The 120,057-nt window shown below is 40.5% G+C and overlaps 1 protein-coding gene across 1 annotated transcript; it reads right to left on the minus strand.

The window, feature by feature from the left end:
• Window positions 1-12,390: 12,390 nt before the first annotated feature.
• FYB2 (FYN binding protein 2) lies at window positions 12,391-95,973 on the minus strand. Its single transcript, XM_033114495.1, has 20 exons — window positions 95,881-95,973; window positions 75,682-76,426; window positions 72,196-72,354; window positions 70,270-70,303; window positions 50,900-51,000; window positions 47,987-48,021; window positions 44,948-44,979; window positions 41,396-41,492; window positions 38,521-38,680; window positions 33,859-33,973; window positions 33,706-33,746; window positions 32,164-32,227; window positions 30,984-31,082; window positions 28,694-28,722; window positions 26,999-27,059; window positions 20,803-20,886; window positions 18,194-18,284; window positions 14,898-15,054; window positions 14,777-14,810; window positions 12,391-14,446 (listed from the first exon to the last, which is right to left on the minus strand). Exons 1-20 carry the CDS (start codon window positions 95,971-95,973, stop codon window positions 14,425-14,427), a joined length of 2,253 nt encoding a protein of 750 aa, XP_032970386.1. The 3' UTR covers window positions 12,391-14,424.
• Window positions 95,974-120,057: the final 24,084 nt, after the last annotated feature.

The following is a 120,057-nucleotide window of genomic DNA, read 5'->3' on the forward strand; positions in this document are numbered from 1 at the left end:
CAAAAAAAATTTTTTTAACTGTTGAAATTGAGATCACTTTTTATAATTCTTTCTAGGAAGAAAAAGAAAAAGACCAGGCTCCCAGTGCTTCTGTGTTTCCATAACCATAGATTCAAATTCCAGTTTTGTTTGTTACGAATTTTTTGTGAGTGTTCAGTAATCAAGTGAGAAGGATGTGTCTTCCTGTGAGTGTGTGGTAAAGATGTCTTCTTGAATTACACAGAATTTCATAGTTACAAGTTCACCCTAGTTAATATTTGCACTGTACAAACCCATGGGTTACAAACATGAAAGAAAAAAGCAGACAAATCTGATTGCTTGTAAGATTTTTTTCACAAAATCAAATTAAACTCTGGTTAATCTGAAAGCTGTTTTTGTTTCTGCTCAGTCATTAAGCTAATATTCTGTACATCAGTTAATAGTTGCAGAGAAAGCTTTTGTAGAAAAAGATTGCCTACGATTCCTTGGAGATTTCACACCGTCTTTTTTTCACACTTTTGCTTCTTTATTGTACATTGTAATTTTTAACGTTAACTATTGTATTAGTTTCCTATTGCTGCCATAAGAAATTATTATAAACTTATCACAATTTTTTTTGTTATTGAGCTAACTGGTTAATGACATAGTTTCAGGTGTATAAAATTATAATTCAGTATCTGTATACACTGTAGCATTCACACCACCAAAAGTCTAGTTTCCATCCTTCACCATATATTTGACATCATTTACCAGTTTCACCCTCATCCTACCCTCCTACCCCTCTGGATAAGAATTTGTTTTCATTTTGTTTGTTCGTTCATCTTTTTTATATTCCACATGTGAGTGAAATTGTATAGTTTTTGTCCTTTTCTTACTTATTTCACGTCGCATAATACCCTCAGGATCCATCATGTTGTTGCAAATGGTAATATTTCATTTTTTTATAGCTGAGTAGTATTCCATTGTGTATGTGTATACTGCCATTTCTTTATCCATTCATCCATCGATGGACACTTCCATATCTTGGCTCTTGTAAGTAATGCTGCAATGATCATAAGGATACATACATCTTTTCTCATTAGTATTTTATATTCTTGGGGTAAATACCTAGAACAGGAATTGCTGGATCACGTAGTACTAAATTTTTTGAGGCACCTCCATACTGTTTTCCATAGTGGCTGCACCAATTTACAGTCCCACCAACAGTGTACGAGGGGTCCCTTTTCTCCACATCCTTGCCAGCACTCAATTGTTGATTGATTTATGATAGCCATTCTAACAGAAGTGAGGTGATATCTCACTGTGGTTTTGATTTGCATTTCCCTAATAATTAGTGATGTTGAACATCTTTTCATGTGCCTGTTGGCCATCTGTATGTTTTCCTTGGAAAAATGTGTGTTCAGATCTTTTGTTCACTTTTTAATCAGGTTGTTGTTTAATCAGGTACTCTTGTTGTTAAGTTGTATGCGTTCTTTATATATTTTGGATATTAACCCCATATTAGAGATACCATTTGAAAATATCTTTCCCCATTCAAGTGGTTACCGTTTTGTTTTGTGGATGGTTTCTTTTGCTATGTAGAATACTTTTATTTTGATATAGTCCCACTTGTTTGTTTTTGTTTCTCTTGCCTTTGGAGTCAAATTCACAAATCACTACTAAGACTGATGTCCAGAAGCTTAGTGCCTATGTTTTCTTCTATGTATTTTATTGTTTCAGGTCTTATATTCTAGTGTTTAATCTACTTTAAGTTAATTTTTGTATGTGGTGTAAGATAGTGGTCAGCTTTTTTTTTTGCATGTATCCAGTTTTCCCAACACTATTTATTGAAAAAACTTTCGTTTATCCATTGTATATTTTTGGCTCCTTCGTCATCAATTAGTTGTCCATATATATGAGGGTTTATTTCTGGACTCTCAATTCTGTTCTATTGGTCTATGTTTCTGTTTTTGTGCAAATACCTGATTGTTTTGATCACTATAGCTTTATAGTATAGTTTAAAATTGGGGAGTGTGATACCTCCAGCTTTGTTCTTTTTCTCAGGATTATTTTGAGTACTCATGGTTTTTTGAAGTTCCTTACAAATTTTAGGGGTTTTTTTTGTTCTATTTCTATGAAAAATGCCATTGGAATTTTGAGAGGGATTGCAGTGAACCTGTAGATTGCTTCAGGTAATATGGACATTTTAACAATGTTAATTCTTCCAATCCATGAACATGGAATATCTTTCCATTTCTTTGTATCTTCAGTTTCTTTCAACAATCTTGTAGTTTTCAGTGTACAGGTCTTTCACCTCCTTTGTTAGTTTAGTCCTGGGTATTATTTTTCTTTTTGTTGCAATTGAAATGGGATTGTTTTCTTCATTTTTCTTTCTGATAGTTGATTGTTAGTATATAGAAATGCAGATTTTTATACATTCATTTTGTATTCTACAACTTTACTGTATTCATTTATTCTAATGTTTTGGTGGAGTTGTTAGGGTTTTCTATATATAAAAACATGTCATCTGCAAATAGTGACAGTTTTTTTTCCTTTCCAAGTTAGATGGCTTTTATTTCTTCCCAGTTGCTCTGACTAGGACTTCCAGTACTATGTTGAATAAAAGTGGCGAAAGTCGACATCCTTATTTTGTTGCTGCTCTTACAGGAAAAGTTTTCAGTTTTTCACTGTTGAGTATGATGTTAGCTGTAGGTTTGTTATATATGACCTTTATTATGTTGAGGTACTTTTGTACCCATTTTTTGAGAGTTTTTTTAAATCACAAGTCACAAGTCATTATTGTGTTTGTCAAATGCTTTTTCTGCATCTATTGAGATGATCAGGTGATTTTTATCCTACATTTTCTTAATATGATGTATCATGTTGATTGATTTGTGGATGTTGAACCATCCTTGCATCTCTAGAATGAATCACACTTGGTTGTGGGATAAAATAATGCCTTATAATGTATTTGATTCACTAATATTTTTTCCTTTTGTTTTATTAGTTTCAGGTATGCAAAACAACACAGTGATAAGACATTTATATACCTCACAAAGTGATAACCACAATAAGTCTATTACCCTTCTGACATAGTACCAAGTTATTACAATATTATTGACTATAGTCCCTATGCTGTACTATATATCCCCATGACTATTTTAATTATACTTGACATTCAATATATTAGTTTCAGGTGTATAGCATAGTGGTTAGACATTTATATAATTTATGAAGTGATCCCCCAATAAGTCTAGTACCCACCTGACACTATACATAGTTTTTACAATATTATTGACTATTCACCATACTGTATTTACACCCCTGTGACTATTTTGTAACTATCAATTTGTACTTTACTTTTTTGTTTTTATGTAAAAATTTTAATGTACAATTAGAAGGTTTATGATACAGATTTTCCTACTACTTTTCCATTATTTTTTCTTTATATTATACTTTTTAAAAAGGTTTTTTATTAAAATGTAGATGCGTGAACAACGTGCTGTACACCTGAAGTTGAAGTAGAAAAATATTGTATGTCAATATTGTCATATATATGTGTGTATATATATATATATATATATATATATATATATATATGGTCATGGGAGGTGGAGTATCGCATAAGGAAGATAGTCAATGGCACTGTAACAGGTATATAAGATGTCAGAGGGGTAGTAGCTTGGGGGGGGTGTTATCACTTTGTGAGGGGTGTAAATGTCTATTACGTTGCTTTGTACACCTGAAACTAATAAAAAATAAAATATAGCTAACATACAGTATTTTATTAGTTTCAGGTATACACTATATTCAGTATTTATATACCTAAGAAGTGATCATTGTGATAAGTGCAGCACCCATCTGACCCCGTACCACTCTATCACAATATTACTGACTATATTCTCTATGCTGTACATCACATCCCCATGACTTGTTTTATACCTGGAAATTTGGACCTCTTATTCCCCTTCACCTTTTCTCCCCCTTTTTAATTTTTCCATTACAGTTGACGTTCAATATTATATTCATTTCAGGTGTACAGCATAGTAGTTAGACATTTGTATAATTTAAGAAATGATCCCCCTGACTAGTCTAGTACCCCCCTGGCACTATACATAGTTATTACCATAATATTGACCATATTCCCTATGATTTATATTGCATCCCCATGACTGTTTTGTATCAGTTTGTACTTCTTAATCCCTTCACCTTTTTCTCCCTGCCCCCAACCCTTTCCTATCTATCACCCCAACAAATCTAGTACCAATATGACACCATACCTAGTTATTATACTATTGACTATATTTCTTATGCCCTACATCCTCTCCATTACTGTGTGACAACCAATTTGTACTTCTTAATCCCTTCCCTTTTTTAACTCACCCTCAGGCCCTCTCCCATGTGACAACCATCAGTATGCGCTCTGTATCTATATGTTTGTTCTGTTTGTTTATTCTTAGATTCCACGTATAAGTGAAATCACATTGCATCTGTTTCTGTCTTACACTCCACTTAGCACAGTTCCCTCCAGGTCCATCCATGCTGCTGCAGTTGGCAAGAACCCATTCCCTTCCGTGGCTGAGCAATATTCCGTTGTACATATGTACCACCTCCTCTTTATCCATTTTTCCATTGAGAGACACCCAAGCTGCCTCCACATCTTGGCCATTGTAAACAATCCTGCAATGAGTATATGGATGTGCATGTTCCCTCAAAGTAGCTTTTGGGTTTTTTTCGGATAAATACCCTGAAGTGGATTACTGGGTCCTTTGTCTCTTGTTATAGCCTCTGTTTTAAAGTCTATTTTGTCTGGTGTAAGTATTGCTACCCCAGCTTTTTTTGTTGATTTTCTTATCCATTTTTATGAAATACCTTCTTCCAACCCTTCACTTTCTGTCTGTGTATGTTTTCAATCTGAAATGATTCTCTTGTAGGCAGCATATGTGAGGGGTTTTCTTATCCATTCAGCCCTCCTGTGTCTTTTGATTAGAGCATTTAATCCATTAACATTGAAAGTAGTTGTTGATAGATATGTAGCTATTACCATTTTATTATTCATAGTTTTGATCTTTTTTTCCCACATCTTAAAGAAGTCCCTCTAACATTTCTTGTAATACTGGTATGGTGGTGATGAATTCCTTTCGCTTTTTCTTGTCTGGGAAGCTCTTTATTTGTCCTTCAATTATAAACGGTAGCTTTGCTAGGTAGAGTAATCTTGGTTGTAGGTCCTTGCTTACACATTGGATATTTTGTGCCAATCCCTTCTGGCTTGCAAAGTTTCTGTTGAGAAATCAGCTGACAATTTTATAAGTTTCTAGTTCATTTCTCTTGCTGCTTTTAGGATTCTCTCTGTCTTTAACCTTTACCATTCTAATTATAATGTGTCTTGGTGTGGGCCTATATGGGTTTATCATGTTTGGGGCTCTCTGCTCTTCCTGGACTTGTATGTCTATTTCCTTTGCCAGGTCAGGAAAGTTTTTTCAGTCATTATTTCTTCAAATGTGTTCTCAATCCCTTGCTTTTCCTCATCTCTTTCTGGTACCCCTGTGATGTGAATGTTGTTACTCTTAATGTTGTCCCAGAGATCTCTTAAACTATCCTCAGTTTTCTGGATTCTTTTTTCTTTTTGCTGTTCCAACTGGGTGTTTTTTACTACCTCATCTTCCAAATTGCTGATTCAATCCTCTGCTTCATCCAGTCTGCTGATGATTCCTTCTAGTGCATTCTTCATTTCAGTATTCATATTCTTCACTTCTGACTGGTTCTTTTTTATGATTTCTATGTCCTCTCTGTCAAAGTTCTCACTAAGTTCCCTGAGCAGCCTTATAGCAATTGTTTTGAACTCTCTCTCTGGTAGATTGCTTGCCTCAATTTTGTTCAGTTCTTTTTCTGTAGTTTTGTTCTTTCATTTGGGATGTATTTGTCATTTTGTTTCTTCATTTTGGCTGCCTCTCTATATTAGGTAGCTCTGCTATGTCTTCCATTCTTAACCGGGTGGCCTTATATAGTAGGTGCCCTGTGGGGCCCTGGCACAGTCTTTCTGGTCATGTGCTCCGTGCTCTGGATGCTCCAGGAATGTCCCTTGTGTGGGTTGTTTGTGCCTGCTTGTTACATCTGAGCCTTGATTGCTATTGGCACGTCAGTAGGTGGGATTGACCCTCAGGCTGATTGGCTGTGGGGTTTGGCCACATCCAAAGTTTACAGGCTGCTGTGCAATGGCCTTACCCCACTGAGAGGTATTCACTCCAGTGAGCTCTGGTGCCTGTTGAGACCCTTTTGGGTATGCTGTTTGTGGGGTTTATTTGGGCAGTGCTGTGCTGTAGTCTGAGCGAGTCTCCAAGTATGTTGGTTCTAGGGCCTCTTGAGAGGGTCTCTGGTGCAAGCATAGGTTACCCACTGCCTATGATCAGCCAGAGACTACTTGGTAGGAGCTAGAAAGCAATCCGCAGTTATTCGCTGCCTTTGCTAACCGTGGAAGCACATGGGAGAGGTCGTGCTATGAACCGAGGATGTCTGCCACCAGTACTGGGCCTGGTATAGCTCTGCTAAATGCCAGGACACCCTGAGGCCTGCTACCACTTTCCAGTTCCTTAAGGTTCAGCCACTGATAAAGCCTCATGCAGTACACAGTTTGGGTGAGGAAGGGTCTTTGGGAGTCACTAGAGTGGGAAGGGTGTGGTCAACATGTTACTGTAGACTCTGGTTTGGTGCCAGTGCTGAGCCTGGAGTTACTCAGCAAAAGTCTCAGAGCACACTGAGACCGTTGCCTCCCCACTGGGGCTCATGGACTCATAGTTTTCTAACAAAGAGTGCAATTTGGACGGGGCTGGCTGCTCACAGAAAAAGTACCTCTGGTGCTGTATGAGTCCCAGCTGAGTCAGCAGGGTGGAGCAGTGGAGCTCACCAGGCCTATCAGATTCACACTTGACCTGTGGGGGCGGGCTCAACACAGGAAAGATGGCGCCTGCCTGCCGGCTGCACGGGAGACAGACCCCAGGAAAAATGCCAACTGTCTTCCAGGCCTCGCTATGAAGTCACACACCTCAGTCTGCCCTCCATATGTCTCCCAACACCCTCCTACTCCCGCCATGTTACTGTCCTTCTGATGGAGCCCAAGGTGAGTACCTGCAAGTGAGAGAGTCTGTTCACGGGCCGTTTAAGAGGACTTTTGGGTTTCCTGCAGCCTTGTGTCCCACCTGGATAGTCAGAATCCCCACTGTTTTTCACAGCCAGAATGTTGGGGCTCCTCTTCCCAGGACTAGTACTCCGGGCTGGGGTGACTAGTTTGTGGCTGAGGTCCCTCACTCCTCTGGGGAGGAATCTCCCATGGCCAAGATATCCCTCCCGGTTCTCAACCACCACATGGTGGTTTGGGGCTAGCCCGTTTTGCATCTCTACCCCTCCTATTAGTCTCAACATGGCTTCTTTATATCTGTATAAAACTTCTGTTCAGCTAGACTTCAGATGGTTCTCCTGGTTGTAATTTTAATGTGTTCATGGAAGGAAGCAGGCACAGTGTTTATCTACTTTGCCATCTTGGATCTCCTTCCAATTTGTACTTCTCAATCCTTTTACTTTTCTCTCCCAGTCCCTCAACTCCCCTCCCATCTAATAACCATTAGTTTGTTCTCTGTATCTATGAGTCTGTTTCTGTTTTGTTTGTTTGTTTATTTTGTTCTTTAGATTGCCCTCTAAGTGAGATCTTATGGTATTTGTCTTTCTCAGTCTGACTTATTTCACTTAGCATAATACCTTCTAGGTTCATCCATGTTGTCACAAGTATGCGTAGTAAGATTTTATTTTTTTATTGCATAGCAATATTTCATTGTATATATATATATATATATATATATATATATATATATATATATATACCACATTTTTAATCCAATCATCTCTATTGCTGGGCATTTTGGCTGTTTCCATATCTTGGCTATTATAAATACCATTGCAGTGAATATAAGGGTGCATATATATTTTCCAATTAGTGTCTTGGATTTCTTTTGATAAATACCCAGGAGTAGAATTGCTGGGTCATAAGGTAGTTCTATTTTTAATTTTTTGAGGAACTTCCATACTGTTTTCCACAGTGGTTGCACCAATTTGCAACCCCACCAATAGTGCACAAAGTTTCTCTTTTCTCCACATCCTAACCACCACCTGTTGTTTTTTGATTTATTAATGATGGCCCATTCTGACAGGTGTGAGATGATATCTCATTGTGGTTTTTATTTGCATTTCTGTGATGATTAGTGACATTGAGCATCTTTTCATATGTGTATTGGCCATCTGTATCTCCTCTTTGGAGAAATGCCTATTCAGGTCCTCTGTCCATTTGTTAATTGGATTGCTTGTTTCTTTGGTTTTCAGTTGTATGAGTTTTGTTTATAAATTATGGATATTAATCCCTTATCAGATGTATTATTGCAGAATATCTTCTCCATTCAGTCAGATGTCATTTCATTTTGTTGCTGGTTTCCTTTGCTGTGCAAAAACTTTTTAGTTTCATGTATTCCTATTTGTTTATTTTTTTCTGTTGTTTCCCTTGCCCAAGGAAGTATATCAGTAAAAACATTACTAAGGGTAATGTCTGAGAGTTTACTACCTAAGAGTTTTATGGTTTCTGGTGTCCTATTTAAGTCTTTAATCCATTTTAAGTTTGTTCTTGTATATGGAGTAAGAAGGTGGTCCAGTTTCATTTTTTTTTTTTGCATGTATTTGTCTAGTTTTCCCAGCAACATTTATTGAATACACTGTCTCTACCCCACAGTATATTCTTGCTTCCTTTGTCATAGGTTAAATGACCATATAGGCATGGATTTACTTCTGGGCCCTCTATTCTGTTCCATTGACCTATGTATCTGTTTTTATGCCAATACCATGCTCTTTTGATTACTATGGCTTTATAGCGTAGTTTGATTATCAAGTAGTGTGATACTTCCAGCTCTATTCTTTTTTCTCAAGATTGTTGTGGCTTTTCTGGGTCTTTTGAAGTTCTATATCAATTTTAGGATTATTTGTTCTAGTCCTGTAAAAAATGCCATTGGTATTTTGATAGGGATTGCACTGAATCTATAGATTGCTTTGGGTAGTATGGACATTAACTATAGTCCTCCTATACATGAGCATGCTATGTGCTTCCATTTATTTGTGTTTTCTCTAATTTTTCTCTTCAATGTGTTATAATATTTTGAGTACAGGTCTTTTACTTCCTTGGTTATATTTATTCCTAGGATTTTTTTGGATGCGATTGTAAATGGGATTGTTCTATTAATTTCTCTTTCTGATAGTTCATTATTGGTGTATAAAAACACAACTGATTTCTGAATATTAATTTTGTATCCTGCTACTTTACTAAATTCATTTATCAGTTCTAATAGTTTTTTGGTGGATTCTTTAGGTTTTTCTATATATAGTATCATGTCTTCTGCAAATAATGACAGTTTTACTTCTTCTTTCTCATTTGGATCTTTTATTTTTCTTGTCGGATTACTGTGGCTAGAACTTCCAGTACTATGTTGAATAAAAGTGGTGAAAGCAGGTCCCTTGTTTCTGATTTTAAGGAGAATGTTTTAGCTTTTCCCCACTGAGTATGATGTTAGCTGTGGGTTTGTTATATATGGCCTTTATTATGTTGAGATATGTTCCCTCTATTCCCTATTTGATGAGAGTTTTTATCATAAATGGATGCTGGAGTTTGTCAAACACTTTTTTTGCATCTATTGATATGATCATACGATTTTTATTTTTCATTTTGTTTATGTGGTATATCAAGTTAATTGATTTGTGGATATGAACCAGACTTGCATCCCATGAATAAATCCCACTTGATCATGGTGTATGACCTTTTTAATGCAGTGCTGGATTCAATTTGCTAATATATTTTGAGGATTTTTGCGTTTTGATTTTAACAATTCAGCAGGTTGATAATTTAAGGTCTTTATTTCCCCAATCGGTGGTGCTTTTAAGTGTCAGTTTTGGTTTTCTCTTTCCTGTGTATTACTTGTGCCTTCCTCATCTCTGGTGCCCCACCACTGTTGGCAATCCTTGCAATGTGTGTGTGGGGTATTCCCATGGAATGGGAGTTGCTGCCTGGGTGACCAGGGTGGTGGGTGCTCTGTTGTGTCCAGGTTTCCTGGGTCTTGGGTCACCACTCCCATGGCAGGGGCAGATGGCAGATAGCAGATGTGGGCATTGCCAGGTTTGTGAGCCTACCATACTGCTACCTGGTTCCCTATGTCTGCCTGCACTGTTGTGCTGTGGCTTGGATGCTGAAGACCTGTCTCCTCTGCTGCTACCAGGCTCTCCGGTGGTACGAGCACCACCACAGTCCCTGGGAGGGAGCTGGATTCTTCGGTATTGGTGCTGCTGATGCCCCTCTTACCTTCTGCCAGGCTGTGGTGTGGGGGCCTTCTTACCCCAACTCCTCTACCTCTACCATCTTTGCTAAAGATGTGGGCTCACTGTGACAGCTAGAGAGCCAGGGCAGGAGGTTCTCTATCCCTGGCCTTCCCCCCATTCTGCATCCCAGTACTCCCCCTTTCAGATGTACCAATGTGTGGCTTTTTTCAGGTGCTCCAGTGTACTGAGCAGAGGAACCTTTGCTGGGTTATAAATGTCCTACTAGTCGTAGACTGAAGGGGATATACAAAAAGGTTGTCTCACTCTGCCATGATTTTGACTTCACTCCAACAACACAAATCTATTGTCTTACAGTTCTGTAATTCAGAAGTTCAGTGGGCTTAGCTGGTGTTTCTGCTTCAAGTCACAGAAGGCTGAAAATGAAAGTGTTGGTAAGGCTGGGCTCTAGGGGAGAATCTGTTTCAAGCCTCGTCAAGTTGTTGGCAGTTAGTTCCATGCTGCTGTGGGACTGAGGTTCCGGTTACTGTCTGGCTCTGGGCTAGGGGTCATTTGCAGCTTTTAGAGGCCATTACCATTCTCTGGCCCACGGAGCCCTCCATCTTCAAAGCCAGCAGCAGGAGGCTCATGCTTCACATGTCTCCTGTCTCTTCTTCCACTACATCTCTCTGACTAGCTGACTGACTCTTCTGCCCTCCTCTTTTGAGTTTAAAGGCTTATGCAGTAGGGCTCATCTGGGTAATCGCCCATTTAAGGTCAACTGGTTAGCAACCCAAATTTTATCTATAAAGTTACATACCATATTTACAGGTATAACAGCAGGGCATGATGGTCACAAAGGCCGAAATTCTGCTTACCACAGCCATAGAATAGGAAGGGAAAGACCTAGAAGACCTCAGACTAATGATAGAATTTTACACTAATGGCTACTAAGAATAGAGAACAAGTGACACGGATGAGATCCTATGTACAGCTGATAATGGTAACCTTCCATATTTATATTCCAAAAAGCAACTTTTTGAAAAACATTGTACTCTAGTCGTCATTAACAACACATCAAAGTTAAGATATAAGTAAAGATTTCAATTTGCTTTATCCAAACTTTAAAGAGAAGAAATTTGTTTTTATTAGTGAAAACGTTTTCCCTTTATTTCCTAAATAGCATGATTAATGGAGGCTTATTGTAGGAAATTTGAAAAGTATAGGAAGTTTGAAGAAGCTGAAAAAAAAATCATCCTAACTCTGTTGCCCAGAAACAACCACTTCTTAGGAAATTTGTTATTATATATTCTTTATTCTTTTTTTTTCTCTTCCTGTTCTTCCCCCAGAGTCTGTGTTTTAAAAATTCTGAAGGTGTGCAGGAGAGGGCCTGGTCAAGAGAATATTATGGCATCTTGGAAGACCCAGTGTTTCACAGAGGTACTCAAAAGGAGGAAGGAGAGGTTTTGTTAGTGCACATTCACAGGTTGCTGGTGAGTTGACCTATAAATGAATTTGCGTGGGCCACCGTTAGTGACAAGTACCTTAATATGTTTTTATCTGACAGAATGTTATCTTTACTGATATCTTTCCATGAAAAATTAAAAGTAAAATGGAGACTCAGTCTTTACATTGAAACTTTATGCTAGATTACGGTTTCTAGGAGACAGATGACATCACTGAAGTCTTAGTTATAATGTTTACATTAAAGAATCTTGCAGGTGTACAGTGTGAGAATGTGGTTTCAATGCTGTGATATAAAGAATGGAAGAAATGTGGCTGATAGTGAAATAGAAACAATCACTCTGACTATGGATAGAATTGATAGAAGCAATTTTTTTCCTAAAAATATATTCCATATCAATAAATAGTAATTAGGTACTACATTATATTAAATCAAATGGCTTGTACTTTAAAAACAGAAAAATATTCAGTTTTAAAATTCTACTAAATGTATCTATGTAAAATTAATTGTTACATCCCAGCCATTTTTTTGAAGTCTTAATATTTGAATTGCAAAACATTTTTTTCAACATCTTCCAACTTCAGAAAAGGCCAAGTACTAAAATAACGACACATATACAGTATCGTGTATTAAGGATTTTAGGACACCTTTATTTATATTATTACATTACAGCCCAACAACAACCCCGTGACGTAGACAAGATGAGGCCCTGTTTTACTGATGAGGAAATTGAGTCTCAGAGCTGAGTCATGGAATTAGAACAAGAGCCCATGTCATGAGATACAAAGTGTATGGGACAAATCTATCTCTAAGTTCAAATTTAGTCCCACTGCCACTATAGGATTAAAAATACTTCAGGTTTTGGTGAGGTCGCAAGAGTAATGTGTGGTTTCTGATTCTCTTTTGTACCGGGTTATTGCATGGAAGGTCTTTGCTCAAAAATAGCCCTACACTCTCCCTCACTTACCTCCTTGCCCCTAGGCCATATTTATCCTCATCTTCTACAGTAAGGCCCACTGTGACAGGTCTGTCTTGAGAGTGTAGGAGAGGACGGCAGTTACCTGACTGCCCTGCCTCTCACTGAGCAGCTACATTTAATTTAGGGGGATCCAAGCAGAAATATATTCCCAATTTTGGTACCATCCTTAATCTCCCCAAAAAAGAAATCTCAGAGTCATGCCCTAATTCTCTCTCACCTCTAATCAGTCACCAAGACATTGTTTCCTTATCTTTGTAGTATCTCCAGTGGGGCTCCTGTACTGTGTATTTTTATTGCTGCTGTCTTAAATTAAGGGCTAATGTTCTTTTGCCTAGAATATTGCAAAAACAAGTGGTCTCTCCTCTCTCTAACCTATCACTCATATTGCTGTGATTGTTCTTTTTTCTCTCTAACCATCTGATATTGCCTTCCTAATGAAGACCTTTGAATGGTTCCCACTCTCTAGAGGAAAATGGCCAAGTGAACTCTCACATTCTAGCCCCAGATTACCCCATTCCAGCTCTTGACATTTCCCACCAGACACGGCATGTATTCCACATCTCTGTGTCTTGGCTAGCAAATATATGTCAGTGTTCCCTTATCTGTAAAACCTGAGTCTTCTAGGCATTTCATTCATATCTACGTATTTCCCTCTCTAAACTCTATGAATATTTTTGATTCTTCTAGAATAAGCTTCGCCTTTATTGGCAAGTGCCATTTGGAACATGAAAATGAAGATAACAGAACATGGAAGGTTACAGTATAAGGGATGAGACCATGGAATAAATCCCATCATGCCCTTGAAGGCCAGACTCACCCTGCTTAACAGGCAGTGTACAGCACTTAAAACATAGAATGTTGTTAACAGTTCAGCTTTTTAAATTTTTCTTTACTTTCATAGAAGTAGAAATACATGTGAATTCTATTATCTGAATAGGTGTTCAGGCAGAGACAAAATAATAACTATTTTCCTCGTTTTGGACATTTTAAACTGATACAGTGTATACATTATTTAAATTTTGTTAAATGTACGAAGGCACTTCTTAAAATGATGTTGGGTGAATTTAGGAATACATTACTTTTCAGCATACTATTCCCAAAAGAAACCAATTATCAGCAGAATAAAATCTGCTGATTTTCAGTCTGATTTTGATTTTGTGATAAAGCAGAACACTTATACCTTGATTTTTTAAAAAACTGAGCTGTAATTATTTCATATTTTAAGATTATACTTTAAATTTGGGTATTTAAAAGACCTGGGTTACACTAATTATTTCTCAGAATTAAATTACACCCAATTTAAATGTACATCTTTTAGAAATTATACACCCTTGTATACTAATATTAGAAGCAAACTAACCATCTGTACAACTAACTGAGTGCCATAAGGCATGATGTCTAACTTTGGATATGGCTCATTAAACAAGTGTTCAAATGCTAACACAGTTTCACATTCTCTTGAGCCAGCAGTGACATAGATACTGAAATAGACATTGAAAGATAACTGTTTAAGAGTAAAACCATCTAAATGTGGAGGATTTGTTTTTGTTTTCTCTCCTAAGTTCCTAATGCAAGTTTCCACAGATTCCACTATCTCATTTTGACATGTAAACTGAAACTGACAGGAGGTAGGAGTGAGATCTTAGAACTCACTCGTGCATTCACACATTTGCTGTTGATCTTCCTAAGGCGACCAACCTTGATGCCTAAGAAAAAAGAAAAATATACTTTGAGATATAGGCCAGTGGACTAGTTGAGTAGGAGATTTCTGGGAAATTTCCTACCCAGTTTAATATTTTTATGCTTCTTTAAAATGTTTATAAATATGCTCTGTAGAGAAGTTTGATAGCATACTCAGGAGACAATAATAAAGTCGCTTCCAAAGTAAGCCTTATAGAATAGGGCAGTGCATATCTAATTTTCAAAAATTTTCCCAAATTTAAATAATTCAGTAGTCTTTCCTTGAGACTCATGTATATAGCAATATGTTAAATATTTAGAATTCATGATTTGAGGTATAAAATCAAACCACTTACTTGAAATTTAGATGATCAATTAGCACATATCCATCTATAGAAACAAAAGTCACAATTACAAATCTGAAAGTTACAGAGATAATGCTTTGAGATTTTTTAAAACAGTGAGTCAGTAACTTACATTCGCCTTTAGAATTGCGACATATCAACAGATTTTCTTCAGTGATATCAATGACGTCCAGTTCTTCTCCAGGAGTTATTGGCAAATCGAATATTCCATTTCTTGAGTTACTGGAACATGCCACTGCTGTGTTGATGACAGTAATCTCTTTGTCATACTGAAATGAGAAATGACTACTAATCAGACTATGCATAGGTTTTATATTTTCATTATAACAAAATTAATGGAGGGCATAATATAGTAACCTCAATATATACTCAAGGTGCTAATTAAATAAGATATTAATTATCAAGATATTAATTATTAATTATCAAGATGTTAAATAACATCTAAGGGAACAGAAAATAATAGCAAGATATTCAGTGAAAGGAAAGTAATTTAAGGAAACAATAGTAAAATCTTCTATCTATTTGGTACGATCATATTTTCAAAGTGTTTTCACACCCATTATCTAAGTGTCCTAGAATGAATTCTGGTGACTGGAAAGGCTATAACATGGGCATAAATTAAGTGCTGTGGACAGTATGTTAACTGTTTCAGTAATAAAATTACCACCAAACCCAGGAAAAGAGAAGTTAAAAAAAGAGGGAAAGAGGAAAACCTCTTTGTGTAGTGCTTTAGAGTTTATAATATTCTTACGTACCTAGCATTTCTAGATAATACTCTCTACCCTTTCTCTCTGGGTGGGCGTATATATTCTTATATATAGCTACAGCACACATATTTTAAAGTATGGTTTGGGGGCAATTCCCACTCTCCTTTTGTGGTCAAAGACAGGTATTTGTGGAAAACTGATGATAAACTGAATTTCTGACCTCACGGGAGTTTTTTCTTTGTGACAAACTAGCTGGCCTATATACATCTAGAGGTACATCAACTTCTAATGAATTGAAATCTGTTGACTGGAAAAAAATAGTTCCAGAACATATAGCTCATATTTACGGATGTCTGCTTCACCAAATTAGGGTGGCCAAACATTTCCTTTTGCTCAGGACAGTCTCTTCTTTATAGCTAATGTCTCTATTTACAAATATTTATTATTATGATTAGGTATGCCTCCTTCCACTCTCAGAAGTGTCCTGAATTTGGATGATAAATTATAAGATCCCCTCATATCAAGTGGGATCTGATCCACAAGACAGATTTTTCTTTTGCCTCACCAAGTAATAGCTTCCTAACTGATTTCTTATCCTTTCCAGGCCATTCACTGTTCACTGTGAATACACAGTGATTTCTTACAATGCAAATCAGATCAGGGCACCTTCTTTTTTATAAAGTTCTAAAAACTCTTCATTGCTTTCAGGATAAGATCCACATTTCTTAGCTTGACATTCAAGGTCCTTTGCACACCGTCATTCCCCATACCCCCCTTTCTGTCCTTTTATTGAAGCCACATCAAGCCATATGATAATCTTGAATATACCATGTCCCTTTCATATTTCCATGCCATTGCTCATGTTATTTTCTCGGCTTGAAATACACTTTTTTTCTCTTAACCACCTCGCACAAAGACTTTTACAACTGCCATGTATAATTTACTGTTTTAATTGTACTTCGTATATACTCCTATTATAACATTTAATAAACATTTTGTGTTATGAAATGAAAATGGAAGACAGTTTTATTCATCACCTCCGATGCCTGGCACAAATGTACCCAATATTTTGTGATTTGAGCTGGATAAAAGTTATGGCATACTTCTTCTAATGGCATATCGAGGAAACCTACCACAGATAATAAGGAAAAATGGCATCATACACATATAAGGAATGGAATGTCTATCCCATATGAGACGAGACAATCTAAATAAAGTGGGGGAGAAAAAGCACTAGATGGAATGTAGGGGTCTTTTCAACAAGTAATTGTTACACTGTTGTTTCTCAACTAGTTAAATAACATCACAGTTGGCAGCCGATAATTTCATAGTACAATTTAGTAGTAACCCTAATCAGCTTTGGTCCAAGCAGGAGTTATTAGTGATTATGAAGGATTTGTGTCTATTCCTATTTTAGTTTAGTCTAAAAAATATTTTTGGATGTTTACAGTGTTAGATAGTCCTGTTCTGCTCTGCACATGGATATAGGATGATAAGGTAACCTTTGTCCTCTGTGAGCTCAGTTTCATTGATGAAAGTGTAATTCCAACAATGTTAATGTTTTGTGATAAGCTAGAGGTTTGCCTGGGTATACAGAAGAAGAGGAATTTCTTTAACTGGCAAGTGTGGGTAAATCTTCTTGGAGAGACGATGCCTCGACTTGGTGTTGATAAATAAACAAGAGCTAGCCAGATGGAGAAAAGCAGCAAGGCATAGGTGGCATTTGGAACAGACCAAGTAAATGCCTCGAGGACGGAAATAGCAGGACATGGATAGAGGTGGAAGTTCATCCAAGGGACAAAACTAGGAGCAGTTTGTCTCCAAAGCACAAGGTGCAAGGTTTGGAATGGTAGAAATAAAATCAGAAAGACAAGCAAAGGTTATGACACGAAGAGCTATATGCCATGTTAAGAAGCCTAAACTTTATCCATTTGGCAATGGGGACCTTTTGAAAGATTTTAGGCAGAGTAGTGACTTGGACAAATTTTATGAGCAGGATGCACACGCTCTCTGTCACAATCCAGTGTCTGGCATATGGGAGGTGTGCAATATGTTTCTTAAATTAATAAATTCTTATTCTGACAGTATCTGAAGTCAGAAGGGAGGATCATTGGATTCCGACTAAATCATTCATTGTCATTGGAATTATGCAAAAAGTGCTCCATGGACTCTCAACGAGAGGATAAGAAGTCAAGGAGCTTCAGCTGCTGCTTCATTCATTCAATTATTGTTCATGTATTTGTTTCATGATTCATTCGTTCACTGAACATTATGTGACCAGTTTTATATTGGGAGCTGGGAAGCAAACTTGAGACGAAATCTCTCCTTCAAAAGGGACTCAAGTTTAGTTCCAAATGTGCATGCTGTCACACATACTGGAATACAACTGAGCCGTATTTTAACAGATACGTGTGTAATAGATTTTTTAATGGGTGCTGAGCGAGTAACTGCCTGGAGGAGTTAGTGAAGAGTGGGTAACATTTGAATAGAGCAACGGAGGAGTTTTTCCAAGCAGAGGAAATAACATATACAGAAGGCATGATAATACAGAAATGTAACAGGAATAAAAATACCAGCTTTTTAGTCAAAGTTGATGTCTTAATCCCAGAGAGACAGAGGTGAAACACACTTTGAGACTCTTTAAAAACAGAAGTTTTTAGTGTTTAACATTGTTGACCATTACCTTCAGAGCAGAACATACCTCAAATCTTTCTCTAAAAAGTTTTTCTCTTTCCATTCTCTTCTTTTCCAAGTTTTGCTTCTTGTTTCTGAAGAAATTTCTAGGAGATAAACTGGCAAGAAAAATGCAGGTAGGGTTAAATGTACTATAATAAAACTTCAAGTTTCCAAATCTATAAAGTCATTCTATGTCAGGATAAAGTCAGGTATAATTTTTTTGTGTGTGTATGATTTTATATAAATTTTGTTATGCACACACACATTTCCAATAGAGCAGATTGTCCAAACAACCTTAACAGACTAAGTAAAACCAACTGTTTTCCCCTACTATTAAAAAAATTTTTTTTGACAGCAAGATAATAACTTGGAATAACATCTAATTGCTTAAACAATTTAAGTTAAACAAATTTCTCGATCAAATTTAGAAGTATAATTAACTTAAAGAAAAAACTTAAGGAAATACATAAATTGTCCCATTTGCTCTCAGATTATTTAATGGAGCACCATAAGAGTAAGTAAATGGCTTATATTTTGTGGTTTTCCAAGTTTTCAAACCTAATTGGGGAATCAAAAATTCCTGTGTATCAATCATAGAACTGCCTGATATACTGAATGATTATGAAGGATAGAATTAAGACAGTAAAGCAAGATGCCACAAAATATATGCAAAAATTTCAGGACAGACAATTGGATAATCCTATAGCAGAGGCCGATTATGCTTTTATTTCTCCCTTTTCCTCCCTCCTGGTCTTCTGTGAGGGTTGGTGCTGCATTTTAGTAGTTTTATGCATCGAGAGAAGGAAACAGGTCAAGTAAGTCCTGTCATTTTCATTCAGGAGGGTCACCTGTATCCATTTCATTCTGTTCAAGATTACAGCTACTGCCATATTTCAGGCTATGACCATTTGCTTGAAGTACCATCTTCCTCTTGCCTTTCCTTCTGTGAATCCACCTGCATACTACCTTCAGTCATCTTTCTAAAATTTAATTGGTCATGTTACTCTCTTGCTGTAAAACCTTTTAACCTCTCTCTACTGGCTGTAAGATAGTCATACTCCTTAGCATGGTACACAGGGCATTTTATAATCTGCCCACAATCTACCTTTCCAACTGCCCTTTCCCATCTACATACAAAGTTGGCATGGAACATCTTACATTGTGGGCTGTCATATCCACGCCTTTATACCCGTCATACTCTTCCCCAATCTCTGAAAACTTACAATCTTTGATTAATAAAGGGATAATAAAAGGATTGAACTAAGATAGAAAACATCTTCTACTTATGAGAGAATTAGTTCTGGTAGAAACCAAAAGGGCACTGAGAGCACCTGGAAATTGATACATCAACCTACAGGCGTAACGACAGCCTCAATACACTGCATTTTCAAATTTACTCAGTGGAGAATAAAAGTAAATTATTATATATCAGTTTGTTGTAAGAAATAAAAAAGCACTTGAAAATTGTTTCCTAGAAAGACTTATGTGTAGTCATTAAAATACGAAACAAAATTTTTTTTTGGTGGGGGATGAGCAGTAAGAAATCTTATTATTTCCTCTCTTGGAATTCTGTGGCGCCATGCTATGCAAAAGCATGCAGTTTGAGGTGGGAAGTGCTTTTCTACTCTGTGAATACATCTTTCCAACTTGGGAAAAATAAATCACATCAAGTCTATACCCAAAGAAAATAAACTGAAGGGAAGGGTCATCATCCTGTGTCATCCTGAGTATAAACATGGTATATAAGCTGATACCTTACTTTTTGGGGGGTGTCCCTGTAGGACTTTTCTAGACAGGTTTCCCAAAGTAGACTGACCACACAGTGTTCCCAGCTCAATGACTAAACAAGGATTTCCCAAAGATCTCGTTTAAACGGTGTCCCTCAGATCCTGCCCCATCTCCTACCGTGTTTCCCAGACTATAAAACCTAACCAGAAAATAAGCCCGAACATGATTTTTCAGGATGACATCCCCTGAACATAAGCCCTAATGCATTTTTTGGAGCAAAAATTAATATAATACCCGGTCTTATTTTCGGGGAAACACGGTATTAGCTGAGGTGAAGACTGGCGCACGGACACCTAGTGACCATCAGAGACAATAAAAATTCACCGCCCCCAACAGCCCACTGGGAACTTAGATCCCATGACCGATAAAACATTCTTGATAAAACATTCGTTTGTAATTCTAACACTAAGATAGTCATAACTAGAATTATATTGTATCTTAGGGAAATCTGTCTTAATTACTATATGATCCCAGGCTCATCTCAAAGTTTCATTTAAGTTCAAACGATGTTATTTAAGGTCTGTCTTATAGGGGGAAAGTTCTTACAGCCTGAAAAAAGACTGGAAGCTTTTCATCGTTTGGTAAGACCTGGCTTGAAATCTTTCCTCGCTCCCTATCCACCAAAAGCAGGGATGATGATGATAACAATAAATGTCTGTGGCTCTTTACATTTTCATATTCTTTGTCTCTTCTCATCCTCTCAACTGTATTGTAATTTAGGTGTTACCGTTCTTATTTTGTAGATGAGGAACCTGAAAATCAAATTTACTGACTTGCCCAAGGTTACAGAGCTAGTAAGAGGCATAAATTGCAACAGTTAAACTGTAGTTACACCTATAGACTTACCTTTCTGATTCTTCACCTTTTTTCTCTTGTTTTCCCTTTGGTATTAAAAACTTGGGCTTCCAAGGTTTTACTTTATCTTCATCTCTGAGGAGAACAATATTTTTGAGCAAGTAAGTTAAGATTGAACTAAAACACTTATGGCACCATCAGTACTTTCTGGACAATTGTGTTTTACAAAAAAATTATTAAAAGTCATCTAGAAATATATTTTGATAATGTAGGGCAAGGCCAGATAGCAAATATTTTAGGCTTTGCCATACCATCTCTATGGTAACCACTCAACTCTGCTATTGTAGCTGGATTTACAAAAACAAGTGACAGCTATATTTGGCCCACAGGCCAGTTTTCTGACCCCTGATCTGGAGTGATCCAAATTTGAAATTGGAAGCAAGATCCAAATTTGAAATCGGAATCTGCTTATAACCACACTTTCTCTCCTTTCTGAGCCTCAGCTTCTGTTGCCTCTAAAACGTGAAAAATAATATTAACCTTCACCCTGAGAGAAAACTAATGCAACTAGTGTTTGGTATTAGTAGAAAATGATTCAGGAAGGGAAGAGGGTATTATAGAAAGAAATAGTGCTTTTTTTTGAGCGCCTAAGTGTCAAGTCTTATGCTGGGCATTTTAATATACTAACTCATTTGCTTTTCACAGTAAGCATTGCAGCCATCCTTCAAAGTAGTCATTCGTAAAGCTTTTACAAAGGAGGAAAGAGATGATCAGTGAACTATCATGGTCAAATACTGGCTTTGAACCCAGGTGCATTTGACTCTAAAGTCTATGGTCCTTTATCATACCTGCTTTTTCAAAACGTGCTTTTTACCTGGTATGACAAGGTTACCAATATGTCCACCACTCGTATGAGCAAAACAGGATCCTACTCTATCAACCACCTGTATGTCTCTGGTGTCTGCACGTGTGAACTTTAGTAACTCTTCAGCGAGTCAATTATAACCACAAGGATAATACGTCACAGGAATTTTTGAGATTATGTCATCATTCCTTCAGATTATATTCACAAGCATCCAGCTGCACTAGACCAGCACTGAAGATGCAGCTTAAGGAAGGTTTTTAAGAAGCCTTCCAGGACTTTTAAGGGATCTCCAATTCCTCTCTTTTGTCAACATCTAGTGCCGTGGAGTAGCTGACATACAGCTCAGCAATGACTTCTTTTCTGACTGTCCAATGGTCACTCGTTTTATCTCTCCACTTTAGGTTCCCAGAAGATGGGATCCAGACATATATTCCAATGTGGCTGATGAGCTCAGCACAGTGCTGGGCACACAGCAAGTTTTCAGAGAGAATTTGTGCACAGACATACTATTTGGAGGGAGCTACAACTGCGAGGGCAGGGGACGGGCAAAGTGAATGCCTACTTAGACATTGATTTTCTTTACTGATTCCAAAGCAATATATTCTGAGCATTTAAAAAATTGGAAGAAGTGGAAAATAGATGAAATAAACATAATCTGACCTTCCAAAGACATATGCTTTTCCTTCTAAGGATTATGCAAGCTCTTTTAAAAACTGAATTGAAATCATAGCATCCATGCAATTTTGCATTCAGCTATTTTTCAGTGGTCAGATTGCAAGCACTTCTCCATGTCACTGGAAACTATTCAGTATATATTTAGCATATATTTAAATGGTTCTGTTGAATACTATAATATACTTAGCAAATTATTGGATATTTGGATGGTTTATGAAAAGGAGACTTTTTATAAATAATCCTACACATTTCTGTGCATATATTTTTTCTTTCTGTTTCCCTTATTTTTTCCACTAGAGCTACTTGCTTTGAAGTGAAATTACTGAGTTAAGAAAAGGGTCTGGGCGTTTTAGATACATATTGACAAATTATTCTCTTGGAAAGAGCATACCAATTTATACCCACACTAGCTCCATGTGAACATTATGGTCAACTCTTTGTGTCTTTGTCAACTGATTTTAGCTTTTCTAGGGACCTAGTTACACATGGAACATTTACAAAAATTAAGCATGTTCTAGGCATAAATCATGCCTCAGAATATGTCAAGGTATTAACAACTACTTTCTCGATGTACTAATATCAACTACATTTTCATCAACTACATTGTACAACTACAATGTACTAATATCAACTGCAATGACACTGGAATAGATTAGAGAGCATGGAAACAGATCTTCCGATATATGGAAACTTGCTATGATAGAGATGGTGTTGTAAATCAATGGGGAAAATAAAGACTATTCAATTAACCACGCTAGGACATTTGTTTCTCTGGAAGAAAATGTAGGTAGATCTTTGCTTCACTTATACACAAAAATCAGTTTCAGCAAGCTCTAAGGTTTAAGTGTAAAAGGCAAAACTAACTGTTTTAGAAAAAAAATGGGAGAATATATGACCTTGGGATAAAGATTTCTTTAAAAGATAAAGCAATAAGGTAAATGGATAAATTCAAATACAGTAAAATTAAGAACTTTTATTCATCTGAAGACTGGAAAGGTAGTTGAAAAGACAAGCTACAAAATGGGAGGAGATATTTGCAATGCATATAACAAAAGAATAGCATCTAGAATGCATAAAAATACTCCCATCTATAAATGAGTAAGAAAAAGACCAATAACCCAATAGAAAAACAGGCAAAAGATATCAACAGGACTTTTGCAGAAGGGGAGACATGAATGGTGAATAAGCATATTTAAAGGGACTCAACACTGTTAGTAATGAACGTAATACAAATTAATACCACATGAGACAGTGTCTTATACCCACTAAATTGGCAAAAATTAAGAATTCTTTCTGTGCTAAGTGTTGGTGAGAATGTGGATCAACATTCCCCTTATATTGCTGGGGAGAGTATGAATTGGTACAACCACTCTGGAAAACAAGCTGGCATCTTCTTATGAATTTGAATTCCCTATATAATTTCCATTTCTTTCCCCTTCTCGGTATATATGTCTCCTAGAAAAATTCTTGCACATGTTCACAGAAGACAGGAAAGTTGTAGTAGTACTGTTTGTTAGTGCAAAAAAATGGGAACTGTTGTAATAGCCACCAACCAAGAGAATGAATAAATAAATTGTGGCATATACATACAATGAATATTATAGAACAGTAAAAATGAGTGAATTACAGTGGTAAAAAAAAAAGGATGGATTTTATTTGAGTAAAGTTGCAGAGTTCTGTATTCAGCATACTATTTTTATAATACAAATCCCAAATGAAACTATATTTTATCATGTGTTTGATAACACTATTTTTGTTTTAACAGGAAATGAAACACACCGTTTTGGAGAATGGTTCACTTGGGGGGATGGCAATGAGAGAGGCTAGGAGATGAGCAGAAGGTAGAGAAGCCAAGGCTTTGGTTATGTTCTAGTTCTGAAGTCAAGTGATGGGTCCCGGCGAATTCGTTTGGTCATGCTTTACAACTTATGTATGTTTCTTATTTTCTTTTGACTTTTACAAATATTATATAATTTACGTTGAAGAAAAAGAATTCATTCTTAACTCTAATTTGATATTCCAGAGCCCTCATGACAAATTACGTCTCCTGCTTGTGACAACCTGTTTCCTGATCATATGCCTTATGGTCCAACAAACTTGCCCAAACATACATTTTCCATTTATACAGTTGCCCTCTTCCCCTATATATTCCCGTTCTCTCTCTTCTTGATCCCCAGTCTCCAGTTGTCAAAATGTTACCTATCCTTCCTGCTTCAACTTGGCACAGATACTTTTCTGGAACCCTAAATAATGGAAATGGCTACCTATGCTGAGCTTCCAGATTACTTTGCACTTCCTTTCTTCTTTTTTTTAGCAGGCCCTTGTTAACTGACTTAACAAATTATGTTTTGGTATGAGGCCACACACTATAGATTGGAAAGTCACAGTCCCTACCTCAGGGAGTTCCCACCTAGAGGAGGAGACAGGCAAGAAGCAAGACCAGTACAACTGTGAGGAAAATGTTCTGATAAAAATGGGGTACTTAACCCAGATAGATAAGGTCAGAGAAGGCCTCCTGGGGAAAGTAAAATCTGAATTCAGTTTTCAACACTGAGGGCTAAAATAGATAACCAGGCAAAAAGCATGACAAAGTGCTACACCGAGAACCATTTTTTCCCTTAAGTTCTCACCTTTTTATCGAGGTCTTCCCCAACCATCTACTCTAAAATGACTATCGGCCCCTTCCCGATACACACACCCTATGCCCACTCTCTTTCAAAATATCCCAACAACCAAATTCCAATGTGAAATTATAACTTATTTTTTCTCATCTGTCTCCAATTAGGCAGGAATAGAAATTATATCTGTTTTCATTGTTGTATATCCAACAACACCTAACACAGTGCCTGGCACATAGTACATGCTCAGAAACATTTGTTGAATGGATCAGTGAAGCTGGAACAAATGAGAAGCTTTTGAAATGCTGGACAGCTTGTTGAGTTCAAAGAACTCCAAGTAGCATATAGTATGGATGGAACATAGGAATGGTGGGTGAGTGGGGAGTACAGGTGGGGCTGAGAATTTGCTAGGGGTTGGGTCATTAATCAATTTTACGTCTTCCTAAGCAGTTTGCATTTCATTCTGAGAGTGACGGACAACCACTAAATGTTGTTTTAAGTTGATGGATGGTCGGATTTGTGACATGATCACATTTGCACTTTAGAAAGTTTGGAGAATAATCTGAAGAGATGAGATGGCCGTTTGGGAAGTGTTAATAATCCACCTGAGAAACAATGAGGGCCTGCACTGTGGGTGTGCAGTAGGGCTGGGGAAATGGGAATGTTTTGAGAGTTATTGGAACAGAAGAGGGTGCAGGGCAGGAGAGGAGGCAGAGTTAAGGACATGCTTAGGGTTTTGGTTTGGGCAACTGTGTGTTTATTGAGACAATCGCCAATATAGAGATTAGAAGAAAGAGACCATATTTGAATGGGGAGGGTTGAGATTAGGAATTATTATGTAATTCTGAGTTTTAAATAGAATTATTCAGCAGGATTACTAAGGTGGAGGAGATCTGATCTCAAATGTAAATTTTGATATCATTACTACAATGATTATAATTAAAGCCCTAGATGTGGATGAGATCATTCCGGAACGTATTAAGGAAGAATAGAACTGAAATAGGAAATCTGAGAAACACATACTTTTTAAAGAGATGAATGGTAGAGTTAGAACTCACACACACGCACACAAAACCAAAATCAAATAGGAGCAACAGCCAAAGGTGAGGAATAAAAAATAGCAATAACATGGAAACCTGGGGAAAGTTAATATTTTTTTTTCCTTTGAAAGATGGCATGTTTTCCCCGAAAATAAGACTTAGCCGGACCATCAGCTCTAATGCATCTTTTGGAGTAAAAATTTATTATATTATAAAAGACCAGGTCTTATGTTATTATTATATTACATTACATTACATTATATTACATTATATTATATTATATTATATTATATTATATTATATTATGCCTGGTCTTTTATTATATTAAAATAGGAACCGGGTCTTATATTAATTTTTGCTCCAAAAGACGCTTTAGAGCTGATGGTCCGGCTAGGTCTTATTTTCGGGGAAACATGGTAGTCAACAGTTAAAGATATTATAGAGAAGCTAAGTAAGATAAGGTCTTAAAGGTATCCACTGGATTTAACCAAGAAGTTGTTAGTGACCTTACCAAAAATCAGTTCACTGGTATGATAGGAACAGAAGCCCAAGGACAGTGAGCTTGGAATGAACAGAAGAGACCTTTATTTTTAGCCATTTTATTGAGCGGGAAGGAGCAGAGAGATAGCTAGAGAAGGGAACCAAGTTTTGGGGATACTTTCTTTTTCGATAGAGTACAGTTATTTAGTCTTTGATAACAGAGGTTCTGTCAGTGCTTGCTATTTTCCACGTTGTCTTATACATAGGAGGTTATTAAATAAGTGTTTATTATGTTGAAATAAGTTTCAAATCTCTAGATTCAAAGATAAGAAACAGATTCTAAAGCTTCAGTGACTTTTGAATCACCTACCACTGTTAGATCATCTATGTTATTTATTGTTTTCCCTTTTTAGTCAGGGGACTATCACAAGGTGACTTTTCATCCAGTATCTAAAAATCTGAAGATGGCCCTCTGACCATATTTAAAAAAAAAAAAAAAAAAAAAAAAAAAAACCACACCAGAAAATGAGTTAAATAGCAGGGATGACCAATAAGGTAAATTGACTTACTGTGATTCTTTTTCATTTATGTTCACATCATCATGGATAATAACTTCCTGAGACCTAAATTCTAGGGGCAAGATAGGATCAAAATAGTCCAGTATTAGATATGACTTATACAATCGCTGGCTCCCCAAATTGTACACAATTATCCAGGTGCATCCCCACGCCTGTTTTATCAAAATCGGATCATAAAATACAGATAGGCTGAAAAGATCAAAGAACAAAAAGTCCTTCATTTGGAAAGAAATTCAACTGAGGGATTAAAATTTGATGTCCGAATATCTCAAACACACATACATGTATTTATTTCAATTTGATTTCATGCAGATTTCCAGAAATATGAATTGGTGAAAGAATCATTTTTTAGACTAAGTTTCTATCATCTTAGAACTGCACAAAGATATCATACTGCTAGAATACTGAGAGTGTGTGTTTTTCCTAATTCCCAGGGAAAATAAAGTTCAGTAGAATATTAATGTTGATTTTTTCCATGATTTTTATTTTTTTAAATTTTTTTTATTTTTTAATTTGTTGGAGTGACAATTGTTAGTAAAATTACATCGATTTCAGGTGTATAATTCTGTAATACATCATCTATAAATCCCATTGTGTGTTCACCAACCAGAGTCAGTTCTCCTTCCATCACCATATATTTGATCCCTCTTACCCTCATCTCCCACCGCCCCCATGATTTTTATTTTAAACGATTGGCAAACTACTTTTATTATAATCTTGCATAAAATTGACTCTGACTTAGTACATGATCATAGTCAGACATGTTCAGTTGAGGATATTCACAGTCCTTGGTGCTCTACATAGAATTCTATAATGTTCAAGTGATTCACCACCTGAATGAGTTTGACACCTGGCATAATTATTCATAACTCATATTCTGTTATTCATAAATTTGGATGGGGGCACAATGCATACCTATTCGAAGTTGGCTGTTTTTTAAAAAACACAGACCAAAGATATTTTGGGAAACCTGTAGTTTTACCAGGTTTATATAATCTTCGTTGATTATTTAGTTCAGCATTATTTAGTTCATATTTGTGGAATATACTATACATTTGAATTGCCAAGTCAGAGTGAAATCAAAGTAGCCACCATGGTTAGAGATCATAAACAAAAACCAACAAACAACAAAACACATGGCCCTTTTTTATAGACAGAGTCAACTTACTGAAGTGGCTGAGAGCATACTATGTGTCATCCATTGTGCTAATTTGTGCACTATTGTTTTTATAGCACAGCAAACAATACATTGTCCAATGACCCACCCCTGATTCAATTAGTATGTGTACTGCAGCATGATCATGTTCAAATTAGGGTGATATGGCTGTCAAATCCTTCAAGAGGCTGTGTGATCTAATGTCAAATGCACAAGCCTCATTAATCAGAGAGACTTGAGTACAAATCCCAGGTCACTAAAGCAGAGATGTGGGGCCTGGAGCCTCTCCCTAAAAAGGGATGATAACATCTATGACTCTGGGATTTAAGAGGCCTGGTATATGGTAGGCCTTGAGAAAAGTTACTCATCTTCCCAAAACTCAGTAATACTATTGTGTAAAATTTCTTCTTTGATTTTGATGTCTACTTCATTAAATGTGGAGTGCAGGAAGGACTACTACTGCTCTTTCCCTTCCCTTAATATGCCAATGCTGAGTAGTTTTGTGCCAGTAATAACTAAATGTCACTTACCTAAATCAGGCAGCGAAATGGAAAATGCACTGTTGATTGACAAAAGATGTAAAAGGTTAAGGGGAAAAAAGCCGTATTCAGAATAACGGATTGATGACTAGGTTTCTTAATACAGATGCTTCTAGGCAAAGACGTGAAGCAAACCTTTCCTTGCAGCTTTGTTCTGATCACCACCTCCCTTGTAAAAATCAGCTTATTTACCCTTTGTGACCACCTATACCTCGTTTCCTAACCAGACCACCTCAGGCTCTCCTGCAGCCCTGCCCTTCTCCATCCACGAGATTCTGTTTCTCTCTTCTAACATTCCAAGATGTCAATCAGATACAAACAACATGGGATAAGTATGATGAGAGAGAACAACTTTCTGGTGACACTGAATCCTGCTTATTTAATATGCATAAGCCAAAGGGATGACCTGAGGGGAGAATTCCAGGCCTGGTGGAAATGGAAGATGGTGAATTGCTAAATGGGAGAGGACATTTGGCCCAGGTAGATTGTTTGGTTCTCCTCCAATCTCACAGTTATAGAGGTCACCCGGAAGGAAGTATGGCGTGGTAGAAAAAAAAAAAGTCCACGTGTTTTAAGCAATGATTTCAGTTCAGTTCTACAGATCTTTTGTAGATACTCTCCATGGGCCAGGCTCATGTGCTGGGTGTGCAAAATGATCAGACTTCCTGTCCTGAAGTAGCTTGGGATTTAGTGAGGGAGACCAAAAGTGAATTAATACAATACTCTGTGATAAAAACATAATAAAGGATGTCCAAAGGAACAACGCTTTCAGGAAACCCATCTAACCTTTATGTAAGCCTCAGTTTCTTCCTTTCTAAAATGCGTCTCAGCACCTTTCTTATAGAGTCACTTTTGTACTGGCTGAGCATACCTCCGTGAATGTGCCTGGGACAGAGCTAATGCTAAGTGATCCCTGCTATTAGGGTCCATAAGACCAGATTGGATGTGGTCAGGATCGTGATATGCAGGATGGAGTCCAAGACATATATGGTCATGGAGGCAGAGGGAGCATTCTAACCTGGATCCAATTGTTTTTTTCCTTTAATTTTTTTCCCCAATTCTAGTTGACATTCGATATTATTTTATAGTACTTTTAGGTGTACAGCATAGTGGTTAGACGTTTATATAATTTACAAAGTGATCCCCTGATTAGTACCCACCTGGCACTATACATAGTTATTACAATATTACTGACTATATTCCCTATGCTGTATTTTACATCCTCATGGATCCACTTTATAAGGGACTGTAAGTATCAAGCTACTAATTTTTGTCGGAAGCATCCAACCTGCTAAGGCCAGGATCTGCCTTTCCGTCTCACTGACCACCGGAGCTGAACTAAACTCCTCCTTCCATGGTCAGGGCTGCAATTTACAAACCCCGTATCCTGTTGGATCTCTTGGTAGATCTATAATCAATAGACAATTAGACTTAAAATCACAGAACTTCGAGGCTTTATGATCGAAAGGAACTTCAAGGTGGAACAACATATAGTAATTCCACGCTGGTATATGTAATGACCTTGGGCAAATTATTTTACCATCCCCTGTCATAAAATACAGATGTATATGCATGTGTTTATTACTCTATTGATAGATTAGGGAGAGAAGCACCTCCAGAGACTACTCAGAGACTTTCATTGGAGGCAAGAAGAAACCTGGGCTGATGGGTGCAAAAGGGAAGTGATTTGCCCACATTTACACATTGAATAAACAGAAGAGCTGAAACTGGAATCCAAAATCTAGGCCTCCCATCTCTTTGTTATACCAGTGAAAGTGTAACCTTCCCAAACATTGGTAATTAGCCAGCTTGATCAGGGAGGGTCCTTCCGGGGCTAACTTTGAGATACGTGGACCATTCAGCTGAAAAGTTCGTTCTCCCCTCTCCACACATTGCCTTTCTCAAGAGAGGCAAATTAGAATACGGAAGTGTAGATAAATCAACAGTGGAACTTGTGGGGATAAAAAGCATAAAAGGACATAATAACGTAATGCTTAGTGATAATATCAGGAATATACGCCAAGGATGATGAGAAAAGTTTCCATTCTGGACTTTGCTTGATTAAGACTTTCTCTCTACCCTTCTTTGCAATCTTTCCTCATCAGTTTTTTCAAAAGGGACTTTGTCACTTTTTCATTAGTGTCCGGGGGTGTGGTTCACTCAAAAAGTGGCCAGAAGGAGGCGGGTGATAACCAGGGCGTTTGGTTTAGTTTCTGGTCTCCTCTCCACTGTTTCTGAGAATAGGGTGGAGAACAGAAAGCTGTGTAAAGGGGCTTTTTACCTTAGGTTTTCTTTCGACTTCGTTTTCTTCATCTGAAATCTGTCCTTTTCTTTCTTGAAGAATCTCTGCAGTCTTTTAAATGCTTCTTTTCCTTCTAAACTAAGGAATCAGAGGATATAAACATGGCATTTGAGAGAGGACTAGAGATGGAAGGCTGTGGTCGTAAAAAGGACTAGAGGCTTCAGTCTCATTTCTGAAACACACCCCACTCAAGCAAGAGCAGGGAAATGCCTTGTCAACCTCTGTGCTCTGCTTCTTTGTTTTGATGTCTATGTGAAGTAGCACTTACCAGGCTGCCACAAAGGAAATTAGGATATTTCAACAAAAACTTTCATCTGCTCCCAATGGTCTCTATTCTGCAGCGTTGATGGAGCAAAGTCTTCCTTTTAGAGAAGATGACTCAGGGAAGCATAGGTTACAAAGTACAGTAGAAATAGGACTTATTTCTAGTGTACTATATAGGAGTTGCTGGCTCCTGAAATTCATGTCACTGAGTTTTAATTTACGGAATGGTATAATACAACAATGGTGGTACATCGACTGCCCAGTTGATGAATACAATTTTTCCAAATATGCTCTTGGGTTTTTTGGGGGGAGGGGGAAGGAGAGGGGACACCCATCTCATCCCACCCAGCGTGAGTCCCCTTTTTCTCCCTTCAACCTTCAAGTTTTTGCTTTTCCCCTGTTTTCCTTTTTAGAATGTACCTCTAGTAACTAAACTTAACAAATAATGCCCACTTGAACAAATATTATTCTTGATAACACTGAATTTTTAGATGTTAAATTAAGCCCAAATCCCAGTGACAGTTTTATTAACTTACAAAGACACCGGTAAGTCATAACCGTTGATTTCTTCCTGGAAAAGTACGATAGAACTGAAGCAAGTTTTATTGACATTTACTTCTCACTTATTTTCTAACACAGTAGCAAAATGCTCTGCTCTGGGAGATAGACATTTTCTCAAAACAGAAAGCAACGTGATTTGAAATTTAACATATGATTGTACACAATTACAAGAATCCTATTGAGCACAATGTAGTGTTACAAAAGCTTATTTCCATTCCCTGTGCAAATCCTCCCTAAAGATGGTGGGGGCAAGAACGAGAGTCACTTCTGAAGTTGGTTTTCCTAGACTAACAGGAAATACCATTAGCTACGAAGCCAAGAAAGAGAAACTCACTCTTTTTTTGGGCAGTTGCTCTTCGTTCTGTAGACATCTTCGTACATTTCTTCACTATTTTCTTCTGAAATTAAAAAAAAGCTATTTTCATCCATTCTAATGACAGTAGTTCAGATTCATATTTAACAGAAAATTATTGGCTACCTACCAGGTGCTGATGTACTTTTATGTTTTCCTTGTTTAAGTAGATTATATTGAAACACACGCACATATTTTTATAAGTATATGGTACAAATGATTAAACGTCTATAAAATTAGTATGTACAAACAAAAATTAATATTTGCTTCCACCCCAGATTCCAAGTCTGCTCCGTTTTACTTAATAAAAGTTGGTTTCTCAACAGATCCTTCCTTCTACCCTCCCCCTTTTGCGTACTTAATATATAACAATCAGAGTCTACTAAACATCAGACATTGTGTTGAATTCTGGAGAAATAATGAAGAATCAATATATTTTGAATAATCTTCCCCTTCGTAGCATGGCTTTAGCCTAGCCTAACACATAAGCTTAATACACACAGATATACTCTAAGTCTACCCTGACAATGGAGGATTTTTAAGTTCAAAATGACTCTCACACAATGAGTGCAGGAGAGTCACTTAACTTCTCTGTGCCTCAGTTTCCATTTTAAAATGAGGTTTCTGTATTTAATGATCTCTAAGATGTTTCACCATCTGAAATTCTGACATTCTATGAAGGACAACAATCAGAGTAGCATTTGCTTATTCCCTCTCCATTATATTTTCATTCATTCATTCAACAACTATTTTAAAAATATATAACATCTACCTGGCATTATTTTAGGGGCTAAGGCAAATGGTAAGCATAAAGAAGGTAACCATCTAGGAGGGAAGACAGTCATTAATCAAAGAATCCCATAAATATGCAATTATAATTCTGACAAAAAAAGAGGGTTGAAACGCTGAGATTGAACCCCAAGGAGAATATTCACGGGGTTGGGGGGTAATGACTAAGCTGAGCACAGAAGAAAGGTTAAGAGTCACATAGGCAAAAGGACACAGGGGAGGAAGAAAATTCCAGAAAGTGGGAGTAGCATAGGCAAACACCCTGTGGTGGGAACTTGACAAGTCAGAGGAGCTGAAAGGTCAGCACGACTGGGTCTCACGGTTGAAGACTGAGCATAGAATAAGAGAACAGGCCGCAGAGGCAAGCAGGGGCAAACCACTCAAGGCCGTTAGACCATGTGAAGGTCGACTGTGAAAGTACTGGGAAGCCATGAAAGTGTTTTAAGTGAAAACATTCCTCTAATCAGACCTGCATTGTGACGAGATCAGGAAGGAAGCGATTTCACAGGGAAGTTGCTTTTTTGCCACAAGAGCCCCATTACCTTCATCTTGACCTTCACAATTCTAAATGTATTTATTAGCACATACCTCAGTCCACTTCCCTTAGCTGGCTACCACCCTGTCCAATTGCTATCGTTAAAAGTATGTATAAATAAAAGACAATTTATCACGAATCAGCCGTAGAGCACTCAGCAATTCCTACTGGCCATTTCACAAATGTCTCCCTGTACTTACCATTATCTGAGGCAAATGAGTTAGAGAAGTCTGACTTTGGTCTGTGGGGAGAAAAGAAATAAAGACTCTTAAGCTGTTGTCTTGTACCTTTAAAGTCTCACCACATTCATTTGAAGTCTCACTACACTGCTGACAGGCTGGCATTGTACTTACCCCTCTCTCCTGGGGTACTCAACATCATCATACGTCTCCTCGGAGCTATAACTTGGCTTAAAGGCCCCTGGGCCTGGCATTTCTGCAGTCATCGCCAAGGCCTCCACATACCCACCTGTAAGGAAAACAGAGAAACCCCCTGAAGAACAACTGCTATCATAAATGCAATCACACATACCACTGGCAGTGGAGGTAAGAATGGGAAAAGATAGGTCACGTGTGCCAAAGCTGGATTATACTCTTGGTGTGTGTGATCATTTGGCAAACCGTTTCCCCTCGCAGAGGCTCAGGTATGATTCTCTGAGGTAGGGATAATGATAAATAACGCCTACCCTATGTGATCATGGCAAGGATTTACTACATTTTTTTGAAGGTGCTAGTTTCCTAGTAAACTAGTAACTCCTCCCTCTTCTACGATTGCTCCTCCTCTAATGCCTGTCCTCAAATGGTAAAGTCCTCCAGGGTACAGCCCTAGGGCTTCTCCATCTACCTAGATGACCTCATCCAGTTGTGTGCATTTTTCTCTTAAAGGATAAGTTCTTAAGACAAGTTGATTGCATACATGTCAACATACAATATTCATTAAAGTTGGAATTAGCCAGAAGATGGTTTGCCAGGTTGAAAATGTATTGGGATTATTTGCCCAAGTAGCCAGCTTGTTAAATGCAGGTGCTTGTTTATTTCACAGAGACGTAATTTTGTCATAACCATAAAACTGCCACCTTTTATCAGTTGGCATTGGTTAATATTTAGAGTATGGGTGATTTAGAATTATTTCCAGACATGAACTAGTAATCAGAAATAAGTAGTAATATACCTGCAAAATAAGCAGTAAACAAATTGAATTGTGTCTATTCACTAAATGAACCAAGTAACAAGATTTTATCTTCTGACACGAAGTCAATTAGCATATAGGCCCCGAACTGTCTCAATGAATGTTAGCTCCCAGAGGCAAAATAAGGTCCTGCATTTTCTTAAGGAGTTATCAGTAAATTTCTTCAAGACAAAATAAAGATGCTGAACCCACAGTTGCTTAATTCTTAGTTCTGGACAATTTTTTTCTTTCCTAATCCTTCCTTTTGGCTGAGGCAAATGTAAAAGTTTGTGACTTCATTTTAAAAACACAGACAACTCCTAAATTTACAGCTCTAACTTAGATATCTCTAATGAATTCTAGATACTCCATCAGCCTTCATACCATTTCCATTTGGTTGTCTAAACATACTATGTTCCAAACCAAACACACCTTTTCTCTCTGCAAATTTGCTCTTCCTGAAGTCTGACCCTACTCAATAAAAAAGGGCAACTCCATCCTTTCAATTGCTCAGGTCCAAAACCTTGAAGACATCCTTTCCTCTTTTCTCTTTCTTACCCCACCTCCAATCCACATCTCTCCTTTCACATTACATCCTGAATACAAACACATCTCAATGCTCTGTCTGCCAAGCTACCATCAGCTCTCACGTCAATTATTGCAACAAGCTCCTAACAGATGTGTAATTCATCCACTGCCTTTCTATATCAATTTTGTCAATTGTTTTTTATCTTTTCCAAATCTGTTTATTCGTTTTTATTTTAAAAACATTAAATATAGTTATGTTTTGTGTCTTGTAATTCTAATATCTGTAATATTTTGCAGGTTGGTTTCTGTTGTCTGTCCTGGTTTTCACTCTCTGTGGCTTGTATCCTTCTATGTTTAGTTGTTGTTTTGCCTGTGAACTGTTAATTTTTTTTAAAAAAATCATTTTGTGGGAATTATTTGAAACCTGGGATAAAAATAGATTCCATCAGAGAGGATTTATGTTTGCTTCTATCAGTTGTCTGGGAGGGCTACCAAGATGGTACAACTTTAGATTCAGTTGGGTTTCTTTTGGAATACACACATAGGGTGAATTTGAACTGCCGGTGCACATGAGGCTCAGCTTATGATATTTTTTCCTTCACTCAGCACCAGGGTCAAAATGGGCAAATTTCCTTCTGCTCCATGGGGTTTATATCTTGCTAATTCTTTTTCTTTTTTTTTTCAAAGAAGTAATCCTTTTATTTTTTCAAAAGTGGCCTACTTGAATAGAAGTATAGAAAAATACTCACTTGAATTTTTTTCTTAAAACTTTCCTCTGTTTTCATACCCACACCCCTCGACTAAGCATTTTGTGCTACTCATCGTAGGTATCGCAAAGACTTATTAATGGATTCAGCAATTCCCTTTGTGCTTTAGCAGTATGTACGAATTACTCAGAATAATCTTCTTCAGACTGTTTCCATCATGGTATAATCCCCAAATCTATAGTGACTCTTCACGGACATTATATTATGGCATGAAAATGGCATTCAGTCCCACATTCAGGGCTTTGCTGTAACTCTTCTTCACTTCAACTTGTTTTCCTCTCTTCCCTCCTTTCCCCCCCGCCCCCAATACTCCAAATAATTCTATTTGTCATCTTAAAGCATGGTTTTTAAATTAAAGCTATCTCTGTGCTTTCTCATTCACCTCATCAGAACTATTTACCCCGCCCCCATTTTTTAAATTAAATTTTTTTGTGTGTGGTAATAACACGACATCTACCATCTTCACTAATTTATAAGACACAATACAGAATTGTTAACTATAGGCTCAGTCTTGTTTGTTCTTAAAGTGTGGACCTACTTTGCGGTTCCAACTTTATACAGGAGTCTCCTATTATAAATTCACTTTGGGCAGGCCCTGGGATATGGCCCCTGTAGTCTGCATGCCATGCAGTCAGAACAGGAACTCAAGGGATTCAGAACTCAGTAAAAACCCTCAGGGCGAAGGTAGCTTTGGCATTCACTTCCCAGGATCCCTGGTTACTGCAGGTGTATGGATGCTTTTTTTTTTTTTTTTTTTTTTTAACCATTTCTGTGATACTTCTATAAATTAAAAAAAAAAATTGATCTTCACTTGTTTCTGTCAGAATCATTCAGATTGTCTAATCCACTATATTCTCAGAAACTGAAGTTTGATTTATTCTTTCATTCCTTTACTGTTTTTTGGTAGCTCGAGTGTGCCAGACACTGTGCCAGGTTACAGAAATATGGAGAAAAATACCCAGTGGTCTCTTATCTCAAGGTGCTCACAGTATACCATGAGAGGCAAACATGTACACGATGAATTATAATGTAAAGCATGCTATAATTTTTCAGAAATGAAAAGGAATGAAGAGAGCTAGCAGTTCTTTAGCATATGAACCCGACTTTATGTGCAGTGATGAACAGCACTGGGGAATAAGTATAGGAGCCTCATTTGCACATGAAAGGAAGTAAATTTTCCCAGGTTACAGGAGACTCTAAAGCCTAATATGGAAACGTGGTCACTCCGTCGCTGCTTAAGTGTCATGAAAACTGAGAGGCGTGAAGAATTGTGATCCCTGGAGAGTGGGAAAGAGGAAGGTGGACTGAGGTAAGGGAGGTCTTAGAAGAAGTCACTTTTGAGGTAGACCTTAAAGGATTAATAGGACGTCAGCAGGTAGAGAATGAACATAAAGAGAGAAGAGATCAAGCAAAATTAGAGCGGCACTTAAGCACATGCCATAGTCAGTAGACTGAGAATAGTGCAGAGAGTGTACAGAGAAGGAGGTCTGTGGCGGGAATGAGGCCAACTAGCCTAGAAGCTGATTTTAAAGGGCCTGGAGTCCATCTTATGATCACTATGAATTTACTCTTCGTATAACTCTGATTGTAATACTTTATGAAATGTCAGTGGTTTGCTATGGCTTATTGGGCTGGAGTAGACATCTGTTTTCTTTGTCTATCCAGTGTCTACATTTTTTCCCTGATTAACAGCCCTCTTATGTGTTATGCAGTTTTGGTAGAACTGACTCTACCAAATCAATCAGAGTATCACATCCCCCATTTATAATGACTGGTTCAGGAATGGCATGTGACCCAATCAGAGCCAATAAGACTCAGGTCTGGGCCTTCTAACTGTTCAGATAACAATTTCTAGTTTTTCTTGGGGGTTCCTAAGAGGACAGAGTCTAAGCCTGTCACTGCTAGATGCCATCTTGCCTCTGCAAGGGTAGATTTTGTCTGAAAATGGAGCCAAGACAGAGGCTGAGCAAAGCCAGGAGTAGAAAAAGTAATATTGAGTCCTTGTGATATGGTTTGTGTCCCTGGATCCAGCCATGACCAGACTTTCTACTAGATGAGCCTCCTTTTCTTTTTTTGCTTAAGACAATGTGATTTGACACTGTTACTTGCAATCAAGAGTCTTGACTAACATGAAGGTAAAATGCAATCTGAATGAAGTCAACTAATGATATCATCTGTGTGTCAATTACTTGGGTCTACGTAAAAAACACAACAACAGGAACTGGTAGATATAAAAAGAAAAGAACAAAACTGTCAGATATTTTCTTCACAAAACCCCTCTATTATGATCCCTTTTTATCAATGAAGAAATTGAGCTACAGGAATATGAAATTACCACGGAACTTGTAAGTTTAGAATCTAGCTTGAACTCAGGTCTTCTGCTTCTAGATCCAGTGCTCTTTCCACCACTGCACAGGTGCCACACTAGGGCAAGTTACTTGGCACATAACAGATGTTCAATAAATATTTATAAAAGAAATTAAAATCTTGGCCATGCACAGCTTTAAAACATTTTGGTAATGGTGAAGAGAACCAGGAAGAAATGCAACTTACATTGACGTTGGAAGTGCCTGGCCAGCTTCGGGTCCTTAGGGCCGGCCTTTGTCTGGCTGGTGTCAATCACAGCGCCCGGCTCCCTGGCCAGCATGCCCCCCCTACCTCCGTGGGCTGTCATCATCTGGATTTTTCCAGGTGTCCTTTCATGGGCACCTACCTAAACACATGCAACGGGGAGAGTACTGTAGGGCTTTGACATATCTGTTTAGTTCTTTGCTTATTCATGCTGTTCTTTATTCATTCATTCCTCACAGGTAGTAATTATTTATGATTTATTTAATGGTGTTTTACTAGACTCTAAGTTTCATGAGGAGGCAAACCACGTCTTTTGTTTACATCTGAATGGCCAATGAATGCCCAGCACAGAGGCAGGCCCGCAGGAAGCAGTCAGGACATAATAGGGCAGGTTCTTTATGTATTCTGTCTCTTAAATTTCGCAACACCTGTTAGGAAAGTATCATGAGCCTTCTTGATAAATAGTTTATAAGGGTCATATAGTAACTGACCTCTGGTCTCACAGTGAGTAGTTTACCGAGGCAGGGCGTGACCTTAGAGCCCTGTACTCCTGACCACTAGGGATGCTGTGTTGCTTTTGCCTGACATTTCACCTTTCCACCTTCCATTCTTCTGCTCCTCCTCACTTCTTTCCAGTGTTCGTTAAACACTTTCTAAAGGTGAGACAACACGCTAAGCTCTGCAGTGAACGTGGTGGTTTACATGCTAGTCACGGAGACCATACCCGCCCACAAGTAATTAATGTATAACATGGCAAGTGCTTTTTCCAGCAATATTGTTCACCGAGATGAAAACAGAGAGGAGGGGGAAGTCAATTCTCTTGGCTAAGAGACAGGGTTGGAGAAGACTTCAAAAGCAGGTTTTATTAAACCATTTTACAACGTAAGTAAGAGATCGATTGAGGAGCAAAAGGAACACGTAGCAGATAAATCCGCATGAGCAAAGGCAGGGGGTACGCGGAGAAATGTGAGTGTCCTCATGAGGGGGGTGGGAGGCTGACGAGGGAGGAGATGAAGGAACCAGGGGGAGGGGCAGGGGAAGAAAGACTGGAAATGTGTCTAAACAGACAAGCCAGAACGGGGCTGAGTTATGAAGGGTCTTTCATCCAATGCAAAGAGTACGGGCTTTAGCTCAGTCACAGGGAGCCCGGCAAGGGAGACACCTGACCAGATTCTCATGTCAGAAAAATCTGGGGAGACCGACTGGAAGAGATGCTGGAGACAGAGAAGAAATAGAACATCTCTGGCCATCTGAGTGTTTTCTTAATGATCAGATGACAATGGGAGAGGGGATGACTGTCCTTTGACTACGAGTGGACATGAGGGTCAACTCTAAGGATACATTTGGAAGTACTTGGATAAAGCTGAAGTATTTAATAGATATCCGAGTAAGGCATGGAATTTCCTGAGGGCTTGGTGGGATCTGGGCAAACTGAGAAGAGGACAGGAGCAGAGGCCTTCTTTTCAGTCACACACCCAAGAGGGAGTTTTTAAATGGGGAAAAATGACAAGAAAGTAATGAGGTCAATGTTTCCCGCTCGTATAGAGGCGGCCTTCCCTCAGTGGAACCAGTGCATGCATTCTCTGTCCTTGGGAATGTTCCCTAGGTCTGTGGGAATCACAATGGACTTTGTATCTACTGACCAGTAGTTTATATGTGACCCCAAAGAGCGCTGTCCAGCTAGACCATCCACCACATTTACCATACAAGTTCCAAACAACCTCTAACAATACCCAAAACTCAAATCCAGTTCATGAAAGTAGGACCACGTCCCTTTGGTGGTAGCCTGACCCCATACCTGGCTCTTGTCCTATGGCCAGCACTGGAAAAGAACACATCCTGGTTTTGCTCTTTCACGATCAGTCTCCTTAATCGTGCTCCCCCACTTCTGATCTCTGACCTCATCACCCATTTATGGCCTTGCCCCTGCCCCCTAGCCTTGACACGGGACACTGCTCCCCCCCGCCCCACTCTGGTCCCTGTCTTTCATAATGAATGACAATTCTGTGAATTGTGTTGATTTGTGATGCTCTGTAAACAGCCATCCTCATCCAGCCTGGTCTCTGGGCCGACACATCAGATCCGCCCCACACCACCAACTAGATGTGTGATTTACCCGGGTACTGCAGATTGGAACGGGAACAACTGGCTATTATAAGCTAGCTACACAGGTAGACATTACACAGGTATCTAGAATGTTTGGAGCACTGGTAGTAGCCCTGTTGGAAACTATTGTCTAAGCCTCTGACCACACTCATTGTTTTGTAGGGGAGAGTGTCAATTGAATATTGACACACATACATATACACTATTTACTATTAATGAACAATACTGATCAATTAATTACTGAATAGACAACAATAATCCATTTCATTTTTAGGGTACCTTATGGCTTACAAATCACTTTCATGTACATTTCATTGTATCATCATGCTTGAGAATAGGAATGGGGATGTAATTGGGTGGAGGTTATTTTTTCTCATTTTAAAGATGAGATGACCGCGCTCCGGGACTAAGTCTCTCTTCTGAGCCAGACCTTCGAGCACAGAGCCTAAGGAGGCCCTCCCTCCGGGGTTGTACAAGTGCGTGGTCAGCACCTGAGTGTTTCCTTATGTTTTGCCCCCCGGGTGCCTTGCTGCACTCACAGGATTCCCTGCTACATGGGTAGTAAGTGGCAAATCTGAGGTTGGAGCTCAGTGTTGTTGTCATGCTCTTATCTTTGATGAAACCCGCTGTATCTTCTCACTCTACCTCTCTGAGAGCCGCATGTCTCAGCTTCTAAAAGATCATCCCATGAACTGATGCTATGACCTCGCTGAACTGCACCGTTTGGTCTGGAACCCTAAATCACAGATACCTTGGAAAGATGGTTTGAATGTAGATCCTTTTCTGTTTTTCGAGGTTTCCGTTCACATGGCTCTTGTTCCTTCGTTGTTTTATCTTCATATTTAGGGCTGAAATGTGAAGAGATAACAAGGAAAAAAGTGAAGTTTACAGTGTGTATATGCTAGTATACCGCTCAATCCTAAATGAAACGGGAAAAATGGATTTAAATAGATGTGAGCCCTTCTTCTTCACCTTTTTAAAATTTATTTTAAATCTTTTAAAGATGAGGGTGCTAGGATCAGGTCAGCCATAGCTCCCCTGAGTTTCTGCGTGCTCTCAATGCTAGTGAACTCCTCCTTAAAATCTCCTAATAACTCCCCACTGTCTGCAGGATAAAATCTAAGTCCCATCTTGATCTGGCTCTTCCATTACTTTCCAACCCCATTTCCCTGTGCTCCATTCTGCACTTTTGCTCTAGTTTAGATTCTCCTAATTCGCCAAACCGACCATGCTATTTTGAGCAACTCACGCCCTTTATTTCTGTTTCCTTTGCCAGACAAACCTTCCACATCTTATATTGCTGGAAAACACAATGCCCTTTTCAATTTGTCTAAATCATCTTACCTCTGAGGATCCTCCCCTGATTCTCCCAAGCGGTCATACTTCTTATCTGCACCCCCAATCTTTGTCCTTCTATCTTGTATTGTAACGGTACTGTCTGTGGATTTGTCTTCAGTTCCTCCATTTGGCCTTGTCAACTAACTAAGCATCAAGTTCTAAAAAGGCAGAACGCTCTTATTCACGTGTGTATCCCCAGCACTACTGCTGTGTAATCCATGGTAGGAAGAGCACCGCACCTGGCACAATGCTCCCTAATAAAAGAATGACTGCCACATGCCAGAATGTAGGCAGCAGCTGCCGAGGAGAGAGTCAAGGCGGAGAGTGTAATGAAAAGACTGAGGACCCAGGACAGAATGCTGGGGAACACCAACACCCGCGTGAGAACTTCTGTGTCTGGCATTATAGTGAACTAGAAAAGTTCTACAACCACATTTTTATGAAAGGCAGAGAAAGAAAAGCCCTCAAAGAGAATAAGAGGTGTCATGAAGGAAGGAGAAACACCAGGAGGGTGCTGTTCTGAAAGACAATGGAAAGAGTTTTAAGGAGTTTCATTCATTCATCTAATTACTGAGCACTCTTTTTCATCATTGAGGCCATTTATTCATTCTCCTGTGATGTACAGGGGCTGAGAAGTGAGGGCTGGGTCTAATCCCCACAGTATCTTTCTCTAAAAGTCTAAGATTAACCTTTCTACAAATCACATTTTCTCATTTATAAATGAAAGGTCACCATGCCAATCTCCACGGTTGCCATGAGAATGAAATGTGATAAAAATGTTGAACGCCTAGCATTGTTTATGGCATGTAATGGACCATTAATAATGACTGGTGTCTTTTTCTTCATCAAAACATTTGCTGAGTTAGAGTTATGCAATTATTTTGTTCCCATTGCACATTGCTGATTTGTCTTCTAAAGCATTTACCCGCCTGGTTGATGTACATGTCCTCTGTAATCCATCTTCTTACCCCCCAGGCCTTGTCCAGTAATTTCTACAGTTGAATCTCAGAGAATAAATAATTCTCACATTAAATATTGAGAATAAATAATTCTCACATTAAATATTGTGACTTCTACGAATAATACTATGGGGAGAGGAGTGCATGATCTCTGCTTTGAAACTCTTTTGTGGCTCCCCCTGACCTATACAAAAAGTTGGGATGTGTGCCATCCAATACAGTGGCCACTTTCCACATGTGGCTACTGAACGGTCGAAATGTGTCTGGTCCAAATTGAGCCATAAGTGTAAAATACATCTGGATTTTGAAGACTTGGTATGAAAAAAAGAATATAAATACCTCAGTAATAGTTTTTATAAAGATTACATCTTGAAATACAATATTTTGGATATATTGGATAAATGAAACACATTATTAAAATTAATGTCACCTGTTTCTTTTTACCTTTTAAAATATGGCTAGCAGAAAAAATTTAAATGACATGCGGTTTGTACATATTATTATTGGACAGGGCGGGTCTAAATGATAAATCGGGGCTCTCAGGCCCTCCTGGAACCAGCTCTGCATACTTCCCCAGTTTTGTTCCTGCTATACTTTATTATGCTCAAGCATTATCAAATCGTGGATTCCTCTGCCGGCCTCATTCTCTTTGCTTACACCTTTCCTTGAGCCTGGGACCTACATTCCGCCATTTTCACCTGGCCAATTCCTCCATGTCATTCAAGATTCAGTTCAGTCATCACTCTTCAAGGAAGCACGCCTGGAGCCTCACCTCTGTGTTTTTACAGCTTCCATGGCAGTCATTACATTATAGTGTTATTTCCTGTTTACGTGCTCATTTCCCCCTCCTTCAGCCACTCCAGGCTTCATGTCCATCTTGAACCAAAAGTAGGGCATATATTCTATTCATTTTCATATCTCAGAATCTAGCAGTGTCTGAACAGAGTAACAGCTCAATAAATGCTGAACCTAAATAATCATTTGACATGTGCCTGCCATGTGCCCAGCCCTGTGGTAGGTGCTAACAGGTAATTATGGGCCTCATTGAATCGGGCAGAGACATGAAAGGAGCCCACCCAGCTGAGGAACGGTTCTCCCATGACCCAGCACCTGTGTTTTTGGCCTCATCCAGGAAATTTGGATATTTGGTCTCCAGAGCTCACCAACCATGTTTATTCTAACGCATTAAACATAACTCAGGGGGAGAGTGATGGCCACCAACTCGGAAGAGGAAGGTGAGAGCACTGCTATGTGTTAAGGCCCTGCTCTGGATCAGGCAGTACGAGATGTGCCAGAAATGCCAAGAACAGGAAAACACAGACCTGCCTACAAGGAGCTCACAGACAAGAGGGTGGGGAGGAGAGTATAGGTGAACTTGCCTGTGAGCAAACATGACATACAGTGACATTAGTGCCCACAAATGTATACCTTACAGTGGTACCCCAGGGAAGGGACTTGTTGGCTACTTCTCACTGAAGGAAGAGAATCTAGGAAGGCTTCTTATCGGAGGGCATGTTAGATGGTCAGTACGAGTTCTCCAGATTATTAAATTGGGGTGAGTTAATGAGTTAAATAAGCAAAGGCACAGAGACTTGTAACAGCATGGTATGACTTGGAAATTGTAAGTCCTTGGGTAGTCATGTGATTGTTATACACCTGCTGGATTGTGTGACTCTCCCTGTCATCCGAGAGCCTCTGAGGGTAGTGGCTGGACCTCCATCATTGCAACAGCCCCAGTGTCTAGCAAATGCCTGGCACATGCTGGGGACTCAGTGTTTGCTGAGTGAGAGCAGTGTGGGCTGGAACAAGGTGAGAGGGTTAGCATTCCTGAGCACCTTCTGTACCAGGCAGCTTGCAAGGCACTAGTCTGGGGGTGGGGGGGCGTGGGGTGAGGGATGAACCAGGTCAGGCACTGGAATCATAGCTGACCCATTGAGGAAAAGTAGCTCAGTTGTCAGAGGGGCAGTAGCTGGATTAATGCTTTTCCTTTGGAAGATAAAACTCACCTAAGTTCTTGATGGAGAAAACTCTTCCAAGGCTAAAAGTAAAGAAGAAAATGGTCATTTTCCAAAATCTACCCTAATTAACTGGGTCTCTGTTTGGTTACAGATCATTAGACACTAGACCAAAAGGTGAGGTGGGTGAGGGCTCAGTACATAGCAAAAGTAGACTCTGACCACAGAAAATTCTATGAACTGTTGCTAGTGGGGCTGAAGGTTGTCAATCTGAAAAGAAAACAAGCTTTTCTGAAGTTACGGTGCCTGCCAAGGGGAATGTATGATTTAACTTAAAAAATTCAGTTGTTCTCTGCATAACTTTCCTAGAATGCATCTGTAGGATAAAGGACTTTTAAATCATACGAGGAAACATGAATTTGTGGTATTCGAGTAAAGTTTCAGTGGGCACATTGGTGTGCAAGTCATGCTGGGAACTCTCCCTTCCTGACTGTCTATCTTCTGATCAAAAATCCTCTCTCACATGGCCTCGATTTGACTCCTTTAAAATTATGTCCCAGTGCCAACAACATAGCCTCTCACTTGTGTAGTGCTCATGTATTTGATGCCATCCATTCTGTGGAGTCTGTCTGAGAACCCTGAGACAACAGAGACTATCTCAGCATCCAAAATGCTGCCATAAAGTCTACCAGGTCTACCAGCTCATATACTCTCCTTTGAGGAGAGCTCCGCAGGCCTTCCTTCAAGGACTACTGGTTTTTATTTCCTATGTAATTCTAGTAAATTGGATGACAAGTCAGACAGACCTTGTTTTATCTCTCTGTTAATTTACAGGTTACTTAATCTCTCTGAGCCCTGAATTCTCGCCTGTAAAATGGAAGCAGTGCTCCCAGTTCCCCAGGTCACACTGTGGAATAAGTGCTACCAGGCATACACAGGTGCCTGGCACACAGCAGGGACACGCCTGATCACATGAGACACTCACTGCTAGACACAAAGATATTGACAGGAGAAAGAAATGATAATTGTCAGGAAACAGAAAACAATGACAGCAAACAGATTTGTGGGGGTTTGGTGCGAAGGCAGCTAGCTCTGAACACCTACATGGGCCCAAGAGCATCTCCTAAAAAAAGTATGGATGATCCCCAAGCATCCCTTATGTTCCAGGCTACTCCACGTCATCAAGAAAGGGTGACATCAGAGGCCACCCACCAAGACTAAAACTACTGAGATGAACATAAAATATGCCTGTATATTAAAAGATTGAAAAATTAAAAATACTTTCATGATTTTTTTATTGAATGGGAAAAAGTTCAGTCATTTGGAAAGTTCACTGGTGCAGAAAAGTTTATTTGCTGATGTTGCCAGGTAAGTCGGGCATTTTAATAAAATGTTTCTACTCTCATTAATAGGTGTAATAATCATTTATAGTTTTCTAGCCATAAAAATGTATTCACCAATGAACAATCCTTTCCAATAAGCATGAGAAAACAAAAGCAGATATATCAGTAAAAATGTTACTAAGGGTAATGTCTGAGAGTTTACTGCCTATGTTTTCTTCTAGGAGTTTTATGGTGTGGGGTCTTAACGTTTGTCTTTAACCCATTTTGAGTTTATTCTTGTATATGCAGTAAGAAGGTGGTCCAGTTTCATTTTTTTGCAATTATCTGTCTAGTTTTCCCAGCACCAGTTATTGAATAGACTGTCTTTACCCTATTGTATATTCTTTCCTTGTTTGTCATATATTAAATGACCATATAGGCATAGATTTATTTCTGGGTTCTTTATTCTGACGAGAAAGGTGAAGGGATTGAGAAGTACAAATTGATAGTTGCAAATAGTCATGGGGATGTAAAGCACAGTATGAAGAATATAGTCAAAAATATTGTAAAATCTATGTATAGTGTCAGATGGGTACTAGACTTATCGGGGGATCACTTTATAAAATATATAAATGTCTAATCACTATTCTGTACACATGAAACTAATATAAAATATTGAATGTCAACTATGATTAAAAAATAGTCACAGGGATATAAAGTACAGCATAGGGAATATAATCAATAATATTATAATAACTATGTACAGTGTCAGATGGGTACTAGACTTATTGGGGTGATCACTTTGTGAGGTATACAAATGTCTAATTACTATGTTGTTCTGTACACCCAAAACTAATTAAAAAGAAATAGAAAACTGAAGTAGAAAGATGAAGGATATAGACTAAATGTGCCCAGTAAGAAAAGAGTAGAACCTTAACTGACTCAGCTACTTCAGGTAAGTGCCTACTGTGTGCTAGGTACTGCAGTAGGTGCTTACCTCCCTTGTCTGACTTAGTTTTCTCAACATTTCAGTGAAACAAGTATCGATCCCCTTTTGTACTGAGCATCTACTACTGCAGATATAGTAACCACAAGGTTACTTCTTGCCCTCATGGGGAATACACCATTTTACAGAAGACGCAACTGAAGCTCAGAGAGGTAAAATGCATGGAACAGATGCCAGGCACTTACTATTAAGCTATTTACCTGAATTTACCTTATATTCATTCTCACAATGACTCCAGATGTGAGTACTTCTGTTATCTCTATTTTGCAGGTTAGGAAATGGAGGTTCAAGGTCACAGAGCCAGGAGCTGGGATGGAGACCAATGATTCTTGCTAGGGCCCTTAATCAAGTTACTACATTGCCTCCAAGGTGGTACCTAGCACCATGTCAGCCAGGAGCCCAGAAAATGTGCCTTCGAGGGCCTGGTCACTCTCGTGAAAGCATGGGATATACAAATTTGTCTTGTGCCAAAGAACTCCTCTGTCTGAAGGGACAGTTATTGAAGTCCAGTTGGTGCTGGCCACCATAGATAAGGGGTTGGGAATGGATTAGAACCATCTGCAACCATCCCGTCACACATTTTCTGTCTCTGACATTACAGGGCTCAGGCTTCAGAATTTTAGCAGCTGGAGTCTGGACTAGCCTCAGAAATCAGGGGCAAACCAAAAACAAAGACCTTTCTTCCCTTGTAAAAGAAACTACTTTCGAATCAACTCTGTACACGTTTCATTTATAATTTCTTAAGAAGAGAGGAAACAATACCTTTTGGAGTTCTTCAATTCCAACTTCATAAGTTGCTAAAAAAAAAAAAAACCATGAAAAAGTTATTTAAGGCAGTTTCTTACAGGACCCATTTCTTATAGTACCTAGGATTAAAGCAATTATGAACATTTGCAGAATTCAGTTTTCTCAGCTTTCATAACATTGATGTATGTGAGGCTTTGTCTAGGTGGCTTGGGAAATTCTCGGGTCCCTGATCATGGTTTTAATTTCTGTGGGGATTTCCAGATGGAATGTACAGTCAATGAAAACATTCGAAACAAATTTCAGTTTCCTGTTTTGGTAAATGTATTCATACTCCGGGTTAAGGAAAGCACTGAAATTTAGTGGTAGTGAAACTGGAGGCCAAACAAGTTCGGGGCTCAGCTCATAGAATAAGCGTTTGTTATCAGAGCACCAGTGGTCTGAGAAGGCAACGGGTTAACGCCTCCAAAACTGCCTTCACATTCCCAGTCTGGCTGGGGGTATTTAAGGCAAAAATCTGGGCATTCCTCCAGAGGCTGTGTGATGGTTGGGGTGGGGGAGGGGTATCTCTGCATGGAAACTTCCCTTGGGCCATGTGATTTTCTGGTAGAGTTAGTGACCCAGAAACTATGATGGGAGTAGCCTGGTAGACCATTGAGATTGTGATCGATAAGCCTAAGGGTTGTAATCACAAGTTTCAGGGTAATTTTGTAAAAATGGGAACTGGGTGGGACGGGACTTTTGAGCTCAAGCCACAGGAGGAGGATCTACTATTGTTTAAGGAAAGGTGAGGCCAGGGACTATGGGGATGCCAACCGGACCCTGTTTCAGTAGCAATCAGAAGGCAAATTTGAAAGGGAAGGGGAAGGACAAAAGGCCAAAGAAATCTATTAATAAATTGCCCTTCAACAAGATGGACTCCATTGCATGCCTAAAAGTGTTTTGCTCCACGTGTGTTTGGTTTTCCTTAGTACAGCTTGAAAAGTCACCAACTACCAACTACGGTTTGAATCCCTTTTGATATTTTCAGTAGTTTTGTGGATTTCATTTAATGACATGATGACAATCTTAATTATTAACATGAGTAGTAGCAAGAACTTGGGTTCAAAGTCCAATCCTGCCACTTCCTACCTGTGGGACTACAGACAAATTACTTTTTTTCTTTGAACTTCAGCTGCTCATCTGTAAAATGGGGTCAATTGGTACCTGCCTTGGAGTTAAATGGGGAGATTAAAGATGATATAAGAAATATAACATACTAGCAAGTTACCATTGTATAGAAAGTGATACGTTTTTCGATGAAATTGCTAATTTGATTTTTCTTTGCTTACAAGTTATCTATAAAGGTTCCCCCCCCTGCTGTTTAGTGAATATGTGTGCATAGTAAGTAGGACTTCCCCGTCTGTTTCTTTTCTCTTCTTTGCTGCTACAGTCCTGAAGCTTTGGTTCAGAAAACTGACCAAAGAACATGTTGCATTTCCAAGCCATTATTATTCTAAACTTACAATCCATTAATGAAGTAAATTAAATCCTAGGTTTTCTTTAGGGATTATCTGCATGTGATTGCTGACACACAGACCTAAATTCTGTGTGGATGAGTAACAATATGTGCTTTAACTTGGGTAATTATCCACTTTTATTTCCACCATTTTTAAAATCAAAACATTTTATTCAGCTGTTATTTGCTTTAAAAACTTTGTGTAGCTATTAATGCATTTTAAAATACTGCTTACGATGCAGACTGCCTCATCCATTCCAGGCATGGATTTCTTTTTCAATTTAAAAAAAATTAATCTCCTTCTCCCTCCTCCAATTTATTTACCATATATATATTTTAGAGAATTAACCAATCATGGCCTCTTTGCTTCTCCTTGCCACCTGGGTGGGGGTTATTGTTATTCTGTCTCAGAAACAGGGAAACAAAGGCTCAGAGAAACCTTACTTGCCAAGGCTAGTTGGAAGTGTTCCCAAGGTTGGATCAGATCGGTCTCTCTAACTCTCCTTCCAGGGAAGCAAACATCCTTTAATGAGAAGCAGCATAAAGTTATGGAAAGAGCACGGATCTGAGAGGCAGCCTGAGCCCGGTGCACGTTATAGCTCTACTAAATATTACTTGCGTGACCTTGTACAACTCAATCTGATCTTGAGTTTCACATCTCTAAAAGTGGTTAATAAAACCACTATGTCAGCAGGGATGTACAAAGAGAACCTAACAGAACTGTGGCCCATGGTAGAGGCTCAGTAAATCCTCGTGTTTATTCTGGCACCAATATTTGTGCCTTTTATAGAGAAGAATCGGCTGATCCTATAGGCAGAACAGACGTAGAAACTTGTAGAAATGCTATGAGTCCCTGCTTCTGCTTCTTCCCTGACAGGGTCTCAGTTTTCACAGAAAGGTCTGAGTTTTTTCAGTGATACCAGAGGCAGGAAGATTTGCTCTGAACCAGTGGTCAGATCCATTAAATGAATTCTCTGCTCCCGTTCAGGCTAAACACAGGGGCCTAATTCTCACGGTCTGTTATCTCCCTCTCCACACACAGAGTCACCAGGGGACTTCAAGAAAGACACTACAAGAAGAGAGATGAAGTTTCTATAGGAGGACGAGGAAGGAAAAGAAATCACCCTATCTTGATTTTTCCCTCTCACATATTGACAAAAGGCCAAGCACCTCAGTAGATTGGTGAAAGAGAGACTAGAAGAGGGTAAAGAGAAGGCAAGCACTAGGAGTGAGATAGCATTGATGCCCAACTGGATTTATTTATATTTTTAAGAGACTAGACGGGGGGGGGGTGTGTGAAAAAAGAAAGAAATGAGATGGTAAAGCAGCATGGCTGTGAATGTTTAAACTTACAGTGAGCTTGGGAAAATACCATTTTTGACACATTTTCATTCCACACAGGGTTACAATATTAATTGGCTTAGCAGACTTACAATCAGCAATTTCTTTTGAGGTGCACAGGTTAATGGAGTTGCCAGAGTTTCTCAGATATGAGATTGTTGCCTCATAATTATGTGGTTCTTCCAAGTCAGCACTGAGAAACATGGAGAACAAAAAGGTTACTTAAAATAAAACATTTCTTTAAACATTTTAAAACTTTTTGTAGTTTTTCTCCTCATCAGAGAGGTAATATAAGTGTGTCTGGCCAATATGGTGACCTTAGCAGACATGGAAGGCACATCACCCCTACACTAAACACACAGGAATTCTGGATGAAATATAACAGTGCAAAGAATTACACAATGAACATGTAACTCAGCTAAAAATCGATAAGAATTCTTTAAAAAATCCCCAGGTGCCAGACAGAGAGAGGAAACTCACAGTTAAAGATGTAAGTGAGAATTTCAGCCAAGGGACTCAAAGGGAAATTGGGACCAGATAAAGAAAGATCTTAGTGACTGGGGGGCTAGGGATTTAATGTCTGAGTCAGAAGTTAAGTCTGAGCCACAGGCCTTATCTGAATGGGAAGCTGGAACTGAGCTTCCAGCATAAAGTCCAGACAAAATGCCATCCCATCCATAAAACAAATTCTAAAAAATGATCTGTGCACTCTCCCAGGGACTGAGCAGGGAAGAATGCTATCTGACTGTAGCCATTGGAGCTATAAAGGGTCACGCATGAGAAATCAAACTTGAAAACCCAACACCAAGTACAGGTGTAGGTTCTATCTATGTATTTCAGAGACACAAAGCCAAAAGGGTGCTTGAAATCCAAGCTCCCTTTGGAAAGCTAATCTGAAATCACTCAGTGACCATGCTTCCATGACCCATGGCACCTCTGCTTTCTAAAGGAAATAATTCCCACTCAAAAGAAGCTTTTAGTCAAAAAATGCATGCCACCCATGATGAGCCAGCATAGGTAGTCAGAAGAGATAACTCATGGGAGAATTAATAATAGAATGACTTTAAAATAAGCATGTTTGAAGTGTTCAAAGAAATAAAGCGAGGGATAAAAGCCATGAGAGAGAATGAAAAAGGAACACATAGGTTTGGAGACAGGAGAAAGCAGTTATAGAAATTATAGACATAGTTCTAGAAATAAAACATTTAATGTAGAGGTTACAAAGCAGACTAGACACAGCAGAGGAAAGACTTGGTGAATTACTTAGGTGTGAGAAGGTAGCACAGAGAGAGAGAGAGATAGAAAATAGCAAAACTTAACAGTAGGAAGGATAGAATGAGAAGGTCCAATGTATATACTAGGGACTCTCAAAGTAAAAAAGAGAGGAGAGGATGAAAAGGAGTCAATATTGACATAATAATAGCTAAGAGCTTTCTAAAATTGAAAAGGGATATAAACCAATCTACTGAAGCAAATGTAACAGTAAGAAATAATGATAAACTCATGCTTATACAGTTTGTGATAAATTAGCATAAGACAAAGAAAAAAAAGAAAAATGTAAAAGCTGTGTGAAAGAAAAGACAGGAGCAGCAGACCAGCAATGGATTTCTCATTATCAACAATAGATGGTGGGGATTGTGGATAATAGTTTAAAGCTCTGAGTAAAGATATCTGCCAATATAAAATTCTCTTCCAGCTGCATTATCATTCAAGGGCGAGGGAGAAACAAAGACGTTTTTAGAATACAAGTACCTGTATATGCATTTACTGCTCACAGATCCCTGAAATTGCACTAGTAATGAAGTAGGATATAAAAAACAGTGGTGATCAAAGAAATTAATAAAGCTATTGGTAAATCTAAGTAAATGTTGACCATAAAATATGACTAATTTGTGGAAGTTTAAAAATAAAATGGAATTAAAATGTTGAATAATATGGAAGACGGTAAAGAGGGCTATGGGAATTATTCTCAGGTTTGTGCTATTTAGGAGCAGGATACAGATTTTGACTAGCATTAGATTTAGTTACTCGTGGATGTCAAAATTTAACTGTAACCATGAAAAATGATTAATATAAAATATTTAACTTCTCACCTAGTAGGAGAATACACAGTGAGAAAGCTTCAACATTTAAGAAGAAGGCAGAAAAGGAAGAAAAAAAAATACAAGTAAAGAAATTTCACCTGGAATTAATAATTATTTCAAAACAAAGAGTTTGAAAAAAAATTTCACAGTAAATTTAAAACATAAAGTGTAATGGGAAAAAGTCCAAATAGATCAAGAGTCACAAAAATGCAGAGAGTAACTTACTCCAATAAAATAGAGAATACCTAATTGGATGTTTTAAAAATCCTACTGGTGCTGCTAAAAAGAAGCACGTAAACCAAAGCTCCCACATAAATGAATAGAAAAAGAGAGGCAAACTAAATACTAACTCAAAGAAAGCTTAGGTAGGTATATTAATATTAGATCATACTTTAGCGTGACTGTTCAAGAAAATGAGAGAAGGTACACACACATACACAGACGCACATACAAATTAGAGCTAAGAAGGGGGACAACATGAGAGATAGTTTTCAGTTTTGAGAACGTTATAAAAATGTTATTGTCAGTTCTATGACAATACATTTGAAAATCTAGAGAAAATCTGCAATTCTAGAGAGAAATATAAAATTATCACAGGGATTGAAGGGAAATAGAAAGACTGACAGGCCAGTAAACCATCAAAGGGCTTGAATCAACAGTACACACACCCACAGCCCCCACTACCCACCCCCATATTCAACCCACCTATTTCCTTTGCCACTGCCAAATAGTTTTATAGACAAATTTTTATTACCAGTTTCAGAGAACAGAAAAAGAAGCTACACTACTCATTTAAGAGGGTAGTATAATTGAATATGAAAACCACAAAATGATCAAACAACAAAATAAAAATATAGCCCAATCTCACTTAAAACATTTTAGCTCAAATAAATAAGAGTGGAAAATGAGTTAATTAGTAATAAAACTAACTCACGAACAACTGAAATTTTTCTAGGACTTCAAGGATAACTCAGTATCAGAAAATCTGTCATTGCAATTAATCACACTGAAATAATAAAAGAAAAAAATAACCCACTCAGATTATTTTACTAGTTGCAGTAAAGCATTCTAGGTAGATCAACTTTCTTAATTAGATTAACCTCCAACAAATATCACACTTAATAGCCACTTAAGTGGAACAAAGAGTTAATATGTAAACTCTACTGGGAACTCCTACAATAGAAAAAAAATCAAACCCATAGAAAATTGGACAAAAGAATATGACAGACATCACAGGAGAGAACCACTGAATAGCTTATATAAGTAAATTTACAACCTTATAGTGAACAGAGAAATGGAGGTCAAGAAAACGAGAATTTGATTCACACCCTTCAGGTTGGCAAAAATCTTAAAGTTTGATAAACATATCTCATTTAGCCAGAATATGGAGAAACGGGATCTCTTTACACTGGTTTGAGAGTGTGAGTTGGCTATTTTGAAGAATAATTTTTCAATATCTAGCAAACCTGAAGTTGTTTATTTACTATTGTTTAGCACTTTTAACTCTAAGTAAAAAACCTAGAGAAACTTGCTTTTATATTTACCTAGAAATATGAGGATGATTACTGCAGCATCATCTGAAAGGGTGAATGAAAATTTAAAACAACCTAAATGTCCCTCAGTAAGGGAATGCATGAACAAATTGTGATATGTTTATATGATATACACGCAATATGCAATTATAATGAATAAATTAGACTTGCATGCATGAACATAGAATACAAAAACACAGCTTTGAAAAAAAATCAAGTTGCCGAGGGATAAAATAAGATGCCACGCATACAAAAATGTAAAATACTGTGTTTTAATAGATAGATGAGTTTGCAGCTAAAGTATAAGAAATACACTAAATGGATTCACTCCTACAATGCGAGTTGGTATTGCCGATGGGAAAGGAGAAAGAGAAATGGGACTGGGGAGTGAAATGAAAGAGACTTCAACTGTATCCATAACCAATGGAAAGTAATTACTTCACACTGGATGTGGAGAGAGGAGAAAATATTATTCCATAATCCTCCCACCTTAACACAAGTGAGGTCTCAGTAGTTTGGTATTCTTCCTGATTTTTTCCATTTATATGTGTGTCTGTATAGTTGTTATAGACAATGAAAAGGTTGTCATTTTCTCTCTTTTCTTTTTTTCTCCCCATTTATTATTATATCATAAGCACATTCTACCCAATTGTTTTCCCTCCTTTCTTTGGCCATTTTGGATATTTTCAGGTTTGTTTTTTTTTTTTTCATAGTCTCTACAATATTTTTAAAGATGAATGAATAGTTCATTTTGTAGAAAACAAAGAAATTATAAGCTCTAATATATCAGTAATTTCTCCTCTCATTATTTTGTTTTCCTCCCCCTGCATGAAGTAATAAAGAGGAACTTTCTTAAATTATAGACTATACCATGTATCTCATGCTCCAGTGGCCTAAATCTCATTGGGATATGGTAAATTAACTTTATTAATCAGAAACAATTTGTGGAAAAATTGAAAGAAGATGTCTAATCAATTTCTTACACTACTTCTGTCAGAAATGAATAAATACCTAACTTCAGATGATCAGAAAGAATTTCAACCAAATTAAAAAATAAAGAGCATCTTCAGATCAATTGTTATTACAGAGAGGCAGTCTCAGGGTTAATATTAAAAGGGGAAAAATATATTGTAGATCTATTTAAACCCCTCTTTTTGCTACCTGAGAATGTCTTTTATCTTTTCTCTGGTGCATTAAAACCAGGTCTGAGATCTGTCTTGATTTAATACGGTGTGGGTCAATATAAAGAACTTGGATTGCAGAGAATAAATAACTCTATGAATTAAATATATCCATGCTTCAATTTCTTTGTTTCTACATGTATTAAAATATCTGAATACAGTCTGTCTCCAGGACTGTAGACATTATTAGGAGGCAGCACAGAATTACAGACGGATTTGAGCTTGGGGTCAGACAGATTTGAAGTTGAATCCTAGCTCTTCTACTTTCTAATTATAAAGTATTGGATAAATCACTTAATCCTTAGTTTCCTACTCTATAAAAAAAATCCTTAGTTTCCTACTCTACAAAAAATACTTAGTTTCCTACTCTTTAAAGGTATATTATGGATATTGAATGAAATATTTGCACTCTTCACATAGGCATTCCACAAAAGTGTGCTAGTGATCTTGTATTAGACAACAGAAATTACAGGGTTTTTAAAAAATAAGTTTTGGAGTTTGCATTTTGGAAAGTTCTTTTTACTACTGGCATAGCATCAGGTTTTTATCTTTTCTGATTTTCTTATAGAAAACCCCTAGTAATTTAAATATTACATAATAAAATATTAATGTCTCTTGATGATATCTTCAACATTATCTGTGTTCAAGAAAAAACAATATCTCCTTATATATGATGCAAATGCTGAAGATGATTTACAAAAGCGGTATTTCTCATTGTGTTTGGTCCCTAAGAGAGCCATTTTCAAAATCCATTTTGAACAAGTGAGCTCTCTTTGGCTGAAGCATGAATTGTGACTTCTCATGCTTGTTTACACTGGCCAGGTCTACTTTAGGCCACAGCCCTCCTTTGGAGAATAATCTGTCAACCTCTGTATTAGGCTCTATACTCTGGAGAAGTGGTACACACGGCTCATTCAAACATCTGTTCATTTGGTCAAACAGTGAAATTATCCATCACAGTATTAGTAGCTGTACTTTGGTTGGTGCAAAAGTAATTGCGGTTTTGTAATTTTTTTTTTTAAACCTTTTATGTATTTTAAGTGTGTTTTTTCAGGACCCCTCAGCTCCAAGTCAAGTAGTTGTTTCAATCTAGTTGTGGAGGGCGCAGTTCACACTGGCCCATGTGGGGATCGAACCAGCAACCCTGGTATTATGAGCATCGTGCTCTAACCAACTGAGCTAACCAGCCACCCTGTTTTTTGCAATTTTTAACCTTTTAAACTGCAATTACTTTTGCACCAACCTAATGCTATTTGTTGAGGGTTTATCACACGTTAGCTACTGTACTTAGATTTATCATATCTATCTCCCTCTGGCTGTGTGGTCGTAAGTAGTCAGTTAGGGTCTCAGAGCCTTTATTTCTTCATAGGGTCTCTGAGGCAATTACTGAGTGAACACCTGGGAAATGCCTGACAGACACATTTCCCCTCTCATCTTCTCCTGCCCCACATTGCATGAGGCTGTGTCAAAAAGTTTCAGTGCAGGACAGTTCTGGAAAATCTAAGGTAGAGCTTGCATTAAGTAGAAAGATTGAGACTTCAACCGCGAAACCTGTTATAGCCTTACTTTAAAAAATATAGCTTATATATATACTATTATGTCAGTTTCAGGTGTACACCATAAGTGTTCAACATTTATATGCCCAAAGAAGTGATCACGGTAAGTCCAGCAACCATCGGACACCGTATTACATTATCACAATATTATTGACTATATTCCCCATGCTGTACATTACGTCCCCATGACTTATTAGTTTTTATACCTGGAAATTTAGACCTCTTATTCCCTTTCATCTTTCCCCCCACCTTTTAAAAAATTTTCAATTACATTTAACATTCAATATTATTTTATATTAATGTCAGGTGTTCAGCATAGTGGTTAGACATTTATATAATTTAAGAAGTGATCCCCTTGACTAGTCCAGTACCCACCTAGCACTATACATAGTTATTACCATATTATTGACTATGTTCCTTATGCTTTACTTTGCATCCCCATGACTATCTTGTCACTACCAGTTTGTACTTCTTAATCCCTTCCCCTTTTACAACCTGCCCCCCAAACCTCCGTCTCATCTAGCAACTATCCGTTGTTCTCCACAAAACCTATGATGACTGTGAAGGTTAATTTCATGTGTCAAGTTGACTGGCCCCGGGGGTCCAGATTAAATATTATTTCTGGACTTGTCTGTGAGGGTGTTTTTGGGTGAGATTAGCATTTGAATCAGTGGACCCAGTAAAGTACATATCCCTCCCCAGGGTGGGTGGGCACCATGCCATCCCTTGAGGGCCTGAATAGAACCAAAGGTGAGGAAGGAGGATTTTGTTCCTTTTTTCCTACCTCACTGTTGAGCTGGGACATCTCATCTCATCTTCTCTGGCCCTTGGACTGGGATTTATGCCATCAGCTCCCCTGCTTCTCAGGCCTTTGACCTAGGCTCAGTGACCCCGCGGACGTCCCTGAGTCTCCAGCTTGCAGCTGACACATCATGGGACTTGACATCCATAATCATGTCAGCCAGTTCCTCATAATTAATAAATAATAACTATTGTACACGTAATATATATTATACATAATCAAATCTATACATGTATGTCCTTCTGTTTCTCTGGAGAACCCTAATACCATGACCAGGTAAATGTTGTCAGAGTGCTACCTAACCTTATACAACCTGCCATCTCCCCTGGCCTCAGTTTCAAGAGTAGCATGGTTAACTCTGAAGCTGCCATGTCAAACCACTGATCTCATTCATAAGGAGCACAGGTAAACAATAACAATAGCTAATAATTGGTGAGCACTTCCTGTGTGCCAGACACTGTTCCAATTACATGTGTGAATTCATTTGATCCTCATTTGACCCTATGAAGTAGATACTGTCATTTTTTTCATGTTCAGATGAGAAAACTGAAACATAATTTAAGGTCACCGAGTAGTAAGTGTTAGAGCAGAGATCAGAAGCCAGGTATTTGACTCCAGGATCTGGGGTTTTAACCACTATGCTCCCATGTTTCCCCAAAAATAAGACCTAGCCAGACAATCACTTCGAATGCATCTTTTGGAGCAAAAATTAATATAAGATCCAGTCTTATTTTACTATAATGTAAGACCAGGTCTAATATAATATAATATAATATAATATAATATAATATAATATAATATAATATAATATATAATACCAGGTATAATATAATAATATAATATAATGCCAAGTCTTATATAAAATAATATAAGACCAGGTCTTTTATACTATAATATAAGACCCGGTCTTATATTAATTTGTGCTCCAAAAGACGCATTAGAACTGATTGTCCAGCTAGGTCTTATTTTTGGGGAAACACAGTAGCACCTCACAAAAGGGAGGCACCCATTAAACTCTAACATAGCATGAACAACTGCCACTGTGATGGAAGTCATCACAGAAGGAAGTCATAAGCCTGTATAGCAAAGACGACCCAGAGGACTGAACAAACTATAATCAAGACCATAATGAGGAAGATCACATCTGCTAAAGATGCAAAAGTAGAGCCGCTCTGAGATTTCTCAGTCATTGACTCATATACTCTCATTCACTCTTTGAACAAACTATATTCATGTTAATGTTGTCTACATTATCTCATTTCACCCTCTCTGGAGCATTTTACAGATGAGGAAACCGAGGCTTGGAGACTTTCAGCAACTCTCCCAAGACAGCACTCTGGTTAAGTAGCAGAGTGGGTCTGGAAACCAAGCCCTGTGATTCCTAGTTTATCGCTCTTCTCTCAACTGCAGGTCACTCTAGAACCCAGGAGAACCTGTGAAATGAAAATAATGAAGCACAGGATGATGATGAGGGTCAAGGAGCTTATGAGTGGGTTATAGATACTATTTTTCAAAACTCTGTTAGGCTGATTCAACCATCTCACAAATCAACTCTTCTCTATATTAGCCATTTATATGGGGAAAGTGTGATGGGAAGTCACTATTCTTCTCTGTGCCTGACATTATTACTTATAAAATAAGGACAGTATTATTTAACCTGTATTTTGAGGTTAAGGTGAAATCAATGAAGCCACTGGCGAAATTAGGAATGGCTCTAAGAGCATTTGACTCCTAATGCAACTGCTAAAGCAGATTCTTAGTAATCCAGTGGCAACTTCTGCAGCACAAAACAAACCGACCTCAAGCCCTCATTTACATTATTAAGGTCAACCTTTAAAATATCTGCATTTCAAATTTCAGGGAGTCTGCTTTGAGGTAGGCCATAAGACCTAACCCTATTGGCTTAGGGTTAGGTCTCCCCAAAAGAGGGAGACGAGGTCACCCTCTGAGCTAGAGGCCAGCTTTACTAGAAGCCCTGTCTCCTGACTCCCAGCCTCTGCCTATAACACTAGATCTCTTTACATACAAATCCTGCTCCTACCAACACCTGGCAAATCACTGCCATTCATCAAGTGTTTACGACACTGCCGGGCACTTTGTGGAATTACAGATATTTATCTCAATTCTTACAGCAATCCCAGGAGGTAGCACTTATTGATTTGGCCATTTCCCATGGGAGGAAATGGGCGGCCCAGAGATATTAAATAACTTTTCTAAGATCACACAGCTAGTATGAGGAGCTCCAAATATGAATCCAAGGCTATGTGACACAAAAGTCTATTCTCTTAACCTCTTATAACACATTCCCTGGATCTTCCGATTTTTAAGTACTGCTATGTTATTCAATTTAAACAAATTTCAATTATGGTAAGAAAGAAGTATTAGATTCCCTGCTTTCAAAAAAATAATAAGAATTTAGACAGGGAGATAAAATACCCCCAAGAAACTGGAAAATAACAAAAACAGACTGTATATCATTGAATCTTAGCTAAATACCATCTAAGTCCATTTTATTATTCAGCCAACATTTGCTGAACTATTATTACACATTACACCACCTACCACTATACATTCTAATCATGTCAAATTACCTGTGGATGTCTCCTGCCTCTGTGCTTTTGTATGTATGGTCCCTCTGCTTATAACATCCTTACCACCAATGTCCTCTTTACAAACTTCTACTTACGCTTTAAAATACTAAATAAGTGTCATTCTCTCTGGTCCTTCTACAATCTATTCACATGGCAGCCAAGACAATCTCCTAAAAAGATAATTTAGATCTTGTTACAATCCTGCTTACGACTCTCCAGAGGTTTCCTATGGTTTATATTCAAAAACAAATAACAACAAAACCATCAAACACCTCGCCGTTACGATGTCACTCCTAGCATCCTTTCCATCCTCCTGTCCTGCCATCTCGTCCTCCCTCAGTACACTCTAACCCCACTGCCCCCCTTTCTGTTTTGCAAGGATGCCATGCTCTCTCCTACCTCGAGGCCTTTGCAAATGCTGTTCCTGCTGGCTGGAATGGCCAGCTCCTTCTCGACTATCAGGTCTCACCTTAGATGTTGCCCTCAAGAAAGTCCTTCTCCTGCTACCTTTTCCAAATAGCCCTCCTCGCCAGCTATTTCTATTGACCATACCCTCTGCTTTATACCATTCTAAAGAGCGGCCATAATTTTTAAATCATTTCATTCCTTTTTTGTGAGTTTCATGTTCTTGCTCTGGGATCTTACATATCACTTACTGCTGAGTCTCCAGTGACTAATACAGTGGCTGGCACATCATTGACTCCCAGCTGTCTGCATTTCCCTGTGATGCTCACAGAAATACTAGAAACTCCTAGATGGATAGGTAGATGATATCACTTTTTTTTTCCCATTGAGCTCCTCCTCTGCACCAAGCACTATTCTAGAATATAAAAGCAAATAATAGACAAGGTCATGGAACTAAAGACTTTTATAGTCTTGAATAAAACAGAAAATAAACAGGGAGAATGAATATTATCATTTGAAGCATTAATAAATACTAACAGGAGAATAAAACAGGCTAGACAGTGGCTTGGGAGAGGAAACAGGAGCTATAGTCAGGGAGGTTGACATTTAAGCATTTACCTTACATTATATCAGTATTTGCTTATTTGTCTTTCTTCCCAACTGAAATGTGCGCTCTATGAGGATAAACACTTTGTTTTATTTTCTGTTGGGTTATTGGCATCTAGAACAATGTCTGGCACATACTTGGGACTCAGTAAATATTCCTTGTATGAATGAATGAATGAATGAATACTGAATGATGAGAAGGAGCTATCAGGTGAAGATCTGGGAGAAGACCACTCTATACATAGGAAAATGATCACCTCCCAGATATCATTTCACCTTGGTAAGAATGTGCTTGTTGTGTTTGAAGAGGAGCCAGAAGGCCACTCAGTGGGCTGAAGACAGTGATCAAGGGAGAGAGGAGGTTAGGGGAGGTGTGAAGAGTGGGGAGTAAAGAGGAGAACATATAGGACCTTCTTGGACCTGGTAAAGAGTTTGTGATCTTTGAATTTTATTCTAAATGTAAAATGGAGGTGAAGTTCTCAATGATTAGTTTGATTAAATAAATATTGAATTCAAAGTGTATCGAGTCCACAGAAGAGGGGGAAGAGAGGAGAGTGCCTCCCATGAGGGCTAAAATAATGACAAGCTTCTTGGCAGAGTGTCGCTTGCTCGACACGAGACTAAGAAAGAACAGAGGATTTCATGGGAGTCCATACGTTCACATGGTAGTAGTCCTAAGATGGTATGTGAGGGCAAGTGAAGAGCTCAGATTGCCCAAATCATGTAGCTTTAGTATTAAGAGGATATGGTATAGCATTTGCAAATTAATGGAAAAATAAAGATAATACAGTCTTGGAATGTTTATTGATACAAAAGCTCATGGAAGAGAATATCATTCTATCTGCCCGTCTATGCCCCCGTCCATCAGTGTATCTGTCACTCCTTTGGTCTTATCATTTATTCTTTAAAGAATTACTTATATGTCAACTTCCTGGGGAAACTAAGGTGAGAAAGTCAGACAGTCCTTCCCTCATGGAGTTTACAGTCTAATAGTTATCTTCCCAAATCCTTTATGTTGAAAATTCTGAGAAAAAACAGTGTCGCTGAAAATCTTTCTAAATATATAGTCCTGAATTCACATTCTGGATAAGCTCTGTATTACCTCGGACTTTAGGGAAAGTCATGAAATGCCTCTGAGCCCTGAGTTTTTCATCTACAAACTAGAAATATTAATTTTACCCTCTTGAGATGGTCATGGTGCTAAAATGATTCTGATGGATGTAGAGGGCTGGGTAATGGAGCGATAAAGGTTAGTTTCCATTCAGCCTTTCTTTGTACCTTTCTTTCTATGTTCAAAACTAGGCTCCCAGTCTGCAACTTGTGGTGGTTTCATTTCTTCATAAAGCATGACTTTTTCGAACTCATCATTTGAATGCCATAAAGAGAGAAGACAAGACTTGGTTCCAGACGCTTTCCTACTTTTGCTCCACCCTGGCCAGCTTCCCTCACACAGCTCTTTCTGCTGTGATAGAAAATGAAATTCTAACACAGGCATTGAAGAACACGGGCCTGGAAAATGTCCAGGCTCAATTTGTGGAGCAGGCCACGAGTCTATTCAACCTCGCCTTTTCTCATCATAAGTAAAGATCTCATGTGAATCTGTAATAAGGCAGCCGGAAGTGGTGGTTGAGAGGCCGTGGTCTGGAGCCAGGCTGACCTGCTAAGCCCTGGTAGTACGGATCCAGTTGCAGTTATCCAGTACGGGGTAGTTGTAGTTGGGAGTTTTAAGATGGGAGAGTTGACATAAATACAGGGCATAAGGTGTGGTCGATGGAAAGTGCTCAATACATAGAATCTTTAGGTGATTTTTTTAAAAAATGAGGAGTACTCAAAAATATGAAAGAAGAGAAAAACCCTAAGTAAATTCACTGCTCCTGCCTTGTGAAAGACGGGCCAGATAGTGGCCTTGTTGTGTCCCTGAAACCCAGTTGAAAAGGGATAATAAGTTATTGAAGGGTTGAAGCTGAAGACACCTGAATGTTCTAGGTACAGGCTTGAAAAATGGCCCTGTCTTCATTCTTGCCCCATAGCAATTCCGTTTAGCACACGGGGGTCTTGGAGCCCACTTTCACCAGATGTCATGTGAGGAGTCTGCTTGGCTGCTGGGCAGTCAGAGCAGATCTATGCCAGTTACAAGGACATAAAGCACAGCCACTCAGCAAAAAGCCCTGTAGCAGCGAACAGCTTCAAAACCAGCCTTTGAAGATTCTGATCTTACATGCACAAAGGCACACAGATGGACTTCTTTTGTTTTGTCAAGTAGAAAGAAATCCCAAATAGCTTTCAGGAAGGAGCAGTCTTGTACTGGTGATGGGCCAAGCACTCTGCACGTGTTCATATCAACAGGGATAGAAACCAAATCACGCAGAAGCGGTCCCAGAGTCCCATCTTCCTCTCACGTCTCCCGCCCCATGGCTCATCCAGAAATGGCTGGCTTTTCTCCCAAATATAACTTGAATTTATTAATTTCTTTATCTCCATTGCTAGCACCTTGTGCATGTTGTTATTTCACCTTTTGGTGACTTCGTTTCCTCATCTATAAAATGGGATGGTTTCATCCACTTCTTAAAGATGTCATAAATCATATATGTACTTAGAACAGACACTATATACATGTGGATTACTTTTTTTCTCTCTTTAGTAGGGGATATTGGGGAACAGTGTGTTTCTCCAGGGCCATCAGCTCCAAGTCATTGTCCTTCAATCTAGTTGTGGAGGGCGCAGCTCAGCTCCAAGTCCAGTCGCCGTTTTAAATCTTTAGTTGCAGGGGACGCAGCCCACCATCCCATGTGGGAATTGAACCAGCAACCTTGTCGAGAGCTTGCGCTCTAACCAACTGAGCCATTTGGCTGCCCCTGGATTGTTCTTTTTAATGTTATTATCATTGTTATGTTGTTGCAGTGCCTTCCTTGGCTGTCTTTCCCTTTTCCAGTTTCCCCACTACAGGTATTATTTATGCAGCATCCAGAATGGACTTTACAAAATAAATGTTAGCTCACATCACTGCCTGGCTTAGAATTCTCCTCTGGCTTCCTAATGTATTTAGAGCAAAATCCAAATTCATTCCATGGCACACAAGAGTCACCACCACCATCCATTCCCTTAGTGCACTGTGTTTTAGATATGCTCCCCTCCTTTCTGGCTCCTTAAATGTGGGAAGGGAGAACACCCTTGTTTATATCAGCTGTTCCCTCTCCTGGAATGTTCTTCTCCTAGACCTTCCATGACTGGATCCTCCATCATTCAGGTCTCAATCTAAACGTCACCACCTTAGAGAGGCCTTTCCTGAACATCCTACACTTCCTTTATTGCACTCTCAATCCCTAGTTACTATCCTAATACTTCAAAAAAAATTTTCTTTATAGTATTTACCATGATTGAAATAAAGAAAACAGATGTTTCATTTGACCACAGTGTCGTTGCTCTGCTATTAGCATGTTCTCCTTGAATGTCTTAGATAAGGCATTTAGTCCCCACTTCCACAGCATCTACTCTTCCCCGTGGTCTGACACAAGTCCTCCACACAGTCACATAATCTGCCCAGCCCTAGGAGGCATTTGTATTTCCCAGTCTGTATAGGGTAGAAATATCAAAAACACAAACACAAAAACATGTTCCAAAGTATTAGGTTGAAGGAGGTCACACTGAAGATTCAAAATAGGCTTATATTATCTTTCAAAGACTATCATCAAAACAAAAATACAAAATTAAAGAGTTCGGGAGAGAAAACGGTAGACTCCTGAGATCCACCCCTAGACCCTGTAGAGACACTATACTGTCTACGTCTTTTCTAATAGTGACATAAAGAACCTCTTCCTTCCTTAGCATCTTGTCTGAGATTCCCTGAGTCAGGAGTACCCTCTAATACTTTCTAATGGGAGAAAAGCCATATTTATAGCTAAATGGATAAAATATTAGCCAGCTCTGCTAAGGACGGAGAGAGCCCCAGTGCTGATGGCTGCTCTGGGATTAACCTACTTTGCTCACACAAATAAGGGCTGCTGTTCAAAAGGGATACCGGCCATCCTGGTTTACATGAAAGAGTGATGGCAAAGAATAATCTCCAAAGAGTCATTTCACTACTGGGAACAAATGAGATATTAATATTCCAGAGATAACAAGAGATGGAGAGGCCAAGGGTTGAAGAAACGAAGACTCATCAAGCATCTTCTGAGTACTCCACGCTTTATACAATTTATTTCATTTAGTCTTCAAGGCAATCAGTGAAGTACGTACTATTGTGTTCACTTTACAGATGTGTATTTCACAGCTCTGATCTGTTAAGAAAAGACTTGTCTGAAGTACAGAGGAAGGCTTTGAACCTATGCGAATCTGATTTCAGACCTGTACTTGTTTCATTACACAACGTGACTTCTCCTATATTTAGTACACAATATGAAGACACTCAGGAAGGAAAGTGGCTATTGTACATGCACCGATTTCCTAACAAGGTGATTAAAATATGTAGAGCATCCATAGAAAGAGCTGAAGCACAAAGATTCCTGTGTTGTGAATAATGGTTGTAAACAGTGAGATTTTAGTTTGGAGAAGAATGTAGTCCTTAGATGTTTTAAGAACTGTCATGTAAAGCAGAGGTAAAGACAATGTATACTGTACCAACTAATACATCTTGGGCAGATGGCTGGGAGTCGGGGATGGGAGGTCGTCTGTTTTTCTAGCTCAACTTCAAGGACTTTTGAATAAACAAACAAGCAAACAAAGCAACGTATGTGTGCATGTACATGTAAGTTATTTTTGTTTCCTATATATACTGCTGTACTCTCAATGTCTATAAGAGTAGAGGCTCAATAAATATGTGTTAAATGAGTAACATCTGCCCCCCCCCAAAAAAAAAAAAAACAACACTGGATTCTCCCAGTAATGAGAAAAGAATTTTTGAAGAGTCTGAAGTTCTGAGCATGGATTCCAGCATTTGGTGGGAGGTTATATAATCACTTTGCAAGCTTTTTGAACACTCTGTAGACACTGGGCACTGTGCTAAACACTTAATCATTATTTCATTTAACTCTCACTACAGTTGTATGAGTTAGGTCCTACCAATATCCCATTTTACACTTGTAAGTAGAAAGTGAGGTTTGCAGAGATTAAGGCATTTGTCCAAGGTTACACCCAAGGTTACACAGGTATTTAAGTGGTAAGGCAGGGATTAAAACCCCAGGTTTGTGTTAACATTATGCTATATTACTTGGCTGCATCAGATAATTGCCAGGGCCCGTTTTCAGTTAAGATCCTACATACTCTATTTGTAGTACCTATGTTGAAGATCAATACGGGGAACATGGAAATGTTCTTCTCAAACAAGTGCCAGTGTCCATGGAAGTTGTATCTAAGCCTGCTTAGCATCGTGGCATTTACTTGTTCAGACTAATTTCTTATCCCTGACAGATGAAGTCCAAACTCCTTAGCGTGGCACTGACTACACTTCAGAATCCAAACTCCTCTCTTATTTTCTCATATCAGAATACTTTTTATCTGCTTATCTCCTCCTCTTTAGTACTACTGCCTCGCTTTCAATCATGTTGTAGCCCTATATAAACATGCATTGGTTCGTCCGTTTGTCCACCCACCCATCCATTCATCCAACCATCCATCTACCCACTAACCAACTATAAGTAAGTTTATTTGCAAGAACAATACCCTGTCCTCACCCACCTTACAGTCTCACAAAAGGGAACAAATAAGTAAACCTATCTAATTTTAACCCATTGCGCAAGATACATCACAAGTTCTTTCTTCTGCCATGAAGCCACCCCTAAGAATCCTGGTCCCTCTTCATCTCTTTTGTCTTTCACTCTTGCAGCACTCTGGCCCACATCAGTATTTGAGGTACGATGAAACTCACATCAGATGAGGGTTAGGTGCTAAAGTCCGTATGAAAGAACAATATAGTCAAATTGCCCTTGTATACCCCTTTGGAAGAAGGTATCAGGTAGAGACTGACTACTGTTTCCCAAGATTTGTCTATCACAGTAAATTTGTCCCCCATGTGGAAATGAGTTTCTGTTTCTTTGATGAAAGCGCTAGAGAAGAAGTCAGCTTCGCGTAGAGCCAAGCTGCAGGAAAAACGCATATGTAGCTAAACACTGCAATCTCATCACACTCAATCAGACTGAGATGCTCACAGCATCCAAGGCATGAGGGAACCAAGACTAATTCAGAGTAGACCAGAATGCCACTGTCCCCTCAGATTGTCACACTGGGGCCAATCTCATTGAGTAAACCATTGCCTGAGCTGTCCAAATTGTTTTCTCTTTCAAATCAATGCACATAGAATGCAGCGCCACTAACATACTGTCATTTATGCTGTCATTTAACTCTGTCAAACAGACACTCAACTAGGAACTCCTGCAGCATATGAATCGTGTTTAGCACCACACTGTCCACTCCTTGTTGAACACGAGTGTCTTATCTATTCCTTGATGTAAAAGATCCTCCATGATTTGGTTCCTGTCTACTCCACAATCCCTTTTCTTTCCATCCCTTACTCTATGTTCTATACTCTAACTCTACTTAACTATGAAGTTTCCAAAATAAGACATGTTACTTCAACTTCCTGCCACTGCCTTCCCAAGTTATCCAGCAAATGTTGACCCTCACTACTCATTTTAAATGTTTCCTCTTCAGTGCTAGTTTGATTGGATTAACGCTTCTATTCTTCAACTCTTCCTGGAACACTGGGCTTCCCCATGTAGTTTCAGTGCCCTCCCACTCTTGATGCTGGGCTTGGTCGTGTGACTTGCTTTGACCAATAAGATGTCAGCAAATGTGATACAGCAGAGGCTTGAAAAGTATTTGTGCAATTGGACTTGTCTGCTAGGAGAAAATTCCTCAGTTAGCTTGTTGGAGGATGAGACAGATGGCACTAAGTCAGGTTGCCCTAGTCATCCCAGCCAAGGCAATCCTAGATCAGCCAGGTGCAAGCTGACCCCCAGACACAGGAGTAATCTCAGTCAATATCAGCAAAACTGCCTAGATAGTCGATAACACATGAGCTGATCCCTCAAACCCACACTCACGTTGTATACTACGGATGTTTCTTGTTGATAGTTATGGAGTATTCCTGTAGCAATAGATAACTCAGGAGGACTTCCTTGACCCCTCCAAGGAAAAGCAATCACTCCCATATTTTTGCAAACTCTGAATCTTTTATAATTTCTCCATTGCAAAATTTAACCTTTTCTACTATTCTAAACATTTGATAAACGAATAATATTATTATTTATTTTTAGGTTCAGTTGTTCTTGAGAACAGAAACATCTTTGTGAGGGAGGTGAGGTGATATAGTCAGAATAGTTTGGGCATACCTGGTAGCACAGCCACTACGGAAAACAGTATGGCAGTTCCTCAAAATGTTACAAATTAAATTACCATATGATCCAGCAATCCCACTTCTGGGTATATAACCCAAAGGAAATGAAAACAGGATCTTGAAGCGATATCTGCACTCCCATGTTCATTGTAGCATTATTCACAATGGCCAAGACATGGAAACAATCTAAGTGTCCATCAACAGATGAATGGATAAAGTAGATGTGGTAATATACAATGAAATTTTATGTAGCCACAAGAAAAGAAATTCTGCTACTTATGACAACATGGATAGATCTTCAGGGCATTATGCTAGGTGAGGTAAGTCAGACACAGAAAGAAAGATACTGTATAATATCACTTATATGTGGAATCTGAAAAAAAAAACTGAACTTGTAAAAATAGAGAATAGATCATTGGTTACCAGGGACTGGGAGAATTGGAGCTGCGGTTGAAGAGTACAAACTTTCAACTAGTATATAAATAAGTTCTGGAGATCTACAGCATGACATAGTGATGATAGTAAAAAAAAAAAAAATACTGTATTATAAACTTCAAAGTTGCTAAGAGACTAGATCTTAACTGTTTTCAATACAAAAAGGGAATAATAACTATGTGAGGTGATAAAGGTGTTAGCCAGAGCTACCATAGTAATCAATCATATTGCAATATATAGATGTATCAAACCAACAGGTTATACATCTCAAACTTACACAATGTTGCATGTCAATTATATTTCAATTCAAATGATAGTTTGGGCATACCTGGGTCAGAATCACAGCTCTGCAAATGACAAACTTTCTGAGCTCGAGTGTCTTTAGCTGTGAAATGAGGATTGTACAAAGGCAGCAACTTTGCAGCCCTCTTGCGAAGATAAAATGAGGAAATCTGTGTAAAGTAGCAGGCTGAATGCATGACACACGTCAAGGGGCTCAACAGATAGTATTTGATTGAGGGAATTAAGGAACTGACATTTCCATGGCAAAATTCTTAGAATGAGTGCACCAAAAATAGAAGGTCCTTTGTTCCACTACCAATTCCTAACACGGCACCAGCTGCCCTCAGCACTCTATGGCCTCTAATTTGATTTATTACTATGGAAGCTAATGTTTCAATTTACTGACCCCAACTGTACAATAAATAAAAGTACCTCAGAGGACCATCTTTGCAACTTAATGTCAGCAGGGTTGTTAAATGCAGTTTATTTAATCTCTCATCTAAATCAAAAATTGCAGTTTGTTACTTATAAATCTGCTCTTCCCGCAACCCTTCTGAGAAATACCAACACCTGGCCTGTGCTTCTGGCTTGCTCTGGGCAGGCTCAGCAGCCTCGTTGGTGGTCTCCACTCCTGCACAATTAAGAAACAGCTACTCACCTCTCTGGAGGCAGGTAACCTTCTTCCACAGCTGCTGCAAGGGAAAAAAAAAAGGCAGAGGGAGAAAGAGGCATTAGCAACAGCCTGATTAAAACGAATTATGTTTATGCAATGACCTGACTCCAGGGACAAAACACGGAGTGGTAACTCATCTGTGCTGCAAGCCTCCCCTTCCCCTGGCATCCAGGGAACCCTCCATCCTGCATTGCAGCCCTCACCCATACTTTATGGTGCTTAATCATGAGTATAATCTCTTGTTTTAGACTTTCACCTCCTGGAGCACTAGTACTTCTGTTGCGTTTCTCTCTTAATCTCTTGTACCTATCACAGGGCTTGGGCAAAGAGCATGTAGCTGCCCAATTCATGCTCGAAATAAAGACAAATTGCATGTATTGAGCACTTACTGGTGTGCCAATTAGTTTAAAGTCTTTCCATGTCTCGTATCTTTCATTTATCCTCACAATAATCCTGTGAGTGGGGTGTTATCATCCCCATTTGCAGGGAAGGATGATGAGGCTCCGTGAGGGACAAGCCCAAATTTAAATAGCTAGTGAGCGGAGGAGCTGGGATTTACAAAGCCTGTTTTATGACAAAAGACTTAGTGCCTTCTTCTGTGTTCTCTGACAACCTTCTTCCCTTTCAGAGGAATAGCCTGAATTATTATTATTTTTTTATTTTTAAATTTATTGGGGTGACAATTGTTAGTCAAATTACATAGACTCTGGGTGGTGAGCACACAATGGGATTTATAAATGTTGTAATACAGAATTAGGCCAGAATTATTTAATGTTTATAAAATCATACTTAGCCTTCTCTGGTACGGAGGTGGCCATATTATTAAAGTACACTTATAAAAGCTCTATTTCTCTAGATAGAATTTTCTTTGAGGATAAGGCTTAAGATGACTTAGAGCAATGGTTCCTAAAGTGTGGTCCCAGCAGCGTCAGCATCCTCTGGGAACTTGTTAGAAAGGCCGATTCTCAGCCATACAACCCAGACCAACTGAACCAGAAACTCTGGGACTGGGGCCCAGCCATCTATGTTTTAACAAGTCTTCTTGGTGATTCTGATGCATGCTCAAGTTTGAGAACCACTGCGTGAAAGAAACTTACCCATGCGATTGCCCAAAGCAGTCAAATGAACAATTAATGAACAAGATGTAGCCCTCTTAGTGTGCCATCTGCGGGCACCCAAGGCCACAGCAAAACAAATGTTAGGGCAGTGCTACATACCACCCCAAAGTGTATGTTCACCTTGCGCTTCATTAGAGCAAACAGAAGCAAAGGTGGTTAACATGCCGTCAGGGTCAGACTGTAGTGGCGGTAGAGAGGGGATGAGAAGGTGCTTCTGTACTCAGCAGAGGAAGATACAGAATAGCACAGAGAAATGGCTTCCAAGGATGCTTCCATCCCTGAAAGGACCAGCGGGGGCAGGGAGGGAGCCCCTCAATTAATCACGGAAGGCAGACCACAGAGGCCTGAGGGACCCCCATAATGATCGCAGGTGGAGTTCACACCGACTTCCTCCCTTTTCATTCCCTCCCCCTCTTCTACTGCACTGGGTGTGTTGACAACACAGGCTTTGTAGGAAACACAAAGGCTCTCTGCCTCCCTGCCCTGCTCCTTTTCATTTGCTTCCTCTTGGACAGATTCCCCGTGATCAACTGCAATGCTTCTCAGGGGAAGCAGGCTGGCCCAGGAGCGATAAGGGGCCAAGTCCTGCAGATTTGTCATTTCACAGGCAAGCTGCCAGGGTCTCTATGAGAGAAGAAGCAGTGATGGATGTCCAGTCCCACGGAATAGCAGTTCGGCATTGTCACCTGGGAACTGATGCGGAGCGGGAGGCGACGGGGGGATACAGGCTCTGCATCCGTGACTCCTGCCGGCTGGTGGCTGGCCACGTGTGGGGCCCTGAGCACTTCCTCACCTTCCCTGTAGGCCTTCGAAACAGCTGTCTGCCCCTGGAGGACTTGGAGGTTCACAGCTGGGGGTCTTGGCGGCTTTGTGGGAGGAGGACCCAGGGACTCCATGGAAGGCAGTGGCTTCATTTTGGGAAGTTGGTGATGCTTGACATCTGGCTGATTTTCTGAGCACAAACAGTCCAAAATGTACATTATTATTATTTCTACTTCAGGTCTTATAGGGTAAAAATGACCAGTTTCCTTACCTCAGTCTCACTCTCCTCTAATCTATTCTCTACCCAGTAGTCAGAGTCCAAATCAAAGTGCAAACCCGATCTTGTCACCATCCTGCCACCCAGAGGACGAAGCCTGATTTCCTCAGCATGACATTTGTTCACTCTTTCCTCTGGCACTTAAACAGCACAGGGCCTCAATGGACATTTCCAGATTCTTTTCTTACCACATGTAACATCCTTTCCCCGACCTGACGCCCAAACATCTTTCACTCACACCACTGACTTCTCAATTCTCCAGATTTGATTTTAAAAGCCTGGAAAAGCTCTCATACGTCCAAGATTTTGATCATGCCATTCCTGGTTCCAGAATGCTATTCCCTCACTTCTCTGTTGCCAAACTTCGACTCTTTAAGACCCTGTTCCAATGACACTTCCTCTAGAAAGCTTTTCTTGATTTCTACCAGAAATCAAGGACAGATGCAACCACTTTCTCTTTTCTATCCCTATAGTACATTGCTAACAGCTCTTCAGAAGTGACGGGATGTAATAGAGGGCCTGGTGTATCTGCCCACTGACTGAAGGTAGGCGCCTTGTGGGCAAGGACTAGGGTATATTGACCTCCTTCCAGCATCAAGTACAGGGCCTGCTTCAGAGGAAATTGACAATGACTCTTCCTTGAAAGGATTCTTCAGGCACTTATGACGGGCAAATAACATATAACATGGGTGCTATACATGGAGTAGGAATTGATCTCTGATGTCCACGCTCAGCCTAGGACAGCCTTGAAGGCTGACCTTGGCACATGGGCACCTGTGGGGTTTGTGTCCTTCTAGGACAGCCCCAATTTCATATATTGTACCCTTCTGCACTAATAGCCAAATTCCAACAGAAACTCCAGTATTATATATGAAAATCACATCTATCTCTTACACTAAAAACAGCACAAAATCTTATGTTATCCAAGTCCCCTGATTTTTGGTTTACATAATACAGTGGTTGACCACATGGTAAAACTAAAGTTGACAAGTGTTTCACAAATAACCCCATGCAACTTTCTCAAAGCCCTGCTATCCTCTGCCCTCCCAGCAGGGCCACAGTTCTCCTTTTCTTAGGATTTAATCAAAAGTCCCAATGCCAGTAATTTCAGTCTTTATGAAAGTAAGGAGAAGACAGAGTGAAAATGAACGATCACTTACTAATTGGGCTTCTAACTTTTAGCAGGCACTGTGCTCAGAGGTTTACATGGGTTATCTCCCTTAATTCTCTCAACGTCTCCACCAGGTAGGTAATCCATCTTCCTTCTTTCCTTCTGCTTACCCTTCCTCCCATTCATCCTCCCTCCCTTCCCATCCCTTCATTAATAACTATTTTCCTACTATATTCTAGGCATGGTTCTGGGGGCTGGGGATAGAGTCAAGAACAAGAACAGATACAATACAGGGCAGCCGGATGGTTCTTTTGGTTAGAGTGCGAGCTCTGAACAACAAGGTTGCCAGTTCGATTGAAAACAGCGATTGGACTTGGAGCTGAGCTGCGCCCTCCACAACTAGATTGAAGCTCAACGACTTGGAGCTGATGGTCCCTGGAGAAACACACTGTTCCCCAATATTCCCCAGTAAAAATTTTAAAATAAGAAAAAGAACAGATACAATCTAAGCCTCAGGAATTTTCATTCTAATAGGAGGAGACTGATGATAAACATGTAAACAAACAAACAAGATAATTATAGAATTCTATTAGTTCTATAAAGGAAATAAAACAGGATAATATAAAAATGTGCAAACTCTTGGTGGTGAGGTAGTGGTATTTAGATAGACAGACTAGAGACAACTATCTGGGAAAGTGTCATTTGAATTTAGAACTCAATGAACCTATACAAAAGTCAAAGAAAAGAGTTTTTAAGGAAGAAGAAACAGCAATGTTAAAAGTCCTGAGTCATAACAAAGTCTTTTCAAGGAACTGGAAGAAATGCAGTGTGTTGACTATGGGCTAATGAGCCAGGGAAAGAGAGGTAGGAGGTAAGTCAGAAACATAAGCAGGGACCCAAAGAAGCAGAGTCATGCAATAAGTAGTAAGTAATTAAGATGCTATTCTAAGTGCAAAGAGAAGCCACAGAAGATTGTAAGCAGAGATCCATCCATCTACCCCATCTATCCATTCATTCAATCATTCAACACATGTTTTGAGGACCCACAGAACTTGGCCTTGTTCTTCTAGGTGCTGGGAATATGGTGGTAAAGAAGACAGTTTTTATGCTCATGTAACTTATATTTTACTGAGGTAAACAAACAAATACATAATATACCAGGTAAGGATAAGTGATATGAAGAAAACCAAACTAATGTAAGAAAATGGAGAGTGATGGGGGTAGGGTGGCTATTTTAGATAGAACAATCCAGAAGGTCAACTCACAGCAGGTGACACTGAGCAGAGACCCTGATGGAGTGACGGAGTGAGACATCAAAGACCTGGGGGAAGTGTATCCAGGCAGAGAGATCAGCAAGTGCAAAGGCCCGGCGGTGGAACAAGCTTGGTATATCTAAGTAATAGCTAGAATGCCAATGTGGGGAGAGAGCAGAGTGTAAGAAAGGTAGGCAAGGACCGAATCACAGGAGCCACTGTAGGACGGCTGGAGCAGCAGACTGATATGATTATGACTCACACTGTAGAGAATCACTGTATCTGCCAGGAGAAGAATAGAATATAAAAGAGCAAGGGTGTAGAAGCTGGGAGACCAGTGGGCCATTGCAGTGGTTTAGGTGAGAGAGGATGGTGGTCTGGGCGTGGGTAGAGGACAGAAGTGGACAGAAGTGGTGGGATTCAGAACATAGTTTGGGGGTAGAACCAAAAGGTTGCTGATGGATTAGATGCAAAGAACGAAAGGGAGAAGGGAATAGAGCACGACTCTTAGGTTTTGGGCTCGAGCAACCAGGAGGAAGATTGTGCTGTTTACTAAGACAGAGAAGATGGACAATGAATCTATAGGAGAGCAGACGAGGCTCTACGAAGTTAAACATACCGCACACGTTCACGCATCTTATAAGATGTAGAGCTAGGATTCATATCCAAGTTTGCCCAAATGGTCTCACAATATAATTGTGGGAGATGAATCATTTTACCTAAAATTACAATTCAGCAGATGGGCCTAGAATACTTGTGGTGGAGTTGGAGCAAACATTGACGAGGTTGTGTATGTGACCTTCCCAACTCAGCAAGTTTTAACTTAGAAAAACACAGTGAGCATTCCCTCCAGAACTGTGGGAATTATTTTCTCACCTGGGGTGTGGCTGATGAGCTCACTCTCGTAGATAGGCTGGCAGGTCCTTGCTGTTGGGCTCCTCTTGGGACTAGTGTGTTCTAGGCTCTTCGCTCCATGTTGAGAAAGTAAAAAAGTGGGATCTTCAGAGGCAGCATGTGATTTTCTTTGAACCATCAAGTGCCCCTGGGAAGGAAGAGTCTGGGCTCCTTTTATGTCCAGCTTTTGCCTGGGCTCCTTTAGGGTAAGCCCCAGGCTTTTCTGTTCTTCCAGATGGAAGGCCCTACTTCCACAATTGGGAAGGAGAAAGGCTGGTGACATTTCACTCGTCTGAGATGAAACCTTCTCCCAGTTCCGGAGCTTGTCTCTGAAGCTACTGGTCCTCACTACTTTCTTCTTATCGGTCATCTCAGCATTTGACTGATTCATGTCTAAAAGCAAAGAAGCCTTTTGTGTATTTACTGCAGAACCAATAGACCTTCCAGGAGGTCCTGGGGAATTAGAACATTCCTGAGTCTCGCTCCTCTGGGTCAACTTCATTTTCTGGAGTTTAAGAGGCTGGAATTCACCACTGGGACAATATGGTGAGGGCTGATTGTGGTTGGATGAGAGGGGTTTCCCATTGGCCAAAATCCTTGCTGACTGTGTGCTTCCAATGTCACCCTTTTGAGAAACACCTGCTAGGAATTTAGTAGGTTCTGGAAGAGATGGCTCATCAAGCTTTTGAAATTTAGCTTGGAGTTCCTTGAAGTTTCTTAATCTTTCCTAAAGCACAAAAGAAAATAGAAATGTCTCATTAGTGTAGGAAAAAAACCCCAGCATGATTAGGGGACTTCACTATGCATGCTAGTGGGCTCTAAGGCTGATGTAACGCCATCTATTACCTGTTGAATAGTATCAGCCAGTCATACTATTATCTATGTGAGACGGAATGAAAACAATCGTTTCCTCTTTGAAATATTTCAGGTATGTTTAATTTCTTCACAGCACATAAACAACACTCATAAAGGAGAAAGTAGTCACAATTGGTAATAAATCCCCCGATGCACACTTATTTGTACAGGCAGGTTCCCTCCTGCCTGTACAAATAAATTATAAACCCCTCAGTATGGCATTCAAGGTTCTTCACAATGTGGTGGAACTATGATCTCAAAGATGGTGGAATTATGATCGCCAGCCATAGCTCAACAACTACCCTGAAATCAAACAGGATTATTGACAGTTTTCTGAGAAACTTTGTATTCTCCCCGACCCTGACTGTACTTATAGGTTCTTGCTTCACAGAATGCATCCCCCATCTACTTCAACTGCTTTCTTGCAACATTAATGCCCACCTTCTCCATTTCCCTGGGGATGACAGGGAGAGCTGACTTCTTCCCTGTCTCCTTGGTGCTTCCATAACTTTTCATAACTTTGCTGTTGAATTTAACACCATTGGATAGAGAAAAGAGCAAACTTTGAAAGTAGACAAGTTTCTGTTCAAATTCTGACTCTGCTCTTTATCATGTAGGCAAATACTTTGGGAAACTTGGTATTAGCAGTACAGTCTCATCATAAAAATAAATTGCCAAGTGGAAGGATAAGGGCTACCCTATGTAAAGTGTTCATAACAGTGCCTGACACATAGTAAGCCATGATAAATGAAAGCTATTTGTAAGAAGCTAGATGATCTTCTTGTATTTCTGACTCCCCTTGAGAGATTGTATTCTTTCCTTTAAATTCAGCTCAAATTCAGTATATGAAAATAGTGGTAGCAATAGCAGCCTTGGGGCACAGGAAGGGATATGTGCAAAATTGTACAGTAACTTGGTGATCTAGATAGGTAGGATTAGGCATGACTCCTGTTAGGTGCTCTTCCCACTGCTCCCCCCTTTCTCTCACTAGCTCTAATTTATTTTTAAGTACACTTTGTTATCTTTTGTCTTCAAAAGATAGGAGGGGGTAGAAGTAGAGTGCGGGCGGACATCTAATGGAGACTTCTTAAAAAGTAAGGGACACCATCTTCTCCTGATCATTAAAGATGTTAATTTTATGTATACAAACATTCTCCATGCTAGTGACTTCTGATTTTGTCAGCCCAGGGAATGTTGGGTGACCTTTTCTCACTGTGTTTACAGTTGACTCACACCTGCTCTCTGAAGATTCAGGAAGGGAGGAAAATTGAACAAGAAACATAAAGCAGGTGTCTGGGAGCTTATTTGAATATTCTTTCCTCTGACTTTCTCTCTCTCTCTCTCTCTCTCTCTCTCTCTCTCTCTCTCTCTCTCTCTCTCTCACACACACACACACACACACACACACACACACCCACACACACACACACTCTTATATGGTCAATTAATCTATGACAAAGAAGGCAAGAACATACAATGGGGTAAAGACAGTCTATTCAATAAATGGTGATGGGAAAACTGGACAGATACATGCAAAAAAATTAAACTGGACCATCTTTTTACTCCATATAAAAGAAGAAACTCAAAATGCATTAAAGATTTAAATGTGAAGACCCAAAACCATAAAAATCCTGGAAGAAAACATAGGCAGTAAACGCTCTGACATTGCTCTTAGTAATACTTTTTTCTGATGTATCTCTTTGGGCAAAGGAAACAAAAGAAAAAATAAACAAATGGAACTCATCAAACTAAAAAGGTTTTGTACAGCAAAAGAAACCAGCAACAAAATGAAAAGACAACCTACTGAATGGGAGAAGATATTCTCCAATGATACATCTGATACGGGGTTAATATCCAAAATTTATTAAAAAACTCATACAACTCAACACTAAAAATACAAACAATCCAATTAACAAATGAACAGAGGACTTGAACAGAGGACATATAGATGACCAACAGACATATGATAAGATGCTCAACCTCACTAATCATTAGAGAAATACAAATAAAAACCACAATGAGATATCACCTCACACCTGTCAGAATGGCTATCATCAATAAATCAACAAAAAATAGGTGTTAGTGAGGATGTGGAGAAAAGGGAACCCTCATGAACTGTTGGTGGGATTGCAAATTGGTGCAGCCACTATGGAAAATTGTATGGCGTTTCCTCAAAAAATTAAAAATAGAACTATCTGATAAATCAGTAATTCCACTTCTGGGTACTTATCCGAAGAAATCCAAAACACTAATTTGAAAAAAATATATGCACCCCTATGTTCACTGCAGTGCTATTTACAATAGCCAAGATATAGAAACAACTTAAGTGACCACTAAGGGATGACTGGATAAAGAAGAGGGGGTGCATATATACAAAGGAATACTACTCAGCCATAAAAAAAAAAAAAAAAAACACCAAAAAACCGAAATCTTGCGATTTGCAAAAGCATGGATAGAACTAGAGGGTATTATGCTGAGTGAAATAAGCAATACAGAGAAATACAAATACCACATGATTTCACTTATATTTGGAATCTGATGAACAGAATAAGTGAAGAAAGAAAACAGACTCATAGATACAGAGAACAAAATGATGGTTGCCAGATGGGAGGGGAGTTGGGTGAAAAATGGTGAAGGGATTAAGAAGTACAAATTGGTTGTCACCCCAATAAACTTTAATTTAAAGGAAAAAAAAGTCATGGGGATGTAAAGTACAGCACAGGGAATATAGTCAATAATATTGGAATAACTATGTATGGTGCCAGGTGGGTATAAGACTTATCGGGGGGACAACTTCATAAATTATATAAATGTCTAACCACTATGCTGTACACCTGAAACTAATATAAAATAATATTGAATGTCAACTGTAATTGAAAAATAAAATAAAATAAATAAAATAGTACAAATTGGCAGTTATAAAAATAGTCATGGTGATGTAAAGTACAGCAGAGGGAACATAGTCAATGACATTGTAATATTGTATGGTGTCAGATGGGTACTAGACTTATTGGGGTGATCTCTGTAAGTTATATAAAAGTCTAATCACTATGTTGTACACCTGAAACTAATGCAATATTGTATGTCAACTATAATTGAAAAAAAAAATTTAAAGGCATTTAAGGGGATTTTCAGAGCTTGCTGGATATTGTTGTAATTAGATGCCAAATTTCTCCTTAACAGCACAACCTCAATTACATCCACTCTTAAAAGCTGGAAGTCCTGAGCTTTTACATTGGACAAAAGAGACTGAAGCCTTTAGTGAATTAAAAGACAGTCTCGTGTCTCCTTCTGCCGTACGATGTCTCAATTATGTTTCTGTTTTTGTCCTTTTTATACTTAAAAGGCAAAGAAACACCTTAGAGATGCTTGCTCAAATACATGGTGATCAATTTAGACCTTTAGGGTTTTATGTTAACAGCTTGATTCTGACAAAGGGACTCCCTCATCCATGAGAGCCATTGCTAAAGGCTGCAGACGTGCTAAAGGCTGATAGTCAAGAATTAGGTTTTTCTTTGATGGTAAAGGCTCAACATTTGTCTGTAAGTAGACTAACCTTTTCTGAAATCTTAATATTGCCTTCACCTGACATTACTATTTCTAAATGTAACATTTTGAATCTGGCAGCCTTGCTTCCCTTGCTGGCTGATAATTCTGATCATAATTGTATTTTCCTTACTGTCATGCATGGTCTCTAGTCCTGCTCTTGGTGGGTGGACACAGAATATGGTGAGGCCAAAAGGAACACCAACGGAGCCATAGAGAGGGAGTCATACCACTATATTCTCGCTGGCGGCTGGTCGAGACACAAAGCAAACATCTGCCAGGACACCAACGAGGGGTCTTCCTGCACCCCAGTCTTGCTGGCCACCAGGCGAGACATAGGAAGTAGGATCAACACGATCCGCAATCTACAATACGTTTGCTAACCGCACTTGCTAGCCGCAGTCCGCACTTGCTAGCTCAGCCCCGGCAGTTATATCAGTGGCCAATGGCTAACTGGTTACAGCTGATGGCCATCTGATCACAGCTGATAACCATCTACTACCCGAGGCAGCACCTTTCCACCTGAGGTCGAGAGCCTGGAAACTGCTCTCTGGGGCTCTGTCACAGACCAACTATTAATGCTAAGAGTCAATGTAAAGAAAAATCCTTTGGAAAACACTGAAGTCATCTGATTTGCAGATGGTTCATATTTTAAATCTTTAGAAGGTCATTATCAAGCTGATAGGCAATCACTCCAGAGGTTGAGGTCAATGAGGCTAAGCCACTCCTCCAGGCTAAAACTGCTCAATAAGCTGAATTACTCTCACCAGAACCTGTGTTAGGTTGGTGCAAAAGTAATTGCGGTTTTTGCAATTATTTTTAACCTTTTAAGCTGCAATTATTTTTGCACCAACCTAATATATTAGCAAAGGACAAAACAGCCAATATTTATACTGACAGCAGATATGCCTTTGGAATTGCTCATGATTTTGGAAGGCTATGGAAACAGAGGCTTTTTAACCTGATCTGGAAAACCAATAAAAAAATAGCATTTATGTAAAAGGTCTGTTAGATGCTACTTGATTAACAAAACCTTTAGTTATTGCAAAGATTCCTAAATACAGGAAAGATGATTCGAAGTTAGCAAAAGGAAATGCAATGGCAGATGAAGCTGCAAAATAGCTGCTATGCAAATGTCGATGTCAAATTAATAGCGTTAGCGTCTCTAAAACTGAACTTAGACCAATTAATATAAGAAAGATGGCAATGAGCTTCCCTAACTGAAAAGAAAAAATGGCTGGAAGCTGGCTGTAAATACCATAAAGAATTGGGTCTCTGGTGTGGACCAGATAAGAAACTGGTTTTACCAGAAGCAATTCAAAAAACAGTTTTGACTTACCTTCATGAGTTAACTCACTGGGGCACTGATAAATTACTCAAAGGGGGCTATCAGTATTTCTGCAAACCCCTCTTCAAAAATTGCCTCGAACATATGTAAGAAATGTTTTATTTGTCGCAAACATAATTCCGGAAAACCTTTACATACGTAACTCAATGGGACATTTTACCTTACCTTGCAGGCCTTTGTAAGTATGGCAATCTGACTGTATTCAATTACCTCAAGTTTCTGTATACAGAAATGTGTTAGTCAGGATTTGCATGTTTTCTCATTGGGTTGAAACTTGCCCATAAAGAAAAGCAACAGTTGAAGCAGTAGCAAACATACTTTTAGAAAAAATAATTCCTGCGTGGGTTTTCCTCTAGAACTACATAGTGATGGGGAACTCGTTTTACAGAACAAATACTAAAACATATTTGTGAAATTTGGCCAATAACACAGCATTTTCATTATGCCTATTACCCTCAGTCTTCTGGGCTGGTAAAAAGTACAAATGGAATAATAAAAACTCAATTGGCAAAATTTACTGAGAGTCTTAATATATCCTGGCTAAAGGCTCTACCTGTAAATTCACTGTTCTAGTGAATTTACAGTCTAGTCTACTCCTTTTGGACAACATAACTTGTCTCCATTTGAGATAATTACCGGGAGACCTATGAAATTGATTTCCTGTCAGAAGGATTCAATATTAGTACAATGAGATATAATGCAATATTGTAAAATTCTTATAAAAGATTCGAAACAGAACACCAAGCTTGTAGAGACATTCTTCAATAATAATAAAAATAGACAGACTGATGAATTAAAAACAACATGATCTCCAACCTGGAGAATATGTATACTGGAAAAGACATCTAATCAAAGATTCTCTGTAGCCCTGATGCAAAGGGCCATATCAGGTTTTGTTGACAAATCCTTATGCTGCTAATTTAAAAGGTGTTGACTCATGGATTTCTGTTTCTCAATTTAAAAGGGCTTTCACCTCCAGCAAAGATCTCAAGACCACACTGTGCAGAACCAACATTAGAATGTTAACTAACAACTGTTTGTGTTGTCTCTTATTCCTTTCTGTTATTCTTTTAATGGAAATGTTTTTATTCAATAAGCTATTACTTTTGCTCCACATAAAAACCAAAGTAATCACTGGGTTTGTGGCCAAATACCCACATCCAGTACTTCGTGTTACCTTGGTGGGTTTCTCCCCTCCAAGGGGCTGATTGGAAAGCCTTACAAAAAGTGGTTCGACAACAACAAAAACAAAGTTCAACCTTGAGTTCAGCTGATACTACATTACAAGCAACTGACAAATGGCCTACTAACATACCATGGAAACAATCGGTCATGGTTTCTCCTTTTCCTATAATGATGCTGTTCAAACAGCCTTAAGCATAGCAAATAGTGAAAATCCTCACAAAACCACCAGAGCAATTGAACAACATGTTGAAATTTGGGGTAGGTTCCTATGGTTAATTCCAGGATATGGATATTTAAGCTCTTCAGCTTTTTTACATTGGGTACAGCGAAATCACTCTTGACTAGAGTTTTTCTTTTTCTTTCTTTTTTTCTTTCTTCTTTCTTTCTTTCTTTCTTTCTTTCTTTCTTTCTTCTTTCTTTCTTTCTTTCTTTCTTTCTTTCTTTCTTTCTTTCTTTCTTTCTTTCTTTCTTTCTTTTCTTCCTTCCTTCCTTCCTTCCTTCCTTCCTTCCTTCCTTCCTTCCTTCCTTCCTTCCTTCCTTCCTTATTTTTAAGAGTTTATTGGGGGAAGGGGAACAGTGTGTATTTCCAGGACTTTATTGGGGAACAGTGTGTTTTTCCCAGGACCCATCAGCTCCAAGTCAAGTTGTTGTCCTTCAATCTTAGTTGTGGAGGGCACAGCTCAGCTCTAAGTCCAGTCGCCATTTTTTTCAATCTAGTTGTAGGGGGTGCAGCCCACCATTCCATGCAGGAGTCAGACTGGCAACCTTGTTGCTAAGAGCTCCTGCTCTAACCAACTGAGCCAGCAGCTGCCCTGAAGTTTCTTAATAGTACTAGAATGTTAGGGGAGATAACTAACCATCGATGTAATTCTGTATAATCTTAAAAATTTCTGATTTGGGACAGACTGGGAAAGAAGACGTGGAATTAATTGGATAGGCCCTGATGGAACACAATGGCTATGTGGTACACACCTCTGGCCTTAGCTACCCCCAGGTTGGATAGGGAGATATATTATCAGATATCCATGGGCTCAAGGCCACACTTGCTCTTCATTCTCCTCTATTGCCAATCTTCCTCTTAGGAAAGTACAAAGGACTAGATATGATAATTTCCATTGGGATGATCACAGAAAAGCTATTTTTGCACTTTCCTCAGGAATAGAAGATGTTATTCCTCACACTGAAGCTTTAAGTTCACTCAAGCTCACGATGACAGTCATCAGAGCTTAACTTTAATAACTGAAATGTCTTCAATGAGAAAATTTGTCTTACAAATCGGATGGTATTAGATAGATATTACCACTGCATCTCAAGCTGGCACCCACAATCATAAAAGCAGAAGGTTGTAGGTATATAGCAGATAAAGCTGGAAATACAACCTCTCTTTTGGGACATATACAGAAACAAATAAAATCCCTGGGTAACCATGCTCCAAGCTTAGGAAAATTATTGTCTTGTTGGTTCCTGGATCAAAGATATCTTTCAAATGGATGTGATTATTACTATCTTGGGAATATTTCTTAACATCATTTATAAGACTTCTGTATGCTGTGCTAACACTACAAGAAAAGCGAGGTCTGTGCCAGCTACTTCTATGATAGCAAACGCATTAGCCTCATTGAGCATAATAGTCTTTTGACTAAAACTGACATACAAAAACAATTATTCCTTTCTTAATGCTTCAACCTAAAATTGGCATACATATTGGCTGGTTATAAGACTCATAGATAGCAAGCATATCTCTGACCCATATCCCTCCTCTGAGGGACATGATGGACCCAAGGAAGGTGTTACCACCCTGGCAATGAGGGACTTTACAATATTTGGTTAGATCTATGTTTTTTGAGAGAAAAATCTTGATCCAAAGTGGGAAATGAAGAAAGAGTGAAGATAGGGAATATATAAAATTGAGACATTTTAACCAAGCTGCTAAAATTATTAACATGAAGGTTGAAGCATGGGGAAAGACTCCATTCTTATTCTAACTAGCCTAGAAAGAAAATTTTTAGTCCTGCATCATTGCCTGAATATACATCTGGACCTCCAGGTAACCCTTTAATTACACTCTGGAGAACGCACACATATATCCACCTGATATCCACTATCCAAACCACTAGGGCATGACCACACCTTTTGACACCCAGCTTCTGGATGACCTGGGTCTATCATCCTGACTGCCTGACTGATACCTATTCTGGATCAATCCTAGGCTAAGAACACAGGATTGATAATTCTCAAGAATATACTTCTTGCTGTGACTTTAACTTTTCTTTCTTCTTTGGAACATTTCTGGGTTTTTGCCTCGCTGTGTTTCCAGTTTGCAAATTCTAAGACCCTTGAATAAATCATTTATTTCCAGCAAACCTTCCAGACTCTTTTTGAGTTTGTTTGACAAGTTGTTACAAGGATTAAATTAATAAGTACACCACAGAGCACTTAGAAGACATAATAAATACTCATTAAATTTTAGCCCTTGTTATTATTATAGGTCGTTGCTGAGGCCATAGGACCAGATCAAATTACTTAGGAGAATGTGTGGTGAGATCAGAGCTGTGAGACAATAGCAGAAGCCAAGAAAAACGTCTGAGAAGAAACAAGGAGGTATGAGGTTGATCAGGGGAGAAAAAGATAAGGTGAGCAGTATTAACGAGGAATAAATGCCCAACAGTGGCAAGTATAGCAAAGAAGTTCTATAAGATAGATGGAAAAGGAATCTGTCAAGATGGAAACCACTTCATGGACATTGCAAAAAAATGTCATGGCTGAAGCAAAACTGCAGTAGACGCCAGAGAGAATGAAAGGTGAGGTTGTAAAAAAAAATGACTGTAACTTTTCTTTTAGGAAGCTGCCAGAATAAAGAAAGGAAAGATAAATAATTAGAAGGAAATTCAGGGTGAACTGAAAGTTTTAATTTTTTTTTTTTCAGATGGGAGAGATTTGGGCATGGTTATAGGTTGATGGGAAAGAATCCATGGAGAGACTGAAAGAGAGAAAATGATTAAGGGAGCAAAGTCCCATGGGGAATATGAAAGGGAGGATCATGAGTAAAAGTGGAGGAGCTGGCCTTGAACAAGGGATGGGTGTGTTTTCCAGGATATCTGTGATAACCACCCCCACCCATCACGACTGATTAGATAGTTCTCTGTGTGTTCCCATATTGCTTTGTGCTTATTTCTGTCATCCCTTTCATCACCTTCTATTGGTTTATTTTATGATCAAGTCTGTTCTGTCTTAGACAGTCTTTCCACAAACTTTCATGAGGCTGTTCTCTTACCTAATTCAGGTTTATGTTTGGGTCTCCTTATCAGAGATTCTAGTTGCCTATCCAAATTCCATTTCCCTCTCTTCCTTAGTAACAAACTCTTAAAATGTTTGGGGCAGCAATGTTCCTGGATAAAAACTGAATTTCCCAGCCTCACTTCCAGAGAGCAGTGATCATTAATACGTAAGCTGAAGTCATTGGGTTCATTTCCTAGAAAAGCTCAGCTGAATATACTCCTGAATATAGATGAAATACCTGGAGGACTATATTAGATTCCTATTGCTTCTGTGACAAGTTACTACCATTCAGAAAAGCCTACAAGCTAAAATAACAAATTTATTATTTTACATTTCTGGAGGTCAGAAGTCTAAAATGGGTCTCACTGGGGTAAAATCAAGGCAACAGAAGGGATGTGGTCCTTCTGGAAGTTCTAGAAGAGAATCCATTTTCCTTCCCTTTTCCAGCTTCTAAAGGCTACTTTCATTCTTTGCTCTGTGGTCTCACAGCCCTTCAACCTCTGCTTCCATTGCTCTCCCCCTACCTCGACCTCCCTCTTTTCCCTATAAGGACCCTTGTGATCATATTGAATCTACCCAGGTTATCTGGCCTCATCTCCCTATCTCAAGATCCTTAATCACTACTGCAAAGTCCTATTTGCCGTGCCAGATAACATATCCACAGGTTCCAGGGATTAGAATGTGGACTTCTTTGAGGGCCATTATTCTGCTTACCAAAAAGCCCAAGAGCCATTTAATAAGCATATAGATAAAGGCACACATAGGGGACAGTAGAGAGGTGAGTAGAAGAAACCTAAGTTCCTGATGAAATACTGGAGCTGATTTACTCCCTCTAAGTACATCAGCCTCCTTCAAGAGTTCTTATAGGGGAAAACAATAGATTTATTTTACTTAAGCTATTATTTTGAGGGAGGAGGGTATTTATTTCTAGAAGCTCCACGCAATTTCTAAAGGATACACCTTTCATGACCACTCTATATAAAAGAGCAACTCCCCTTCACCCTACCTACCTTACCCTGGGGGCAGACTGGCTCCCTTCACATTTTCTAGTGAACCTTCCTCTAACGCAGAGCCTGGAATGCTCAGAACGACATTTCCCAAGCACTCTTTCAGCTACAGTTCTGCCAAGCAGAGGTATCCGTGGGAAATGCTGGAAATGAGCACGGGGGGGTCTGGCCACTCAGGGGGAGAGCAGATCGTCTGGGGAGCAGCTGTGGCAGAAGTTCCTGTGCTGTGTTCTGGGCATTACCATCAGTGGGCGCCCACTGGAGCAACACGTGGGTGTCGCACTCTCCCCTTAGCTCTAGCATAAAAGCTCATCCCCAGCGCTCCTGGAAATTCCTAAAATAACCTATTACAAATCCATTTGCTCAAACTGGCGGCAACAGATCTGGTTGTCTACACTGAACAATACATACCGATTTGCTTGTCCTCACAGCACCTAGTAGCACCGAACATAATGTCTGTCTCCCTCCAACACAATGTAAACTCCTTAAGGACTGGTACTTGGGTCAGGATTTGTTCACTGATGTAGCATAACCACCGGAAGCATATCTGGCCTGTCGTGGGTACTCGATAAAAATGTGGTGAGTGAATGAATCCTTGATTTACAAGTCTTTCAGCATCCTTTCAAGACAGGGACTGTGTCTCACTTATCTTGGTACCCCCAGTACTAGCTTGGGGGCTTACAAAATGATTGATGAATGAATGAATCAATGAGTGAACATTTATAAAAAATTAGAAGGTTCAGATTATTCATAAACTGTAACTATAGAATTTAATTTTCTTTTTCCTCAGGGCAACTTAGAATGCACATGGAAACAAATGATCTAATCGCTATAGTGACAGAAGACAACCTCCAAAGTAGCTCTGGAAGATAGCCTTGGCACTTCTGAACCAGACTGGGCAAGCTTCAGATACCTCATCTGGGAAGGAAAGGCCAAAACAGTTCCAAAGATATTGTGGGAACAACCTAAGATAAAAGGCAGTGGTGTCCTCTAAACAGAGGGGTTTATCTCTTTGATATGGAAATGAACCAAGGAGCTAGCAATCAGCCAAGGGAAACAAAGACATTGTTATTTCAGAATAGGGAGACCAGTGTGAAACAATTACAGGTCTGAATTCCAGTTCTTTCAATGTAATATTATATTTACATGAATGTATTTAGCCAAACTAGGGGTAAAGATTCCACCAGAGGCCTCTCATTTAATATTTATTTTACAGGATTCTAAGTAATAATAATAACCATAACAACAACAACAACAATAGGCTTTATATGTCTATTTGACATACTCATGTGTATGCCTTATATGACGTGACCACGTGCCAGGCACTGCTGCAAACACTTACCGTATTTAAGCCTATATCTAATGCAGTGTTGGAGCACAACACTGCAAGCATATGTGCTGAGGCATCTAAAACCTAAATACACTTGTCCAAGGTCACAGCAAGGAAGGTCAAAGCTGGGACTCAAACTCACACAGAGTCCAGCGCCCATGTCGGTCCTGGACTCCTTAAACCCAAGAATTTGTTGGTGGGCCTAGACATTTTGGGAGATAATATTTTTAGAAATAAGCTAGTACTTGATCAAATGAACATAAACACTGTAATATTAGCTTCTTAGGAAGTATTTTTCCCCTTTGCTAGTTTCAGAGAATTGATTACTTTGGTTTTTATAACCTCTTTGTCCTTATTGGCAACCATTATGTGTATCTCAGTGTCCACAATAACCCCACAAAGCAAGTACTGTTACTGCCCCAGAGGTTGAGTAACTTTCCCAGTTTACAGTTAGAAAGTCGTACAGGAATCTGAATCCAAGTGTGACTTTAGGACGGATCCTCACTATTCTGCTGATAATCTCACTTATAAATTTAACTCCAATTTACAAACCTTTTGTTACCTCATAGACATTTCATAATCAATTTGGTATATGACACACTTACTTCAGAAATTATTTTAAAAAACGTACCTCTAATTACAGCTTTTAAACAAACAAGTAAATGTCCCAGGTAACCTATTTACATTTGCTTTTAAAATACTCTCTCAGTCTTTGGTTATTTAGTCTGAGACGAGTGAAACATTGCATCTAATGTAAGTGGGGTATTTTTTGATTTTTAATCAATTAAATTGTTATTGTGACCAGGCCTCTTGGATTTTCAAGGTAGTTCTGATTTAATGTAATTCCAAAGGTGAAAAGAAAATGCAGAGCTAGATGACAAAATACAATTTAGTGTTATACCCTTTCAAAACAGATCTGCAAATGAGAACAAATTCTGTGTCAAACCACATGTCCTGCTTTCTTGTTTATAAAATACGGTGCAGACAGCTGCTCTACCTTCTCCAGCATTCACTCTGACACACCTTCTCCCGTATCCCTGGGCTTACATCTACAATGGCATCCATCACACAACACTGCAAGCAGCAGTGAGCAAGGACTTGCAGGTGCTCAGTAAATTAGCAGTGGTCCAGGAGGTGAAAGTCGTCATAAAAACATGCATAAAGTAAATTCCAGAAGGAGGAGACACTATTTTGATGCATATTTCTTGATTTAAAAAGAAAAGTCAACTCATTTCTGATTTTCTGCAAATTGCTGAGTATTACCTTGCATGCAGGAGAAACAGTGGCAACATACGTAACTGCCAACAGTTTACCACAGGCTGAACATTTTTCTCCTGGTCCATGAATGCAAGAGCCTTAAGAAAAATGGAAGCTCAAAATCCAAAGCACAGAGAAGGCAGCAGAAGCCAAGAAATTACGAACCCAGAAAGAGAGGCAGTAATAGCTGTCAAATCCTCCCTAAGATGGAAAGAAATAAAGGGCGATTAAAAATAGCATCTGAGTCGTCCTTCACGAATAAAAGGGCTTCGATCCAATCTCCACTACCCCAGGAGCTATGGCAATGGCAAAACAGCTGTGCTCCTGGTACCCGTGATTAATTCTCCCACGAAAGGGGAGGAACAACAGAGCATGGAAGTGCTGTTTGAAATCCCCCCATCTGCCCTCTGAACAGAGACAGGATAGAAAAGTGAAAAGCTTACGCGTCCATCATCAAGGTATAAGAATCAATAACTGCACAGCCCATCCCTATCAGGTCAAATCAGTACATTTTCCACCCTTAATGTTAGACACGGGCAAGAATCCCAGCTCCAGTAGATACGTGACCTTGAGCGAGCTATTAAGTTTTTCTGCATCGGTACAAAGGGGCTAAGAATGCCCACCGCACTGAGCTATAGTAAGGTTGTAGTTAAGTGTGTACAAAACCTGGTAAATGTCTGACGCCGGTCAGTGCTCCTGGTAAAACTGTCCCTCCTGTAACTTGTAACCCCATATACTGAATACTAAAGAAGTGTCTAGAACTCCCCAGGCTACCAGTAAAAATCTCTCCTGCCCACTGCTGACGTAAAAGGCAGCCCACGGAGTCCTCCGTGGCCATAATAAGACCACCTTGCCCCCTTCACCACGACACTGCCTGCATTGCCATTAAAGCTGCCTGATCTCCCAATCTTTCATAGCGGGCAACGACTATGAAAATGACTCATCTTTCCCGGAAACAACAGGCCATCATGCCTTACATCCCTGTTTACCTTGGTCGTCATCAGAAAGCCCAGCCAGCCCACTGACACAGGGCCTTCCCGCCCACAGACCTCTCTAACATCCCCAGTTGAATCCCACTTCTCACCCTTTGCTCACCTCCCCAACCCTTCTAGTGAGCTCTCTGGACTTCACAGCCAGTGATTAGCAAAGCTGCCCATGTCCTCAATCTCTTCTAGGAACATGCCCTCCACCTCCTTGCTCTAATTCAAACTGGTGTCTCCCCTAAAGATAGAGTCCCCTGAGGCTTGCCCAAGTGTGGCTTTTGCCTTCCACACCCCTCACCCCTGGTCCAGGAGATGTAAAATGTTCTTGTAGTCCATTACCCCTTCTACCTACATCCTCTCTTCTTCCTCAGAAACACCCACTCCTATTAGCAGTGTACCAAACTAACGCCACTGTGCCCTACAGAACTCACCTACAACAGTCCGGGGCATTCCTCCTTCCTTACTGGGGATTTTAGCACCTGCCTCACTCCTCTCTCGCCACTTCCCCTCCCATGACAGCAAGCAAATTTAGAATCCATTTGGATAATCCTTCCTTATCTGTGCCTGGAATGCACCCACGATAGCTCTTACTTTGCAGTGTGTAAGAGCTGGAATTATCTATCCGAGCAGGAGCACACAGAGACTCAGAGTCCAGGCTAAGGAATCAGAATGCCACCCGATAGGCACTGCGAAGCCTGCAAAGATCGTGAGCAGGAGACAGAGAGAGAGAAAGACACACTGTTAACCCCACTCGTTCAAGGCACTGCGCTCCCAAACCTCCTGGCCTCTCCCAGTTCTGGGTCAAGTGCCCCCCTCTGCTTACGTCTTTCCCAGTGCTTATCACACTCTAATTTATAACTGTTGACTGGTTTGTCTCTCCCACTAAACTATCATTTTCTAGTACAAAGACTTATGAGTATGTCTTTCCATCACTGTATCTTCGGCTGATAGCTGGGCCAGCTAAACAGAACAATTCAAAATATTTGACCCCTGTTTACTTATGGAGACAATCAGCCAACAAAGTCTATCTATGGGATCAATGAAAATACAGTGAAAAATTAGTTTGGCTTGGCCCCTTCAGGCAATCCTTCCTAAAGGAGGTAAGATTGAAGAAGAAGTTGGTTTCCATTGGAGAGAGGCAGGGGCTATATAGTCATTTTAGGTTAAAGAAACGGTATAGGCAAAGGCATTCAGGTCCACTGCATTTTCAGGTGAGCAGATCAGAACATAGAGCATAGAGGTAGGAGGAGGGAAGCCATTATTCTTCCCTGAAGCCATTCTCTTTTAGGGCCTTCAAAGATTTCACTCAAAGAAGGAATCAGGAGTTTCAGTTGCCTTTGAAGGGCAATAAGAGAAGATACTCTGGTGCACAGAGCGTTTTGGTGGATTTAATATCCTATCACTCTGCCACTTTCTTATCTACATCTGCTTACACCCTTCTCTTCATGAGGGCCTTTCTGCCCATCCATCAGAACTTTCATCCAAGAATCCCAAAGCACCTTGGCACCAATACAAATAGTCCTCTACCCAGTGTCGAACATGAAAACGTATATGTTAGCCATCCTATTACAAAGTCCTGTCCCTCCACACCTTCCCCTTCACAGGTGCCCAGGCTCCATTTCTTCCTCTTTCTTTGGAAAATCGCTTGGGTTAGTTTTAGCATTTACAAAACAACACTAATTAGGTCTACAATCCCTATACAAAATCCTTGGGCTGCATGTACTTTTGAATTCAGAAATTCGCCAGTGTTAGAAAGGTAATATGTTATAAATTCTACATATGTGGTCTGAGGCAGCAGGCTGTGATCAAACGTGGGTTATTTCTGTAGCAAAACATATTAACATTCCCCTAATGTAGGAAAAGGAAAGACCATAAAATATCTCGTGTTGGTTCAGGTAGGCTTGTGGTACCAAAACAGTTATGAAAAATGAGTGGTTTTCAGAGCTTACTGGATTTTGGAATTGTGGGTGAGGGATTACGGACTTGTTCCTATCCAGTTCCTAGAGTTCTTTCAAGGCTTACAGAAGAAGAAAAATGCAAAACAATTATCCTGGTTCCAAGCATAATAAATGGCAGGCATTACTGTAGTTATTCCTTGTCCAGGGTTATCTTCTTCTACTTAGATTTTTGCAGCCTTTTCCTAACAGGTGAGATGGCCTCACCCAAATGTTTCCTCCATGATCTGATGGCTCTAAAATATAGTTATGGTGATGTTATTCCATTTTTGAAAAATTAGGAATGTTTCACAGCTCTCTATCAACTAAAGTAACTCCTTTGCCTCCTTGATATGGTCTCAAACCACCGTTGCACCTCTTTATGTTGCATTTGTGCAGAACTCCTGGGGTTCCCCTGACAGGTGCCTTCATTTCCTGCATCTCACCACCGCCGATGCTACACCTGCCACCTGGAATGCCCTTACCAGACATTTACTGTCCAAATTCTATTCATCCTTCTGGACACAGCTCAAATGCTTCCTACTCCGTAAAGAAAGCCCGTTCATCACTCGCCCCAAAGTTAACCTGTCCGTCCTCATTCCTCTTCTGGCGACGGTGCTTAAATCTGGCAATGTATCGGAAACGTCTGGAAGACTCCTGAAGCTACCCCACTGAGGCAGAATCTCTGGGGAGTCTATATTTTAAGAATCACCTTGAGCGCTTACTGTGTTGCCAGCTCAGCACCTGGTCCAAGGAAAAGATTGGGAAACATACAGCGTTCCATCGGCAAGTTTCTTTTGGTCTTGTCTGTCTTAGCACTTTCCACGTCCTACTACAATTACTAAAGTAATTGTAAGAGTCCGTGAGTTTCCTAAGAGTCCGTGAACTTCTTGACAGCAAGTGAAAAAACATACTTACCTTTGGAGAGCCCACAGGATTAAGCATGATGCTTTAGTCCTAGTAAGTACTCAATAAATATGTGTCAAACTAATATTGAATGAAATGAATGACTCGATTTCTTGGGTAATGACCTAGAGGGGATATTGTTTAAAAGGGCTTTCTTGGGGACCTGCAAATTAAGTTTGCATCAATGCCATCTAAAACGCAATTGTGATCCTGCCACTCCCATTAAACCCTTCGATGGTTCCTCATTACTCCGATGATAAATTATCCATTCTTTAGCCATACGCATAAGGCCCTCTGACCTTCCCTGCTTCTATCTCTAGTTTCATTTCCTACCACTTCCTGCCTCTAACTTACCCCTTTGATGAAACTGAACTTGCCTCTGTGTATTTGTTCATGCTGTTCTCTCTGCCTGGAATGCCTTTTCTGTATTTATTTACCTGCCTAAACTTATTCAATCTTTTGAGATTTAGCTGAGTTACCAGCCCCCTGTCCCCCACCGAAGCCTCTTCCAGCACTTAGGTTGGGCTAAGAGTACCTGTTCCGTGCTTTATAGCAACTTTGGCTTACCTCTGTCTCTCCATTTATTTCATTTATTGGAATCACCTATCTATGTGTCTGCTTTACCTGCATCCCAGTCACACTGTGAGGTCCTCAGGTATACAGACCAGACTGTATTGTTTTTACTCACGCTTCTGTAATTATGCCTAGGCATATACAACATAGACAAAACTTGTTCCTTGGAATTAAAATGAGCTGATTACAAGGAATTTCTAATGCTTTTGGAATGGAGGGGAGCATATGGATGGAGGGAACTATGGAAAAATTAGGATTAATTCCACACTAAAAAAATATAAAAGGTGCACTGAATTCTTACTATGTTACATCTCACTATGTTTTTACGTTTCCAGGCACAGTGCGCAGCAACATGTGTACTTTGTTTCAATTACTGTAACCCTTACAATGGGCTTCTGAGCTGTGCCCCCGAAGATGAGGACAAAACCAAAGAGCAGAGTTTTTTGAAGCTTGCTCAGGTCACATAGCTAATGAGTATAATCCGAGGTCGGAACCCAGCCCTGACACCAAAGCCTGTGATGTTTTTCAAACGAACTCTATGTTATAGAATGCCTTTTCTCTAATGACAGATTTTCATTTGTCTTTTCCTAAATTCATCCAACAATCATGCATGTTGCATACATCCTATGGGTAAATGAATGAGTTAGACGGAGGTGGGCCTTGCCCTCATGGGCCCCCAATCTTATGGAAAAGATGGACAAATAAACAGAGAATGACAGCACACCATCACCACGACTGTGGTGAGGCAGGCAGAGGGAAAGCCTAACTGGGTTTGGGGAGGGCACAGACCTTCCTAGAGAAGCCAGATGTGAAGAACAAAAGGGATGTTGACTGCCCACAGGGTGGGGGACATTATAGGGAAAGGAGACGTTAGTAAGAACCGAGGTCTGAGAGTCTGGCAAGTGTGGGTTTCCAAAGTGGGGGTTGTGGCCGAAAGGTGACATGGGGAGGAGTGAGAAGTGGGGCTGAGGCTGCATCCATCCTGAAAGGCCTTGCAAGCCATTGAAAACAAACTCATCTATGTATGTTTGCATTTTCATGGTTCAAACTACATTCTTAGACTGCATAGGGAGATGGTCAATTAGACATGGATATTTTTGCAAGCCCCAAATCCTCTTGCTCAAGACATGGGCCTGTACAGAAATCCTTAAGCCTAGTGAAAAAAAAAAGGCGGATAGCTATTCATTTCAAATAAATGAGGTGTATGATGACTTTTAGGAAATCAGAAAGCCCAAAACCTGAAAAACCACAATGGGTTCAAGATACTGAAATGTTGCCGGTTAACTGCATCTTGTGGTGGTGGTCGGGGGGAGGTCTCAGATGAAAAATTGGGCTGTACCTTCTCAGATGCCAAGTTCAAAAAGCAGCTCCCAGCAAAGGGGTTCCAGATTGACCAAGTTAACAGTCTGGGGATGAGGGACTGAAGCCAGAATGTATGATTTCTGCACACAGGCCAGTCCTTAACCTACCCCATGATGGGCGGGCCTCCCCGACTACATTTCCCGTGCTCGTTTGGCACTGAAACTTGGGGCAAGAACAGGGAAAGTTCACTAGAAACTGGCTGCCAGCAAGTTGGAAAATTCAACCACAGAGCGTCCTTATTTGAAAGGGCCTCCTGCTCTCCCTGCTGCCCTCTCACACCCCAGACAGAACAGTTGCTCAGTGTCCTTTGGGTTTATGACAGTTTTATTTAAAGTGCAATTTACTGAACACTGAAAATAGAAGGGTTGAATAACTTCTTTGAGCCACTTTATTGCCTTCACTCTATACCGTATGATGTAAAGTCTTTAGCCAATGTGGCCATTTTAATTTCTTAGATTTGTTTTTTATATTAGAGTCCCAGCTGCATGAAGAAACACAGAAATCAAAGACACCATTTTAAACTCAATTGAGACAAATTTGACAGGTGTTAGATGATTTTGTTTTGTTGTTTTAAAGAGAAAGCACCTCCTTGTCTGGTTTTCTGTCTATTCAGTACCTTCTTTCTCCAACAATAGCAATGGAAGCCATCTTTAAGATCTGGAGTTCCAATTATCACCGTCATTATCATCTCCACCACCATAACCACCATGGTCCCACCATACCATGCTATGCCCTGTTTCCCCGAAAATAAGACCTAGCCGGATAATCGGCTCTAATGCATCTTTTGGAACAAAAATTAATATAGGACCTGGCCTTATATCATTATTATATTATATTATATTATATTATATTATATTATATTATATTATATTATATTATATTATATTATATTATGACCCGGTCTTATATTAATTTTTGCTCCAAAAGACGCATTAGAGCTGATTGTCCAGCTAGGTTTTATTTTCGGGAAAACACGGCAATATTTATGGAGCTTGTATCACTGCAATAGATACCTTTAAGGTACAACCTCAGATTCTCCTAACAACCTGGCAGGGCAGGTGTTATTAACCCCATTGTATAGACAAGAACACTAAGGTTTGGAGAGAGAGCAGTTTAGCTTAGCGATTAAAAACCATATAGCAGACTTTGGAGTCAGATAACCTGTTTGAATCCTGGCCGTTTCACTTTCAGCTCAACTTTGAACTTTACCATCATCATTTCAGTTCTCATCAATAAAGTAGCAACAATAATAGCATTTACTCTATTGTTGCCTATTAATTTAGACAATCCATGTTAAGTGCTCAGCACAGTGCCTTGTACCTATTTTCTGTGAATGCTAGCTAACTATTATTATTATTGCCACTCTTATTATTAGTGCTGTCAAAGTTTGCATCACTATTCAGAGGTAAATTTGGATTTAAAAATCAAGTCTCATTCCAAAACTCAAGCTCTTTTCACTCTACCACATTGGGTTGGATCCTTTCCTTTATTATTTAGTTTACTCTTCCACAATGCTACAGTGGAGAGGTGATTAATTCCCTTTTACAGATGAAGAAACTAAAGCTGGAGGGGCCCCACTACTTGCCTAAGATTGAAGAGCTAATAAATGGGCAACGTAGAACTGACCTCAGTCCCCTAGCTCTTTGTAACACACTAGCACAGCCCCAATTTTTGTTTGCCTCCAAACAGTCAGGAAGAGTGTTTGCAAGACCCTTTATCTGGGACAAAATTTCTTCAGCCAAAACTGGTGCTCAACAGTCTTTGTGCTTTCTGAATATGTATTCTGCCAGTCCACTCAGTATACCTCAGGATCTTTTCTACTCAAAGAACTAGCGAAGCCAGAGTCTCTTGTGAAAGAGGTTTACAGCAGCAATTAGTTACACACCAGTCCCTGACGAGGGCTCCTGGCACCAGCTCCCAATTTCCTTCACCTTGGGAGGGTGCCAGCTGTGTGAGGCCAACAACACATTCTTCAGCCCAGCTGTTTCCTAGGAAAGACGCATCCTTGGCCCCTTGGAGGAAACCGTAAATAGATGGATTTACAGAGACACTGAATGCTGTTGTAGTAAAGCTTTGACTAGGAGAGGCTTGGGTTCCACATTTGGCTCTTCTACTCACTAAGTGTGTTCTGAGGCAGTCATTTTATTTCACTTGTGAAGTAGATATGCTGATTTACAGCAGAGTGTTAACTAACGCTTCTTGGGTGAGTAAGAGGCTGAATGACAGTAATCTCTGTCTAGTGTTCCTTCCTGCCTTGTTCATTCATTAGCTTCTTTAGTAACAAATGTTAATCCTCTATATCAGACATGGACCTCAACTATCAAGTCGCACAACTCCAGGGGCACTAGTCACATTGAGATGGCACAGACTACTCACATAGGCTACTATGAAAACTGTCGCCTGGGTTATTATACAAGTCAGTGGTCCCACTGCAGATATAACTGGTGATAGTGGTGAACTAACATTCTCTGTCCTCACAGAAATTATAAGCAAATGTATTGTTTCAAAGGACAACAGAGATCGATCATTCATTCATTCATTCATTCATTCAATAACTAGCTGAGTGCCTAGGCATGTGAAAACACATTGTAAAACACAACACAGGAATATTATTAATAGCTTATTTTCCTCTCAGATCTCCCTCTAAATACTTACTGTTCTTGAAACTTCTAGTCTTATCTCCTATAGTTTCTTTACTGCACGGGATGCATTGTTCTCTTTTTGATTCACGCTTGGGTTTCCTAACTTAGTGCCTGGAGCAGCCAAGACAGTAAATATTGTTAAAGGAATGAGTGCCTCCAAGCTCTTGCACACATTTCATCCTCTGCCTGAAATACTCATCTCCCTTCTTATTGTCTGAAAATTATTTGTCTTGCTTGACTCAGCTCAGTTGAAACTCCCCAAGGAAGCCTTCCATCAGGTATGCAGTGAGAGCTGGTGATTCCTACCTGCCCCCAGAAACCCTGCATGGCTCCCAACTGCAGTGTTTATTACACTGTTATGGTCTGTTACATTTCCCCCTTCCTCCCTAGACTAAGAGCTACTTTAAGTGCAACAGTTTGGTTAAGAACATGGACTTTGGAGTTGAAAAGTCTTAGGATGGAATCCTATCTCTATACATGCTGGCTCTGTCACCGTGACAAAGCTCGTATTTCAGTGCTCGGTTCCCTATTTCCTGTTGAGTGAAATGGGGATACAACCTTTCACATCATAGGACTTCCACAGACATCAACACTGGCTGAGTGCCTAGAGCAAAGGAGGCCCACCAGAATGACATTTTGATGAGGATAGTTGTGACATGGATAAAGAGACTGATGAGAAGGACAATGATATTCGTGATGATCGTGATTATCACAGTGGTTTTGACAATGATGACATGACTATCTGCGGCAAAGAAACATGTGCAGAATTAACTGGCTGATGGTTTCAAATGGGAAAATTGTATCTATTCTGATAGGGTGGCATTTTAGTTCCCAATAACCGAAATGCTTCCATTTTGACCTCCCTCTCCCTCTGCATTCACTGACACGAAGTATCCATGGATTTTCTTGGAGCTTTCACTCCAGTCTACCCCACTGTTCTACTCACACTGTGAAATCATCGTGTGAAAGTGCCTTCTTTCTCCAACTCAGCTCTCCATTTCCTACTTGTACCCAGTCTAGCCAACAATGCTAGTTCAGAACAATGGACAGCAACACAGGACCCATTCATCAAACGTTCAGTTCTGCTTTACTTCTTAAACTCAATCCACATAAGCCATTTTGCACTCTGCCCTGGTAGCTTCTCTTAATTTACTATCATCTTAATCTGCAAAATACTAATGGGGACCCTAGGAAGGAAAATAAAGTGATAAAGGCAATTGGATGGAGATGAGCTTGAATTGGTCAGCTCAGAAACACTAGCTGGAGGTAAACAGCCAGAATAATTGAAGGGCAGAATGAGGCAGAGTCTACTAACTAGAACGCATGGCTTCATGGAACATTAGCTGAGATTTTTCTTTGTATTAGCTGACAAGAGGAAACAATAAGGCTTTAATTTCAGATGATGCTGGCAAAAAGAAAAAAAAATCATATGCAATTGCTTAGCTTTGAGAGAAGAAAGATGAAAGCAAGGAGTGAGGTGATCTAGTTTTCTGATCTTTAAGGTGTATAGCCTTGGGTCTTCAAGAAGAATATATACGCTTATGACTCATTGTGGCCCAAAGGAAAATATAAATATTGGAATCAACCCAGAATTTGAATATCCGCTATGTCACTGTGATCTTTGAAAAGTTTCTCAAAGCCTCATTATGTTCATTTGTAGAATGGGATATCTTCTGGTCTTGAAAGTTATGGTAAGGATTAAAACTCCCTGAGTCTAACCTGATACTGGTTACAGAGCAGTTAATAAATTCATGTTGACCACATGAACACATAGGCATGGAATTTGTTATCCATAATCTTATATAACCATATAGAAATTAATCATTAAAGAATTACCACGGCTGAGAAAGTTAGCTAAAACATTTGTTGACCAACTGAAGATATAAAACCTAATTCTTTTGTTTGTTTGTTTGTTTGTTAATACCTCAAATGCAAATAAGTGTATTTGTCCGGTCTACCTTACAAGGTTCTTATAACTATCAAATAAACTGAAATATGCAGAGGGGCCAGCCCGGTGGCTCAGGCGGTTAGAGCTCCATGCTCCTAACTCCGAAGGCTGCCGGTTCAGTTCCCACATGGGCCAGTGGGCTCTCAACCACAAGGTTGCCAGTTCAATTCCTCGAGTCCCGCAAGGGATGGTGGACTGCACCCCCTGCAACTAGCAATGGCAACTGAACCTGGAGCTGAGCTGCGCCCTCCACAACTAAGACTGAAAGGACAACAACTTTACTTGGAAAAAAGTCCTGGAAGTACACACTATTCCCCAATAAAATCCTGTAAAAAAAAAAAGAAAGAAATATGTGAACACTTTGAATAGAATAAAAAGTTAAAAATAACCACAAGGCAATACAGATTCAAGACATTATTTTTAACTGTGTATAAATGTTGTAGACCTGACACAAAAAGATTTTCCAGATAGAAAGCGCAGTTAACCGTTGGAATTGGCTTACCAAAGAGAAGGCACAATTACCTTGGGGATTTCAGTGCCTAACACAGCACCTACCATGTGGCGGGGACTCAAAAATACACACTAAATTAATGAATGGATGAATGAACCTCACGGGGCTGGGGAAGAAGAAGGGGAATGGTTTAAAGCAGGACTCATTACGATGATTCTTCGAGGTTCTAACTCCAACTTTAAAACTAAGCAATTCTCCAACCACGTACTCTCTGGCTCATAAGCAATTTGAGGGGGAGAAGAACTTAGTTAATTCAGTGTCCGCTGTGTCTTTCCCATCAGCCCCCATTCTCCCTTCACCCCCATTCTCCCTTCACCCCCATACTCCCTTCACCCCCATACTCCCTTCACCCCCTACTCCCTTCACCCCCATACGCCCTTCACCCCCATTCTCCCTTCACCCCCATCTCCCTCACCCCCATCTCCCTCACCCCCCATACTCCCTTCACCCCATTCTCCTTCACCCCCATACTCCCTTCACCCCCATCTCCCTTCACCCCAGATTCCCTTCACCCCCATACTCCCTCACCCCATACTCCCGTCACCCCCATACACCCTTCACCCCCATGCTCCCTTCACCCCCATACTCCCGTCACCCCCATTCCTCACCCCCATTCTCCATACTCCCTCACCCCCATTCGCCCTTCCACCCCCAACGCCCTCACCCCCACCCCCACCCCCACCCCCTTCACCCCCATACCCCCTCACCCCCATTCGCCCTTCACCCCCATACTCCCTTCACCCCCATACGACCCCCTTCTCCCTTCACCCCATTCTCCCTTTCACGCCCCAGAATCCTTCACCCCCATTCGCCCCTTCAAACCCATTCTCCCTTCACCCCCATTCTCCCTTCACCCCCATACGCCCTTCACCCCCATACGCCCTTCACCCATACTCCCTTCACCCCCATTCTCCCTTCACCCCCATACTCCCTTCACCCCCATACGCCCTTCACCCCCATACTCCCTTCCCCCCATTCTCCCTTCACCCCATACGCCCTTCCCCCCACGCCCTTCCCCCCCATTCTCCCTTCACCCCCATACTCCCTTCACCCCCATTCTCCCTTCACCCCCATACGCCCTTCACCCCCATTCTCCCTTCACCCCCATTCTCCCTTCACCCCCATACTCCCTTCACCCCCATTCTCCCTTCACCCCCATACTCCCTTCACCCCCATTCTCCCTTCACCCCCATACTCCCTTCACCCCCATTCTCCCTTCACCCCCATTCTCCCTTCACCCCCATTCTCCCTTCACCCCCATACCCCTTCACCCCCATTCTCCCTTCACCCCAACGCCCTTCACCCCCATACGCCCTCACCCCCATTCTCCCTTCACCCCATACGCCCTTCACCCCATACTCCCTCACCCCCAGTCCCAACCCATACTCCCTTCACCCCCATTTCCCTCCCCACCCATACGCCCTTCACCCCCATACTCCCTTCACCCCCATTCTCCCTTCACCCCCATACTCCTTCACCCCATCTCCCTTCACCCCCATACTCCCTTCACCCCATTCTCCCTTCACCCCCATTCTCCCTCACCCCCATACGCCCTTCACCCCCATTCTCCCTTCCCCCATACTCCCTTCACCCCCATTCTCCCTTCACCCCATACTCCCTTCACCTACCCAGCTGCCTTACCCATTCTCCCTCACCCCCATATCCCTTCACCCCCATTCTCCCTTCACCCATACCCTCACCCCCTCATTCTCCCTTCACCCCCATACTCCCTTCACCCCCATTCTCCCTTCACCCCATTCTTCCTTCACCCCCATACGCCCTTCACCCCCATTCCCCTCACCCCCATCTCCCTTCACCCCCCATTCTCCCTTCACCCCCATTCTCCCTTCACCCCATTCTCCTTCACACCATACTCCTTCACCCCCATTCTCCCTTCACCCCCATACTCCCTTCACCCCCATTCTCCCTTCACCCCCATTCTCCCTTCACCCCCATTCTCCCTTCACCCCCATACTCCCTTCACCCCCATTCTCCCTTCACCCCCATTCGCCCTTCACCCCCATACGCCCTTCACCCCCATTCTCCCTTCACCCCCATACGCCCTTCACCCCCATACGCCCTTCACCCCCATTCTCCCTTCACCCCCATACTCCCTTCACCCCCATACTCCCTTCACCCCCATTCTCCCTTCACCCCCATACTCCCTTCACCCCCATTCTCCCTTCACCCCCATACTCCCTTCACCCCCATTCTCCCTTCACCCCCATACGCCCTTCACCCCCATACGCCCTTCACCCCCATACGCCCTTCACCCCCATACGCCCTTCACCCCCATACGCCCTTCACCCCCATTCTCCCTTCACCCCCATACGCCCTTCACCCCCATACGCCCTTCACCCCCATACGCCCTTCACCCCCATACGCCCTTCACCCCCATACGCCCTTCACCCCCATACGCCCTTCCACCCTTGTCCGGTGCTGTGTGGGGCTGCAGTCCTTAGCAGAGGCACGCATGTCCCTATGTTTCTCTTCTGCCACTGTCCCCAAACACACCATGATATTTCCTGCCTCAGTTCCTTTGTATATCCTGTTTCCTTTGCCTGGGATGCCTTTCCCCCTCTCAGCCCCCATTGTCTGGTGCACGCTTTTTATCGTTTAAAACCAAAATCAGAAATGACCTCCCTTCAGAAAGTCTGATTCACTCAGGTCGAGTGAAAACGTTCTTCTCTGCTCTCAGTTATTTGAACATAATGTCATTGCTCACATTACATTATAATTGTCACCTTGTATTATAATTATATGAGTTTTGTATACCTTTCTTATGACACTCTGAACAATTTGAGGAAGGTCTAAATCATGTTTTATTTCATGGGCCCTTGGCACCTTGCCTGTTAAATGAAAAATCTCTGGGGTCAGACAGGTTTGGGTTCAATTCTTCGATCCATCACTTAGTAGTTGAGTGGCCTTGGAAGCTAGTTACACATATCCACTGAGGTTCAGTTTCTCCACTTGACAAGAGGACTGGTAATGATACTTATCTTTGGCAGGCTACTGTGCAGATTAAATGATATTATTCACAGGAAAGGCTAAGCACAGTGCCTAGCCCCCCCAAATATTATCTATTGTTGTGGCTGTCATCATTGTTGTTATTTAACAACATACGCCTTCTGGAGAGAGAACAGTAAATAAGAAATAGGCACTTCCTCTTCCTAATGAATTTTACAATCTAGAGTGGGAGAACTTAAATAGATATTTATACATTTTTTCTTTTTACAACTATGAAACATGCTCTGAAACAACAACTTTGGGTTGAGTAATAGTCAGGGTAGGCTAGGACTGTGATAGGCTGAATAATAACCCCTCCTAAAGATGTCCATGCCCTGATCCTCAGAACCTGTGAATATGTTACCTGACATGCTAAAATGGGATCTGGAAACGTGATTGAGTTAAAGATCTTGAGATGGGGAGATTATCCTGGATTATTCGGGTGGGTGCAAAGTCATTAGAAGGGTTCTAATAAGAGGGAGGGAGAAAAGTCAGAGTCTTAGAAGATGTCAGGATGGAAGCAGAGGTCAGAGAGAAGAGAAAATGATACACTGCTGGCTTTGAAGTCGGAGGAAGGGACCATGGACTAATGAATGCAGGTGGCTTCTAAGTTGGAAAAGGTAAGGAAACCGACTCTTCCCCAGAGTCTCCAGAAAGCATACAGCTCTGCAGACCCATTTTAGACTTCTGACTTCCAGGGCTGACCGAGAATGAATTTGTGGTGCATTAAGCCACCAAGTTTGTGATAATTTGTTACAGCAGCAATAGGAAAATAACATACATGCTCTGAAAAGACAACTTTTGGGTATATAGTGGTCAGGACAGGCTGGGTTTTATTGTAACCAAGCAATTCCTAAATCTCAGTGGCTTAACATAAAGGTCTCTCTGTCTCTCTCTCTCTCTCTCTCACACACACATACCCCATGTCTGACACGAGTTGGAGGGGGTTCTGTTCCTCATACTCACTCAGGGACCCAACATCTGGTGATGCCACCATCTCAACACGTGGCTTGAAAGTCAGGGGGCCAGGATTTGAACCAAATGTTTGACTTGAAACTATTAGATGCTCAGCATTAACTATCACACTACATTCTGAGTTCATGAGCCAGAGAAGTATAAAGAAACATGGAGGCAATTAAGCTAGGAGTTGTTGTTTCAAATTCTACTTGGAATAAAACAGTGGGTTTACCAATAAATAAAATAACCACCACGAATCTTAACCTCCCCATGAACCAGAACTTCTCCTTTGCTGTCGGGTATAAAAAAACCTTTGAATGTCAGAAGTCACATTGGTAATTGGAGCCTCTTTGATTTAACCTATCATTTTACAGATGAAGATTCCGAAGACACCCAAAGTCACACAGACTCACTGCCAGGGCCAAGATTGGTTCTCAAAACAACACTTTCCCTACCTGTCTGAGTGGGAGAACAACCAGAGAAAAATAATTCATGTAAGTCTTTGAACCATTTTAATAGGATATACCCAGCTATTATTATTCCAACTTTACAGATAGGAAAACTGAGGTTCAGGGAGTTCAAGTCCCAAGAGGTGGAGCCTAAACTTGAACCTCTGGAACCCTTGCCCACGCTTGTAGCCTGTATTGCACATATCTTCTGGGGGTATAGGGTCCTCTCTCACCCAGTGCTGGTAGGAAGGAAAGGCAATAATTGGGATTTCTTCTCTTCCCTGATAGCCCCCAGCTCCACCGTACTCCTGGGTTAGAGGAGAGCACAGCAAACATTCCCAACAATACGTCCACACGTGGAATAGTCTCTCCTGTCCGTCTTGTGGAGCTAAAAGTCAGTATCTCTTCAGCACTGGTAATTACCCCACATGGTAAGGAAGAAGACCTTCACTTGTTGATTTTGAAAGAAGTTAACTGGAAAGTACTCAAACAGTTGCAGCTATATTTTGAAACAACTTTTTAGATGAAGGGCATTGCCAGGTTCATTTTCTGCTGGGAGATGTATTACTGTTTTTCATTGTGAATGCATACCATGAAGTGATGTCTTTTCTGAAAGAGAGACTTGAAAAACAGTAAGAATGTTTGGCTATGCCATTTTCCCCCTGGGGGTTGTAGAGTTGTATATGGTTAAAAACAACTTCTGTTTTTTCCAAGCAGAGACTCTGAGGGAAGTTGTGTCCTTGGGTTTCATGGCATTGGTGGGGTGAGATGCCTCTCCGTTTACAGCTAGCTCTGTACTTTCCACGGGCTGACACTACTATTCCAGTGTTTCTGGGAGACAGGAACTCTTACAGAACGTGTCTTTTAAACCTTCAGCTTCTGGATTTGAATCCCAGTGACGGTACCTACTGGCTGTGTGACCTTCAGCAAGTTATTCAACCTCTCTGGGTCGCTCAGGGGGAATGCCGACCTGCCTAATGACAGTGCCTACCACACATAGAGCTGCTGAGTTTATCCGTATAAAGCACTTGGAATCATGCTGGCTCTACATGCACAGACAAAATATGAAATAGGTATTATTAAATACACTAAGAGTTAAGAAAATCGGATCTCAGAAAAGATAAGTGACTTGTTCAAGGCCACATAACAAGTGGATGACAGACCCAGACTCAAATCCAGGTCTTTTAATTAAAAAAAAATTTAAAAACATCTCCAATATGCCACTCGTTATGATCATGATATAAAGGAACCACACCAAGGATTAAGAAAGAGGACTCTGGAGTCAGCTATGTCTGTATTTAAATCTTGACTCTGCCTTACCTTCCTTTAAAATGGAGATGAAAACAGTTATAGTGGAGAGTGAGAAGTAAAACTTTAACGTTTTCCAGTATTATGATCCAAAATTGCTTAATTATTACTTATGAAGCGTATTATTTATAACTCCTCTGTATTTAGTATGTCCTAACAAAATGTTGGTATTCATCTTTAAAATCGCTCCAAGAATTGGCTATTTTAGATTTTTACAGATGAGAAAAGCAAATATAAGAGTCAGTGATCAGGGAAGACTATTGACCGTGGTCCTAAGATTATTTCCATACACTTTGCGTTTCCCACGCCAAGTGGTAATAATAAACACGTCTCAGATTTCTTCTCTAAAGAGCTAAACACACCTGTTGTTCTTGGAGTTGTCAAAAGAAGAATGTGGTATAAACACCTCCCAGGTTGATGGGGGAAGGGCACTGCACCAGGTATTCACATTCCTTCTCTTAATCAACTTGCTGATAAGGTCCATGTATGGATTCACTAGGTCTGCCTGAACAAAGTACCCCAGACGGTGTGCGGCTGAAACAGCAGAGATTTATTGCCTCATGGTTCTGGAGGCTGGACGTCCAAGATCAACATGTCGGCAGGACTGGTTCCTCCTGCCGGTTGTGAGCGAGACTCTGTCCTTGGCCTTTCTCCTTGAGCTGGAGATGGCTATCTTCACGTGTACAAGCTGTTCTCCCTGGTTCTTCACGTTGTCTCCCCTCTGCGTGTATTTCTGTGTTCCTAGTCCTTCTTTTTAAAGGGGTATCAGTCATATTGGGTAAAGCTGGCCCTAATGACCTCACTTACGCTTGATTTCCTCTGTAAAGATGCTATTGCCAAATAAGGTCACCTTCTGAGGTACCAAGGGTTAGGACTCCAGCATCTGGGTTTGGGGGGAAGAGAGGCAGTTCAACCCTTAACAGTCCCTTTGTTATTCCTATAACTTGTTATTTTAGTTTATAGAATTACCTGCCCTTTGAACTCATTGAGCTGTTCTAAGCTCTTTATATAAAACTTGGCTGACTGCTAAGAGGTAAATATTAACTCTCTTTAAAAATGAGGTAACTGGGGCACAAAGAGATTAAGTAACTTGCTCAAAGCTCAACAGCTAGTAAATGGTAAAGCCAGAAACTGAAATCAGTCGGGCTGCCTCAGAGTCTGTGCCTCTGTGAGTGAAACCCTGTCCTTTTTCTCCGGGATCTCATCATTCAGACCTGGGTCTATTCAAAAGGGCTGGGGTCTTGCAAGGTAAGGAAAGACCAAATGTGACCAAGGAGCTAGGGAAGGCTTCTCAGGGAGGTGATATCTGAGCTGAGCCTTAAATGAAGTGAAAAGAAGCATTCTGGAGAAAAGAATACGCAGAAAGAACAGTCTGGAGTACAAGGGCCTGGGGCCAGGAGGCTGGAGTGGGAGCACGGAGGGCAAGTACCAGAGCACTTTGGCCTCATCAGCCAGGCTAAGGGCTTGGGCTCTACCCCATGGGCAACGGGGAACCATCAAAGGGGATTCAGCAGGGGGGTGACATGGTCAGATTCTCCAGTTAGAACCATCTCTCCAGTGGAGAAATGTGGGTGCATAGTTTGGAGAAGGGAAAGCTTGACTCAACAGGAAGGTGACACGGCTAAGTGCTGCGGTCAGTGTTGCTGGGTAAGACTGGCTGGCACAGCCAGCAGCCCTGCAGTTGTGCAAGTAAGCCACTTAGCGTTTCTCCAAGACGACTCTGTAGCACAGTTTCTCTGCAAAGATGGAAGTGGCGTGGCCAGCCTTTGGGGGTTGTGAATAATCGGATGAGCTTCCCTTTTTTCCTTCTCAGAAATTCTCTTGGGAATCACAAGAAGCCTTGCACCGCACTCTCCCAAGGACAAGCTCATTGAGGACAGACCATCTTTTACCATATGATCCTTCACAGCTGGCTGCTCTATTTTTTAAAAAACATATTACCCTGTCTTTTGACTTATTCATTAAAAACCAGATTATTCAGGGAAAAAAAAAAAAAAAACATTTTCAAGGCTTGCTAAGTGGTTTTCCAGGCATTCAGGGCCGGAGTTCTAGACTCAGCTCTGGCAAAAACAAATCCCATATGACTTTGGGAAAGTCCTGCATTCCCAGAATGTCAGGGCATGACAAGACCTCAGGGGACAGTTAATTCACCTCCCCATGTCAGAGGTGAAGTCCCTCAGGGACTCCTTTGGCCTGTAGGATAAAGTACAAAAAGCATTCAGGGTCTTTCAATATCTGGCCCCTGTTTTCTTTTGGGAATTTGATTCTGGCTGCTCTCTCCTCTCTCTCTTTTTTTTTAAAAATTAAATTAAAATTTTTTCTGCTTCATCAACTTCTTACTACAGTAGTGTGCTCTGAATTCTCACCCTACCACTTGCTCACCTCTGCTCCTTTGTCCATGCTGTCCCCTCAGCCTTCTTCTGTCCTTCTCCTTCTTTCCCAGATGAAATGCTTCCTCCTCCTCCTCTGACGTTCAGCTCAGATGCCAGTTCCTCCAATGCACCCGGGATGAACCCCCACCCTGGGCTCAGCTCCTATTCTTAGGGCTCTCATCAAAGCTTCATCATTCAAGTTTTCACTGAGGGGTACAATTGCTTTGTGTTCTTTACACTCTCCCTTGGGAAACTATGTAACTAGATGGCATTTACAACACGCCCCTTCTCAGAAATTCTAAGCTAGGGCCTGACTCACAGAAGGTGTTTGGATTATCTATCAAATAATGACAGAGTGGGGCCTAGTGATCTGCTGCCTCAGAGTTTATTCTCAAAATTAATAAGCACATTTATGGAACATCCACTCTATGTGACGCACAGGAAATAAGTGTGTTGTCACTTTCCCCCTGAGAGATGGGTCAAGTTTACCCATCTCTTAAATGGGACTTGTTGGTCTTTGAGAAATCTCCCAGCTCTTACATTTTATTATTCAATGACTTGTTCAAATCACTTGTCTAATAAGAGGCAGAATTAAATATAAATATAGGTCTTTCAACTACAATTCCAATTTTCATTCATCAAAATTCAAGTACCTTTTGTAAGCATCTCAGCTGAAAAACATTCCCAGCTCAAAAATGCTATGATTTTCTCTTGCCAAGACTGTGTGACTAAGTGAAAACTTACCTGGATGAGGGAACGCACTAGGGTAGCAATTCACTCTCAGATTTAGGAAAAGAAAAACTCTCATCAACCTCGCTCTGTTTGGGTGTCTAAACTATACAAGAAAAAATATTTTTGTAGAATTCCTTTGAGCCTTAATCTATGTGAGAAAATGATACATTTTTTTTTTTGTAACTAAAAAGAATGAAGGATATCTAATTGTTCAGATATCTATTGATGTAAAACTAACCAATCCCAAACTGAGTGGCCTAAAACAATAACCATTTTTCAATATCACATGATTTTGTGGGATAAGAATGTGGGCAAGGCTCAGCTGGGTGAGTCTTCTGTTCCCCAGGGTGGTGATGAAATTCACTCAGTGGTATCTCTCTGGTGGGTGGGCTGGTGTGGAGGGTCCTGCTTCTAGCCTTGCAGGACTTAGCTCGAACTGTCAACCAGAGCATCTACATGAGGTGTGTCCAGCATGAAAGCCTTAAGTGTAGACCTTTTAAATGGGGGCTGAGTGCTGCAAGAGTGAGTGTTCTCATGAATGAGGTGGAAGATGCTTGGCTTTTGTGACAGATTCTGAAGTCATATAATGTCACATGTGTCACACTCTATTGGCTAAAGCAGTCACAATTCTGCCCAGATTCAAGGGACGGGAACACAGACTCTACCTCTTGATGGGAGGAATGTCAGAATGCGTAGCCGAGTTTCAAAACCATCAATTAACATATACTAAACACCGTGATGCACTCAACATTACGCTGCATAATGAAGATTTATCTTAATCACACCTCTTGCCTGGGCCTCTCCCTTGCACTCTACACCCAAATATTCAACTGCCTACTTGGCCCCTCACCACACCTTACAACTTACTGTGACTAAAACTCACTTCTGATCCCCTTGCAAACCTATTCCACCTTAAATTGTCTCATTAAAGGTCAACTCTATTCTTGCAGGTTCCCAGGCTTCACACCTGGGAATCATTTTCTTTCATACTTTTTGACCGATCTATCAGTAAACCCTATTGACTCTACCTTCAATATATACCCAGAATATGGCCTTTTCAAGCCACTTCTAATGCCAGTATTCTGGTCTGAGCCACCACGCCCTCTTGCTTGGGTTACGAAAATACCCTCCAAACTGGTCAGCCAGCGTCTAACCTTGCTCTCCCTATCATGTTTTCAAAACAATAGCCAGATGATCCTTTTACAATGTAAGTTGGATCATTCCACTGTGCTACTCACAACACTCAGGCGTGCTCAGTCTCAGGGGAAAATCTGAAGTTCCTACAATGGCCTCCAAGGCCCTACATGAGCTGACCACTACCTATGACCGTTGTCTTCCTTTGCTTCTTCTGCCCAAGCCATTCTGGCCATTTTATTTGGCCTTGGACACACCAGACAAGCTTCTGCCCCCAGGCCTTTACATCTGCTGTCATCTCTCTGCAGAATGTTCTTCCTTAAGATATCCGCATGATCAACTCCTGCACCTCCTTCAAGTTCCTGCTCTAATGTCACCTTACATTGATGCCTTCCTTGAAACAATCCCACTTAAAAAGGCAGCCTCTCCTGCTGCCTCACCATCCTTCAACCCTTCCCTGCTTGATGCTTTTACATTGCATTTACTGACATTTGACCATATACCGGGGCTGCCAAAAATATATATATACAAGTGGACACTTTGGTCAGTGTTGCTCAAGCAGTAGTTCGCCATAATCAGAAGTGTCTGGACGCTAATGGTAACCGCTCTGAGCACCTCTTGTAAAATTGCAGAAGTCAAAGGTGACTTGTATTCATCTTTTGTTATCGGTATATATTGAGTATTACAATTGTAATTGTTTTTTTCCTTTCTTAAAATGTGTATACATTTTTTGGTACCTTCTGTATATAAATATGTAATATACATATATACACATATTATATATATATATATAGTCTTCACTAGAATATACGTTTTATAAAGGCACGCGTTTTTGACTGGTTTGCTGCTGCATCTGTAGCACCTACATAGGACCTGACAAAACAATGCAGGTTATATATATATATATATATATATATACACATACGTATATATATGTATATACACATATATATACACACACACATACATACATATATATGTATATATATATATATATATATATATGTGTGATGAGCATTTTGTTGACTTAAAAAAAATAAAACAAAATCCTCCTTTTAAAATGAGAAACAACCCATATTACTCTTTCGATTTTTCCCTTTCCCTAGCAGAAAACGGTGTATAAGCCATTAGCTTATCTCATAAAACTGTTATTAGCTAACATGCCCTTCTGTACACTTTTCTCTACATTGCCTAACATTCCACCTGTTTTCCTGTTGTAGTCCTTGCTAGCAATGCTTGGCATACAGTTGGCATCAGTATTTGTTACTGGCAAATCTAAGCCCATGCTCCAGCCTTGCTCCCGAGCAGCTGAGTGACAATGAGCATGTGACAACATTCTGACTGTCAGTTTCCTCCCCTATAAAAATGGGGCAAATGGCATGGACCTCACTGTGTTACCACGTACATACCCTGAAATAGTGGACGCCAGCACACATTCTGGAACATCAGAGAGGGCAAACTATAAACCCGTTTCTTTTCCCTACAATCACACAAAACCTACTCAGCCTCACATGTTCCTATCAAGCAGCAGCTTCTCGAAAATTCCTAAACTACAAGGTCGGGGTGAGAGAATTCAGAGGAGGGAAGATGGAAGCAATACCAGCGTGCCCTTGCTCACTCTTTCCCAAAATTCAGCTGGTGGGACTGGCGTGATCTGCCACAGAAACAGATATCCCCCAGAACCTGGGACACAGGGTGGGGAAGAGGGGCGACACTGCAATAGGTCCTCTGTCTCAGGTTAAAGCCAAGCCGTTGGGAGGGAAAATGCATTATTCACATCAGAAAACGGCTTAATTCCAAATGCATAATAGAGAAGATATGGAAGCAAAACACACCTCTGCTCCTCTTGGAAAGAAACGAATTTATTGAAGAGGGGAATAGAGGAGATGGCGAATCGGAGAAGGAAAAAGCAAGATGCCCTCAGTCAGGTGATGGAATTCTCCAGCTGTGCAAATAGCACGCTGCCATCCAAGGAGAGGGGAATTCCACCTGGCTTTATGCTGGGCACGTCCCCCCAGGTCATCTCCATTTGCACAAGTACCTCCGGTAATCTCACAAACTTGTTATTCTAGTAGTACACTAAGTCTTCACTTAATGTCATTGATAGTTTCTGTGACTTTAAACAAAATAACGACGTGCTATGTAACAAAACCAATTTACCAGGCTGATCGATATAAACAAGCGTTAAGTTCCTACAGCATCCCACCAATGTTATAAAGAAAAGACCTTTAAGGAAACTTGCTAGTAATCCTATTTTAGAAGCAAGGAAGCCTGGGGCTCAGGAGGATGCACTCACTTGCCTCAGGCCACACAGCTAATGAGGAGCAGAGGCCACTGCAAAGCCACAGCTCTGGGCTCTGCCCTCTGCCCGGGACGCCCACTCCTCACCAGGAGGACCGCGCAGTGCACAAGGGCAAACAGAGAGAGGCCAACAGGCACTTAGAACAGGCTGTGTGGGACTAGGGTAGAAACCCAGCCTGTGGGATGAGAGCGAGGATCCCTCGTGCCACCGTTCCTGAGGGCCTCTTGTCCCCTCACCTCCGAGGGGCACGGAATACAGTACATCCCTGCTTAGTCCCCCTTCCCTGGGAGCAAGGCCAGTGTGAGCTGTGCTGCACTGGCACAGAACGTGTTTATTCCTCTCCAGGAAGCAGGATGCAGAGCCTTTCCCCACAGCTCTCTATCGGGAGGAACTAATCCCAGCAAGACAGGACACAGAAAGCGACAACCAAACGCCTTACCCTGTCCATGACTTTCCTCTGAGGCACAGCCGGGGAGGCAAAGCCAGCTTCCCAGAGCTGGATCCTGGGGCTAAGGGTCCGCTTTGTTGTGCCTGCGCCGGCCAGGAAGCAATCCCTTCCCTTCCCGCGGCCCGGGACACACCTGAACCGGCTCCGCACCTGCCCCACCTGGGTGGCGGCTCCTCCCTCTCCCCGGGCTAGAGCATTCCCACCACAGGGGGTACGCACCGGGCGGGGGGGGGGGGCCTCCATCCGCCAAGCTTCGCGGGACCCGGCACCTGCAGGGGGCAAAGGGGGTCCCTCTGGCCAAAGTCCGGCTGACCCCGGCCCTTGTCAGCAAACGGTTCTCACCATTTTTCTCCAGCAGGCTGGTTGGACAGTCACTCTCCAGGGGAGTTCACTTTGTGCCTGAGGCTCCAGGCTCAGAGGAGTTAATGAGGAGTGGGGGTGGCAGGGCTCTTGTTAGTACATAACACTCAACGGGACAATGTCATCTCCGTTAGTAACAGCCGTTAGTAACAGCCGCGGCGGCCCACCCCTGCCCATAAGGACTTTATAAAGAGGACAGAGCGTGCCTACACCTGCAGGGACATTACATGAAGGCCAGCAAGAGAACTGCTGTAATGCAGCATCTGTTTTTGGCCAGGCATTATCCAAGCACTGGGATACATTATTATACTGAAATCCTACCATCACCCATTATTCCCATTTAAAAGATGAGGAAACAGGCTCAGAGAAAGCCTATAGCCTGCCCATGGTCACATAGCTAGGAAGTAGAAGCATGGGGATTTGAACCCAGGTCTAGCTGACTCTAAAGTGATTTTGTTATGGTGGGATTTTTTTCTTTTTCTTTTTCTTTTTTTTTTTTTTTGCTTTTTTGCTTTTGCTTTTCTGAGACAGAGCTGGTGCTGGAAACCCAAATCTTAGTTCCCACTTCTCTAAGATGTCACACCTGTCCTGAGGGCTGGGGGCTGGCACAACACATAGCCTGCACTGCACCAAGCGTGGTCTGTGTGGCTTTTCTTGCTTTGTTAGGGCCAAGTTCACGAGGTGAAAAGCCTCTCTTACACCTTGTGCAGGAAAGAGGAGGTGGAGGGCAGGTGAGGAAAGCCCACCTGTGTCCCCATATCTGGCTCATCATCACAGCTGTCAAGGAATCTATTAAAAATGCAGGTTTCAACACGAATCAGTTCTTCTGGTCTAGAGACTGGGAACCTGGATTTTAAATAAGCTTTTTAGGTGAGTGTGTTTTAATAATTAATGATTCACAATAAGATATAGCTTTTATATCAGGCCGCAGCACAAGGCACACACACATACATTAAAATAAAAATGTCTCAAAACAATAATTACTCTTATTGTGTGTGTGATCACGCTGTTGTTTTCTATTCTCTTGAGCCATGACATGCCGTTCAATAAAAAAATCAATGGTCAGCACACACCACGACGTTGATTTCATGACTTACAGTTTGATCCAGGCTGCCCAGTGGACTTTGCTCACAAATAGATTGGGGCCCCTCTTCTCCAAGTTAAGCGCGCGGACAGTCCAAAGTTTCTCTGTAACTTTCCTTTACACCCCTGTCCTCACTATGGTCAAAGGCGAGGGTTGTTGCCTTGTATACATTTATAAATAATATAATGAGGAATCCTCTGCAGAAGCTCTCAGGAGCACGTGAAGCCCTCCCAGCTCCCGCTGGTAATTGGGCTGTCAAATTCTCTTTGCTCTTAATGCAAGAGCTCCCCCTGGTGGCTTCAAGCCGACCTACAAAGGCGCAGGGGGTTGGAGTAGGTGGGAAGGGCTGGCACCTCCCTAGACCTGGCAGGACTGTGAGCTCTGTGCTTTTTGGTTCGGTTCAGGACAAATTACAAGAGTACGTCATGGGATGCAGTGAGCACTAATTACTGGTAGCGATTACGGGTGTCTTGCAAGTAGGTTTAAGAACCATGACTCCTGGAACCCCACAGAATCCCCTGTTAGTACCTTAGGATCCTATAGGTACTTAACTCCTTTTCCCCATTAGCTGTTGGCCTTGAGAATGTCAACAAACCCCTCTGAGAGGTACGTTCCTCATTTGTAAAACTAGGCAAGAGGGCTGGTAGTGTTGGCTTAAGGATGAATGTGCCACGTGCAAATCTCTATAGTGTTTAGCACTAAATAGGCCCCAAAAGTCAGTTCCTTTCTTCCTTTTCCCTCTCCTCCTTAATTAATGGTGGCTGTGTCAGAATCAAAAGGCACATGATATACTTGAATGTACAAAGGAAGTAGCAGTGTTTTATTTGCCTGTAATGAGCCCAATTTGCTTGTGAGCCCTTATCTCATGAGTATCAGGTCCTTCCGTCCAGCTTGATGTAGGAGAACCCATACATGCTTCCATGAAAGGAAGGGAGCAGAAGAGTCACGCACAAAGGGCAGACATTAAGGAAGCGTTCGGATGTGAAATTTAGTGTTTCACCTAAGTTTAGCCAGATGTTGTTACACCTTAGGAACAAGGAATTCGATTGGATAAACAAGTTTAGGATCCCGTCTATCTATAGGGTGCTTTGGTAGCCTGTTGCTAGCTTCAGGTCAGAATGATTTTCCCTGTGATCTCCACTTAATCATGGACATGAAAATGCTTGGCCGAGCATCCACTGCCTCCCGGGAACAGTGCCCCAGACCTTGCAAACATCGCCTTATTTAGTCCTTACCTTGATTCTCATTTTCCAGTTGAGGAAACTGAGGCACATATGAGTTAAGTCATACGTTAATGACTTAACTCAGGGTAATAAGCAAGGAGAAGAGCAGACATTCTAAGACAAGCAGTCTGGCCCACACTCACAACTACTCTGGTTGCTTCCATTGAAACCTTAGAGAAACACAGAATGGACTCACAGAATCTGAGAGCGTGAAGGGTTCTTTGAAGCATGTTTTTTTTTTTTTTTTTTTCCCCAAACTCAAAGAAGTCGTTGAGAAAGCTTAGCAGATACCTTGGCTGAAGTTAGGCTCAAAATCTTCTGGCCCCCAGCTCCAGTTTCCTTCTGGTAAATGGGGATGATGGCATACTTTCCAGTAAGAGCCATCTATTCTTTGGCACCGTGAGCAGTAGAAACCCATATTTCCAGCATATTCTTGATGCTTCCAAACCTTACTTTCCGTCTCAGATACTGCGTATAGCCTTTCAGTGTTTCCATTTATGTCTCAGTCTCTCATTTCTTGGCAAACATATTGCTTACACTGCATCATAACTAATGGTGTGTAGCAGGATACTCTGATGGAAAAAAGGATTTTAAAAGTATCTGAAAAATGGGAAATCATATGCAGTCACCTCTTTCTAGGGTAAACTTTAAGCACTATATGTTATGTGATGACAAAGCTGGAGCAGGTAGATTGATTGTCAGAATTAGGATGGTGCTGCTAGAGTAACCTATTATTAATATTAAAATTCTTATTGGTTACATTAATCATTTCTGAGGATTTCCAGGGTAACGTGTAATTTATTTATGTATAATTTATATCCTGACTACTTTCAAAAGGGAGAGAAGAAAAGAGGAAAGGAACTTAAATTTATTGAGAGTCTACTGTGTAATGAGCTACACCGTTTGCATAGATTTTCTTTTATTCCCCATGACAAAATGGTGAGATAAGAGATGTTCTCCCTAGTTGACAAGTGAAGAAAATGATGCTCAGGAAAGTCAAAGCAAATGCCCTGGCCATGCAGAGGACAGGTCTGATTCTCCATTTGGACTCTGCCCTATCCCACCCCATCTATTGTTCCTTCCTCCATTCCATGCTGCCCCCAGAAGGACTTGAGGCAGTGGACAATACGAAGGCAAGTAAAATAGGGCAGTTAAAAGTGAAGATAATAGCTATGGACAGGACAGGATGATGGGAAGGTAGGAAGGGATGGATAAACAGTGTAGAAATATGGGATGGTTACTACGAGGTATACAATTATTTAGAGATAAATTATTTCAGGATAAAATTATCTTAGGAGGTATGTGCATTCAACAAAGGGTCTGCTTCCTTTTCTCCCAGTGTGTGAAAACTATAATCCAGTTGGTTTCTCTTTTGCCTTGAAGGAAGCTCCCATCTCAATTTTGTGCTTATGGAAGTTACCATCTTAATGGTATATCATAATTTAGTCAGAGCTTTCTTGAAGGATGCTAAGCACATATGACCAAGGCAAGTTACTTTGCTTTTACAACCTGTTATCCAGAATCTGAAGACCTACTTTGTGCCAGGTGCTGTACTTCAAGCTGGGTCTGTAGCAACCCCTTAGGTTCTTGTAAGGACACAGTTTTCCTCCATGAATGCCAGATGCGTCACTCAGATGGATTATTATGATATTTTCAGATCTGCTTATCTTGTTGAGATCGAAAGAAGACCACTAGGGATTCATCCCCAACCTCAGCTACTCTTATGTTCTATCATCCAGAAAAGTGGGTCCTCTGATGGAAAATTCAAACAGGGAACCCTCTTCCTCCCTTTGGGTATTGTTTTTTGGGTCTGGACATCAAGGCATGGTAATACCACATGGCTGCCACGCTTGGAGGCTCACAGTACTAGGCTATAGAGGTGGTATGTCTCGCCACAAAATCTATAGATCAACTGGTATGTGATTATGAATCATAATTTGGGTAGCTGATTTCATGTGTATTTGAAAGCTCAAAGGAAAAGCGTTAGAATCGCTTTTCTTGTGAGGAGTTAGGGAGGTATATCTTCTCTCCTCCACCCTTGTACGTATCCTCTTCTCTTTCTAACTGCTCCCCCTCAAATGCCATGCTTATGTTTCGTGGACTTAAGACATGTGTGTGGGCATTCCTGGGGCGTAGGAGTCAGACGACCACTGACCTATGGCTGTAGGACAGGAGTGTGGCAGGCAGGTGGTCTTAGGGAAGACTCAGCTAAAGATACATAAATTCCATTTTGCAAAAAATAAAAATTAGCAACTGTAGCTTACTCTCTGTTTATTCCGCATATATCATCTCCCAACCTTTGGTAAAATCTCGTATAGTTAGATATTTAACCTCAGCCCTGGTGTAGTCAAAAAGTCAATCTAAAATCTTTGTCCATATTTGGGATGGAATGTTAACTAAACGGAGAGGGAGAGGACACGGCTGCAGGGAGAGCATAGCTGCAGAATTGATGGAGAGACTCCACAGGGCTGGTGAGCCTGGAGAAACGGGGACAGAAGACTGAAGTTCCTGAGATACAGCTGCCACTCTTCACATGTTGGGCGCTTTGGAGGGTTTTTTTTATTAAAGGAGGTAAGATGGGCAGAGATTGGGGTAAAGTCCAGTGCTGGTAACCACAATGCTACAGGTGGTCAGCAAGCTGAAGCTCACAGGGGCGGCATCCTTGCGACTTTAAGGGAGGGATGCTATTAGCTAATTAGAGAAGAATTATTGGCGGCATCTGGAGGATGGATTTCAACACCTAGGGAAAGAACCAGCAGTGCCTAGAGAAGGGATCAGGGCATGTGGCAAAGAGACTAAGACCCTACGGAGAAAGAAGAGTGAAAATGAAGAATCGAGGCAGATGATTCGTCAGGGAAGCTAGGGCGGGGGGTGGGGGACAGGCAGGTGAGGCCCCACGGCACACTGCTGACAGAAATCCATCTCGGAGAAGGATGCTGCTGACCGTTCTTCCCACTTGGTTTGGAGGCACTTAGGACTTGAGCAGGCTTGGACCTTGTGGTCACAGGCATCCAGACCTGCTCAGGGCACAGCTGGGACAGGCAGGCAGGCAGGTGATTACAGGGGACCCGTGTCCTGGATGCACTCACCTGTGGACAGATAAATCTAAAACCACACAGTTACTACTCTCAGACATATGGAGAAAGTGCTGTGGAGACACTGTGTATTTGATTTTGGACCAATGCCAGTTCAACCACCTACTGGCTGTTCCTTTGCCCCAGTGACTTGTGTCTTTGACTCTCAGCTTCCTGGTCTGTAAAATGGGGCTAACAAACTCAACCGCACAGATGGTGCTGTGTATGAAATGACAGAAGGTGTATAAAGGATCCGGCATAGTAATTGACACCTAATAGGCATTTGGTAAAGGCTAGCTCTCTTCCCTCTTTCTTCTCCATAGAGGAGGAGGTGTCTCTCTCTGCCCAGAGGCTTCACAATTGGGAACAAGGCTTGATCTCAGTCTCAAAGTCATTGAGGATGGGGCAGTTTGAGGGGAGAGCACAGCTTACAAGACCTGCCTTCAACAATAAGTCTCCCATGCAGGCCCTTTAGGGGGATAAAAGTTTTAGAAAGCATGGTCTCTACTTTCAGGACTTTCTGTTTCTGACCCTTTGTCATTCTAAAAGCAGCCCTGCAGATTATACATCCTTTTCTGCTTTCCTGTCTCTTCCCTGCTCACTAGCTATGTTACCAGAGTGGCCAGCAGCTCAGACTCCACTGCCAAGAGCTGGTGCAGCAGCTTGCAGGGAGGTGGGAGGTGGCCAGGCTCCACCACCACTGCCCCGCGTGGCAGATCACAGAAAACGCTGAATGAGGGTATTGGATGGGACAAGCCATTAGGCCCTCCTTCAAGTTGCAAAATAAGCCTTTTGTCATTGAAATGAAGGGCTTCCTGGGAAGGGAGGTGGCATGTGTCAAAGAGATCTTGTTTCCCAGAGTCTCCCCGAGCAAATAGGAGGATGCTGCTTCAAGCCAGGTGGAACAAAGTGTGGAGGTCAGCTATTTATTCAAAGGCATTGGTCACTGTGGCATTTAATCACCCATGTAAACATTTGTTGAATTAAATTACCTCGTTTGATGCTCAGAGTCACCTAGCAAAGGGGGCAGGATACTTAATAAATCCCCCTTTTACAGATAAGAGAACAGCAGCTCCTAGAGGGTCTTGAAAGGATTTGATCAGAACTAGATTTGCGGGCTGTGGTATGTAGGGGAGGAGGAAGTAACTAGGAAGTTTGAAGGAGAGTGTTACAAACAAGAAATTTTGAACCTGGAAACTCCATGCTTGAACTGTCATTCAGCTCACGAAGACTTTCTCTTGGC

This window comes from Rhinolophus ferrumequinum, chromosome 9 (assembly GCF_004115265.2).
Source record: "Rhinolophus ferrumequinum isolate MPI-CBG mRhiFer1 chromosome 9, mRhiFer1_v1.p, whole genome shotgun sequence".
NCBI lineage: Eukaryota > Metazoa > Chordata > Mammalia > Chiroptera > Rhinolophidae > Rhinolophus > Rhinolophus ferrumequinum.

Bases quoted from the DNA above. Each gene is read 5' to 3' on its own strand.
- FYB2 (XM_033114495.1), bottom strand. From the start codon at position 95,973: ATGGTGGTTATGGTGGTGGAGATGATAATGACGGTGATAATTGGAACT. The intron at 72,355-75,681 runs GTGAGAAAATAA...GTTTGTGCTCAG, and splicing joins GCTCATCAGCCACACCCCAG to AAAATCAGCCAGATGTCAAG. The intron at 70,304-72,195 runs GTGAGGAAGTGC...TTTCCCTTGCAG, and splicing joins TTCGAAGGCCTACAGGGAAG to CAGCTGTGGAAGAAGGTTAC.